This window comes from Macaca fascicularis, chromosome 3 (genome assembly GCF_037993035.2).
Source record: "Macaca fascicularis isolate 582-1 chromosome 3, T2T-MFA8v1.1".
In the NCBI taxonomy this organism is placed as follows: Eukaryota; Metazoa; Chordata; class Mammalia; order Primates; family Cercopithecidae; genus Macaca; species Macaca fascicularis.
In genome coordinates this window covers 72281574-72417406 of record NC_088377.1, presented here as the reverse complement: position 1 = coordinate 72417406, position 135833 = coordinate 72281574, and the positions used below count along the sequence as shown (strand labels likewise).

The window sequence follows — 135833 nt, the reverse complement described above, 5'->3', positions numbered from 1 at the left end:
TCTCTTGCTTGGTTCTTGCCCAAAGGGAGCATTGTGAAATATTCCTGGCCTAGCACCCAGCTGATGTGACCCTTCTGCATGCTCCCAATTCACAGGTAAGACTGTGAAATACACTTTGGCCCAGTTCACAGCTGTGGTGATGACTCTGTTACCTTGAACCAGCCAATAAAAGAGACACTGTCTCTCATAACCAAAACAGCATGGTAGTGGTAGAAACACAGACACATAGGCCAATGAAACCAGAAAAGAAAACTCGGAAATAAGACAGCACATTACAACCATCTGATCTTTGACAGACTTAAACAAACAAGCAATGGGGAAAGGATTACTTATTTAATAAGTGGTTCTGGGAGAACTGGCTAGCCATAAGCATATAATTGAAACTTGACCCCTTCTTTACACCTTATACAAAAATTAACTCAAGATAGATTAAAGACTTAAGTGTAAAACCCAAAACTATAAAAATCCTAGAAGAAAATCTAGGCAATACCATTCAGGACATAGACATGGGCAAAGATTTTATGACAAAAACATCAAAAGCAATTTCAACAAAAGTAAACAATGACAAATGGGATCTAATTAAACTAAAGAGCTTCTGCACAGAAAAACGAACTATTGTCAGGTGAACAGGCAACCTACAGAATGGGAGAAGGGTTTTGTAATCTATCCATGTGACCGTCTAATATCCAGAATCTAGAAGAAACTTAAACACTTTTTTTTTTTTAAAAAGAAACTCCATCAATAATTAGGCAAAGGACATGAACAGAGACTTCTCAGAAGAAGACATTTATGTGGCCAAAAAACATTTTTTAAAAAGCTTAACATCACTGATCATTAGAGAAATGCAAATCAAACCACAATGAGATGCCATCTCACACCAGTCAGAATGGCACTTATTAAAAAGTCAAGAAACAACAGATGTTAGCAAGGCTGCAGATAAATGGGAATGTTTTTACACTGTGGGAATGTAAATTAGTTCAATCATTGTGGAAGACACTTTGACAATTTCTTAAAGACCTAGAACCAGAAATACCATTTGACCCCACAATCCCATTACTGGGTATATACCCAAAGGAATATAAATTATTTTATTACAAAGATACATGCATGTGTATGTTCATTGCAGCACTATTCACAATAGCAAAGACATGGAATCAATCCCAATGCCTATCAATGATAGACTGGATAAAGAAAATGTACATATACACCATGGAATACTATGCAGCCGTGAAAAAGAACAGGGTCATTTTCTTTGCAGAGACATAAATGGAGCTGGAAGCTCTTATCCCCAGCAAACTAATACAGGCACAGTAAACCAAACACCACGTGTTCTCATTTATAACTGGGAAATGAGCCATGTGAACACATAGACACCAGTAGGGAACAACACACACTAGAACCTGTCTGGTGAAGCAGATGGAGGGAGAAAATCAGGAAAAATGGCTAATGGATGCTGGGCTTAATATCTAGGTTATGGGTCGATAAGTGCAGCAAATCACCATGACAACATTTACCTATGTAACAAAACTGCACACTCTGCACGTGTACCCAAGAACTTAAAAAATTATTATTTATTTCTTTTAAAAGAGAGAGAGACACGGTCTCTTACAGCTAGGCTTAGTCCTCTTTGTACAGAGCTCATAGAAAATCATCACTTTCTCACATATGGTGTAAAGCCCTGCAGTGGTACAGGGAGTGTCATTACAGGGCCCAGGACGCAAGACAGATATTGTTTCTCATATGGACACCCTTCCAACTGTTAGGCATTTCACTCTCACACATAGAGCCTCCTGGTGAGTTCCTAAATCTCACACATGAATGCAGTTCATAGTTGGAATTCTGACAGCCATATGTGAACATCTGGCCACAGTTTGGATGGTGACTCATTTATCAACCCAGCTTGTAGGCAGGTAAAAACTCTCCTATCTGGACCCAGCCAATTAAGGAGATGTTGACTCTAATACTTGGGCTTAGGGCCACAGGTAGAATAATGTTTCCATACCAGCACGAAGATTCTAGAGTAAATTGTGACTCTCATGCATACTGTATAAAGCTCTTGGGTGGTACAGAGTGTGTCATAACAGGGAACAGCACATATATGAGATAGTGACACTTGTATTCATACCCAGCTGACAGAAAAGATGTCATTCTTCCCCATAGACATAGCCCACTGTGGAGGCTCTGAATCTCACACCAGGAGGCAGGTAAAAGTTGGAAAATGAACTCTTACTTATATGTGGATCTGGTCTACAGGTAGGCTGGTGACTCTCAAATCAAGGTTCAGCACACCTATAAAGGCTGTGACTTCACTACAGAGACACAGTCCATAGGAAGGATTGAGGCCCTCATGCAGAGATCCAGTTCACCATTGCGACTGTGGCTCATGTACATAGACTTAACATTCAGGAGACAGTGCCTCTTATACCTAGAACTAGGGCATGTGCAAGATAGATTGTTAATCTTATTCCTGGAGCTTCCTGCAGGTGTGATTGTGATGTATGCCTCTGCTCAGCATTTGAGTGACTTAATACTCTTGCCTGCCCCAACCAACAAATGGGATTGTTATGGATTTTATGTGACTCTTGTGCCTGTCCCCTACCCACGTGGGCAATTGTGATGTATTTCTGGGTTCAGAACCCAGGTGATGTTACTCTCCTGCCTGATTCCTGGCTACATAGAACATTGTGATATACCACTGCAGCCATCACCAAGGTGATGTGACTCTCCTCCTGTCTGGTTTCCACTCACAGGGGTAATTGTGACCTATCACTGGGCCCAGCACTGAGGTGATTTTGTTATTTGCATCTTACTGGGTTCTGCCTACAGGGAAGATGGTGACATATCATTTTGCCCAGCACCAAGGTTACATTACTCTGCTGCACTGGCCCTGCTTTCAGAAGGCATTGTGACATATTGCTGGGCCTTTCACTTAGATAAGACGACTCGCCTCTCCTGCCTTGGTGCTTCCCACAGAGGGAACTGTGACATACTACTGGGCCACACTGCCAGCTTATGTGACTGTCTTGCCAGTGTTCTGCCCACGTGGGCCATTGCGACACTTGACTGGGTCCATCATTCAGGTGATGTAACTCTCCTGCCTGGGTTCTACCTAGAGAGGGCATTGTGACATCTCTACATTCATCATGCAGGTTATGTGACTTCTTTTCTGCCTGATCTCAGCTCACAGGGGAGTATTATGCCATATTATTTGGTTCAGCAACTAGTTGAGATGATTCTTCTCTTCTTCATAATTTCTGCCCTCATAAGAGATTGTGACATATTGCTGGGCCCATCACTAAAGTGACATTACTCTTCTACTTTGCCCTTAGAAGGTATTGTGAACTAATGCGGGGTCAAGCACCAAGGTGATATGAGTCTTCTGTCTTGACCCTGGTCACATGAGGCATTGTGACATATCTCTGGGCCCATCTACTATTTGGTGTGACTCTCCTTTTTTACCTGGTATTTGCCCATAGGAAAGATTATGGCATATCTCTAGGTTTAGCACCTAGTTCTCTCCTGCCTGGGACACGCCCACTGAAGTGAAGGTGACCTTATCTCTACACACACAGATGATATGATACTTCTCTCTGGTCCCTGCCCACAGAGGTCATCATGATAGGTGTAGGTATTGTATACCTTGGGGCTATCACCTTGATAATGTGACACTCCTCTTTTTCCTGGGACCTGTCCACAGTGGTTGTTGTGACATATTGCTTTGCCCAAGACCTGATTTCATAGTTTATGCTACTCTTCTTTACCCTAAACCTTGCCCATGGGGAAAATTGGGACATATTTCTGGACCCCTCACCTAGGTATTGTGACTCCTACCTGGGCCACCACCTCTGGTGGTATTGTGACATATGACTTGACCCAGCACCTAGGTAATGTAACCCTCCTATACTACTAGAGCTCTTTCCAGGCAGAGAGTGGGATTTATTGCTAGTGAAGCACTCAGGTATGTACCTGTTCTCTCCTTCCTGGGATCCACATTTGTTGGTTATCGTGACATACTACTAGGTCCAACACCTAGGTGATTCGACTCTTTTGCATGGCCCCTGCTCACAGGGGTATTATGATGTGTCTTTTCATTCATCACCTAGGTGATATGACAATTCTACCCTTGCTCTCCCAAAATTGGAGATTGTGACATATCATTGGACCCAGCACCTAGGTGATGTGACCCTCCTCTTTTGCCTCAGTTTATTGTATTTTGTGTATTGTGACATATTACTGGGAAAAACACCTAAAGGATGGGAGGCTCCTGCCTGAGTCCTGCCCACAGGGGGTCTTGTGACATGTTTCTTCATCCATCAACTATGCAATATGACTATTAATCTCTGCCTTGGTTCAAAAAAAATAAATAAAAAAGAAAAGAAAAGAAAAAAGAATTGTCATTAGACCCAGCAATTTGTAACGTAACTCTCCTCTCTTTTCTGGACCCTGGATACATTGTGTATGGTGACATTTGGGTGGGTCAACACTGAAGTGATCTGACTCTTTTGAATGGCCTCTTCCCACAGAAGTGTTACTGCATAAATTTTCTTTCATCACCCAGATTGAATTGTTAATCTAATCCCTTGATCTTTCTGCAAGTGTGATTGTGAAATATGCCTCTCCCCAGCACCTGAGTGATTCGACTCTCCTGCCTTGGCCCAGTTCACAGACAGTATTATGACATATTGCTGAACCCAGCACCTGGGAGATGTGACTTTATTTTCCTGCCTTGGTATTGCCCACAGTGAGTATTGTGATACATTGCTTGACCTTGCACCCAGGTGATGTGAGTCTCCTCTCCTTTCTTAGCATGGCCCACTGGCAGCATTGTGACATATTGCTGGCCCCCACATCCAAGTTGTGTGACTCTCCAGCCTGTGCCTTGCCCACATGGGTCATTGGGACATATTGCTGGATCTAACATCAAGCACATGGGTTACTGGGGCATATTGCTGGGTCCAACATCAAGGCAATTTAACTCTCCTGCCTGAGTCCCACCTATAGGGGACATTGTGACATATCTCCATGCCAATCACCCAGGTGTTATGACTCTCTTCTCCTATTTTATCCCTGTTCACAGTGGGGATTGTGACATATCACTAGCCTAGCACCTAGCTGATGTGACTCTTCTCTTTTTTCAAGGTTCTGTCCACAGGAGAGATTTTGCCGTATTGCTGGGCTGAACAGAAAGGTGATGTAAGTTTTCTGCCTTGGCCCTACCAAAGGAAAGCATTGGGACATATTGTGGACCCAGAACCAAGGTGCTGTGAGTCTCCTTCGTGGATCCTGGCTGCAGGAAGCACTGTGACGTATCTCTACACCCATCGACTATTTGATGGAGTGCTCTTCTCTTGCCTGGGCTTTTCCCACTGGAGATATTGTGACATATCTCTGGGCCCATGATCTAGATTACATGACACTCCTTTTCTTCCTGGGACCTGTCCACAGTGAAGATTGTGACATATTGGTAGACCCAGCACCTACATGAGGTAACTTTCTTCTCATACTGGGGTTATGCCCACTGTGGTGATTGTGACATATAACTGGGCCCAAACCCTTGGTTTTGTGACTCTCCTTTTTTTTTTTCTGAGCCCTACACAAATAAAAAATTAGAACACATATATGGACCCCTCACTTAGGTGATATAACTCTCCTCTCTTGCCTAGCTGTGCCGACAGAAGTGAGAGTAACTTATGAGCAGCACACAGGTGATGTGATTCTTCTGCCTGGTTCTCGCTGACAGGAGTCATTAAGACATATCTCTGGGCCTATCAGCTAGATGGTGTGACTCTCCTTTTCTGCATGAGACCTGTCCACAGCGGGATTTGTGACATATTGCTGAGCCCAGCACCTGTGTGATGTAACACTCCTCTCATTCTCTGGCTCTTCCAAATAGAGTGATTGTGACATGAAGCTGGGCCCAGCCCCTAGGTTATGTGACTCTTCTTTTCTTACTAAGCCTTACACACGGAAAAAATTGCAACATATTATCGAACCCCTCACCTAGGTGGCATGGATTTCATGACTGAGCCATTCACTCAGAGGGTATTGTGACATATTTTTGCACACACACTGATGTGATATGACTCTCCTCCTTTGCTTAGGCCCTGTCCAAGGAGGTATTTTGCAGTATCACTGGGCCCAGTACCTAGGTTATTTGACTCCCCTCTTCTGCCTGGGCCCTGAATACATTGTGCATTGTGACATATGGCTGGGTCCAAAACATAGATTATGTGGCTCTCCTCAATGGACTTTGCCCATAGAAGTATCAGAAGACATTAATAAAAGAGATTAAAATCTCTAATTCTACACCTAGGCAATTGGACTCTTCTTTTCTGCCTGGGCACTGCACACAGCTGAGACTGTGACACTCATGCATACCCAGCCAATAGCATCAACTTCTATCCTTCCACATAAACACAGTCTGCTGGTGAGGTTCTTAATCTCACACCCAAAGGCAGTTAAGAGGGGAAATTGACTCTCATATATAGATTGGGTTCACATTTGGGTTTGTGACTCTCAAACCAACATTTAGCAAACCTGTGAGGCCATCTCTCTACTAAGAAGACACAGTCCACAGGATGGATTGAGGCTCTCATGCTTGGATCCAGTCCACCACTGAGACTGTGACTCATGTAGTTATACCCAACATAACATTTCACTGTGCCCAGCACCTAGCTGATGTGACTCCTCTTATTTCTGGGTTCTGTCTCCAGAGAAGATTGTGAAATATTGCTAGGCCTTTCACCTAGATGATGTTACTATCTTACCTCGGCTCTTTCCTCAAGGAATATTGCGACATATTGCTGGACCTAGTACCTAGGTGATCTGACTCTTTTCTGCTGCTAGGGCTCTGCCTAAAAAAAGGATTTTGTTGTATTGCTGGGCTTAACACCTAGGCAATGTGACCCTCCCCTCCTACCTGGGTTCTTTATACATTGTGTATTGAGACATAGGGTTAGGTACAACACTTAGGTTATGCAACTGTCCTTGATGGGCCCTGCCCTTAGGGGTATTATCTTTTTATTCATTGCCTAAGTTATGTGACTCTCCTTTTCTGCCTGAGCTTTGCCAGAAGGGGGCATTGTGACATATAACTGGACCCAGCACCTTGGTAATATGACTCTTCTTGTTTTCCTGGGCTCAGCATATTCTGGGTACTGTGATGTATCTCTTAGCCCAACACCTAGGTGGTGGGAGGCTTCTGCTTGGGCCCTGTCCACAGGGGGCCTTTTGACATGTTTCTGTGTTTATCACCTAGGAGATGTAGCTCTTCATTCTGCCTGAACCCTGGCCACAAAAAAAAAAAAAAAAAATCGTGACCAATTGCTTGGGCTGGTAACCAGGTGATGTGAATTTCCTCTCCTGCCTAGGCACTGCCCACAGGGGGCACTGTGACATATCACTAGGCTCCACACCCAAGGTATGTGATTCTCCTGCCTGTGCCCCGCCCACATAAGGCATTATAACATATTATTTAGTCCAAAACCCAGGTAATGTAACTCTCCTGCTTAGACCTTGACTATAGGGGGCATTGTGACATATCTCTACGTGCATCTCCCAGGTGATATGACACTCTCATTCTGCCTGATCACTGCTTATGGGGGGGGGGATTGTAAAATATCACTGGGCCAAGCACCAAAGTGACATTACTCTTTTCTCTTTGGTTTGGCCTTGCCCTCAGAAGGCATTGTGACATATTGCTGGACCCAGCACCAACATGATGTGAATCTCTTTCCTGAACTCTGTCCACAGGGGACATTGTGACATATCTCTGGGTCTGTCAACTATTTGATGTAATTCTCTACTCTTACCTGGGCATTGCCTGTAGAAGAGGTTGTGACAATTTCTTCCTGAAAGTAGAACACAGGCAGCAGAGTTACATAACCTGGGCACATGGCCTAGTGATAGTTCCCAATCTTCCTTGTGGGCACGGTGCAGGTAGGAAAGTCACATCTTCTAAGTGACAGATACAGATAAATATCAAAAGGCCCCCACGTAGGCAGGATCCATGCACAAGCCTCCCATCTTCTAGTGGTGGGGCCCAGCAATTTGTTACAATACCCAAAATATATGAGGCCCAGGCAAAAGAAGAGAGCCATATGACCTGGGAGCTGTGTTCGGTGATATGTCACAATCCTTCTATTTGGCAAGGCTCTGGTGGAATAAGAGAGTCACATCACCTAGGTAATAAAGAAAAAGATATTTTAAAATACCCTGTGGGCAAAACCTAGGCAGGAGAGTCACGTCATGTAGGTACTGGACTCAGCCATATGTCATAACACACAATGAATACAGGCCCCAGGCAAAGGAGGAGAGTCACATTATTTAGGTGCTGAGCCCACACATATATATCAGAATCTCACTTTTTGGCAAAGCCCAGGTATGAAAAGAGCATCACATCCAATAGATGAGGGGCCTAGAGCTATGTTACAATGCCCTGGGTGGGCAGGGACCATGTGGAGGATTAAGGTAAAAGAGAAAAGTTGCATGAAAAATTTGTAGATTAAAAAATATGTCACAATGCTCCCTATGGGTAGGGACCAGGCAGAAGAATTACATCACTTGTGTGCTGAGGTCAGCAATAAGTCATATTTTTTTTTCTGGGGGGGTTTGTCCAGAAGGAGGGGACCCAGAGACAGAGATATGTCACAATCTTTCATAAGCAAAGTGCAAGTAAGAATAGAGATCACATCAAATAGTTGATAAGCTTTGAGATATGTCACAATGTGTCTCCAGGCAAAAGAGGCACATCATTTTGGTGCTAGGCCCAGCAATAGGGCTGAATGCCTTTCGAGGTCAGGGCCAAAGCAAAAGAGTAACATTGTGTTAGTGTTGGGCCCAGTGATATGTCACAATTTTCCCTGAAGACAGAACCTAAAAAGAATAGAAGAGCCACAATCCCCTCTGTTAGCGGGAATCAGGAAGGAGAAGAGATTTATGTAACATGGTTGATGGGTACACACATGTATCACAATGTCCTCCGTAAGAAGTTCCCAGGCAGGGAAGTTTTATTACCTAAGCGTCAGGAATCAGGAAGGAGAAGAGATTTATGTAACCTGGTTGATAGGTACACAAATATATCACAATGTTTCCTGTAAGCAGTGCCCAGGCAGGAGAGTTACATTACCTAAGTGTTAGACTCAGCAGTATGTCCCATTGGCCCATGTGGGCAAGGCACAGGCAGAAGAACCACAAATCCTTGAGACAGGGTGCAGCAATATGTCATAATGCTCCCTGTATACAACATCAAGGCAGAAGAAAAGACTCACATAACTTGGGTGCAAGACCCAGCAATATGTCACAATTCTTCATGTGGGCAGTGCCAAGGCTTGAGAATAGAGTCATACCACTTAGGTGCAGGGTCAAGCAATATGTCACAATTTTATCTGTGAGTTCACTCCAGGCAGCAGAGGCAAACCACTTACATGCTGGGTAGAGGTGTATGTCACAATCACACTTGCAGGAAGGTCCAGGAATAAGATTACAATCCCGCACATGTCCCAGTTCTAGGTGGGGGTGTCAACATATCTTGTGTGTTGGGTCAATCTCTCCCAAGAGGATTGACCCTACACTCATATGCATATCCTGCTGACAGTAAAGATTGTTATTTCCGATGAACACAGCCCACTATTGAGATTCTGAATCTCACACCTGGAGGCAGTCAAAAGTTGGAAAATTGACTCTCATAGGTGGATCATGTCCACAGGTGTTTTGGTGACTCTCAGGCTAAGATTCAGCAAACCTGTGAGACTATGACTACTAAGGTGAGACAGTCTGCAGAAAAGATTGAGGCTCCCATGCACTGATCCAGTCCACTGCTGAGATGGTGACTCATATACTTAAACCCAACATACAAGAGGTGTTGACTTTCGTACCTAGAACCCGGACATGTGTGGGCTTGTTAATATATCATCCCTGTACCTTCCTACAGGTGTGATTGTTAAATAAGTCTCTACCCAGGTCTTAAGTGATTTCTCTTGCCTGGGTCTAGCTCACAGTTCAAAATGTGCCATGCTGCTGGACCCGGCACCTAGGTAATGTGATCTAGTCTTCTGTCTCAGTACTGCCCACAGTGGGCATTGTGACATATCACTGGGCCTTGCACCCAGGTGATATGAGTCTTCTCCTCTGCTTTGGCACTGCCCAAAGTAGACATTGTTACATATCACTAGGCCTTGCATGCAGGTAATGTAACTGTCTTGCCATGACCCTGCCTACAGGAGGCTCCATGATGTCACACTCTTCTTCTACCTGTCTTTGCTCACAGCAGGTATTGTGACATATTGCTACGCCCAGAATCCAGCTGATGTGACTCTCCTCTTTTTTCTAGGTTCTGCCCATAAGGGAAATGGTGACATATCACTGTGCCCAGCACCAAGGTGACATTACTCTTTTGCCTTGGCCCTGCCGTCAGAAGACATTGTGCCATATAGCTGAGCCCAGAACCAAGGTGATGTGTCTCCTGCCTGAAACCTGCCCACAGGGGCATTGTGATATATCTCTGGGCCAATCAACTATTTAATGTGTCTCTCTTCTCTTTCCTGGGATTTGCCCGTAGGGAAGATTGTGACATATCTCTGGTCATAGTACCTAGGTGATATGACTTGTTATTCTTGTCTGGGCAATTTCCACAGAAGAGAGAATGACTTATTCCTGGGCTCAGCACACAGGTGATGTGATTCTTCTGCCGGATCCCTGCCCACAGGAGTTATTGTGACAAGTCTCTGGGCCAATTACCTGGATAATGAGACTCTTCTCTTCTTTCTGGGACCTGTCCACAGCAGGGATTGTGACATATGGCTTGGCCCAGCACCTACCTTTTTTTTTTTTTTTTTTTTTTTTTTTTTTTTTTTTTTTTTTGAGATGCAGTTTTGCTCTTGATTTCTAGGCTGGAGTAAAATGGTGTCATCTTGGCTCATTGCAACCTCCGCCTCCTGGGTTCAAGCGATTCTCCTGCCTCAGCCTCCCAAGTAGCTGGGATTACAGGCACCCGCCACCACACTCAGTTAATTTTGTATTTTTAGTAGGGATGGGGTTTCTCCATGTTGGTCAGTCTGGTCTCAAACTCCTGACCTCGGGTGATTCGCCTGCCTCGGCCTCCTAAAGTGCTGGGATTATAGGCGTGAGCCACCGCGCCCGCCCACCACCTACCTTTTATGATTCTCCTCTTATTTCTCAGCACTGCCCACTGGAGCGATTGTAATATCTAGTTTGGGCAAGCCCTAAACTTACATGACTCACTTCTTCATGAGCCATACCCACAGGGGACATTGCGGCATATCTATGCCCCCCTTATTTAGGCGATGTGAGTTTTTTTCTTGGGGCCTACCCTCAAAGGGTATTGTGACAAATTGCCAAACTCAGCACCTAGTTTATGTGACTCTTTTCTATTGCTTGAGCTATGCCCTGAAAGGGACTGTGATGTACCACTGGGCCTAGCACCTAGGTGATGTGACTTTCATCTTCTGCCTGGGTGCTGTATATATTATGTATTGTGACATATGGCTTGGTCCAATGAGACTCTTCTGCATGGGATCTGGCCATAGGGGTATTATGACACTTTTTTTTTTATTCATCACCTAGGTGACGTAACTCTCCTCTTCTTCCTGGGCCTCACATCAGTGGACCAAACACCTCTGAGATTTGACTCTCTTTTTTTCTCAAATCCATATACTTTGGATATTGTGACATATTGCTGGGTCCAAAACTTTCAGAATGGGAAGTTCTTGCCTGGGCACTGCCTTGTGATAAATACCTGCATCGTCACACACAGGGCCTTGTAATATATATCTGCATCTGTCACCAAGGAGATGTAACTCCCCTCTTCAGCCTGCATTCTGCCCATATGGAAGATTGTGACATATTCCTCTCCCAGCCACCGGTTGATGTGACTCTCCTGCTCAATCCTTACCAACTAATGACATTGTGACATATATCTTGGCCTAACTTCTATGTGTGATGATGACTCTCATTCCTCAAATTAGTTAGTAAAAATAAATACTCTATCTTATAGCTGGGCTGAGGGAAAGAGGTAAGATGCTGAGTCTCCTCTTTGTACAACGATCATAAAGAATTACCACTTTCTCCCACATTGTATAAAGCCCTTGGGTGATACAGAGAGTGTAAATTCAGGCCCAGCACACAGGGGAGATTTTTCTTCTCATGTGCACACCCAGCCAACTATTAGCATTGTCACCTTGACACATGAAGAGAGCCCAATGGTGACATCCTCAATCCAACTTATGGATGCAGTCCACAATTAGATTTGTGATTACATATGTGAACATCTGAACATCTGGCCACAGTTGGAATGGTTACTCATTTCTTTTTTTTTTCTTCTTTTTTTTATTTTGAGACAAAGTTTCGCTCTTGTCGCCCAGGCTGGAGTGCAATGGCGCAATCTTGGCTCACTGCAACCTTCACCTCCCAGGTTCAAGGGATTTTCCTGCCTTAGCCTCACCAGTAGCTGGGATTACAGCTGCCTGCCACCACACCTGGCTAATTTTTATATTTTTAGTGGAGATGGGGTTCCATCATATCAGCCAGGCTGGTCTCGAACTCCTTACCTCAGGCAATCCACTCGCCTCGACCTCCCAAAGATCTGGCATTACAGGCATGAACCACCACGCCCAGCCCATGGTTACTAATTTCTAAACTGAGCTTGTAGGCAGGTAAAGACCCTCCTATCTAAAGCCAGTCATTTTAAGAGATGTTCAGTCTCATATCTGTGCTTACAATCACAGGTAAGATAGTGGTTATAAGCCCAAATACGGTTATAAACCTAGAGCATTGTGACATATCTCTGGATCCAAGTACAAAGGTTTCAGAGCAGATTGCAACTCTCATGCATACTGTGTGATGCCCTCAGTAAGACAGAGAGGGTCCCTACAATGTCCAGTACACAAGTAAAATTGTGACACTTGTATGCACACCCGGCCAACAATAAAGATTGTCATTTAACCACATAAATACAGCCAATGTTGGGGTCCTGAATCTCATACCCAGAGGCAGTCAAAAGTTGGAAAATGGACTCCCATACATGGATCTGGTCCACATGTGGGTTTGTGACTCTCAGGCCAAGATTCAGCAAACCTGTGAGGCTGTGACTGTATGAAGAATATACAGTGGACTTGAGGGATTGTAGCTCCCAAGCATGGATCCAGTTGCCTATTGAGACTGTGATTCATGTACTTGGACCTTACATACAGGCGGTGTTGACTCTAATACCTAGGACTGGGACATGTACATAATTGTTAATTTTGTCCCTGGGCCTTTATGCAGATGTGATTGTAAAACATTTCTTTGCCCAGTACCTGAGTGATTTGACTTTCCTAGCTGGGCACAACAGGTGGAATTGAGACATGTTGCTTAACCCAGAAACTACATGATGTGACGTTATTCTACTGCCTTGGCGTTGCCCACAGGGGCATTTTGCTATATTGCTGGGCTTTGCACCAAGGTTATGTGGGCCTCCCCTTCTGCTTTGGCACTGCTAACAGGGGCATTGTGACATGTTGCTGGGTTCTGCATCTTGGTAGTAGATGGCTTCTGCCTGTGCCCTGTTCCCAGGAAAATTGTAAAATGTTGGCTGGGTGCGGTGGCTCATGCCTGTAATTCCAGCACTTTGGGAGGTCAAGGTGGGTGGATCACAAGGTCAGGAGTTTGAGACCAGCCTTGCCAACATGGTGAAACTCCGTCTCTACTAAAAATACAAAAATTAACTGGGCGTGTTGGCATGCACCTGTAATCCCAGCTACTCAAGAGGCTGAGGCAGGAGAATTGCTTGAACCCATGAGGCGGAGGTTGCAGTGAGTTGAGATCGTGACATCACACTCCAGCCTGGGCAACAGAGCAAGGCTCTGTTTAGAAAAAAAAAAAAAAATTGGACATATTGCTACATCCAACACCCAAATGATGTAACTTTCCTGCCTCAGCCCTGCTTAATGGAGGCATCATGTTATCCCGGCCCGCGGGATAGTCTGAGCAGGCCCTGGAGGAGGGGGTGGGAATTTGGGGAACAAGAGACACGAGAAATGCAGACAAGACAGTGCTCTGATCAAGTCTCGTTTAATGGCGGTAATGCAATGCCTTATATACATTTGGAGGGGAAGGGGTTGGGCTAAGGCGGAAATGACCTCATTGCGGAAGGTGTGGCCAGATAGACGTCATGTTGCGCCTGCGCTGTCAGGTAGTCTTTTCGCGGGCAGGGGAAAAATGAATGAAGAAGAAGCAGGAAGAGCGCCATCTTTTAATGGCGGTATTAATACAGGGAAGAAGGTAAATCTAGGGAGAAGGTGTGGGGTGGAAATGAATATAGCTCAGGCGTTTAATCCTTAATTATTATTCGCTATGGCCGGGGCGTGCAGCTCCGGACATCATGTTACATACCTCTGCATCTGTCACACAGGCGATGTGATTCTCTTCCCCTGCCTGGTCCTTACAGAGGAGACTGTGACTTACTGCTGGGCCCAGCACTAGCTGATGTGACTCTTCTCTTTTTCCTAGGTTCTACCAACAGGGAAGACTGTGACATATCACTGGGCCTAACACTAAGTTGTAGCTACACTTTTGCCTTGGCCCTGAACTCTGAAGTTCATTGTGACATATTGCTGGGCCCAGCACCAAGGTGATGTGAGTCTCCTGCCTGGACCCTGCCCACAGGGGCTATTGTGACATATCTCTGGGCCCATTTACTATTTGAGGTTATTCTCTTCTCTTTCTTTGGCTTTGACCAAAATCCTAGATGATGTAACTCCCCTCTTTTTGCTTTGCCCCACATATTTTTGGTTCTATGACATATTGCTAGACCCAGAACCTAGGGAATGTGAGTCTCCTGCCTGAACCCTGCCTGCAGGGATCCTTGTGAAATCCATCCATTCCCTAAAAATTGCGTCCATCACCTAAAAGTTGTGACTCTTCATTTCTGCCTGCATTTTGCCAACAAGAAAAATTGTGACATATTTCTGCATGCAGCAACCGATAGACGTATCTCTTCTGCCCGGGCCTTTCCTACAGGGAGCACTGTGACATATTGCTGGGCCCAGCATCCAGATGAAATGATTCTGCTTCTTCTGCATTGCTTTCAAGAAGAGATTTTAAAATATTCTCTGCCACACACACAAATGATGTGACTCTCCTGTCTGGTCTCTGCTTTCAGGAAAGGTTGTGAAATATTCATGGCCTAGCACCTAGGTGATGCGGCTGTCCTGCTCACTTCTTACGGAGAGGAGGGATTGTGACATATATCTTGTTCCAGCCCACAGGTGCAATAATGACTATTATACCTTGAACCAACCAATAGGAGAAATACCGTCTCTTATAGTTAGGCTTAGGGAAATGAGTGTGATCGTGGGTCTCCTCTTTGTGGAAAGGTCATAGTAAGTTACCACTCTCCTATATCATATAGAACATTTGGGTACTACAGTGTTATTGCAGATCCCAGAACACAAGTGAGATTGTGTTATTATATGTGCATTTCAGCAGCCATTGGAATTTTTACCCTCAGACATAAACACAGCCTACTGCTGAGGTCCTGAAACTCACACACGAACACAGTCCACAGTTTGAATTGTGACTGTCATATCTGGAAAACAAGCCACAATTGGAATGGGTACTCATTTCCTATTGTCTGTGTCCAGATAGGAGAGTCCTCACCTGCCTATAAGTTGGGTTTAGGCTTATGAGCGGGTGAGGACTCTCCTTTCTGGACACAGTCAATATGAAAGATGTTGACTCTCATACTTGGGCTTAGGGCCGCAGGTACAATCATGGGTCCTTTTCAGCATGAAGGAATCAGAGCAAAATTTGACTCTTATGCATGTTGTATAAAGCCCTCAGGGGGCCGGGCGCGGTGGCTCAAGCCTGTAATCCCAGCACTTTGGGAGGCCGAGACGGGCGGATCACGAGGTCAGGAGATCGACACCATCCTGGCTAACACGGTGAAACCCCGTCTCTACTAAAAAAATACAAAAAACTAGCCGGGCGAGGTGGCGGGCGCCTGTAGTCCCAGCTACTCCGGAGGCTGAGGCAGGAGAATGGCGTAAACCCGGGAGGCGGAGCTTGCAGTGAGCCGAGATCCGGTCACTGCGCTCCAGCCTGGGCGACAGAGCAAGACTCCGTCTCAAAAAACAAAACAAAACAAAACAAAACAAAAAAGCCCTCAGGTGGTACAGAAAGTATTCTAATAGGGCCCAGCACGCAAGTGAGATTTTGACACTCATATGCACAACTAGGTGACTGTAAAGATTGTCTTTCTCCCACATGAACACAGCCCACTGTTGAGGTCCTAAATCTCACACCTTGAGGTGGTTGAAAGTTGGAAAATTGACTCTCATATGTGGATCTGTTCCACAGGTGGGTTTATGACACTCAGGTTAAGATTCAGCACACCTGTGAGGCTGTGTCTCCACTAAAAAGACACAGTGCACAGGACAAAATGGGGTTCTCAAGCATGGATTCTGTCAGCCATTGAAACTGTAACTCGTACACTTAGACACATCATACAGGAGATGTTAACTCTTATACATAGAACTGTGGTGTGTGAAATTGTAAACCTCATCCCTGGACCTTCCTGCAGGTGTTATTGCTACATAGGCCCCAGTCCAATACCTGAGTGATTTGACTCTACTGCTTTGACCCAGCCCACATATGAGATTGTGACATATAACAGAACCTAGGTCATGTGACTCTATTTTCCTTCCATGGCACTGCCCACAGAGGGCATTTTGACTTCATTGAGACTTGCACCCGGGTCATGTGTCTCCTCTCATGCCTTGATACTGCCCACGGGAGGCACTGTAACATATCACTTGGTCCTATGCCCATTTGATTTAACTTTCTTGCCTAAGCCCTGCCTATACAAAAATTGTGACATATCCTGGGCCTATCACCCAAATGATATGACTATCTTATTTTGCCTGGTCCTGGCTCACAGGGGAAAATGTAACATATGGCTTGGTCCAGTACCTAGCTGATGTGACTCTTCTCCTCTTCTGAGGTTTTGCTTACTGGGGAGATTGTGACATCATGCTGGGCCCAACATGATGGTAATGTTACTCTGTTTCTTAAGCATTGCCCTCAGAAGGCATTGTAACATATTGCTGTTACCAGCACCAAGGTGACCTGTGTCTCATGTTTGAACCCTGCCCACATGGGGGCATTGTGACATATCTCTGGGACCATCAACTATTTGATTTGACTCTCCCTGCTTACCATGTCTTTGCCTATAAGAAATATAGTGTTGGCCTGGTGTGGTGGCTCACGCCTGTAATCCCAGCACTTTGGGAGGCTGAGACAGGTGGATCACAAGGTCAGGAGATTGAGAACACCCCGGCCAACATGGCGAAACCCCGTCTCTACTAAAAATACAAAAATTAGCCAGGTGTGGCGTCATATGCCTGTGTTCCCAGCTACTCAGGAGGCTGAGGCAGCAGACTTGCTTGAACCTGGAAGGCAGAGGTTGCAGTGAGTCGAGATCTTGCCACTGCACTCCAGTCTGGGTGACAGAGCGAGACTCCATCTCAAAAAAAAAAAAAAAAAAAAAAAGAAATATGGTGATATATCTCTGGGCCCAGTACCTAAGTAATGTGATGTTTCTCTCTTGCCTGGGCCATGCCCAGAGAAGAAAGAGTAATATATTGCTGTTCATCTCCTAGGTGATGTGACCTAGCAAATCAGCTAGCACAAAGGTGATGTGATACTCTTGCCTGGTTCCTGTCAATAGAGGTAATGATGATATATCACTGGGCCTATAGCCTAGATTATGTAAGTCTCCTTTTCTTCTTTGAACCTGTCCACAGTGGAAATTATAAAATATTAGCAGGCCTCGCATTCAATTTTTCTGACTCTCCTGCTTGTGCCGTGCTTACATGGGGCATTGTGACATATTTCTGAATCCAACACCAAAGTGATGTTACTCTCTTGTCTGAGCCCTGCCTACAGGGCATATTGTGACATGTCTCTGCACCCATCACCCAGGTGATTTGACTTTTTTCTCTTGCCTGGTCCCTAATCACAGAGGGGATTGTGACAAATTACTTGGCTCAGCACCTACATCATGTGGCTGTCCACTCATGCCTCAACCATATTCACTAGGATGATTGTGAAATATAACTTGGTCTATCCCACAGGCTTTATGACTTTCTTTTTCTTCTTCCTTAGTCTTAATGCAGGATGCAGTGTGATATACCTCTAGGCCTCTCGCCTAGGTGATGTGACTCTCCTGCCTGGGCCCTCCCCTTAGGGTTTATTGTGACATATTGCTGGACCCAGCACCTAGGTGATGATGTGACTCTCTTCTACAGCTTGGGCTCTGTCCAAGGGATTGTGATGTATCACTGGGCCAAGAGGCTAGGTGATGTGACTCTCTTCTCCTGCCTAGGCTCGGCATACATTTTACATTGTGACATATGACTGGGATCAAAGCCTAGGTGATGCAACTCTTTTGCCTGCACTTTGCCTGCAAGGGTATTATGACATATTATTTTGTTCATCACCTAGGTGATGTGACTCTTTCCTTCTGCCTAGGCCCTGACAAAAAAGGGGATTGGAGTGTGTCACTTGACCCAACACCTAGGTGATGTGTCTGTCTTATTTGCCTGCACCTTGCATATATTGGGTATTGAGACCTATGGCTGAGCCCTACAGGAGTGGGATTTAAGACTCCTGCCTTGGCCCTGCCAACAGGGGGGCATTGTAAAGTATCCCCACATCTGTCACTGAGATGTGACTCTCCTGTTCTGCCTGCATCCTGCCCACAAGGAAGATTGTGACATATTGCTGGGTCCACGATTGGGAAAATGTATCTTTCCTGCCTGGATATTGCCTACAGGGAGCAATGTGACATATCATTGGGCCCAGCATGCAGGTATTGTGACACTGCTTTCTTTGTCCTGATTTCCAGAAGGAATTGTGACATATCCCTGGCCTGGTACCCAGGTGATGTGACTCTCCTGGTGCCAGTCCTCAGGGAATATTATAACACGTCTTTTTCCCAGTCCCCAGGTAAAGTTACTCTCCTGCTTACTCTCTACCCACAGCTGGGATTCTGATATATATCTTGTCCAAGCTCAGAGGTGTGACGATGTCTTTTGTTCCTTGAGCCGGCCAATATGAGCAATGCTGTCTCTTGTACTGAGGCTTAGTGTAACGGGTAAGACCCTGGGTCTCCTCTTTATATAAAAGTTATGGGCAGCCCAGTGCGGTGGCTCAGGTCTCTAATCCCAGCACTTTGGGGGGCCAAGGCGGGTGGATCATGAGGTCAGGAGTTCAAGACCAAACTGGCCAAGATGGTGAAGCCCCATCTCTAATAAAAATACAAAAATTAGCTGGGCATGGTGGAGGGCACATGTAATCCCAGGTATTTGGGAGGTTGAGGCAGAGAACTGCTTGAACCCGGGAGGCAGAGGTTGCAGTGAGCCAAGATTGCACCACTGCACTTCCACCTAGGTGACAGAGCGAGACTCCATCTCAAGAAAAAAATAAAGTTATGGGAGCTGGGAGCAGTGGCTCACGCCTGTAATCCCAGCACTTTGGGAGACCGATGCGGGCAATCACCTGAGGTCAAGAGATCAAAACCATCCTGGCCAAAATGGTGAAACCTTGTCCTTACTAAAAATACAAAAATTAGCTGGGCATGGTGGCACATGCCTGTAGTCCCAGCTACTTGGGAAGCTGAGGCAGGAGAATCAGTTGGACCTGGGAGATGGAGATTGCAGTGAGCCGAGATCACGCCACTGCACTCTAGCCTAGGCGACAGAGCGAGACTTCATCCACCCCCCCAAAAAAAAAGTTATAGGGGGTTACCACTCTCACATGTCACATAATGCCCTTCAGCGATACAGAGAGTGTCACCACAGGGCCAAGCACACAGGTGAGATTGTCTTTTCTGTATGCATACCCAGCTGAATGTTAGGATTGTCACCCTCACACATGAAAATAACAAATTGGGTAAGTCTTGAATCTCACACATAGATGCAGTACGCAGCTGGATTTTTTGACTCTCACATGTGAACATCCAGCCACAGTTGAAATGGCAACTTATTTTTAAACCCAGGACATAGGTAAGTGTGAACTCTTTTATCAGAAACTAGCTAATTAGGCTGGACGTGGGGGCTCACACCTGTAATCCCAGCACTTTGAGAGACCAAGGTGGGCAGATCACCAGAGGTCAGGAGTTTGAGACCAGCCAGGCTAACATGGCAAAAACCCATCTCTACTAAAAACACAAAAATTAGCTGGGCATAGTGGCATGTGCCTGTAATCCCAGCTACTCAGGAGGCTGAGGCAGGAGAATTGCTTGAATCCGGGAGACAGAGGTTGCAGTGAGCTGAGATGCACTCCAGCATGGGTGATAGAGTAAGACTGTATCCCCCACCACCCCCAACCCAAAAAAAAAAGAAAGAAAGAAGAAAGAGAGAGGAAGGAAAGAAGAAAGAAAGAAAGAAAGAAAGAAAGAAAGAAAGAAAGAAAGAAAGAAAGAAAGAAAGAAAGAAAGAAAGAAGCCGATTAGAAATATTTACTCTTACACATGGGCTTAGAGTCACAGGTATGATCATGGGGCCAGTACAAAGATATCAGACCAAATTGCAACTCTCGTGCATTCTGTATAAAGCTCTTGGGTGATAAAGGGAGTGTTCTCACAGAGCTCAGCACAGAGTTGAGATTGTGACACTCATGTGCAGCTAGCCTGTAAAAACTGGCATCCTTCCACATGAACACAGCCCATTTTTGAGGTTCTGAATTTTCCACCCAGAAACTGTGAAAATCTGGAGAATTGACTCCTGTCTCTCTCTTTTTGAGACAGAGTCTTGTTCTCTCATCCAGGCTGGAGTGCATTGGCACAGTGTCAGCTCAGTGCAAACTCTGCCTCCCAGGGTCAAGTGATTCTTGTGCCTTAGCCACCCAAGCAGCTGTGATTACAAGCATACACCACCACACCTGGCTAACTTTTGTATTTTTAGTAGAGATGGAGGTTTACCACGTTGGGCAGGCTGGTCTCAAACTCTTGGCCTCAAATGATCCACCCACCTTGGCCTCTCAAAGTGCTTAGATTATAGACATGAGCCACCATGTCCAGATGAAAATTGACTCTCATACATGGATTTGGTCCACATGTGAGTTGGTGACCCTCAGACCAAGATTCAGCACACGTGTGAGGCTGTGACCCTACTTCCTTTCCTAGGGCACGCCCACGAATGGAATTTTAATATTTCTTTGGGCCCAAAACTTACGTGATGTGATCTGCTGAGACCAGCTCAGTCAGGGAGACCCTAACCCAGTGGTGCTAGAGGAATTAAAGACACACACAGAAATATAGAGGTGTGAAGTGGGAAATCAGGGGTCTCACAGCCTTCAGAGCTGAGAGCCTCAAACAGAGATTTACCCACATATTTTTTAACAGCAAGCCAGTCATTAGCATTGTTTCTATAGATATTTGATTAACTAAAAGTATCCCTTATAGGAAAAGAAGGGATGGGCCAAATTAAAAGAATAGTTTGGGCTAGCTAACTGCAGCAGGAGCATGTCCTTAAGGCACAGATCGCTAATGTTATTGTTTATGGCTTAAGAATGCCTTTAAGCAGTTTTCCACCCTGGGCAGGCCAGGTGTTCCTTGCCCTCATTCCCATAAACCCACAGCCTTCCAGCATGAGCATTAGGACCATTATGAACGTGTTACAGTGCTGCAGAGATTTTGTTTATGACCAATTTTGGGGCCCGTTTATGACCAGATTTTGGGTGGCTTGCTCCCAATATGTCCCCCTTCTTTGATTTGCAAATTGATAAAAGCCAAGGCAGCTTTGTCATGGTGAGCTGCTTCTTGCAGGAGTCAGGATCTGCATCTGCAGACTATACAAAGACAAGCAACATAGATTAAAAGCACAATCATCATTGAAAACACAGAGCTTCCAAATGTTTTTATCCATTTTCAGCTCCTTTAAGCACTCCAGTTCCTGGCATTAAGATCAGGTGTCCCTGGGATGCTTTAAATATTTGTTCTTTAAATTTTAAATCCTTATGTTAAGCTCCTAGAGTGGGCCATATCATTTGAGGTTGAGGTGCCACTATACTGCTATGGTTCCAGATAATAGGAACGTTTGCCGTACTTCTTATCGTGGCACACAGACTGAGAGATGCAATTCAATCTAAACATCCCCTTAGGGGACCAATTAATAATGATTCCATAGGAATCGTTGTGCAGCACCTCTGCCTGTTCTGCAATGCAATCTTCCTAAACAAGTACGTTCATTTTTTCTAACTGGATATAATCCTGTTTACAAATATTTTTTTGAGGGCGATATGCCTCAGTTATAGGAACAGATTTATTATGGTAAATACTGAGATCAGAAAGCATGTGTCATAGATTGCATCCAGGCATCATTGTCAGCCAAGATTGATAAATATGCCCAATAAGTGTAACTGTTCTCTGTGTCAGCCCTTATTGAAGGAATACTCATGGCAGTGGTGATAACTGCTATCATAGCCACCATTAAATTATTCATTGTGACTAGTTGTCCTGCTTTCCTCAGGTTTTCTTCCACCATCTGTGACAGCTTCTTTTTTTTTTTTTTTTTTTTTTTTTAAAACAGAGTCTCGCTCTGTCACCCAGGCTGGAGTGCAGTGGTGCGATCTTGGCTCGCTGCAAGCTCCGCCTCCCAGGTTCACACCATTCTCCTGCCTCAGCCTCCCAAGTAGCTGGTACTACAGGTGCCCACCACCACACCTGGCTAATTTTTTGTATTTTTAGTAGAGATGAGGTTTCACCGTGTTAGCCGGAATGGTTTCTATCTCCTGACCTTGTGATCCTCCTGCCTCAGCCTCCCAAAGTGCTGGGATTACAGGTGTTAGTCACCGTGCCCGGCTGACAGCTTCCTTATATGTTCCCAGGTGGGTGGCTGTGTTTGATGGGTATTACTCATGACAGTTGGGGTCCTCCTCGGTGTCAGTCTCGACATGGCTGCAACTGGGGGGTCCTTAGGATCCTCCCAGAGTCTCTTCCTCGGCATCTGGCTCATGATAATGTGGCTCAAGATGCCAACAAGGTGTCTTGATGGTATCCAAATTGGCTGTTGATTTTTGCCTGGAGAAATACAAGCATAACCTCTACCCCAAATTATTATTTTACGTATTTCTCAATTTTTTGTTATTGGATCTCTCCACCATTTCAGTTGTTCTTTTCTGTCTTTGCAGGTGGTTTCTCTAGACGCTGTTCAGCTGCTGATACCATCTGGCCTTTGGGCAGACTCAAAAAATTTAAAGTTAATAATGCTAGTTCAGTTGCATCTATGGGGTTCCATATTCTGTCTCCCCCTTTCTGCTTTTGCAACTGCTGTTTTAGGGAGAGATTCATTCTTTCCATTATGGCTTGTCCTTGAGAATTGTATGGGATACCAGTAATGTGTTTAATATTCCATATAGAGAAAAATGTAGCTAGAGCTTGGCTAGTATAGCCTGGGACATTATCTGTTTTAATAGAAGCTGGAATGCCCATCACCACAAAACACTGCAAAAGGTGACGTTTAACACAGGCAGAAGACTCTCCTGTTTGGCATGTAGCCCAGACAAAGTGAGAAAAGGTGTCCACACATACATGTACATAAGCTAGTCTCCCAAACGAGGGAACATGTGTGACATCCATATGCTGAAGAGAGTTAGGTTCCAATCATCGAGGATTAACTTCTCCTGTAAAAGATGAGAAATGTGCCATTTGGCAAGTTGGGCATCACTGGATAATAGCTTTAGCTTCTTTCCAAGTAATGCTTATCTGCGTTTGAGACCAGAGGAATTAACATGGGTTAAATTGTGAAAGTGTCTAGCATTAGATGTTGCATTAGCAACTAGGTGATCAGCCATTTGAGTCCCTTCAGTTAAAGGTCCTGGAAGAGGTGTATGAGCCCTCATGTGAGTGATGCAAAAAGGGTGCATTCTACTTCTAACTGCTGTTTGCAATTGGATAAATAAAGTCATCAGTTGTTTATCTGTATGAAATCATAACTGAGCATTTTCAATTAACTGTGTGGAATGAACCACGTATGAAGAATCAGAAATCACATTAATAGGCATACCAAAGCAGTCAATACCTCAATTACAGCTAGAAGTTCCACCTTTTGAGCTGAAGTATAGGGTGACTGGAAAACTTTACTTCTTGAGCCAGAATAAAAAGCCTTACCATTACTAGACCCATCTGTAAAACAATGAAAATGCTTAGCAGGCTGCAGGTTGTTTACCACAGGAATTGTAAATGCAAACTGTTCACAGTCTTGCTCAGCTAAGGGAATAGTAAAGAAACAGTCTTTTAAATCTATGACTATTAAAGGTCAATTTTTTGGAATTATAGCAGGAGAAGGCAATCCTGGCTGTAATGCTCCCATAGGTTGTATAACTGAATTTATAGCTCTTATGTCAGTTAACATTCTCCATTTACCTGATTTTTTCTTAGTTAGGAAAACTGGAGAATTCCAAGTGGAAAATGTTGGAGCTATGTGCCCAGTTTCTAATTGTTCAGTAACTAATTTCTCTAAAGCCTCCAGTTTCTCTTTACTTAGTGGCCATTGTTCTATCCAAATTGGCTTATCTGTTAACCATTTTAAAGGTATAGATTCTGGAGGCTTAACAATTGCTGCCATCAAAAATGATATCCTAATCTTTGGTGGGAACTTTTTAAACCTTGCAAATTTTTTTCTAGTCCCACACCAGGGACATACCCCATTTCATGCATTGTATGTTGACTTTGAGGGCTATATAATTGTTCTGGAATTAGAACTTGTGCTTCCCATTGTTGTAATAAATCTCTTCCCCATAAATGTATAGGTACAGAAGTTATCATTGGTGGAATAGTCCCAGGTTGTCCATCGGGCCCTTCACAATGCAAAATATAACTACTTTGATATACATCAGCAGCTTTACCAACTCCAACTATGTTAAATTGAGTGGGTTGAATTGGCCATGCAGACAGCCAGTGCTGTAGAGAAATGATTGAAATGTCCACTCCTGTATCTACCAAACCTTTAAATTTCATTCCTTGAATAGTTATTTCACAGGTAGGACGTTTATCAGTAATTTGATTTACCCAATAAGCTGTTTTGCCTTGTTTATTTGTGCTTCCAAATCCTCCTGTTCATTTAATTTCACTTTTTCCCATTCCCACATACGGCACAACCAGGAACTGTGCTATGTGCTCTCCTGTCTTTGCTTTCCAGGGAACAGAAGTAGATATAACAATTTGAATTTCCCCATTGTAATCTGAATCACTGTATGTGTTTGTATGCCTTTTAAACTTAAACTAGACCTTCCTAAAAGTAATCCTATTGTCCCTGCTGGCAAGGGTCCACAGACCCTTGTTGGGACCTTTTGTGGGGATTCCCCAGGCAGAAGTCTCACAGCTTTCGTACAGCATAAATATACTGCAGCACTACCGGCTGTGGCAGGGGACAGACATTGTACAGGGGTGAGGGAATGGCCTGAGCTGGAAATGCCCCAGTTTAGAACGGGGCCTGGGATGGTTCCCTAATGGCGTTTCCCGAAATCGGGTTCCCTTCTTTATCAAACTTAGAGTGACACTGATTAGCCCAAAGTTTTCCTTTTTAATATTTTGGACATATTTCAGGATCAGCAGTTTTCTTTTTTCCCCTATCTGGCAGGCTGACTCGCTGATTTTTTCTACATTCTTTTTTAGTATGACCATGCTTCCCACAGTTAAAACAAGCTCCAGGAAATGGAGTATTTTCTTTATCCACTCTCAGTCCTGCCATTGCCTGTTCCAACAAGGTAGCTTTATGCAGATCAGCTCCTATACCATCACAGGCCTTGATATAATCAACTAAATGTGCTTTCCCACTAATAGGTCACAGAGCAGCCTGCAATCGGGATTAGCATTGTCAAAAGCTAATAACTGCAACACTATATCCTGAGCAGCTGAGTCTGCAATTATCTTTTTTAAGAGACTCCTGTAACCAAGCTATAAAATCAACATATAGTTCTCTTGGTCCCTGTTTTATAGCACTAAAGGAAGGGTATTGTTCTCCACTTGTAGTGATTTTTTCCCAAGCTCTAATGCACACTCCTCTAAGCTGTTCTATGGCATCATCCTGCATGACCAGTTGTGCATCTAAACCAACCCAGCCACCAACCCTCAAAAGTTGGTCTGCAGTTATATTAATTTGAGGTTGGGCCTGGGCATTGTGAGCAGCCTGAATGGAAGCATCATCTGCCCACCAAGTTTTAAATTGTAAGAACTGAGCAGGAGTTAGACAAGCTCGAATAAGAGTGTCCCAGTCAGTAGGAATCATCTGACTGGAAACAGCAACATTCTTTTACAGTCCCATTACAAAAGGAGAACCTGGTCCATACTGATTTTTAGCTTGTTTAAATTCTTTGAGTAATTTGAAAGGAAAAGGCTCAAAAGTAGCTATAATATTTCCCTGTTGATCTGGGGTGTGTGTATTCTCTACATCACTATTCGCCTATTGAAATAGGTGATGTGACTCTTCTCTACCGCTTGGGCTCTGCTCAAGCCTCTAAATCACCCTCTTGTCTAGCTTGCTGAATTTCTGCCTGAATAGAACTAAGAGTGGTCGCTCCAGGCACTGCTCAAACAGTCACTGGGGCAACTACTTTTCACCCAGTGTCCTCTGGAAAAGAAAGATCTGGAGGGTCTTTTTCTCCAAAATAATGAGGGGGTGCAGAAGGGTAGGGATGAACCTCTCCCTCCTTTGCCGCTTTAGCTTTAGCTGGCAAACAAACCTGGTCCGTAACCTCTTTTGTTACTTCATTATACTCTCATTCCTCATCATCACTGAAAAAGTTCCAAAGTGGTACGAACTAGACCCCACACCTGTCCCATTGTTACCCTGATGCTTCTGAGCTCCCCTTCTTACTCACCATGGGGATTGCTTTAAGAGTACTGGGGTGCCTTCCAGCTAGTTTTCCGTTCCAACCATCGCTCCAGTGACCCTGCGCCTGGATTCGAGCCCCCGGATGGACGCCACTTGCCGAGATCGGCTCAATCAGGGAGACCCTAACCCAGCAGTGCTAGAGGAATTAAAGACACACAAACAGAAATATAGAGGTGTGAAGTGGGAAATCAGGGGTCTCATAGCCTTCAGAGTTGAGAACCCCAAACAGATATTTACCCACATATTTATTAACAGCAAGTCAGTCATTAGCACTGTTTCTACAGATATTTGATTAACTAAAAGTGTCCCTATGGGAAATGAAGAGAAGGGCCAAATTAAAGGAATAGGTTGGGCTAGCTAACTGCAGCAGGAGCGTGTTCTTAAGGCATAGATCGGTCATGCTATTATTTATGGCTTAAGAATGCCTTTAAGTGGTTTTCTGCCCTGGGCAGGCCAGGTGTTCCTTGCTCTCATTCCTGTAAACCCACAACCTTCCAGTGTGGACATTAGGGTCATTATGAACATGTTACAGTGCTGCAGAGATTTTGTTTAGGGCCAGTTTATGGCCAGATTTTGGGGAGGCTTGCTCCCAACATAATCTATACTCCTGCCTTGGAGCTGCCCAGAGAGAGGACATTTGTGACATATTGCTTGGCCTCCGAGCCCAGGTTGTGTGACTCTTCTGCCTGTGCCCTGCCCACATTGACCATTTTTACATATTGCAGTATCCAACACCCAGGTGATGTTACTTCCCTGCCTGGGACCTTTTTACAGGGAGCATTGTGACATATCTTAGCACTCATTACTCAGGTGTTCTGAATCCCTTTTCCTGCCTGGTTTCTGCTCACAAGAGGCTTTTTACCTATTGCCGCACCCTGCACCTAGCTATTGTGACTTTTTTCTTGTTCTTAGGTTCTGCTCACAAGGGATATTTTGACTTACTGCTGTGCTCAAAATGAAGGTGATGTGACACTTTTGCCTTAGACCTTCCCTTGAAGACATTGTGACATATTTCTTAGCTCAGCGTCAAAATGATATGTCTTCTTACTAGACTACCAACATGGGGCATTGTGACATATCTCTGGGCCCATCAACTATTTGATGTAACTCTCTTCTCTTACATGGACTTTGCTCGCAGAAGAGACTATTAAATATCTCTGGGCCCAGCAAATAGGTGATGTGACTCTTCTCTACTGCTTGGGCTCTGCTCATGAGAGAATTGTGATGGATTGCTGAACTGAGCAATGTATGCTGGTCCCTGCATACATTATGTATTTTGACAAGGGGATCGATTGCAAACTAGGTAATGCTACTCTCTTGCATTGGTTCTGCCCACCGGGGTATTATAACAAAACTTTTCATTCATCACCCAGGTGATGTGACCCCCACTCCTCTGCTTGGACCTTGCCAAAAGAGGAAATTGTGACATATCACTGTACTCAGCACCTAGGTGCCATAACTTGCCTTTTTCCCCAGGCAATGCATATACTGGGAATTATGACACATCACTGGACCCAATATGTGGGGAACAAAAGACTTCTGCCTGTGTTCTGCTGATCTAGAACCTTGTGAAACATCTCTCCATCTATCACTCAGAGGATCTGACTCCCCTCTTCTGCCTGTACCTTGTCCACAGGAAAGATTGTGACATGTCACTAGACCCAATAACCAGGTGGTATGTCTCTCCTGCCTTGGCCTTTTTCACAGGGAGCTTTGTGAAATATCACTGGGCCCAGCACCCAGGTGATGTGACACTGCTGGCCCGTGTCCTGCTTTCAGGAGGGGATTGCAAAATATCCCTGGCCAAAAACCCGGATGATGTTTTCTGGGTTTAGTCCTTGTCCTCAGGGGAGATAGTGACATATCCCTAGCCTAGCACCCAAATAATGTGACACTCTTATTTGCTCACTTCCTACAGGTGGGATTGTGACATATATCTGGGGCCAGTTCACAAGTACAATGATGACTCTCATACCTCAAATCAGCCAATAGGAGAGATACTGTTACCCATAGCTAGCTTAGAAAAATGGGTAAGATCCTGGGTCTTCTCTTTGTATGAAGGTTATTCAAGACTACTGCTCTTTTGCATATCACATAAAGTCCTTGGGTGGTACAGCGTGACATGCCAGAGCCCAGCACACAGGTGAGATTGTGTTTCTCGTATGCACACACCACCAACCATAAGGATTGTCACCCTCAAACATGGACAGATCCTACTGGTGAGGTCCTGAATCTTACACGGAGATGTAGTTCACAATTGGAATTGTGATTGTCATTTGTTAACATCTGGCCACAGTTTGAATGGTGACTCATTTCTAAACTTACCTTATGGGCAGGTGATGACTGCTATTTTTACCCAGCCAATTGAAAAGATGTTGACTCTCATACCTGGGCTTAGGACCACAGGTACAATCATTGATCTGTACCAGCATGAATGTTTCAGAGCATATTGTTATTGTGACTCTCACGTATATTATATAAAGCCCTCGAGTGGAACAGAGAGTGTCCTAACAAGGCCCAGCACACAGGTGAGATTGTGATACTGGTATGCAAACTAAGTTGACAGTAAAACTTGTCATCCTTCACATGAACACAGCCCACTATTGAGGTTCTAAATTTCAGACACTTAAGCAGTTAAAAGTTTTAAAATTGCCTCTTATACCTGGATCTGATCTCCAGGTTAGTTGGTACTCTCAGAAACAAATTCAGCACACCTGTGAGGCTGTGACTCCACTAAAGCAACACAATCTGCAGAAAGGATTGAGGCTCTCATGCACAGATACAGTTTACCAATGAGACTGTATCTCATATAGTTAGACAAAAAGCACAGAAGGTGCTAATACTCACACCTACAACCAGGACATGTGCGGAATTGTTAGTCTCATCCCTGGACTTTCCTGCAGATGTGATTGTGAAATATACCTCTGCTCAGCACCTGAGTGATTGAATCTTTTGCCTAGGCCCAGCCTGGAGATGGAATAGTGACATATGGCTGGACCCGCCATCTACTTAATGTGACACTATTCTCCTGCATTGATGCTGCTCACAGGAGGCATTTTGAAACATTGCTGGGCTTTGCACACAGGGGATTTGAGTCTCCTCTCCTGCCTTGGTGCTGGTCACAGAAGAATGTTGTGACATATACTTGGCCCTTTACCCAAGTTATGTGACTTTTCTGCCATGCCCTGCCCACTGTGGCCATTGTAACATACTGCTTGGTCCATAACTAGTGTTATGTTGCTGCTGGCCTCTTCCTACAGAGGGCATTGTGATGTATCTCTGTACCCATTACCCAGGTGTTGTGTCTCTGTGCCTTCTTCCTGATAGCAGAGGGGATTGTGATCTTTCACTGGTCCCAGTGCTTAGTTGATGAGACTCTTTTTGTCTTCCTAGGTCCTGCCAATAGAGGAGATTGTGTCATATTGCTAGGCCCAACAAAAAGCTGACATTACTGGCTGGGCATGGTGACCCATGCCTGTAATCCCAGCATTTTGGGAGTCCAAGGGGGGGGGGGTGGATCATGAGGTCAGGAGTTCGAGACCAGCCTGGCCAAGGTGGTGAAAACCTGTCTCTACTAAAAATACAAAATTACAAATTACAAAAATACAAAAATTAGCCAGGCATGGTGGCAGGTGCCCGCAATCTCAGCTACTTGGGAGGCTGAGGCAGGAGAATTGCTTGAACCTGGGAGGTGGAGCTTGCATGAGCCGAGATCACGCCACTGCACTTTAGCCTGGGCAACAGAGCAAGACTCTATCTCAAAAAAAAAAAAAAGAGCTAAATTTTGCTCAGCCCTGCCCTCAAAAGGTATTGTGACCTATTGCTGAACCTAGCACCAAGGTGATGTGAGTCTCCATGTAAACCTTGCCCACAGGTGGCATTGTGGCATGTCCACAACTATTTGATGTCATTCCCCTCTCTTACCTTGAGTTTGCTCATAAAAGAGATTGTGACATATTTTTGGGCTGAGAACCTAGGTGATGTGACTCTCTTCTCTTACCTGGGCCATGCCTACAAAATAAGGTGACTTATCACCAGTACGCAGGTGATGTGATTCTTCTGCTTGGTCCCTGCCCACAGAGGTAATTTTGACTTACCTTGGGCCCATCTTATGGATGATTTGACTCTCTTCTTACTGGGATCTATCTATGGTTAGAACTGTGACATATCATTTGGCCCAGCACCTATGTTATATAACTTTTTTTTCCTGAGTCCTACTAACAAAAGTCATTGTGATATATCTCTGGGCCCCTCACCTAGGTGATGTGAATCTCCTGCCTCACTGTTTCCCTCAGAAAGTACCGTGACATATTTCTTGACCCAGTATCTAGGTGATGTAATTCTCTTCTACTGCTTGGGCTCTGCCTGGGCACAGAACCTAGGTGACATGACTCTCTTCTCCTACCTGGGTCCAGCATACTTTGTGTATTTTGACATATGGCTGGGACCAACACCTAAGTGATGTGACTCCTGCCTTGGCCCTGTCCACAGGTGTATTATGACATATCTCTTTATTCATTACATAGGTGATGTCACTTTCTTCTGCTGCCTGGGCCATGCCAAAAGGGAGGATGGGACATATTACTTGACCCAGCAGCTAAGTGATATGACTCTCCTATTTGCCTAGGCTTTGCATGTGTTTAGTATTGTGACAAATCACTGGGCTCTACATTTATAGAATTGGAGGTTTCTACCTTGGCCCTGCCCACAGAGGGACTGTTTACATCTCCCTGCATCCATCACCTAGAAGATGTGACTTTTGTTCTTCCTGCATCCTGCCCACAAAGAAGATTGTGACATATCGCTTGGTCCACCATTAAGGTAATCTGCCTCTCCTGAGAGGTCATCGCTCATACTGAGCATCGTAAGATATTACTGGGCCCAGAACCCATGTGATGTGACTATGCATTCTGTGCCTTGTTTTCAGGAGTGGATTGTCAAATAAGATCCCTCCCTGAGCACCCAGGTAATGTGACTCTCCTGCCTGGTTCCTGTCCTCAGGGAAGATTTTAACATATCCCTTGCCCAGCACCCAGGTGATGTGACTCTCCTGCTTGCTCTCTACCCATAGGTGGGATTATGATATATATCTTGGTCCAGCTCACAGGAGAGATGATGACCCTCTTCCTAGAAACCTGCCAATGTAAGAGCTACTGTCATAGCTAGGCTTCGTGAGTTAGGTAAGAGCCGGGGTCTCCTCTTTGTATGACAGTTATGGAGAAAGCATTGTGACATATTGTGGAGCCCAGAACAAAGGTGATTTGAGTCTCTTACCTGGACCCTGATTACAGGGGGCATTGTGACATATCTCTGGGTCCATCAACTATTTGATGTGACTCTCCTCTGTTACCTGTGCCTATAGAAGATATTGTGACATATCTCTGGGCCCTGCACCAGGTGATTTGGCTTGCTTTTTCTACTTGGGCCATACCCACAGATAAAGAGGGACTTATCACAGAGACCAGCACACAGGTGATGTGTTTCTGCCAACAAGGGTTATTGATACATATCAATACATATACATATCTGTGGCCTCAACATGTAGATGATGTGACTATTTTCTTTTTTTTTTTTTCCTTTTTTTTTTTTTGAGATGGAGTTTCGCTCTTGTTGCCCAGGCTGGAATGCAACGGTGTGATCTTGGCTCACTGTAACATCCACCTCCCGGGTTCAAGCGATTCTTCTGCCTCAGCCTCCCGAATAACTGGGATTACAGGCATGTGCCACTACACCTGGCTAATTTTGTATTTTTAGTAGAGATGGGGTTTCACCATGTTGGCCAGGCTGGTCTCGGACTCCCGACCTCAAGTGATCCACCTGCCTCAGCCTCCCAAAGTACTGGGAATACAGGCGGGAGTCACTGCACCTGGCCTAATTTTTATTTTATGCAGATTATTTTATCTCTTCCATAGTGATAATGGAATGCACAGCTTTTTAATAATGGAAGCTTTAGGAACTCAGGAATGAACAAGTGGCTATTGGCTGTCTAGGTTCTTCATGGGTCCACACTTAACATTAAATTTATGTCCTCTTAAGTACCAAGTTTGTGTCTCCAAATTAGGAGCATAGCACAGATAAATGAGGGGTTCTTATAGGTAATTTGACTTGGACTACAGAGTTTATTCAAATGGCATATCTAAAAAATTTTAGTGCAGCTTCAGCGGACTTAAACGTTCCTGCCTGACGGCTTTGAAGAGTGCAGCAGACCTCCCAGCTCAGCGTTTCAGCTCCGCTAAGGGTCAGACTGCCTCTTCAAGTGGGTCCCTGACCACCATGTATCCTGACTGGGAGACACCTCCCAGTGAGGGCCGACAGACACCTCAAACAGGAGAGCTCTGGCTGGCATCTGGCAGGTGCCCCTCTGGCGCTTCCAGAGGAAAAAACAAGCAGTAATCTTTGCTGTTCTGTAGCCTCCTCTGGTGAAACCCAGGCAAACAGGGTCTGGAGTGGACCTCCAGCAAACTCCAGCAGACTTGCAGCAGAGGGCCCTGACTGTTAGAAGGAAAACTATCAAACAGAAAGGATTAGCACACCCACTCAGAGACCCCATCCGAAGGTCACTAACATCAAAGACCAAAGGTAGATAAATCCACAAAGATGGGGAGAAACCAGCGCAATAAGACTGAAAATTCCAAAAACCACAATGCCTCTTCTCCTCCAAAGGATCACAACTGCTTGCCAGCAAGGGAACAAAACTGGACAGAGAATGAGTTTGATGAATTGACAGAAGCAGGCTTCAGAAGGTGGGTAATAACAAATTCCTTTGAGCTAAAGGAGCATGTTCTAACCCAATTCAAGGAAGTTAAGAACCTTGAAAAAAGGTTAGACAATTTGCTAACTAGAATAACCAGTTTAGAGAAGAACATAAATGACCTGATGGAGCTGAAAAACACAGCACAAGAACTTCATGAAGCATACACAAGTATCAATCGCTGAATCAATAAGTCAGAAGAGAGGGTACCAGAGATTGAAGATCAACTTACTGAAATAAAACAAGCAGACAAGATTAGAGAAAAAAGAATAAAAAGGAGTGAACAATGCCTCCAACAAATATGGGACCATGTGAAAACACCAAATCTACATTTGATTGGTGTACCTGAAAGCAACGGGGAGAATGGAACCAAGTTGGAAAACACTTTTCAGGAGATTATCCAGAACTTCCTCAACCTAGCAAGACAGGCGAACATTTAAATTCAGGAAATATGGAAAACACCACAAAGACACTCTTCGAGAAGAGCAACCTGAAGACACATAATTGTCAGATACACCAATGTTGAAATGAAGGAAAAAATGTTAAGGGCAGCCAGAGAGAAACGTCGTGTTACCCACAAAGGGAAGCCCATCAGACTAACAGCAGATCTCTTGGCAGAAACCCTATAAGCCAAAAGAGAAAGGGGGTCAATATTCAACATTCTTAAAGAAAAGAATTTTCAACCCAGAATTTCATATTCAGCCAAACTAAGCTTCATAAGTGAAGGAGAAATACAATCATGTACAGACAAGCAAATGCTGAGAGATTTTGTCACCACCAGGCCTCCCTTATGAGAGCTCCTGAAGGAAGCACTAAACATGGAAAGAAACAACTGGCACCAGCCTCTGCAAAAACATACCAAATTGTAAAGACCATCAACACTATGAAGAAATTGCATCAACTAATGGGCAAAATAATCAGCTAGCATCATGATGACAGGATCAAATTCACATATAACAATATTAACCTTAAATGTAAATGGGCTAAATGCCCCAATTAAAAGACACAGACTGGCAAATTGGATAAAGAGTCAAGACCCATCAGTGTGCTGTATTCAGGAGACCTATCTCACATGCAAAGACACACATAGACTCAAAATAAAGAGATGGAGGAATATTTACCAAGCAAATGGAAAGCAAAGAAAAGCAGGAGTTGCAATCCTAATCTCTGATAAAACAGACTGGAAACCAACAAAGATCAAAAGAGACAAAGAAGGGCATTACATAATGGTAAGGGATCGATGCATCAAGAAGAGCTAACTATCCTAAATATATATGCACCCAATAGAGGAGCACCTAGATTCATAAAGCAAGTTCTTAGAGACCTACAAAAAGATTTAGACTCCCACACAATAATAGTAGGAGACTTTAACACTCCGCTGTCAATATTAGACAGATCAATGAAACAGAAAATTAACAAGGATATTCAGGCCTTGAACTCAGCTCTGGACCAAGTGGACCTAAAAGACATCTACAGAACTCTCCACCCTAAATCAACAGAATATATATTCTTCTCAGCACCTCATCACACTTATTCTAAAATCAACCAAAGTATTGGAAGTAAAACACTCCTCAGCAAATACAAAAGAATGGAAATCATAACAGTCTCTCAGACCACAGTGCAATCAAATTAGAACTCAAGATTAAGAAACTGACTCAAAACCGCACAACTACATGGAAACTGAACAACCTGCTCCTGAATGACTACTGGGTAAATAACAAAATAAAGGCAGAAATAAAGATGTTCTTTGAAACCAATGAGAATAAAGACACAATGTACCAGAATCTCTGGGACACATTTATAGCAGTGTGTAGGGGGAAATTTATAGCACCAAATGCCCACAAGAGAAAGCAGGAAAGATCTAAAATTGACATCCTAACATCACAATTAAAAGAACTAGAGAAGCAAGGGCAAACAAATTCTAAAGCTAGCAGAAGACAAGAAATAACTAAGATCAGAGCAGAACTGAAGGAGATAGAGACACAAAAAACCCTTCAAAAAATCAATGAATCCAGGAGCTGGTTTTTTGGAAAGATCAACAAAATAGACAGACTGCTAGCTAGACTAATAAAGAAGAAAAGAGAGAAGAATCAAATAGATGAAATAAAAAATGATAAAGGGGATATCACAACTGATCCCACAGAAATGCAAACTACCATCAGAGAATACTAGAAACACCTTTACACAAATAAACTAGAAAATCTAGAAGAAATAGATAAATTACTGGACACATACACTCTCCCAAGTTTAAACCAGGAAGAGGTTGAATCCCTGAGTAGACCAATAACAAGATCTGAAATTGAGGCAATAATTCAATAATAGCCTGGTAGAGACACAACCATATAAGAAAATTTCAGGCCAATATCCCTGATGAACATTGATGCAAAAATCCTCAATAAAATACTTGCAAACCGAATCCAGCAGTATATCAAAAAGCTTATTGACCATGATCAAGTCAGCTTCATCCCTGGGATGCAAGGCTGGTTCAACATATGCAAATCAATAAATGTAATCCATCACGTGAACAGAACCAATGACAAAAACCACATGATTATCTCAATAGATGCAGAAAAGGCCTTCGACAAAATTCAACACCCCTTCGTGCTAAAAACTCTCAATAAACTAGGTATTGATGAAACGTATCTTAAAATAATAAGAGCTATTTATGATAAATCCATAGCCAATCTCATACTGAATGGGCAAAAACTGGAAGCATTCCCTTTGAAAACTGGCACAAGACAAAGATGCCCTCTCTCACCACTCCTATTCAACATAGGATTGGAAGTTCTGGCCAGGGCAATCAGGCAAAAGAAAGAAATAAAGGGTACTCAATTAGGAAAAGAGGAAGTCAAATTGTCTCTGTTTGCAGATGACATGATTGTATATTTAGAAAACCCCATTGTCTCAGCCCCAAATCTCCTTAAGCTGATAAGCAACTTCAGCAAAGTCTCAGGATACAAAATCAATGTGCAAAAATCACAAGCATTCCTATACAACAATAACAGACAGAGAGCCAAATCATGAGTGAACTCCCATTCACAATTGCTACTAAGAGAATAAAATACCTGGGAATACAACTTACAAAAGATGTGAAGGCCCTTTCAAGAAGAACAACAAACCACTGCTCAAGGAAGTAAGAGAGGACACAAAGAAATGGAAAAACATTCCATGCTCATGGATAGGAAGAAGCAATATCGTGAAGAAGTAATTTATTGATTCAATGCCATCCTCATCAAGCTATCATTGAATTTCTTCACAGAATTGGAAAAAACTACTTTAAACTTCATATGGAACCAGAAAAGAGCCCGCATAGCCAAGACAATCCTAAGCAAAAAGAGCAAAGCTGGAGGCATCACATTACCTGATTTCAAACTATGCTACAAGGCTACAGTAACCAAAACAGCATGGTACTGGTACTAAAACAGATATATAGACCAATGTAACAGAACAGAAGCCTCACAAAGAACACCACACATCTACAACCATCTGATCTTTGACAAACCTGACAAAAACAAGCAATGGGGAAAGGATTCCCTATTTAATAAATGGTGCTGGGAAAACTGACTAGCCATATGCAGAAAACTGAAACTGGACTCCCTCCTTATACATTATAGAAAAATTAACTCAAGATGGATTAAAGACTTAAATGTAAGACCTAAAACCATAAAAATCCTGGAAGAAAACCTATGCAATACCATTCAGGACATAGGCACAGGCAAGGACTTCATGTCTAAAACACCAAAAGCAATGATAACAAAAGTCAAAATAGACTAATGGGATCTAATTAAACTAAAGAGCTTCTAAACAGCAAGATAAACTATCATCAGAGTGAACAGGCAACCTACAGAATGGGACAAAATTTTTGCAATCTATCCATCTGACAAAGGGCAAATATCCAGAATCTACAAAGAACTGAAACAAATTTACAAGAAGAAAACAACCCCATCAAAAAGTGGGTGAAGGATATAAACAGACAATCCTCAAAAGAAGACATTTATGTGGCCAATAAACATATAAAAAATGCTTATCATCACTGGTCATTAGAGAAATGCAAATCAAAACCACAATGAGATACCATCTCATGCCAGTTAGAATGGTGACCATTAAAAAGTCGGAAACAACAGATGCTGAAGAGGATGTGGAGAAATAGGAACACTTTTATACTGCTGGTGGGAGTGTAAATTAGTTCAACCATTGTGGAAGACAGTGTGGTGATTCCTCAAGGATCTAGAACTAGAAATAACATTTGACCCAGCAATCCCATTACTGGGTATATACACAAAGGATTATAAATCATGCTACTATAAAGACACATGCACATGTATGTTTATTGCGGCGCTATTCACAATAGCAAAGACTTGGAACCAACCCAAATGTCCGCCAATGATAGACTGGATAAAGAAAATGTGGCACTTACACACCATGCGATACTATGCAGCCATAAAAAAGGATGAGTTCATGTCCTTTGCAGGGACATGGATAAAGCTGGAAACCATCATTCTCAGCAAACAACAAAATAACAGAAAACCAAACATCGCATGTTCTCACTCATAAGTGGGAGCTGAACAATGAGAACATATGGACGCAAGGAGGGGAAAATCACACACTGGGGCCTGTTTTGGGGTGGACGGCTGGGGACGGATAGTAGGTGATGTGCTGATGGGTGCAGCAAACCACTATAGCATGTGCATAACTATGTAACAAAGCTGCACATTCTGCACATGTACCCCAGAACTTAAAGTACAATTTAAAAAAACACTAATGTAAAAACAAAAATTTTAGTGCTAGCTGATTTAGCATAAAAATGTGGCAGAGTATTTACCTGATGTTCAATTAATTTATGTTTTCCCTAAATTAGCAGTTTTGTGTGTTAGTCTCTTCATTAGAATTCTCACAGGTTTTTTTTTTTTTGAGATGGAGTCTCACTCTGTCGCCTGGGCTGGAGTGCAGAGGCGCCATCTCGGCTCACTGCAACCTCCGCCTCCTGGGTTCAAGCAATTCTCCTGCCTCAGCCATCTGAGTAGCTGGGATTACAGGAGCCCACCACTAGGCCCAGCTAATTTTTTGTATTTTCAGTAGAGACGGGGTTTCACCATGTTGACCAGGCTGGTTTAGAACTCCTGGCCTCGTGATTTGCCTGCCTCGGCCTCCCAAGGTGCTGGGACTACAGGTGTGAGCCACCATGCCCGGCCGAATTCTCACAATCTTTACCTAATTCAAACAATATAATTCTAACGTTATCAGAAATCTGTACTCAACTCATCTGGGCCTTTTCCATCTTTTCATGAACCTCCTTGAAGACACAGTATTCTAGGATTTTTCATGCTTTTAAAGTTTTTAGAAACTACATCAGAATTAAGCCATTAGCTGTGGAAATGACTTTACATGTTTGCAAAGAAACAAATTAAAAGAAATTAATTATATCTGTTGCCTACAATAATTTATCATAATAACCATAATTATGAATGAGTATATACTCAGATATATTTGATTTTTAGAAATTTCATACAATTTTGACATAAATATTAATAACATATTTATTAAAATATAAGTTAAGAAGGTCAAATATATATATACACACACATATATATACACACACACACACACATATATATATATATATATACACACACTTTTTTTTTTAAAAAAGACGGAATCTCCCTCTGTTACACAGACTGGAGAGTAATGTCACAATCTCGGCTCACTGGAACGTCTGCCTCCTGGGATCAAGAGATTCTTCTGCCTCAGCCTCCTGAGTTGCTGGGATTACAGGCACCAACCACCACGTCTGGCTTAATTTTTGTATTTTTAGTAGAGACAGCGTTTTGCCCTGTCAGCAAGGCTGGTCTTGAATTCCTGACCTCAGGTGATTCATCCGCCTCTGCCTCCCAAAATGCTGGAATTGCAGGCATAAGCTACCAAGCCTGGCAAACATTATTTTTATTTTGATAATGCTTCCAGGTAAGTTAACTTTTTTTTTTTTTCAGTCGAAGTTTTGCTCCTGAGTAGCTCAGATTACAGGCACTCACCACCATGCCCAGCTAATTTTTGTATTTTTAGTAGAGACAGGGTTTCATCATGTTGTCCAGGATGGTCTCCATCTCTTGACCTTGTGATCTGCCCACCTCGGCCTCCCAAAGTGCTGGGATTACAGGCATGAGCCACCTCACCCTGCCTGTTTATCACTCTTTTGCATGCTGCATTGACACTATAGCATCCAAAAGTTTGGGGTCTAAAAAAAAGACACTTTTTAAGCAAAATTTCATGTTGGGAAGCCTGTCAAATATGTTATAGGGTTAAAACGCTTCACTAAAATACAGGATCACAGATCACTATAAAATAATAGCCATTTATTTATCCAAAGTGATAATTAAAAGATTTAAAAAAGAAAATCATTTACTGTTTGATACAGGAAATTCAGTTTTCCAGTCAAAAAATCTGAGAACGATAGCATGAGAAAAATTCTATCTCTTTTCTACTTTCTTTATTTTAAACTTTATTCAAAAGGTGAACAAAAATATTTTACTATGTCATATTGATATGTAAAATTTTTGTTCGAAAGAAAATCAACTTTTACTTTTGTATTAGTGTATTATTAATACTAAAGCTAATTTTAATAAAACCTTATAAATAAATCCATCAAATGTGTCATTTTTGGCTACTGTAGATTTTCATAAATGTTTTATAGTCTGTTATAATAAATTTTTCAACTTTTTATATTATATTTTTGGTTTTTTCTTTTAATTTGAAACAATCATTAAGTAATTTCAAACTAGATAAAATGTTTCTAACTTTCTTCATTAAAAGCATATTTTGCCTTTGTTTATATATTATGCAGAATTGTTTTTCATACATCTAGTAGTTTTAATTATATCCATATTAATTACGTTAACTCTTAACAGCCTTGGGTTATTTTATACCTGCTGCCCTCTGCTCTTTTTATGGCCACGGTCTGTTCCACCTCAGAACTAAAGAGAGATATTGGTCGGGAGAAGCCAATATCTTCCCTCACCTCTGGCAGAAAAGGAATGTTCAGGCCCTTCAACCCCCTGTTGTCGAAGCTGCACTTCAATGTGACAGCTATTGGCCATGTATGGCTACTGGGCGTCCAGAATGTGGCTGGTCTGAACTGCGATGTGCTAGAAAGGTAAAATACAGAGTTAAAGATTTAGTTCCAAAAATATATACACTTCATTAATAATTACATATTGCTCAGATATTAATATAATATTTTTGATATAGTGGGTTAATTAAATGGTTAGAATGAATTCCACCTGTTTCTTCTTCCTTCTTAAAGTTTGCTAGGAAATTCAGAATACACATGTGGCTCACGTTTTATTTCAGAGGATTGCCTCCTTTTTAAACTCTCAATTGGCCTGCTCAAAGGACCAGAATTCAGAAAGGACATAAAATCTGGAATTTTAAAATAATTGTTACATTATTTTCATGTGTGAATAGCCACATAATACATTATTCATAAATGCATATGACTTTATACGCAGATTAAATGCAAATGCCTTCTGGTGGACCTGGCTCAACTCAGGGAGGAAGCCCTGCCTGAAAAGGCTGCAGCTTAGGTTTCACTTTATCTTCTTCCAGCCCAGCATCTGAGCGTATCTTCTGTCACTCCTGAGAGAGTGGAGCAGCAAACGTTATCCAATCAGCATCGCTGGGCTGGGAACCGTCCAATCAGGCACGCAACTGGAGTGGACAGGACGGCTTCCGGGATTTGGCGGGGCCTTTGTCTCTGGCTGCAGCCGGAGCTCCTGGTTTTCTCTTCACTGCTCAGTGTCCTCTGCTCCTAGAGGCCCAGCCTTAGTGTCCCTGTAACCTGCAGATATTGGGAGATCCACAGCTAAGACGCCGGGACCCCCTGGAAACCCAGAGATGGTGAGAGTGCTGGATCCGACATCCCGAGAGAGGGGGAGGGGCTGGTTGGAACCGGTCGGAAGTGGCTGTGGCTGGACTCGGGCCTCCAAAATCCGCGGCCCCGAGTTCTTGGCGCAGCTTGGCCCTCAGTCTCCCGCGGCCCGGAGTTCTCTTTGGCGCAGCTCGGTCCTTAGTCCCCTTCAGCCGTAAGATGGCGGCTGGGCTGACAGCCGGGGCCTTGGGCGTTCTGTTTTCTCCCTGCGCAGTGACTGTGCCCTGGCCTGGAGCCCTCTCTGGGCAGCTCAGCACCCGCAGCGCCGCATCTCTACCCGATTGTGCAGGGATGCCGGGGGGGTCATCAGGAGAGAATCCTGAGTCGGGATGCGGGGTTCATGAATGTTTAAAAGCTTTAGTCTGTGGAGTTCCTAGTCCATCTTTTTTCTCTTAAAAATCTGTGGAAGTCACCGCAAAAATATTGAAGAATTTAATCAAAGAGTAATTCAAGAATTGTAGAACACCCAGCTGTGGTTTGTAGTTTGTTTTCCGTGGGAGGGACTTAAGAAAATACTACTATAAGGTGCATGATAAAGGAAAGCAAATTCAATAATTGGTTAGGGAGAGTTATGTAGTTTCTTAGTTTTAGATCAAGGTGGAAATTTTCTGGTCACGTAATCAGAGCTTAATTGGCAGTTTATGGTTGATTAAGCCTAAATTTTGTTTGCCCCAATGTAGTAATTTACAAAAAAATGCATTTGAGTTAGACTTTTTTAAAAGTAAAAACCCTGGGACTAGAGCCACCTCAGTCTAATTGTCTGCCATTTAATTATTTTCACACTCCACAGGGGACAGATTTTCCCCTGCAACTTTCACATGTGTCTCAAGCAGGGTCTCAAGACTACTCCTTATTCCCCATTCTTTTAGTCTAACTGACTTGCAGTGAAATGCTAAATTTCCAGTTTCTTCTGACATTCCCAAATGCCAACTTCCACTCCCTAATTCACATTATCAACTATTTGTCCTTTAGTGTACATTTTAGATACTGTATTTTAATTAATCATTGTTGACAAATTATTGGATGACACTTTAAAAAAATTGTTTGCTGTTTGAAAATATTTCCAATGAGAAGAAAACAAAAAATAATCCCCTGACACTGTATTGTAAAAAAAAGTCTGTGCCTATTTTCCTTTTGTCGTCCCTAGGCACAGAGATCTTATCAGAATGTTTTTGGGTCAGGGGTTCCCTTTGGAAACTTTATGGGGTGATGTGTCCTCAGCCACCTTTCAGTTTTCTCCTGGTCCTGGATTTCAGTACTGTGGATAAATCAAGATATCTACTGTGGCTGTGTATGCTAGAATCTCTGGTAAATTTCAGCTCCTGGCCTGGAATGGAACTCTGGGTATCTGGGAATGGGAGACATAGGACAATCTGAGGTTGGAGTGTAGCCTCTCAAGGGAGCAGGTGGATGCCCCGGGGCTGAGAGGAATCTCCTTCCTTTGGAAAGCTAACTCTTTGAGGCATTAAGATTGTGTTGGCTCAACCCAGCTTCCATTTCTGAGGCATATTGCTGGTCAGCCAATCAGATGCTGGTATTGAGAGGAAAACACAGAAATAATTTCTGCCCCCTGGATTCTCTTAAGATTTGTGAAACAAAAAATGGTATCCCAGAAGACAAAAAAAAAAAAAATTCAAACTTGACTCCAGTGAGATGGTACAAGAACTTGCAAAGTGAAATGCATGGTGGTCACTGAGCATAAGTGAGCAGGATGGGGTGGGAGAATCTCTAGTGATTGGGTGGCCTGACTTGACACATGAGTCAGACACATCTGTTTTTTAATCAGCACCGCCACTCCCTGGGTTTGTCACCTTGAAAAGATTTGTTCACTTATTTTGATTTCAGTTTATAACTGTAACTTGCATTTTATTAGTAGGATTTAAAAGGTAAGAAAATATTTACAAAGAGCATAAAAGAGGTGAGTTTCAGAAAAAAATAATATCTAATCATATATTCCATTTATTAAGAATTCTAATTTACCTTTTTCTTTCCCAGACTTAGTTTAGGAATTTTCTCAGGTGTGTTTTTTATGCCTGTGTGATGTCCAACAGTATTCCAAGGCTTAGTTTTTAGAGTGCTACCAGGGAAACAAAAAGGAAAAAAACCTCTCTTCCATTTTGGCTGTAGAAAATGAATACATTTTTACAAGAAAATGTGGTAGATAATTGATGAATTACATAGATTTATGAAAACAGCAGTTCCTCTTTTTGCAGGGTATGTTTGTTACAGTGAATACCTCTGTGCTATATCCTGTCATCTTGGTTTGTAAGGATAATGCTACATTTTTATTTTATTTTATTTTTGAGACACAGTCTTGCTCTGTCGCCCAGGCTGAAGGGCAGTGGTGCGATCTCGGCTCACTGCAACTTCTGCCTTCCCGGCTCAAGCAATTCTCCTACCTCAGCCTCCCAAGTAGCTGGGATTACCGGCATGTGCCACCATGCCCGGGTAATTTTTGTAGTTTTATTAGACACAGGGTTTCACCATATTGGGCAGGCTGGCCTTGAACTCCTGACGTCAAGTGATCTGCCCATGTTGGTCTCCCAAAGTGTTGGGATTACAGGCATGAGCCACTGCACCCAGCCGGTTAATGCTAAATTTTATAAGATGAAAGTTGGTACCTCCTAGAAGTGTTCCCATATGACCAATTGATTACTACATAATTTTTAATGAAAATCATAAAATAATACATTTATCATCTGAAAGGAATAAATACTTTTGCATTTCTTATTGAGGTATGAAATGTAAGCACCTTAAAATTTCCTTCCCTTGGCCGGGCGCAGTGGCTCACGCCTGTAATCCCAGCACTTTGGGAGGCCGAGACGGGTGGATCACGAGGTCAGGAGATCGAGACCATCCTGGCTAACATGGCGAAACCCCATCTCTACTAAAAATACAAAAAAAAATTAGCCAGGCGTGGTGGCGGGCGCCTATGGTCCCAGCTACACGGGAGGCTGAGGCAGGAGAATGGCCTGAACCCGGGAGGCAGAGCTTGCAGTGAGCTGAGATCCGGCCACTGCACTCCAGCCTGGGCGACACAGCGAGACTCCGTCTCAAAAAAAAAAAAAAAAAAAAATTTCTTTCCCTTGGCTGGGTGCAGTGGCTCATGCCTGTAATCCCAGCACTTTGAGAAACTGAGGTGGGCAGATCACCTGAGGTCAGGAGTTCAAGACCAGACTGGCCAACATGGTGAAGCCCCGTCTCTACTGAAAAGTTAGTCGGTCATGGGTGAAGGGCACCTGTAGTCTTAGCTACTCGTTAGCCTGAGGCAGGAGAATCGTTTGAACCTGGGAGGCAGAGGTTGCAGTGAGCCAAGAGTGTACCACTGCACTCCAGGCTGGGCAACAGAGCAAGATTCTGTCTCAAAATAATAATAATAATAAATTCCTTCCCATATATAAATACTGTGCATAATTTTGCTGAATTTTTAAAGCTGTTTCAAAACCCAAGTGAATAACCTTGACATGGAAATTAAAGCTTGTGCCCAGTGATTCCAAGCTAAGGCTAATATTGAGCCTGCAAAGGGAAGGGAGGTTATTAAAAGCCCAGTTAGTTCTTTCTTGGAAGCCTCCCCTGCTCACTCCAGCCATGGAAGAAGCCTTTATTCTGAGAGAAGCTACAGAGCCCTGGACATCGGGGGACCCACAGGCAGATGCAGTTAACATTAAGATGGAAGAGGAATGGGAGAGTCTTACTAAAGATGAAGTTGTTATCGTTTTGAGGCAGTATTTTACTTTTTTTTTTTACTTTGTAAAAACAGAATGAGGTTTCTCTAAAAAAAATTTGAATTTTAAAGGAGTATTGCAACAGAAGGAAGTACCAACTATAAGATCTTTAAGAATTGCAAAGTTTATGCAGACGAAGACTTTTTTTCTTAGGGAGGAGCAAAGAAGTTTAGAAAGAAGATCACAGGGGAATGGCAAATGAAAGGTGAAAAAATCATATACTAGATTAGAAAATGTTTTATCCTGAAGTCATCAAGTTTTTAGGAGGGACAAAAAATGGGGTTGTATGTTGGCTCAGACTGAGGGTAGCTCAAAGTTCAGGAGCCTGTGGAAAGGAGATAAACTTAAGTGAAGTTTGATTAAGAAGAATTTTATTTTGACCACTGAAGAAAAATTCAGCTAATTTTTTAATATGAAAAAGAACAAAATACGCAGAGTGAGTGTTTGGTTATTAAATAGTTAAGAAAAAGAGCACCATCGAAGTCATAATGGGAAGGGTGTTTCTTTTCATAAACTGTTCCTGGAGAACACAAAGGATGGGGAATTTTATTAATCACAGCTATTTACCAGGATTATCTATGTGCTTCATCTTTCTCTACCTCTTTTCTTTGTCCTGTACATTTTTTCCATTTAAATTTTCCTGGGTTGTATCTTGTATAATAAACTGGTCAACATAACTACAGTGTTTGCTGAGTTCTTTGAGTAGCTCTATCAAATTATTGAACTGGAGGGAGTTTATGGGTGTTCTAAATTTTCAAACAGTAGTTTTAGAAGCACAGATTGGCCCATATGGTGTTTGGCATCTGCAGTGAGGACAGTGTTGTGGGACTGAGCCCTGAATCAGGGTCTGCTGACTCTGGGGTCGGAATTCAAATGTTAAACAATGTGTTAGTTTTGGAGAATTGCTTGATATCAAGCAAACTTTACAGATTTGGTGCCAGAAGAAAGATATCAAACAGGCCTGGCCTGGAGTGGAACTCTGGGTGTCTGGGAATGGGATGCTCTACTTTCCTGCACACAGACTGTCACACTGCCCATTGTCCTGTGATTCCAGGTCTCCTGCCATGGTGAGAGAGGACTGAAAACTTAGAGGAAAGGTGCTCTGATTATAGACCCACTTTTCTTGCAGCTGCCATCCCAGAATTTCCACCCACTCACAAACATACCCACTAGACATTGATGTGTCCACCCCCCTCTCAGGACTAGGCACCGCCCTCAGGTATTTCACTACAGCATTTTTTTATTCTAGTGTTTTTTGCCAAAAACCCACAAAAGTGTCTACAAGTCTGGCATATTGCTATTCCCAGACACTGAATCTGCAGAGCAAACTGCTCTCTCTACCAACCAAGGGTTCTGGACCACCTGTTCATAATCTCATCTGCTTGCATGGACACAGATAAATCAGAGGACAGCTCCATCTGGGCCACTGTCTGTAGCACAAACCAGTCCTCCCACCTACATTGCATTCTCTCACACCCATGGATTTTTTTCCTTTTAACCTTTATTTCTGTTTTGGGGTACACATGCAGGTTTGTTATATAGGTAAAATTGTGTCGTGGGGGTTTGGTATGCAGATTGTTTTATCGCTGAAATACTAAGCATAGCACCAAACAAGTATTTTTTTGACCCTTTTTGTTCTTTCACCTTCCACCCTCAACTAGGCCTCTGTTGTGCCCCTCTTTGTGTCCGTATGTTCTTATTATTTAGCTCTTATACATGAGAAAATATATTTGGGTTTCTGTTTCTGCATTAGTTTTCTAAGGCTAATGGTCTCCAGCTCTATCCATGTTGCTGCGAAGGACATGCTCTTGTTCTTTTTTATCGCCACATGGTATTCCATGATGTTGATGTATCATATTTTGTTTGTATTAAATATTTTGTTGTATTTTATTTTTATTATAATTATTTTTGGAGACAGGGTCTCATCCTGTCGCACAGGCTGAAGTGCAGTGGTGTGATCTTGGTTCTCTGCAGCCTCAGCCTCCCTGGCTCAAGCAGTCCTACCTCAGCCCCCAAGTGTGTACCGACAGGTGTGTACCGTTATGCCCGGCTAATTTTTCTTTTTGTGTTTTTTGTAAAGACGTGGTTCTTTCACATTGCTCAGTCTGGTTTTGAACTTTTGAGTTTCGGAAATCCACATGCCTCAGCTTATGAAAGTGCTGTGGTTACATGTGTGAGTCACCATGCCCTACCATACCATATTTTCTTTATCCAGTCTACCATTAATAGGTATTTAGGTTGATTCCATGTGTTTGCTGTGTGAATAGTGCTGCAGTGAACATGCATGTGCACGTGTCTCTATGACAGAATAATTTATATTTCTTTGGGTATAAACCCAATTATGAGGTATCTGGGTCAAATGATAATTCTGTTTCTAGTTCTGTGAGGAATCACCACACTGCTTTTCACAATGGTTGAACTAATTTATGCTCCCACAGGCAGTGTATAAGCATTCCCTTTTCTCTTCAACCTTGCCAGCATCTCTTATTAACAATAGCCATTCTGACTGGTGTGAGATGGTATCTCATTGCAGTTTTTCTCTGCATTTCTCTAATGATTAGTGATGAGTATTTATTTATTTATTTATTTTTTGAGACGGAGTCTCGCTCTGTCGCCCAGGCTGGAGTGCAGTGGCCGGATCTCAGCTCACTGCAAGCTCCGCCTCCCGAGTTCACGCCATTCTCCTGCCTCAGCCTCCCAAGTAGCTGGGACTACAGGCGCCCGCCACCTCGCCCGGCTAGTTTTTTGTATTTTTTAGTAGAGACGGGGTTTCACCGGGTTAGCCAGGATGGTCTCAATCTCCTGACCTCGTGATCCACCCGTCTCGGCCTCCCAAAGTGCTGGGATTACAGGCTTGAGCCACCGCGCCCGGCCCAGTGATGAGTATTTATTTATTTATTTGAGATGGAGTCTCACTTTGTCACCCAGGCTGGAGTGCAGTGGCATGATCTCGGCTCACTGCAACCTCTCCTGCCTGAGTTCAAGTGATTCTCCTGCCTCAGCCTCCCGAGTAGCTGGGATTACAGGTGCCTGCCACCGTGCCTGGCTAATTTTTGTATTTTTAGGAGAGACAGGGTTTCACCATCTTAGGCTGGTCTCGAACTCCTGACCTCGTGATCTGCCCGCCTTGGCCTCCCAAAGTGCTGGGATTACAGGCATGAGCCACCACGCCTGACCGAGCATTTTTTAAATTTGCTTTTTAGCCACATGTATGTCTTCTTTTGAAAAGTGTCTGTTCATATTTTTTTGCCTGCTTTTTAATAAGGTTGTGTTTTTCTTATAAATTTCTTTAAATTTCTTATAGATACTGGATATTAGACCTTTGTCAGAAGCATAGTTTGCAAATATATTATTTTATTCTGTAGGTTGTCTGTTGATAGTTTCCACTGCTGTGAAATAGCTAGTTTAATTAGGTCCTATTTGTCAATTTTAGCTTTTGTTGCAATTGCTTTTGACATCTTCATCATGAAATCTCTGTCAGTTTGTATGTTAGAATGGTATTTCCTAGGTTATCTTTCAGGGTATTTTATAATTTTAAGTTTTACATTTAAATCTGTAACTCATCTTGAGTTGATTTTTATATATGGTGTAGGAAGGGTATCCACTTTCAATGTTCTATATAGTGTTAGCTAGTTATTCTAGCATCATTTATTAAATACGGAATTCTTCCTGCATTCCTCTTGTCAGCTTTGTCAAAAGACCAAATGGCTGTAGGTGTGTGGCATTATTTCTGGGCTCTATTCTGTTGCCCTGGTCTATTGGTCTGGTTTTTGTTGTTGTTGTTGTTGTTGTTGTTTGTCTTTTTTTTTTTTTTTTTTTTTTTTTAACCAGTACCATGCTTCTTTGGTTACTGTAGCCCTGAAGTATAGTTTGAATTCAGGTAATGCAATGCCTCCAGCTTTGTTCTTTTTGCTTAGAATTGCCTTGGCTATTCGAGCTCTTTGTTGTTCCATATAAATTTTAAAATCTTTTTTTTTTTTTTTTTTAAAGTTCTGCTAAGAATGTTTTTGGTAGTTTGATGGGAGTAATATTAGATCTGTACATTTCTTTGGGCAGTATGGCCATTTTAATAATTTTGATCTTTTCTATCCATGAGCATAAAATGACTTTCCATTTATTTGTGTCATATCTAACTTCTTTAAGCAGTGTTTTTGATTGTTATTGTAGAGATCTTTCACCTCCCTGGTTAGCTGTATTCCTAAATATTTTATTCTTTTGTAGCAATTGTGAATGAGATTGTGTTTTTGATTTGGTTTTCGGCTTGGATGTTGTTGATGTAGAGGGATGCTACTTATTTTTGTGCATTTATTTTGTATTCTGAAATTTTGCTTCAGTTACTTTTCAGTTTATGGAGCTTTTCTGTGGGGACTATAGGCTTTTCTTGATGTGTTGTCTGCAAACAGGGATAGTTTGACTTGTTTGGTTCCTATTTGGATGCCTTTTATTTTTGTCTTTTGCTTCATTGCTGTAGTGAGGACTACCAGTTCTATGTTGAATAGGAGTGGTGAGAGAAAGCATCCTTGTCTTGTGCCAGTTTTCATGGAGAAATGCTTCCAGCTTTGTCCATCCCGTATGTTGGTTGTGGGTTCCTCACAGATAACTCATTATTTTGAAGTATGTACCTTCAATGCCTACTTTGTTGAGGGCCTTTAATTATTTTAATGCGAAGGATGTTAAATTTTATTGAAAGCTTCTTCTGCATCTATTGAGATAATCTTGTGGTTTTTGTCTGTATTTCTGTTTATGTGATGAATCACATTTATTGATTTGTGTATGTTGAACTAACCTCATATGCCAGGGATAAAGTCTACTTGATCATAGTGGATTAGCTTTTATGATTAGCTGGATTCAATTTCCCGGTATTTTGCTGATGATTTTTGCATAAATGGTCATCAAGGATATTGACCTGAAATTTTCTTTTTTGGTTATGTCTCTGTCAGGTTTTGGTATCATATGATACTATTCTTATATAGTGGGATGGGAAGAGTGCCTTCTCAATTTTTTGGAATAGTTTTAGGAGAAATGGTACCAGCTCTTCTTTGTACATCTGGTAAAATTCAGCTGTAAATCTCTCTGGTCCCGGTCTTTTTTCGGTTGCTTGGCTATTTATTAGTAATTCAGTTTTGGAGCTTGTTATTGGTCTATTCAGGGATTCAATTTCTATGTTTGCTCAGTCTTGGGAGGATGTATTTGTTCAGGAATTAATCCATTTCTTTTAGATTTTCTAGTTTGTGTGCATAGAGGTGTTCATAGCAGACTTCAACAGTTATTTGTATTTTTGTGGGGTCAGTGGTAATGCCTCTTTTGTCATTTCTAATTGTGTTTATTTAGATCTTGTCTTCATGAATCTAACTAGTGGTTTATTTAACTCATTAATTTTTTCAAAGATTTAACTCCTAGGTTTCTTGATCTTTTGTATAGTTTTTCATGTCTAAATTTCCTTTGGTACAGATGTGATTTTGGTTATTTCTTGCCCTCTGCTAGTTTAGAAGTTGGTTTCCTCTTGCTGCTCTCATTCTTTTATTTATAATGTCAGTTTGTTAAATTGAGATCTTTTTAACTTTTTAATGTGAACATTTGGTGCTGTAAATTTCCCTCTTAACACTAGGTCAGCTGTGTTGCAGTACTTTGTTCTCATTTGTTCCTAAGAACTTCTTGATTTCTCCCTTAATTTTATTATTTACTCAAAAGTCATTCAGGTGCAGGTGTTTGTTTGTTCTTTGAGACAGAGTCTCACTCTGTCACCCAGGCTGGAGTGCAGTGGCATGATCTCGACTCACTGCAACCTCTGCCTCCCAGGCTCAAATGATTCTCTGCCTCAGCCTCCCACCACCATGCCTGGCTAATTTTTTTGTTTTTAATAGAGGTGGGGTTTCACCATGTTGGTCAGGCTGGTCTCAAACTCCTGACCTCAAGTGATCTGCCTGCCTCTGCCTCCCAAAGTGCTGGATTACAGGCGTGAGCCACCATGCCCGGCCCAGGTTTTTTAATTTGTATGTAATTGTATGGTTTCAAGTGGTTTTCTTTGTATTCCATTGTATTTTCATCAGGCTGTGATCTGAGTGTGTAACGGTTGGTATAATTATGGGATGTTTGGATTTGCTGAGAATTGTTTTATTCTGATTAAAAATTGGTCAGTTTTAGAGTATGTGCCATGTGGTGATGAGAAAAATGTATATCATGTTATTTGTAGATGAAGAATTCTGTAGCTGTCTATTAGGACTATTTGGTCAAGTGTTGCATTTAGGTCCTGATATCTTTGTTAATTTTCTGCCTCAATGATTTATTAGTGTCTGTGGGGTGTTGCAGTCTCCCACTATTATTGTGTCAGAATCTAAGTCTCTCTATACATCTTTAAGAAATTGCTTTATTCATGTGCACATGTGAAAGCAAATTAAATCTTGGGACTCCAAACTCAGTAAGCCAAACAGAAAAGTTAATCTGAGAACTGGGTCACACAAACCTGCCTTTCCCTTTTGGTTCCTAAATAAGATGGCTACAAGATGAAAAGCTGCATACCTCCCCCGATATGTGTCCACAATAAAATTCCTAGTGAGCTGCAGATCTTTACCCCAAAGTGTTTCTGTTAAAATTTTATCATAGAAATGTAAATTGATAGTTTATAGGTTCAGTCACTTCCCTTTCCATCAGACTCAAATGCCTATCTGTTCCTCTGCCCCATTTTGTCTGTGTTATCTTATGTAAAAATTCAGGTTCCCTGCATTTTTCTTCTGCCCTATTTGTCTATGTCATCTGATGTTTAAAAAAAAAAAATGCAGATTCACTGAGCCAGACAAAGGCATGAATGACTGTATTTTTCTATCCTCTTCTTACATGAAAATTGTGTACTTACCAGTATCCCACCCTTTTCCCTTTAAACTTGAAGCCCTCAAAATCATCTTGGAAGAAAGACATAGACTTGTCTCCAGGGCACATATCCTTAACTTTGGCAAAAAAACTTCCTAAAATGATTGAGATTTCTCTTGTCATTTTTCTTGATTAACAAACCCATAGATTTTTTTTTTTTTTTTTTTTGAGGTGGAGTTTCACTTTTGTTGCCCAGGCTGGAGTGCCGTGGCATGATTTTGGCTCACTGCAACCTCTGCCTCCCAGGTTCAAGCCATTCGCCTGCCTCAGCCTCCCAAGTAGCTGGGATTACAGGCATGCATCACCATGCCTGGCAAAGTTTTGTATTTTTAGTAGAGACGGGGTTTTGCCATATTGGTCAGTCTGGTCTCGAACTTGTGACCTTAGGTGATCCACCCACGTTGGCCTCCCAAAGTGCTGGTTTTACAGGCATGAGCAAGCGCACCTCGCTGGATTTTTTATAACACCTTTCTCTCTCCGTTTTTTTTTTTGTTTTGTTTTGTTTTTTTCTGTTAACATTCTTTCAGTTGCACACAGTGTGCAAAATTAAGATGTCCAAGAGTTTAGCTGGGCACGGTGGCTCATGCCTGTAATCCCAAGCACTTTGGGAGGCTGAGGCAGGTGGATCATGAGGTCAGGAGATCAAGACCGTCCTGGCTAACACAGTGAAACCCCATCTCTACTAAAAATACAAAAAATTAGCCGGGTGTGGTGGCGGGCACCTGTAGTCCCAGCTGCTTGGGAGGCTGAGGCAGGAGAATGGTGTGAACCCGGGAGGAGGAACTTGCAGTGAGCCGAGATCGCACCACTGCACTCCAGCCTGGGCGACAGAGCGAGACTCCGTCTCCAAAAAAACAAAAAAAATTGTCCAAGAATTCAAAAACATGTCCAGAGACCTGTCTGTTGTAGGAGAAAATTAAAAATAAGAGGCTTTATTCTCCCATGTGAAAATAACGGAGGATATTTTGCTAATCTCTTTTTTCTTAAAGGATTTAAATTATATGTAGATTTTTGTCTTTGTTGTTTTGAAAGATACGTAAATTATGTTAATAGCTAAATAAATTTTTGGTCATTGTTCTTGATTTGGGATTGTCTCTAAGACCTCAGATTTATTGCTTTGTTTTTGCTTTGGCCAATTTTTTGTAAAATTTTTAATCTTTTAAAGTAGACACAGATTTGTTTAAATCAAAGCTCATTTTAAGAGCACACAAAAGTTGAGCACAAAGATAGTATTAAATTTAGCAATACAGAATGATGAAGACTAAAAAATGCTGAGTAAATTCCTTTGACAGGAAACAGATTATCCAAGGTAATTATCTATTATTTGCAGACTGAAATACTTCCATTGCAAAAGCGAGGTTCAGTGTATGAACTGAACAGTGGAGTATGTAGTTGTTGTTTGGTTTCTATTTATTACTTCAGAACAATTAGCCTAGTTAGGTGTAGCATTTGTAGACAAACTGCATTCATATCAATTAAACAGTATTTTCTACACTAGTATTTATTTTGAATGAATCCCTTAGTCATTTTAATATTGAATATTTATTTTGAATGAATATTTCAAAATAAATATTCAATATTTATTTATTTTGAATGAATTTATTTATTTTGAGTGAATCCCTTAGTCATTTTAATATTGTTATTCATACTTTTGAAATATAAAGTGTTTTAATTATGGTTACATACAATATTTTAAAATCCTATGTATAGTATGACTAGTACATTAAAATTATTTATGCTTAGATATTTTATCCAATATGAAAGAAAATTTACTACCAAATTATTACAGTGGATATGATATGCTTACTGATTTATTCAGTAGAGATAATATTAGGGAAGCATGATTTTAGTATCTTTGGTTTCACTAAATTGGAATGCTGCTATTACAAGACAAATAAACAAGGGTGATGTGGCCACTCAAAAACCGTAATAGCTCTTCAGTTAGCCATGATGCAAGCTCAAATATATTCCACTATATTAACAAAGTCCTATTCCAATTGTTCATCAAAATGTTTTGGTGGAAATTGTCAGGCATATTCCAGTATAGATCTCCCATTCAATGGCTAGAAGATAAGAGAGCAGCAGAAATGAAAGAGGAACCTTACTTTGTGTTAAGTTGTAGTCTGGATTGAAGAGATGACCCAGGCAGGCTTTGTGTGAGCAGTGAGGCTGTTTATTCACTTGGGCGCGAGCTCACATAAAGCCTGCTTGGGTCGTCTCTTCAATCCAGACTGCGCTGTAACACACATTTGATGCCGAAACCTGGGATGGGGAACTCCTTTGGGAGTCGTGTCCCCTAACCCCATCCCCTGACTTCTTGAAGAGACCCAGTCGCGACCTCGGTACCTTGGACTGGCTCTGTAAAAGCCCCGCCTCTGCCTTCGAATCGGTAAGAGACCTCCGTCCTTTCTCAAACTTTCCTTTTCTTAAAGAGAGAGCAGAGGACACTCGCTGTCTGTGTTTCCTAAATCTAACATTGGTCATGGATTATCTCCGGGAAGATAGTCTTCCCTAGGTGAGTGGTCAACCACAGGGACGTGCGTCTTGGTCACTCATCCACTGCACAATTCAGGACTCCAGTTGGGGACACCTGCTGAAGGTCCTTGTGGTTGCTCTCCTCCTAATTTCTCTCTCTCTGTCTCTCTGTTTCTTTAGTCCTCCACTGTCCATCATGGGCAACCTTCTGCCCTCCATTCCTCCTCCTCCTCCCTTGGCCTGTGTCCTTAAGAATCTAAAACCCCTGTGTCTTTCACCTGATCTGGAACCTAAACATCTCATTTTCTTCTGTAATATGACGTGGACCCAATATAAATTAGACAGTGGCTCTCAGTGGCTGGAAAACGGCACTTTCAATTTCTCTATTTTGCAGGACTTAGACAACTTTTGTCACAAAATGGGCAAATGGTTTGAGGTTCCATACATCCAGGCATGTTTTACACTTCTGTCCCTCCCCAGCCCTTGTTCCCAATGTGATTCATCTCAAATTCTCCTTCTGTCCTTCCTGTCTGCTCCCCTACCACCCTCTGGCGACAGCGAGTCCTCCCTGTCCACAAACCCTTCCGATATTTCTCCTTCCTGCCCGTCCAACTCCGGTCCCAACCCTTCTCCAGACCCCAGTCCCCCTTCTACCCATACTGCGCCTCCCTATATCCCTTCTGTCCCCACTCCGCCCCATACCCGATCTGGCTTACAATTTGGTCCCACTTCTAATCCCCCTCCTCCCACCCCTCTCTTTCCCTTTTGAGAGGTGGCTGGAGCTGAAGGAATAGTCTGAGTTCATGTTTCTTTCTCCCTGTCTGACCTGTCTCAGGTCAGCCAGTGTTTAGGTTCTTTTCCATCAGACTCCACTAAATATATCTAGGAATTTCAATATTTAACTCAGTCTTGTAACCTCACCTGGAGTGACTTAAATGTCATCCTCACTTCTACACTCACTCCCGAAGGGAGCGAGTTTGGGCCCTAGCTCAGTCCTATGCAGATGACCACTGGCGCCTTGAACTAGGTCTCCAGGAAGATGCCAGGGAGGTCCCCCGTGAAGAGCCCCAGTGGAACTATCAAACAGGATCTCCTGGTATGGCCAGGCGAGATTATATGATCACTTGCTTAGTAGAGGGACTCCAAAAAGCTGCATATAAGGCAGTCATTATGATAAGTTAAACCACTCATGGCAAGGACAAAAATCCAGCCCAGTTTATGGCCTGTCTGACTGCCACTCTCAGACGGTATACAGCTTTAGACCCTGAAGGGCCAGAAGGCCAACTTATTCTTAATGTGCATTTTATTACCCAGTCAGCTCCCGATGTTAAAAAAAAACTTCAAAAATTAGAATCTGGCCCTCAAATCCCACAACAGGATTTAATTAACCTTGCCTTTAAGGTGTTCAGTAACAGGGAAGAGGCTATCCGGTGGCAGCGTATTTCTGAATTACAGATGCTTGCCTCCGCTGTTAGATGAACCCCAACCACACCAATGGCCAATAGGGATTTCAAGGCGTCCAGATCGCAGCGCCCAGCAGTCCCTCCAGGGCCATGCTTCAAGTGCCATAAAAATGGCCACTGGGACAAGGAATGCCTGCAGCCTGGGATACCTCCTAAGTCATGCCCTGTTTGTGCTGGCCCTCACTGGAAGTCAGACTGTCCAACTCAAGCTGCCATCCCTAGAGCTCCTGGAGCTCAACCCCACAGCCCCCTGGCTGACTCCTTCCCTGATGTCATCGGCTTGGTGGCTGAGGAATGACACTGCCCGAACACCTCAAAGGCCCCCGGACCATCATGGACCTCAGGTAACTCTTAAGGTGGAGAGTAAGTCCATCCCCTTTTTGATTGATATGAGGGCCACCCACTCCACCCTTCCCTCCTTTCAAGGACCTGTCTCCTTAGCCTCCATGACTGCTGTTGTGGGAATTGACGGCAAAGCCTCCAGACCTCTCCAGATTCCAATGGTGTGGTGTCAACTAGGTCAGCACTCCTTTTTGCACTCCTTCCTAGTCATCCCCACTTGTCCATTCCCTCTGCTCAGCCGAGACATCCTAACAAAACTGTCTGCCTCCCTCACTATTCCTGAGCTACAGCCACATCTCCTTGCCAGCCTTCTCCCCAACCCCTCACCAACCCCACAAGCTCCTCTAATGTCTCCCTTCCTTAGCCCCAAGGTCTGGGATATCACCTCTCCCTCCCTTGCTACAGATCACTCCCACCTCGTCCTCCCTTTGAAGCCAAACCATTCTCACCCTGCCCAATGCCAGTACCCTATCCCTATGCCACCCCTAAAAGGCCTAAAGCCTTTTTACCTGCTTTTTACAACGTGGCATCTTAGTACCTGTTAACTCTGCCATCCTTCCCTTTCAAAAACCAGACAAGTCCTACAGATTAGTTCGAGACCTTTGTCTCATCAGTCAGATTGTACTTTCCATCCATCCTATAGTGTCAAACTCATATGCTCTCTTGTCCAAAGTACCTCCCTCCGCTACCTATTATTCCGTTCTCAACCTAAAAGATGCCTTCTACACCGTTCCCCTACACCCCTCCTCTCAACCTCTTTTTGCCTTCACCTGGACTGACCCTGACACCCATCAGTCCCAACAACTAAGCTGGACCATTCTTCCCAGGGCTTCCGGGATAACCCTCATTATTTTAGCCAAGCCCTTGCCTGCAACCTACTCTCTTTTCAGCCTTCCTTTTCCTACCTCATCTGATATGTTGATGATCTTCTCTGCAGTCCCTCCTAGGAATCCTCCCAACAGAATATCCTCCTACTCCTTCAGCATTTAGACTCTAAAGGGTACCGAATGTCCCCTCATCAATATTTATACTGATTCCAAGTATGCTTTCCACATTCTTCATCACAATGCTGCCATCTGGGCGGAAAGAGGTTTTCTAACCACACAAGGGTCTTCCATTATCAATGCCTTTATCATAAAGTTCCTCCTTAAGGCTACTCTCCTGCCTGCCAAGGCTGGAGTTGTGTCCACTGCAGAGGACACCAAAAACCGACAGACCCTGTCGCTAAAGCAAATGCCCACGCCAATAAAACAGCAAAAGAGGTGGCAAACGCCTCAGTGTCTGCAGACGTTCCAGTCTGTGCTCCAAAAGGCCAGTACGTTTCTTTCTCATCTATCATCCCTACCTACTCTTGTTCTGAAAGCCTGCTCTACTTGTCCTTTCCAACTCACAAGGCAAGTGGTTCTTAGATCACAGAAAGTTCCTTCTTCCTGCCTCAGAAGCGCAATCTATTCTCTCATCCTTCCATGACTGCTTGCGTGTAGGGTACAAGCCTTTGGCTCACCTCCTAGAGCCCCTTATTTATTTCTCATCGTGGAAGTCCATCCTTAAAGCAATCACCTCTCAATGTTCCATCTGCCACTCCACCAATCCCCAAGGTTTTCTTAGGCCCCCTCCTTTCACAACACATCGGGCCCGAGGGTTTACTACTACACAAGATTGGCAAATTGACTTCACTCATATGCCTCATGTCAAAAAATATAAGTACCTCCTAGTTTGGGTTGATACCTTCGCCAGATGGGTCATGGCTTTCCCTACTGGATCTGAAAAGGCTGCAGCAGTTATTACTTCTCTTCTAACAGATATTATTCTCTGTTTCGGCCTCCCTACTTCCATCCAGTCTGACAATGGTCCAGCTTTCATTAGCCAAATCACCCAGGCAGTTTCCCAGGCCCTTGGCATCCAGTGGAATCTCCACACCCCATACCATCCTCATTCCTTAGGAAAGATTGAAAGAGCCAGCAGCCTCTTAAAAACTCACCCTCCAGCTCCGAAAGGACTGGACTGTTCTCCTACCACTTGTGCTCCTCCGGATCTGAGCCACTGCCCATGAACCTACCGGGCATAGCCCATTCGAACTCTTATATGGTAGTACTTTTCTACTCGGGCCCAACCTCATCCCAGACACCAGTCCTCTTGGGGACTATTTACCCAGTCCTCCAACAGGCTAGGAATGAAATCCGTCAAGCTGCTAACCATCAGGTGCTAACCCACCCCAGATACCCAGCCATATGAGGACACTCTGGCTGGACAGCCCATCCTGATAAAGAGCTGAACCCCCCGATCTCTACAACCTCGGTGGACAGGACCCTTCCTGGTCATTTGTAGCACCCCAACAGCTGTCCGCTTACAAAGATCCTCCTCAGTGGATTCATCCTTCCAGAGTAAAGCTGTGTCCATCTGACACTCAGCCTGACCCTTCTTCCTCCTCTTGGAAGTTACAAGTACTCTCCTCGACCTCGTTAAAACTCACCCGAATCCCTGAAGAAACTTAAATGTCCTGCTCCTGTCCACCCTGCTGCTTCACCCTCTTCCTCCACTCTATTTGCTAAGACATGTCCTGGTTTCATCCCCAAACTCCCACCTTAGATTCTCTCTTTAACCGGATAGATGGTCTCATCTTTTAGGGCACCCTGTATGACTTCTCCCCAGATGAAACGCCTCTATTTACCTTCCTACTCACTTTATCTATCCCTCCTGCTCCTTTGGTTGCCCCGCATGGCCGCATGCCCACTTCCAGTAATGCCTAATTACCTCTAGAAAACTCTCAACCCACTTTCTGTTAAACCAGTCCAAGCCTTCTTTGGCAAAGGACTGCTGGCTTTGCATTTCTCTATCAGCTACCACTTATGTTGCCACTCCCATTCCCACAAAAAACTGGGTAGTTACTAACTTAACTTACCACTCGTTATGTTACTCGTTATGAAGGAAAAAGCCCTTTCCAACTCCTAAATATGCAGTCATTGGCCGACTTCTCCATCAATGAAATGACCGAAAATACCCCAACAGGACATGCAGTTCAACTTTTAGGCTCCTACATGTCCAGCCTCACCCATTACACAAGAAATGAAAAACCCATACACGGCCCTGTGACTACAAACACTGTCTTAACTTTCCAAGCCCCTTTATGCATCCAACACAACCTGTCATCAGGCCTACCCCTAGGTCACCTCCTGTTCCATCAGTGCAACCACACCTCGCAGCTTCAAGCCCCATCTGACTACATTAACTTCCAGGTCTCCCAAACGGCTACATTCAAACAGCCTGTCCACTTCTCAAAGCCCCCAGAAGTCATCAGCACCTCCCTGCTTAACAAACAATCCGGGTTTTATAATGGCAGGCATACACACTGCATGACCGACCATTCACCCCTGGACCCCCTGCAGCAGCACTCCCACCACTGACAAATGCCTCCTTTCCCCGCTTTCAGCTACCCTTCTGAGTGGCTTCTAGTAGATACAAAATGATTTTTCCTCCAATGGGAAAATAAAACTGGGAGCCACTCAGCTTATCCCAAACATCCCTTTTCAGCCACTCACGGGGGCCACCTTGGCAAGTACCCTAGGGGTGTTAGAAAATGAAAACAACAAATTCACACACCTTTTTAACATACACAGCCAGTTCTGCCTACCCAGCCAAGGCATATTCTTCTTGTGTGGAACTTCAACCTATGTCTGCCTCCCCACTAACTGGACAGGCACCTGTACCCTAGTCTTCCTAAGCCCCAAAATTGACATTGCCCTTGGAAACCAAACCTTACCAGTCCCTGTCAGAGCCCATGTCCATCAGTGTAGGGCCGTGCAGATAATACCCTTGCTTATAGGACTAGGAATTACCAATGCCACAGGAACAGGAATAGCAGGTTTGTCCCCTTCCCTGTCCTACTATTGTACACTCTCAAAGGATCTCTCAGCCTCCGAGACATAGTAAAATCCACCCTTACTCTCCAATCCCCAATAGACTCCTTAGCAACAGTAACTTTGCAGAACCACTGTGGCTTAGACCTCCTAACCGCCGAAAAAGGTGGTCTGTGCACCTTTTTAGGGGAAGATTGTTGTTTTTACACCAACCAGTCTGGACTAGTACAAGATGCTGCCCAGCGGTTAAATGAAAAGTCTTCTAAAATCAGGCAACGTCTTTCAGACTCTTAACACCAATCTTTGGAGCTGGGCATTGTGGCTTCTCCCTAAAGCTTGGCTCCTCATTTCCATCATTCTCCTTCTCCTGTTCAGACCCTGTCTCTTCTGACTAGCCTCTCAGTTCCTACAAAATCTCATTCAAGCTGTTACCAGTCAATCTATGCGGCAAATGCTACTCCTAACTGCCCCTGAATGTCACCTCAACCCCAAGATCTCTCTCCCGATTAGGAATCCATGCCACCGCAAGTCCCGCTTGAAGAATCCCTGAGAAACATCTCTGCGTCCACTTCTTTTCTTATTAAAACAAAAAGACAGGAATGTCATATCCCAAAAATACGGCTGCACTATTGCCAGCAGGCCATTTTTACAGTGGGCCATTAAGAACTCTGTGAACTGCACATATGCCTCCAGACTTCCTGGAACCAGAAAACCTGCAACAACCAAAAACCACAAAAGAAGAACAGCGGGTTCCTGTCCCAACTGGTTGATCAACTTCTTGAGTCAACAAGTCCCAAAACTGTGTTGTAATTTTCCATCTGCCACTTTGCCCTATAAAGACTGCTCTCCCTCACGCCTCCGGGCTGACTCCCTTTTCAGACTCAGCCCACTAGCACCCAAGTGAATAAACAGCCTTGTTGCTCACACAAAATCTGCTTGGGTCTTCAATCCAGACCATGCTGTAACACACACTTACAAAATTCTGCTGAGAATATGCCCGCCTTTATTCTTTATGCTCATGTTTCTCACACTGAGGGTAGCTGTACACTTTGGGTTTTTACAGAGAAATGTGTTTTAGGGGAATATTTTCTGACTGACTTGTTCAATCATCTAATCTGAGTTTTTTTCTAAAGATGCTTTTATCTTTTTTTTTTCTCTGAATATAATCATTTTCAGCTGTTTTTCTCTTGAATGCATTGGGTGTCTGTTTTGGAAGCCCTATTACTATCCCATGGTGTCTGTGAATGAGGTGGGCTGTCACAGTGAGAACTCTTGGAGCTATCTCTATATGGACTCTTGCTGGAAATCTAGCAGAGTGATTTCCATGTCACCATTATAAATAAAAAACTGAGGTTTAAACACTGCACCTATTCCCATTATTGTGAAGGTGCAGTTCTACCCAGGAGTCCTGCAGGCTTTCCTCCTGCAGCTCAGGCTTCACTCTCTGATGTGGCATTGAAGTGCTGCTGTGGCAGTTGGGGTTATATATAGGGTGCCAGGTGTGAGCTCTGTGCTATGGACTCAGCCTCAGTGGCAGATGGTAGGAGTCAAGAGAGGACACAAGCCACCAGGAGATGGCAGGCAGGAGGCACCTGGCTTTAAGTTGCAGAATTACCTCTTGTCATGAAGATGTGAAAAGTTTATTTTGTCATTGATTATAACCAATTAGCATATATGAATGGCCTTCCCAATTACCAGGTGAATTTAGGGTGAACTATGTACGACATGTGCTGTAAATTTTTCTACTTGTGGACTAATTATTGTGACTGTCTTTCTGTCTTTGCAATCTCTTAAGCAGATTGACTGTGATACATGTCACATTCTGGTTTAATTGTGTAATAAAATGGTTTTCTTTCTGTTCTGTCATTGTGGAGTTACTCTGGAGCTGGACAAAATTTTTCTTTTAGTTATATTTTCCAAACACTGTCTAGAATTGCCACACATCATATAAACATATAAGGTGCCAACCAAGCTTTAACCTAGAGGAGGCTTTTCCTTTCAGGCTTTCAGTCAACTCACGATTGTGCTGCAAAATGCATGCTGTCCCCTAAATATGCAGGCAGAATTGTGTCTCTGCCTATTTGGTGTTATAGTCCTCTACAGTCACCTCTAGAGAGGCTAGGCCAGATTTCTACATACTTCACAGGGCAGCGATTAACCATTTACCTCTTTAAATGACTCTTGTATCTTTAGACCAGAAGCTGATTTCAGAGACCATGGGGCCCAGAAACCCAGAGTAACGTGTGTGCATTAAGTAGACATGATAATCTCCATTTTTTTCCCTTCCTCCTGTTCTTTTTTTTCTTTTTTTTTTTTTTTGAGATGGAGTCTCACTCTGTTGCCCAGGCTGGAGTGCAATGGCATGATCTTGGCTCACTGCAACCTCCACTTTCTGGGTTCAAATGATTCTCCTGCCTCAGCCTCCTGAGTAGCTGGGATTACAAGTGTGCACCAAGACGTCCAGCTAATTTTTGTATGTTTAGTGGAAGGGGGGGGTTTCACCATGTTGGCCAGGCTGGTCTCAAACTCGTGACCTCAGGTGATCGGCCTGCCTCGGCCTCCCAAAGTGCTGGGGTTACAGGTATGAGCCACCACACCCAACCCCTTCTTCCTCTTCTTAAAATACCCACAAATGTGTGGATGACACCTACTGCTACTGCACCCACCTAGGAACTAAATTTGCAGCTCCAAATTCTGAATCAGGGACTTAAGATTTGGGAAAAAAGAAAACCTTTTATTTGAGAAATGCAAATTCTTTTAGTTACAAGGTTCAGATACATTAAAATAATACCACAATTATGTATTTCTCTGTTCTTTGAGCTATGAATTTATCTCTTGAAACTGCTTGCTATTGCCACAAGTAGCTATAAATTTAAATTAATAATGACACACTGGATCCTGTAACCCACACCCTATAGCTTAACAATGTATATCCAATCGATAATCAATGTTTTTTTTTTTGTAAACAAATGAGAGTTTCTGACAGGCAACTTTGTATCAGCCCACTCTCTGTCCCTCTCTTTTTGCCTTTACAAATCCACTTGTAACTGCGCTAATCAAAGTGTAGATTCCTGGCAACTTGAATCTTTGATCCCTGGTTACAATTCCCAGTCTTGGCCCAAATAAATTCTCTACTTATATTCATATAGCTTCAGCTTTTTCCTTTCAAGTAGACGTATTATTTAGAATGTGCTAGAGCAGCCCCTATGAGGCAATCTCTCCTTTGGTTGTACTCTACTTGCTGTAACACCCAAGAATGCAGAAGCAGGCTGATCCCACCTAGAATCTGTAAGGTCTGGCCTCTACCTGGAATTTACAAGACAGGGCCAGACTCTGGATTGAGAATGTATAGGAAACCAACAGGAGGCATTTTCTGCATTGTGAGATGTCAACATAGACGTCTTAAAGCTTCCCTTTGAGAGTGTTGCTCTTAAAACTTTTCAGATCGTGTTCAGTGACTTGCTACAGTTATGTGAGAGGGTCCAGGTGTAAATAGAATCTGATGACAGATTCTGTAAGAGTAAACAAGCATCCTAGGGGTGAGAGATGAAGGCCACAAAGTATTGAGAGTCATTATATCACAATTATACCTACCCATAAAATGTAATACTGGAGTAGAGTATTTTTGTCTTTCCTTTTGCCCAAGAGCTAGCTAATCAGGACCCGTAATCTGGAGCTCCACTGCGGCAGTTCGATTTTCTATTTAGAATCAGCCTGAGTCTCTCCTGCCTGCCTTATCCTTGGGCCATCAGCCCAGGGTCACTGGGAACTCTCTTACAATCACCTAGGCATCTTTGAGATATTTGAGGATGTCCAGAGCAGAATTGTGTCAGGTTGACAAGAGTGGTTAATTGTGCCTCTGTCTCAGTGTAAGAGAAATTAGTCATCCTGTGTTTGCTCCTCCCCTCATACAAGAGATGTCTTTGGTTGGTATCTAGTTGAGAGTTTTCCAGTTTCCTGGTAGTTGGGTAAAAAACAAGGAGGAGGTCTGGAGACTCAAGCAGATAAACTAATTGCTACCATTTCATATGGCCATTAGAAAAATAGATAAAGCAGTCATGGTCCCTACCATCTAGGAACAGTTAGTCTAGACTAGCAAGTGAATACATGGTTGAATTAAGCATCATATGGTTGGCAAAGTGAATAGATGTGTGGGAAAACGTGTGGGCTTTATTTGGGCCACTTTCTTTATATTGTTGTGACTTCCGAGGTCATCATTTGAATGAATGTTTATGGACCCAAGAGTTTTAAATATTTTTATTTCTTTTACTTTGCTAAGAATGCGTATTTATCTTAAAATTACCCTAGAAAACCCTAGGAGATTTGTTTAAATGGCTAATTAGTATATTTATACAGTTGATGGGGTGAGCAGAGTAATATATAGGGTTTACTCCCAGCTCCAGTTCTGTTCAGATTCACCCTTTTTGGAGGCCTTATTTAGGTCTGGCCCCACCCTGGAGTCTTGCCTCACAGAACTGATAAGAAGAGAACAGAGTTTTGGCTGGTGCCTTTCTAGAGTGGGTGCTAACAATTTCCGAATTCCACAAGGAGATAAATGGGAAAAAAAAAGTATGCATTTTAGAGTCCTAATTTTTAAAATTTTTTATTAAAACCAGTGCTTGCAGAGACATTCCATTTAACAACATGTTTTCTATTCCTGCGGATCCAGTAGTTTCCCACAAGTCACAAAACAGTAAATATAAACACAATGAAAATTTCTCTAAACCATGTTCAACTGTTCTTATCTGTAGCCCTCTCATCTGTCTGTATTTAGCATACTTTTTAAATTCTATACATTTTTTTATTTTTTGAGACAGAGTCTCACTCTGTTGCCAGACTGGAGTGCAGTGGAGTGATCTCAGCTCACTGCAACCTCTGCCTCCCGAGTTCAAGCAATTCTCCTGCCTCAGCCTCCCGAGTAGCTGGGATTACAGGCATGCGCCACCGCACCCTGCTAATTTTGTATTTTTAGTAGAGACGGGGTTTCTCCATGTTGATCAGGCTGGTCTTGAACTCCCAATTTCTGGTGATCTGCCTCTGCCTCCTAAAGTGCTGGGATTACAGGCGTGAGCCACCATGCTCAGCCTAATTTTTATATTTTCAGTAGAGACGGAGTTTCACCATGTTGGCCAGGATGGTCTCGATTTCTTGACCTCGTGATTTGCCCACCTTGCCCTCCCAAAGTGCTGGGATTACAGGCATGAACCATCATACCCGGCTATCCTATACATTTAAAAAAAATTCAGTGACAGCTCATGGCCACTTGGTAAGTGTGTGTGTGTTTGTGTTTTTCAGGAACCATTGACATTTAAAGATGTGGCCATAGAATTCTCTCTGGAGGAGTGGCAATGCCTGGATACTGCACAGCGGGATTTATATAGGAATGTGTTGTTAGAGAACTACAGAAACCTGGTCTTTTTGGGTGAGGATAACTTCAATACACAATTCCTAAAATACCCTTAAAGTTTTATTTCTCTATTTTTGTAGACTGTTTTCTGGTAATTTATGCTTTGCATAAATGAGTTTCAGATCTCTGTTTTCAAGAAAATCTTTGAGATTTGTGTAGAAAATAATTCCTTCAAGATGTTTCATTTTGACCTGAGCTTTTCACATTAGTGAGCTAATCTGTATTTTTCACTCTAGATTAGTGATAATTCCAGAAATTTAGTGGCATGCAATATTGTTGTCCATGCCTTTAAATCTAATTTCCGACACCAATTTTTGATTCAATAGTACCAGATAGTAAAATTTAAAACCTACACATTTAAAATATTTTCTAAATATTTAGAAATTTATGTTATAAATTAGTATTTATTCTATTACATCCTCTTTACTGAGCACCTTACTGGATTGGTAATTGGAGAATATGATTAAGATTCATGTTATTTATTTTTAATAAAACAGGTATTGCTGTCTCTAAGCCATATCTGATCACCTGTCTGGAGCAAAAAAAAGAGCCCTGGAATATAAAAAGACATGAGATGGTAGCCAGGCCCCCAGGTAGGTGAGAGTGAAAGTGAATACAACAGATGACAAAGATTAAAGGTCAAAGGTCAAAGAAAAAGCCAGTCCTTAACATGTGATTTGGGTAGCTGTATTCCAAAGGAAATACTTTCTGGAAACCCTGAGTGTTTTTTTTTTTTCTTTTGCTCTTACATGGGGCGTCTTCTGTCTTATGCTTTTAAATTCTCTAAGGATTCTGCTTTCCCTTCAGTGATCTTCCTTCAAGTTCACAGTGAGAGTCAAAGTTCTTTTCATGGCATATAAGAGACTGCACAATCTGACTCTTTTGTTTTGGGGGACACATATATCTGCATAATTTTGAAAACCTCTATGTTAAACTGTTTTTTAAGTTATTTTTTGCATCATATCTGAAATGTGTGAGTAGTGGTTTCTGTTCCATTGGGTTTTTAAAAATTTATTTGTTCATTTTTCTGCACATTCCATTCTGTTTTTATTACTATAGTCTTGAAATATAGTTTGAAATTGTAAACTATGATGTTCTTCTGCTTTTTTCTTTTTTTCACAAAATTGCTTTGGCTCTTCAAAGCTTATTGTAGTTTCATGTAAATTTTAGAATTATATTTTTCATTACTGTAAAAATAATGCCACTAGACTTTCAATAGGGAGTTTATTGAATCTATAGATCACTTTGGAAAACATGGTACTTTACCAATATTTACTGCTTCAATCCATATTCATAAAATATTTTAAAATTTATTTGTGTCTTTAATTTCTTTCATTGTAAATTTTATTTACCTCCTTGGTTTAATTTGTTCTCAAGAATATATTATTTTAATGCTATTATAAATAGCATTGTTTTCTTCCTCTGTTTTATCAGATAGTTTGTTTTGAGTGGATGGAACCATAATTTATACTTGTATGTTAATTTTATATTTTGGTAATTTACTAAGTATATTTATCAGTTTTGACGGGTTTTAATGTATACTGTTTATGGTTTTGTATATGTAAGATTATATGATCTGCAAACAGCAACTTTTTACTTGTCTTCAATTTCAATGTTGTTTTATTTTATTTTATTTTATTTTAATTTATTTATTTTTGAGACAGAGTCTTGCTCTGTCGCCCAGGCTGGAGTGCAGTGGCGCTATCTCGACTCACTGCAAACTCCGCCTCCTGGATTCACACCATTCTCCTGCCTCAGCCTCCTGAGTAGCTGGGACTACAGGTGCCCACTACCATGCCCAGCTAATTTTTTTTTTTTTTGTATTTTTAGTAGAGATGGGGTTTCACCATGTTGGCCAGGATGGTCTCGATCTCCTGACCTCATGATCCACCCGTCTTGGCCTCCCAAAGTGCTGGGATTACAGGCGTGAGCCACTGTGTGTGGCTGCTTTTTTTTTTTTTTTAAACTAATTCTTTTGCCACATACTTTCAGTGCTATGATAAAAGCATTGACAATAGGTACAATATAGTTTTGCACTGGTGTCTGTGAATTTGAAAGAGCAAAAACCTCTTTAAGTTTTTATAAACTAATTTTAGGAGGTAAAGATCTTCTTTTGTTGAGCCCCCAGGTGACGAGATGCCCTCTGGGTTTGTTGTGGAGAGGGGTTGTAGCTTAGTCACAAGGATGCTGGGTCTGCACTAGGGTCCACCGTTATTAGCTTGTTACTAGAAGCTTGGGTAGTTTTAATTCCCATTTTAGTTTTGGATAGGCTGAATGTCCTTCAGGACGTTGCTCTGTAGGGCAGATGTTAGGGCATGTTTTTGCAGTTGGGTCTGCATATGTTGGGCCTCATATCAGGATGTGGATGAGTATGGCTTTCACTGAATACCAGCGAGGATTTTTCCAGGTCACTGTGTGGGTTTTTTGTTTGTTTTTTTGAGATGGAGTTTCGCTTTTGTTGCCCAGGCTGTAGTGGCGTGATCTCGGCTTACTGCAACCTCCGCCTCCCAGGTTCAAGCGATTCTTGTGCTTCAGTCTCCCAAGTAGCTGGGATTACAGGCCCCTGCCACCATGCCTGGCTAATTTTGTATTTTTAGTAGAGACAGAGTTTTACCATGTTGGTCTGGCTGGTCTCGAACTCCTGACCTTAGGTGATCCACCTGTCTCTGCCTCCCAAAGTGCTGGGATTATAGGCGTGAGCCACCACGCTCAGCCACTGTGTGGGTTTCTATGTCTACAGGCAGAACTGACCATGAACTGTGGATCAGGGAGCTGGAACTGAGTCATTGAACTGTTTCAGGGACCACAGTAAAGGCCAAGGTCTGCAGGCCTGCCTGCATGGCTACAAAGGGGTGTTCTCCTCCAGGCCTCTGGAAAGACAAGACCTCTCGCAGAATGTGACTAGGAGAAATTTGAGGTGATGACTGAGTAAGTTCAGAATTCTTAGTCGGATTAAGTTGGGAGGGCCATTTCCTGGTCTGTAGCCAAGTACAGGGGTCTTGTAGTTTGCCTCCTGAATGAGGGCCCACCTTCTGAAAAGGAACACTTCTCAATCTTTGGCTCTAGCAGTTTCATAAGTCCCTCCCTGCATCTCGGAGCTCTCTTAAAGGCACTTATTTTTTATGTATTTATTTATTTTCTATTTTTTTGGTTTTTTTTGTTTGTTTGTTTATTTTTAAAGGCACTTATTTTTTAGATGGGTTCTTGCTTTATAACCGAGGCTGGTCTTTAAATTCTGGTCTGAAGCAGTTCTTCAACCTGAATATACCATGTAGCTGTCATCACAGGTGTGATACATGATGCCTGGCTCTCTCAGAAACACATTTTTTTTTTGGTCAGAGATAGCTGATAAATGTTTTTGCTGTTGGGGTATAAGAAAATAGGGCACCTTTTATTTTTCCATCTTACTGATGTTACTCTCTGTATACATTTTTGTTTTTTATTTCCTACTTTAAATTTGTCTGTAACTTTAGATTCAGACATTTAGGGCAATATACTAGAATTTACAAGTTATGCCTAAAGTAAATTAGATAATTAGTAGGCATTCCATATTTACTAAAATAGTTACTTACAAATTTGAGCTGTTGGTATAAACAAATCATAGGATTTTCACCCACTTTCTTCAGCCTATATCTAAGTAATAGCATAATTTATTCTCAAATACTTCTTTTATATATTAGAGACTCTAACCATATTCTGTGCGTGCACACACACACACACTTACACATATAAATATATATTACATACACAAATATATACATACACATTCTTATTTTCTCTACACACACACTTACACATATAAATATATATTACATACACAAATATATACATACACATTATTTTCTCTTTATTTAGCAGTGTAAGGGTATTCTTTGCTTCTAAAATCAGATTACAGAAGTTTTATTTTGTGTAAGAATAGCATATATTTTAAATATCAGAATTATCTCCACTTCCTTTTAAATGCTCATTTATTAAAATTTTCTCATTAGCATTTTCTATTTATGATTATACTGCATTTTCTCTGAACTTTTACTGCCACACGACACATGCCGTTGATTCAAAATACCTGTCTTCCATGAGTACACAGTTAAATATTGCAGTTATCTAGACAAATTCTTTCTTAATGGTACATCAATGTTGCAAAAAAGATTTCATGAATAAACATTTCTCTTATTGTTTTGTAGTTCCATATTAGTGTGGTTTTTCAGTGTAGGTTTCTTAACATCAGATTATTGGTGTTTTGTTTTACTTACATAATTTTAGACAATTTGCAATTCTGTTTGTACACTTTTAAGTCAATATGGGGTTTAAAAAATAAATTAGCCATATGTCTATTACAATCAGATTATATATGTGTGTTTTATCTATAAATATGACCCAAATTTTGGTTATGGCTTATCTTGTTTATATTCTTTCTTAGCTGATTTTAAATGGTTGTTTTGTCTAAGTAGTCATGGAAATCATCTTTTTTCACTGTGTGTTTAATGATGAATTTATATTTCCTTTGTGTGAGAGAAACACTTTTGTGATTTGAGGCAATTTTTGAAAAAGATTTATAATTCTATATTTTTTTCAGTTTTTCTTTAAAATATTGTTGTAAAAACCCATTATATAAAATATACAGTTTTAAATCTATTGAAGTGTCATTGTTTTGAGACAGGATCTTACTCTGTCACCCATGCTAGAGTGCAGTGGCATGGCTGGCTTACTGCAGCCTCAGCTTCCTGGGCTCAAGTGATTCTTCCACCTCAGTTTCCTGAGTACCTGGGACTACAGACATACTATGGGACCACCATGTCTGGATAATATTTTGATTATTTGTTGGAACAGGGCCTCATTAAGTTGTCCATGCTGGTCTCAAACTTCTGGCCCAGTAATCCTCCCACCTTGGTCTCATGAGCCCCTGCAGTTCACTGGTATTTTTAAATTTCATAAGACTTGGTATGATTCCTAACAGAATACACCAGATGCAAATAAGAATATTGTACATTTTGGGCCAGGTGTGGTGGCTCACGCCTGTAATCCCAGCACTTTGGGAGACCGAGGCAGGCGGATCATGAGGTCAGGAGATCGAGACCATCCTGGCTAACATGGTGAAACCCCGTCTCTACTAAAAATACCAAAATTAGCCGGGCATCATGGTGGGCGCCTGTAGTCCCAGCTACTTGGGAGGCTGAGGCAGGAGAATGGAGTGAACCCAGGAGGCGGAGCTTGCAGTGAGCCAAGATCGCGCCACCGCACTCCAGCTTGGGCGACAGAGTGAGACTCTGTCTCAAAAAAAAAAAAGTGTACATTCTCTTGCTTTTGACTGAAAAGTTTTGTACATGTCTGTTAAGCTTAGTTAGTCTGTAATATGGTTTGCATGTCCATGTTCTGCAAACCTCATGCTGCAATGTACTCTTCAATGTTGGGTGTAAAACCTAGTGGTAAGTGTTTTGGCTATGGGGCCAAATTCCTCATGAATGGCTTAGCATCATCCTCTTGGTAATCAAAAAGTTTATACTCTGTTAATTCAAATGAGAGCTGGTTCATTAAAAGAAACTGGCTCCTTCACCTCATACTTCCTCTGTCTATGACCATGTGATATGTTCAGTTACTTTTTGCCTTCCACCATGATCGTAAGCTTCCTGAGACCCTCACTGGAAGCAGATGCTGTCATGCATTTCTTGTACAGGTGCAGTCTGTCAAACTAAGCCAAGTAAACCTTTTTTTTTTTTTTTTTTTGGAGACTGAGTCTTCCTCTGTTGCCTAGGCTGGAGTGAAATGGTGTGATCCCAGCTCACTGCAACCTCCACCTCCTGGGTTCAAGTGATTCTCCTGCCTCAGCCTCTGGAGTAGCTGGGATTATAGGTGCCTGCTACCACGCCTGGCTAATTTTTGTGTTTTTATTAGAGACAGGGTTTTGTCATCTTGGCCAGGCTGGTCTCGAACTCCTGACCTCAGGTGATCCACCTGCCTTTGCCTCCCAAAGTGTTGGGATTACAGGTGTGAGCCACCACGCCTGGCCATTTTTTTCGTTATAAATTATCCGCTCTCAGGTATTCTTCTATATGTAAAAAAATTAATACAGTCTATAATGTTTTCTAAGTTTGCTATTATTGATCTTTTATCTGAACTATTTATTATTGAAAATGGGGTCTTGATGTCTACAATTATTATGTGGCTATGTATTTCTTGCTTCACTTTTGTAAATATTTTCTTTTTTTTTTTTTTTTTTGAGACGGAGTCTCGCTCTGTCACCCAGGCTGGAGTGCAGTGGCCGGATCTCAGCTCACTGCAAGCTCCGCCTCCCGGGTTCACGCCATTCTCCTGCCTCAGCCTCCCAAGTAGCTGGGACTACAGGCGCCCGCCACCTCGCCCGGCTAGTTTTTTTGTATTTAATAGAGACGGGGTTTCACCGTGTTTGCCAGGATGGTCTCGATCTCCTGACCTCGTGATCCGCCCGTCTCGGCCTCCCAAAGTGCTGGGATTACAGGCTTGAGCCACCGCGCCCGGCCCGTAAATATTTTCTTTATATATTTTGAAGCCTTACTGTTATATATACGTATACATATAGATAAATATAATAGTTACATGTTCCTGGTGGATTAACTCATTATACTATTATATATCAATCTTTGTCTCATGCTAGTCTTCACTTAAAGCATATTATGTCTAATATAATTATGACTACCTCACCCAATTGTGGTTACTATTTGTATAGAATAAAGATATTTTCCCCATTCTGATATTTTCAACCTATTTGACTCAATGCTAATATGAGTTTCATTTTTATTTCTTTTTGAGATGCAGTCTTGCCCTGTCACCCAGGCTGGCTCACTGCAACCTCTGCCTCCCAGGTTCGGGGGATCTCCTGCCTCAGTCTCCTGAGTAGCTGGGATTACAGGAGTGTGTCACCATGCTTGGCTAATTTTTGTATTTTTTTTTTTTTCTAGTAGAGACAGGGTTTTACCATGTTAGCTAGGCTGGTCTTTGCCTCCCAAAGTGCTGGGATTACAAGTGTTAGCCACTGTGCCAGGCCTAAAATTAGTCTCGTATAGGCAGCATATTGTATGCTTTTTTCTTAAGTCATTCAGGCTTTTTCTTTTTTTCTTTTTTTAAATGTATTTACTTATTCACTTATATTTAAGATGGGGTTTCACTCTGTCAATCAGGCTGGCTCATAATGTTGTAATCACAACTCACTGCAGCCTCAACCTCCCAAACTCAGATAATCCTCTTATTTCAGCCTCTCAAGTAGCTCCACTACAAGTGACTACCATCACATTCAGCTAGAGTTTTGTATTTTTTGTAGAGACAGGGTTTTGTTATGTTGCCTACGCTGGTCTTGCAATCGTAGAATCAAGTGTTCAGCCCACCTTGGACTCCTAAAATACAGGGATTACATTTCTTTTTATTAAGTTGTTTAGTTAATTTATATTTAAAATGATTGTTTAAATAAATGAAGTTACTGTTATCAGTTTTATTGTTATTGTTTTATGTGTTTCCTTTAGATATGTTTTGTCTTCTGTTTTCTTCAATTTAAATTTTAATTGTGTAGTGACATGCTTTATTTTTAAAATTTTTTTCATACATTCTATATATATTATTTTCATAATGGTCATGAAAAATGGAGATTACATAAAACATCTTAAAGTTAAAACAATTTTTTTTGTTTTTTTGAGACGGAGTCTCGCTGTGTCACACAGGCTGGAGTGCAGTGGCGTGATCTTGGCTTACTGCAACCTCTGCTTCCCAGGTTCAAGTGATTCTCCTGCCTCAGCCTCCCAAGTAGCTGGGATTACAGGCTCGCTGTAATTTTTGTAGTTTTAGTAGAGACAGGGTTTCACCATCTTGGCCAAGTTAGTCTTAACTCGTGACCTCATGATCCACCTACCTCAGCCTCCCGAAGTGCTAGGATTACAAGCATGAGCCACTGTACCCGGCCAATGTTTTTAATCTCATAACAACTTCAATTAAATACAAAAACTATACCTCTGTATTTTTCAGTTGTTGATATTACAAATTATTTTATATTGTATATTTATTAACAGATTAATATTTCATTTTTCATGTGCTTTTTTTGTTGTTGTTGAGACAAAGTTTCACTCTTGTTCAGGCTGAAGTGCAATGGCGCGATCTCGGCTCACCACAAACTCCACCTCCCGGGTTCAAGCGATTCTCCTGCCTCAGCCTCCTGAGTAGCTGGGATTACAGGCATGTGCCACCACATCCAGCTAATTTTATATTTTTAGTAGAGATGGAGTTTCTCCATGTTGGTCAGGCTGGTCTCGAACTCTCCTGACCTCAGGTTATTCGCCTGCCTCAGCCTCCCAAACTGCTAGGATTATAGGTGTGAGCCACCGCACCCAGACGACCTCTTATTTTGGAAAGTCTTTATTTATATTTTTTTCTTTGAAGTAAAATAATTTTGAATCAAGTCTTACTGGTTAAAATTTTTTATTACATCAAAATTTGGGAAGTTCTCTGCCTTTTATGTCTTCAGGTAACCTTTTTATTACTTTTTTCCTATATTCTTCTTCCAATATTTCTTTCTTGAATATATTGACATACTTGATGGCGTTTGATAAGTTTTACATTCCATGTAATTTTGTTTTGCAATTTAATATTTTTGTGTTATATATTTTAGGATGTGCCATCTCACACCAGTTAATTGTATTTTGATGTTTTAGTTTATATTTTAATTGTATATGACAATATTTAACTCTGCAGTTTAAGACAGTGTGGAGCAAAATCAACTATAAACTAGCCATATTCATTGTCTACTGCCAATATAATTATCTGTCTTTATAAATATTATCCCTGTTTTTTTAATGACTTGTATTTTTCTGGTACAGGTTTGTTGTGAATGGTTGTTTAATTTTGTCTAGGTGAGCAGTCATAAAAATTCTCCTAATTTCAACATTTAGTTATATTTGAATCCATATTTTTGTGTGGGAGGAAACGTTTGGATTGAAAGATAATTTGAAAACTGTCATAACTCTATCTTTTTTAGGTATGATTGTTTATTTTTACTTGTCAAAAACACATAACAAAATTTATAATCAAGTATTTTTAAATATTCAATTTAGTCATCTTAATTATATTGACAGTGTTATGCAACATATCCCTAGAATGTTTTTATCTTGCACAACTAAAGCTCAATACATATTAAACAACTACCAGTTTTTCCCATTTTTGTCACACTTCACAAACACCACTCTGTTTTCTGATTCTAAGAGTGTAACTGCTTTATATATATCATACAATCTCCATCTTTTTGTGGCTGGCCCATTTCATTTTGCATAATGTCTTCTAGCTTTGTCTTTATAGTTGTTAAAATATTTCCTGCTTTTTCAATCCTGGGTGATATTCCAATATTTCTGTATTTCAAATTATATCTACTGAGTGGTTTGGTGACAGAAATTTGCATTGTTTTTACTTATGTGCTTTCAGTGACAATGCTACAATAATTATTGGTATGCAAATGATCATATATGTGTAAGTTTATATATGTACTGCATTCTACTTTATTAGTCAACCTTTTTTTACCTTTATGCTCCTACCAAATTGTTTTAATTCTGTAGCTTTGTAATGTGTTTTGAATTCAAGAACTGTAATGCCTTTAACATTGCTTTTTTTTTTTCTTTTTTTTTGGGGGGGGAAGATTCTTGGGTACTTTATTGTCTCTTGAGATTTTATATACTTTTGTGGTTCCTGTTTCTATTTCTTCAAAAATGTGATGAGAAATTTTAAAAAACATTGCATTAAATTAGTAGATTACTTTGAGCAGTATGGATATCTTCACAATATTAATTATTTCAACCCTTGAACAAGAGCATACTCAAGAGTGTGTTGTTTAATGTCTATGTATTTGTAAAAGTTTTCAGTTTCTTTTTTTTAGACACAGTCTCACTCTGTCACCCAGGCTGGAGTGCAGTGGTGTGATCTTGGCTCACTGCATCCTCCACCTCCCAGGTTCAAGTGATTCTCCTGCCTCAGCCTCCCGAGCAGCTGGGACTACAGGCGCCCACCACCATGCCCAGCTATTTTTTTTTTTTTTTTTGTATTTTTAGTAGAGACGGGGTTTCACCGTGTTAGCCAGGATGGTCTCAATCTTCTGACCTCGTGATCCTCCCGCCTTGGCCTCCCTTATAGTCGTGAGCTACTGCGCCCAGCCAGTTTTTCAGTTTTTTTCTATTATTGTTTTATATTCTCATTTCATTTTTGTCATAGAAAGTAATCCATAAAAATTCAGTTTTATAAAATTTGTTAAGACTTCTTATTTGGCCTCCCAGGTGGTCTGTCAAGGAGAATGTTCTATAAGCTATTGAAAAGTGTGACATCCTAATGTTCTTGAGAAGTGTTCTCTATGTTTCTGTTAAATATATCTGTTTTTTACTACCTTTGAGTCCTCTTTTCCCTTATATTCTGTCTTTATTTTTATTACAGAAAGTGGGGTATTGAAATATCCTACTATAATTATGTTGCTCTCTATGTGTTTCTTTTATTCTGTTAATATTTGCTTTATGTGTTTGAAACCATAATGTGAGATACACACACACACAACATACATTGTATATACAAATTTGTCATAGGTTCCTGGTAAATGAATCTATTATTGTTTAATGTTTCTCTTTGGAGTTTTGACTTAAAGTACATTTTATAAAATATGACAGTTTTTGACTTAAGATGTAGCTTGTGTAATTTTTTGGACATCTTTTCTCATTTTGTTAATATTTGTGTAGAATATATACATCCATCATGCCACTTTCAGTCTTGTTTTATAATTAGGTCTCAGCTGACTCTTGTAGAAAATCAAGTTGGATCTTGGTTTTCAAAAATTTTTAATCCCATTATTGAATGTATGTCTTTATTTATTTATTTATTTATTTGGGAAATGGAGTTTTGCTCTTGTTGCCCAGGCTAAAGTGCTGTGGTGTGATCTTGGCTCACTGCAACCTCTGCCTCTGAGGTTCAAGCAATTCTCCTGTCTTAGCTTTCTGAGTAGCTGGGATTACAGGCACCCGCCACTACGCCCAGCTAATTTTTGTATTTTCAGTTGAATCGGGTTTTACCATGTTGGCCAGGCTGGTCTTGAACTCCTGACTTCAGTTGATCCACCTGCCTCAGCTCCCAAAGTGCTGGGATTAAAGGTGTGAGCCACCATGCCTGGCCAAATGTTTGTCTCTTGATTTAATATGTAGATATTTAAATAAGGTTAATTATGTGTATATTTAAATAATCTTCTGAAACAGAAAGACTTGGTAACCTTATTGTTTAATTTGATTCTTGTATCCTTGTCCCTTGTTTTCTCTCTTTCCTTCTTCCTTTGTGTCTTTTGATTTTTGTATTTATATGCTTTTATTTCTTTCTTACTTGGTTTTGTGTATCTACACAGATATGTTCTTTGTGGTTCCTTGGGGATTACATAAAACCTCTACAAGATAAAACAGTATATTATAATCTAGTAAAAAATCAACTTTATTTGCATATGAAAATTCTTATTCATTACATCTGCCCTCAACTTTGTCATTGATGTTGTTAATTATATCTTTATATGTTGTATATTCATTAGCAGGTGTTTATAATAATTTCTGTGCTTTTTTATCTTTCACATTTTAGAGAATAATTAAAAATGCTTTATGCACCATTATGATAATGCTGTGAAATTCTGTTTTCGTGTATGTGCATATCTTTCCCAGAAAGTTATTTATTTATTTTTTTTAGATGGAGTCTTACTCTGTCGCCAGGCTAGAGTGCAGTGGTGTGATCTTGGCCCACTGCAACCTCTGTTTCCCGGGTTCAAGTGATTCTCCAGCTTCAGCCTCCTGCGTAGCTGGGATTACAGGAATGCACCATCACACCCAGCTAATTTTTGTATTTTTAGTAGAGACAGTGTTTCACCATGTTTGCCAGGATGGTCTCAATCTCTTGGCCTTGTGATCTGCTCTCCTCAGCCTCCCAAAGTGCTGGGATTACAGGCATGAGCCACCGTACCTGGCCAAAAGTCATGTATTTTCATGATTATGTGCCGTTTTCTTGTATCATGTTATTTTCAGTGGAAGGAACTCCTTTCAGCATCTTTGATATGTAGGGCATAGGCAGCACCAAAATACATTTTCAGAATTTTGTTATTTATTTATTTATTTTGAGATGGAGTTTCACTCTTGTTGCCCAGGCTAGAGTGTAGTGGTGTGACCTCGGCTCACTGCAACCTCCACCTCCTGGGTTCAAGCGATTCTTCTGTCTCTTCCCAAGTAACTGGGATTACAGGAGTGTACCACCATGCCTCACTAATTATTTTTTATATTTTTAATACAGATGAGGTTTTACCATGTTGATCAGGCTGATCTCGAACTCCTGACCGCAAGTGATCCACTCACCTTGGTCTCCCAATGTGCTGGGATTACAGACATGAGTCATCACACCTAGCCGAATTTTGTTATTTTGGAAGGCGTTTTTCTTTTATTTGGCAGGACAGTTGTTGGTATTCTCACTTGACAGCTATTGTTTTCAGCACTTTGACTGTATCACACTTCCCTTCTGGCCTGATTCACTGGCTATCTTATAAGACTATTATTATAAATGACATATCACTTTCATCTTGCAGTTCCCAAGATTCTCTTGTCTGTTACTTTTGAAATTTTGCTTATATATGTTTCTATACGTCTTTGTGTGTATTCTAGTTTGTTTGTTGTCTTTATTTTTACATTAATTTTTCTTTGATATTTTTGTTTTTTTTGTATTTTTACCTCCACAATTTGTTTTTTGCTATTTTTAATAGTTTTGTTGGTGTTCTCATTTTTCTGATTTTCCATAGTTTGTATTCCTATTCACTCACGGAGTATTATTCAATTTATTTTAAATTTTAAAAATTAATTTGTATATTTTTAGTTTTTAATGGTTGCTTTCTGAAAATTGCATAATTTTTGCGGGGCTGTATTGCCCTAATATTTTTTGTACATTGTAATCTTTAATTGAAATTTGTAAATTAAAAACAAGTTGTTTGTCACAATCTTTATAATGTAGCTTTGTCCTGGCATAGTTAGAAACCATTTGTCTCGAATAGTGATTCTGAGAGTCTTTCAGACATGTTCTTAGGATGTGTCTTGTCTGAAATTTTCTAGCTTTTTTTTTTTTCAGTTAAAAGAGTTTGTTTGTGTTTCTTCTTGATAGTCAGTAATCACTTGCTACAACTGTTACCTGTCTGTAGTACTGCAGTCTCTTCACTGCTGTAACATTTACCTTTGATCTCAGCAGACTCAAAATGTCATTCCAAAGTATACCACCATTTCTTTCAGCCTTCTATGTCATGGGAGACAGAAACCAATGTCTGCGAAGGCATGTAGAAGCCAGAAATGAAGATGTATATGTTTGTTATTATTTTTCTTTTCTTTAAAAAAGAAAAACTAGGAGTAGGCAATTTACTTCTAAAGGCACTGTGTTATATTGGGGAACAGAAAGAACTTTGTTGGTAAATAAAACAGACTTGTGTCTTCTCTGTGGCTCTTTGCATTGTGCTCACCTGGGGCACTGCACACCGAACCTCATGTATACATTTTCCACAAATGTATTTTGGTCATTATGTTTTTGTTACATTTATGTGTCTATGAAGAAATTAGAGCCTGTGGTATTTTACTATGCAATCTTGCTTATGTAGTTTGTACAATTTTATAGGTTAGATTTGTAAAGTATATTTATCTGAGTCTAGCAAGTGCAGTAATTTCTTATTTTGATTTCTTTCAGTAATGTCTTTTCATTTTGCCCAAGACCTTTGGCCAGAGCAGAACATAAAAGATTCTTTCCAAAAAGTGACACTGAGAAGATATGGAAGATGTGAATATGAGAATTTACAGTTAAGAAAAGGCTATAAACATGTGGATGAGTGTATGGGGCACAAAGGAGGTCATAATACAGTTAAACAATGTTTGACAGCTACCCCAAGCAAAATATTCCAATGTAATAAATATATGAAAGTCTTTGATAAATTTTCAAATTCAAATAGATATAAGAGAAGACATACAGGAAACAAGCACTTCAAATGTAAAGAATGTGGCAAATTATTTTGCATTCTTTCACAACTAACTCAGCATAGAAGAATTCATACTAGAGTGAATTCCTACAAATGTGAAGAATGTGGAAAAGCCTTTAACTGGTTCTCAACTCTTACTAAACATAAGAGAATTCATACTGGAGAAAAACCCTACATATATGAAGAATGTGGCAAAGCCTTTAACCAGTCCTCACAACTTACTAGGCATAAGATAATTCATACTGAAGAGAAACCCAGCAAATATGAAGAATGTGGCAAGGCCTTTAAACAGGCCTCACACCTTACTATACATAAAATAATTAATACTGGAGAAAAACCTTACAAATGTGAAGAATGTGACAAAGTCTTTAGCCAGTCCTCACACCTTACCACACAAAAGATACTTCACACTGGCGAGAACCTCTATAAAAGTGAAGAATGTGGAAAAGCTTTTAACCTATTCTCAAATCTTACTAACCATAAGAGAATTCATGCTGGGGAGAAACCCTTCAAATGTAAAGAATGTGGCAGAGGGTTTAACATATCCTCAAACCTTAATAAACAGGAGAAAATTCATACTGGAGAGAAACCCGACAAATGTGAAGAATGTGACAAAGCTTTTAACCAGTCCTTAAAACTTACTGCACATAAGAAAATTCTAATGGAAGGGAAACCCTACAAATGTGAAGAATGTGGGAAAGTCTTTAACCAGTTCTCAACTCTTACTAGACATAAGATAATTCATACTGGAGAGAAACCCTACAAATGTAAAGAATGTGGCAAAGCTTTTAACCAATCTTCAAACCTTACTGAACATAAGAAAATTCATACTGCAGAGAAATCCTATAAATGTGAAGAATGTGGCAAAGCTTTTAACCAACACTCAAACCTAATTAACCATAGGAAAATTTATACTGGAGAGAAACCATACAAATGTGAAGAGTGTGGAAAAGCTTTTAATCGATCCTCAACCCTTACTAGACATAAGAAAATTCATACTGGAGAGAAACCCTACAAATGTGAAGAATGTGGCAGAGCTTTTAGCCAGTCTTCAAACCTTACTGAACATAAGAAAATTCATACAGGAGAGAAACCCTACAAATGTGAAGAATGTGGCAAAGCTTTTAACCGATTCTCAACCCTTACTAAACATAAGAGAATTCATACTGGAGAAAAACCCTATAAATGTGAAGAATGTGGAAAAGCCTTTAATCAGTCCTATCAACTTACTAGACATAAGGTAATTCATACTAAAGAGAAACTCAACAAATGTGAAGAATTTGGCAAGCCCTTTAAACAGTCCTCACACCTTACTATCCATAAAATTATTCATACTGGAGAGAAACCCTACAGATGTGAAGAACATGGCAAAGTTTTTAACCAGTCCTCACACCTTACTACACAAAAGATAATTCATACTGGAGAGAACCTCTACAAATTTGAAGAACATGGAAAAACTTTTAACCTATTCTCAAACATTACTAACCATAAGATAATTTATACTGGAGAGAAACCCCACAAATGTGAAGAATGTGGAAAAGCTTATAACCGATACTCAAACCTAACTATACATAAGAGAATTCATACGGGAGAGAAACCTTACCAATGTGCAGAATGTGGCAAAGCCTTTAACTGCTCCTCAACCCTTAATAGACATAAGATAATTCATACTGGAGAGAAACCGTACAAATGTAAAGAATGTGGCAAAGCTTTTAACCTATCCTCAACCCTTACTGCACATAAGAAAATTCATACTGGAGAGAAACCCTATAAATGTGAAGAATGTGGCAAAGCTTTTAACCAATCCTCAAACCTTACTACACATAAGAAAATTCATACTTCAGAGAAACCCTACAAATGTGAAGAATGTGGCAAATCCTTTAACCAGTTCTCATCTCTTAATATACATAAGATAATTCATACTGGAGAGAAACCCTACAAATGTGGAGATTATGGCAAAGCTTTCAACCTATCCTCAAATCTTACTACACATAAGAAAATTCATACTGGAGAGAAGCCCTACAAATGTGAAGAATGTGGCAAAACTTAATTGATCCTAAAAACTTACTACACATAAGAAAATTCATACTGGAGAGAATCTCCACAAATGTGAAGAATGTGTTAAAGCCTTTAACAAGTCTTCAACCTTTTCTACACACAGAAGATATTTTATACTGGTGAGAAATCCTACAAATGTAAAGAATGTGGAAAAGCTTTTAACTAATCTTCAAACCTTACTGAACGTGAGAAAATTCGTACTAGAGAGAATCCTGCAAATGTGTAAAATGTGGCAAAGCCTTTAACTGGTCCTCACTTTTACTAAACATAAGGTAATTCATACTGGAGAGAAGCCATACAAATGAGAAGAATGTGACAATGCCTTTAATCAGTCCTCACACCTTTCTACACTTAAGAAAATTTATACTGGAGAGGCACTCTATAATTGGGAAGAATGTGGCAAAGCTTTTAACCAATCGTCATACCTTACCGTACAGAAATTCATACTGGAGAGAAAGTCTACAATTGTGAAGAACGTTGCAAAACTTTTAACCTTCCTTAACCCTTACTGCAGATAAGAAAATTCATACTAGAAAGAAACCCGACAAATGTGAAGTCTGTGGCAAAGCTTTTAACTGATTCTCAACTCTTAACTACATGTAAGAGTATTTATACTGGAGAGAAATCCTACAAATGTAAAAAATGTGGCAATGCCTTAACTGGTCCTCACACCTTGCTACACATAAGACAATTTATACTTTGAGAGAAACCCTGCAAATGTGAATAATGTGGCAACACTTTAAACCAATCCTCAAACCTCACTAAACATAATACTGAAAACTTTACAAACCTGAATGATGTGACAATAATTTTGACAACACCTCAAACTTCCTAACATAAATCATACTGGTGAAAAATCCTAGAAATGTGAAAAATGTCACAAAGCCTTTAAATGGTTGTCACACTTGATTGTAGGTAAGATAATCCATACTGAAGAAAACTCCCAGAAGTGTGAAGAATGTGGTGACACTTTTAATAAATGCTCACCCCTTATTGCACAGGAAATCATTTATGCTTCTGAAAGATTGTACAAATACAAGGAATGTGGAAAAGCCATTATTATCTGCTCACATTTTACTCAACATTAGAGAGTACTTAATAAAAACATTACAAATGCAATTTTTGTCAAGAGATCTTTCAGAAAATATAAGCCTTTAAAGTGAAGAAGAGGAGCCAGGTATGCTGGCTCACATCTGTAATGCCAGCACTTTGGGAGGCCCAGGTGGGTGGATCACGAGGGCAGGAGTTTGAGACCAGCCTGGCCAACATAGCAAAACCCCATCTCCATTAAAAATTTTACAAAAATTAGCTGCATATGGTGGCACGCCCCTGTAATCCCAGCTACTTGGGAGGCTGAAGCAGAATTGCTCAAACCTGGGAGGCAAAGGTTGCAGTGAGCTGAAGTCACACCACTACACTCCAGCCAAGGCAACAAGAGCAAAAACTTCGTCTCAAAAACAAAACAAAAGTATTCATTAGTATTCATTTTGAAGACAAGCGTTACAAATACGAGAGGGTTTTAGTACCTTTACTTGTATCACAGATATTGTACCCATTTTGTACTAGAGGAAAACCCTGAAGCAGTTGCTCAAACTTTGTTCACCAGAAAATTTATGTTGGAGAAAAACACTGTAAATGTAATGCATTTGGAAAAACGTTTTTAAAAAACTGCAGCTTAGAAAATACCAGAGGCCTCATACTAAAATATATTTTTGCAAGTGCAGTAAATATAAAAATAATTTAATCCAAAATTAAGTCTATGTAAATATCAGAGAATTCACAGTAGAAATATCTAAGGTATTGACACTTCAGACATTGCACTAAATCAGAATGCTGAGTATAGAAAATAATTTAAAGCTAAAGTTGGTAAATAATTTGTATATAACTTTAAAAGTAGAATTGTTTTGTAGATTTATTATTACATTCAAATTATATTTTTTCTTGAAAAATTAGTTTTTGAAAAGCAAATGATGTAATTCAACTCTCAAATTACTTCATGCTCTTCATTCCTATTCACACATGAAAGCATGTGATTAATTTTTCATGCATCAAAGATATGAGAAATCATTTCTGTTAGGTGGGTATTATTTACGACACTTTCTATGAAAGAATAAGGACATTAAAATGTAAGATGCGTGATGAAAACCTGAGTGAAGAAGCTTTTTGTGTTTAACTTATAATACTGAGTGATCCATGAAGTAGGTGTTCAGAGCAATATTCTTCTGCATTATGGTAAAAAATTTTTAATGTTAAAGTTAATTAGTAGTACATCATTTTACTAACCACTTTTATGTGATAAAATTGTGTGTGAAAAATTTTTTGATTATGCATGAACTTAGTTTTTTTATTAAACTTTTTTTTTTTTTTAACATGTTAAAACTATTGTGCATTCAATGAAGTGTTTTCATGCCACTGACTTTACCTGTCCTGCATTACTCAAGGGTTTAGGTAAAAGAGGGTAACAATATACTACTTGATAACATAATGGGCTAACATCTCTAGTAATTATTTTTGCTAATGGCTTTAAATTACTAATAAAGAATATTGTTCCCATAGTTTATATTTTTATTGTTTTTAAAATTTAAACTTATTTCTCTTAATTTTTGTGGATACATAGTGTATGTATATCTTTATGCCATGTATGGCATATTTTGATACAGGCATATAATTTTATGTATTAATCACTTCAAGGCAAAAGACGATCAACTCCAGTATTTCTCCTTTGTATTACAAACCAATTCTACACTTTCAGATACTTTAGAATGTACAATTGTTACTGACTACAGAGTCATTTTATGGTTGTAATAAAATTACCTACAAGTATAAATAAATCATGAGGAAATTCTGAGTTCTGAATAAACATTTAAAAATGTTATATATTTTTCTTTGAACATGTGACCTCTCTGCCTGCAAACATACAGGATTTTAGTTTTGATTTACATACACTTAACTATACACATATATTACTCTAAAACCTTAGGTATAAGAAAATTATGGAGCAAATGAGTGTGTTTGTGTATTAGCTTGTACCTATTTTCAGAAGAAAAGAGCAATATTGGAACAAAACTAATAATATATATATATATTTTTTGAGCTGGAGTCTTGCTCTGTTGCCCAGGCTGGAGTGTAGTGGCGTGATCTCGGCTCACTGCAAGCTCCGCTTCCCAGGTTCAGGCCATTCTCCTGCCTCAGCCTCCCTAGTAGCTGGGACTACAGGCGCCTGGCACCACGCCCAGCTAATTTTTTTGTATTTTTAGTAGAGACGGGGTTTCACCGCGTTAGCCAGGATGGTCTCAATCTCCTGGTCTCGTGATCCGCATGCCTCGGCCACCCAAAGTGCTGGGATTACAGGCCAAAACTAATAATTTTTAAAAGATGACTAATTTACTAGACAACTGAAAACCTCAAAAATGCTGGAAGCAAATCTGTATCCTCTGCTTTGCATTGAATTCATTTCTGTAAAATCTGGCTTATGATTTAGAATCTCCCCATGCAAAGTTTTTGTTTATACTTGCCTGATACTCATGCTACACCTATAATTTTCTTGTTACTTATGCTTTTCTCTTTTATAATTTATCAGATATTCATCATATGAGCTGGTCTTGGATTATAAGAATGATTTTTTATAGTTTAGCAGTGTACACAAAATAACTTCTAGATGTGTTTCCAAAATTTGTGTATTACATTTTATTTAGTTAGAACATTCTATTTCTTCTTTCCAGTGGAGAATCCTATATAAGCCTACTTTAGTTAGTGTTCTTTTGTCTTATTATAATTGACATAAGTAAATTTATTTATTGAGCCAGTTTGTTCAGGTAAGAACTTGAAAGACTTCATAAGTCATGAAAGTGCTTTTATATATAAATGCAGCAAACAAACATGACATTGCTTATTGTGTAACAGGTGCTCCATAATGAGCCATATGTATTTCTACTGGTGTTAGTTTGTAACTACAAGTCAGAGATGGAAAATATTAATAGTGAAGAAATTGATTTTTCATGTGGAGAGAACTTTTTTTTTCAGGCTGCAAAGCTGAATCTTGCTGAATTTAAAGAGAAATTCTGTTTTTTTTTTTTTTAATTTCCTAATTATCTTCAGTTTTGTTTATCTTATTATGTGTCTTCCATGTATTCAACACAATCCTTCTTTTTCTGTGTTACTGCCACAGTTTTCTCACTGTTGTCTTCATGCCATGTCAATTCACATGGTACTTTGTAGGTTTTGATGAGAAAATTGGTATTTTTTAATGCACTGAAAAATTGGTTATAACTAGAGAGTTTGCTTATCAATATAATTTTCAGATTAGTTAAAATAAAAGGCATACCCTGTCCACAGGTGAGAGGATTAAATCAGCGTTGTTTTTCTCTGTTTTTAAAAGGAAAATCTTATTAAATTCTTACATAAAGTGTGGCACATATTGTTTGCTAGAAAATATATCTTAGAAATTAAATTTTTGAGAGAGCTAATGGTAAGTGAAGAATTTTAAATTTAATTTTCTATGATACAGCACAGCATACTTTTTTTTTTTTTTTTTTTTGCAGAATCTTATGTTTTAAAGTGTGAATATTCAAGGTTGCAAAATAACGACCTTTGTTGATTCAATATTTGGAATACTACGTCTTTTCTATATTGATAGTACAATTCAGAAAAATTTCTCTTATTTTATATAATTATTTTAATGAGTGAAGTTTAGTCTGCAGTTTTTATTGTTAGTCACCTAACTAGCCAACTTCTTTCTCTTTTCTACTTTCCACTTTCTATTGGAAAACTATTGGAGATCATGGCAGCTTTTGGATTAAAACGTTTTCTGTTACTTTGCATGCAAGCTTGTTTACTGTGTTAACATAGTAGTTAATCATGAGACCTATAAGAAACACTCTCAGTGTCTTTCATGCCATTACCGTCTGCAATAAATACATGTGTATTTGTTCTGTAAAACATTATGTTTGGAAGTATATATACATTGTCAAATGCCTAATTTTAGGTCATTAAAGCTTTACCTCACAGAGTTAACATTTTTGTGGTGAGAGCACATGACATTGCCAGCATTTTCCAAAAATACTAATATATTATTATAATCTATAGTCACCATGCTGTAAAAAAAACCTCCTGAACTTCTTTCTATCCAACTATAGTTACGTATTCTTTGACATCTTTCCACCCCCCCCGCCCCTTTTTTCTAAATACCTTGGCCTCTGGTGGTCACCATTTTACTCTCTACTTCAATGAGATTACATTTTGTTTATGTATTTATGAGACAGAGTCTCACTCTGTCACCCAGGCTAGAGTGCAGTGGTGCGATCTCGGGTCACTGCAACCTCTGCCTCCCACGTTCAAGTGATTCTCCTGCCTCAGCCTCCTGAGTAGTTGAGATTACAGGTGTTCACGACCACCCCTGGCTAATTTTTTGTATTCTTAGTAGAGACAGGGATTTGCCACGTTGCCCAGACTGGTCTCGAACTCCTGAGCTTAGGCAATCCAACCCCTTGGCTTCCCAAAGTGCTACGATTACAGGCATGAGCCACCGCACTCGGCCGAGATTACGTTTTTTAGAATCCATGTCTAAGTGAAATCATGAAATGATAATCTTTCTGTACTTGGCTCATTTCAACAAATATTATGTCCTCCAGTTTATGTGATTGAAAAAATAGAATTTTCTTTTTTAAAGATGAATAGGATTTATTCCATAGTATGTACCACATTGTCTTTACTCGTTAAATGTTGAACTGTTGATTCCATATTTTGGAAATTGTGAAGAGTGTTGCAAGCCGTATAGAAGTGCAATTATTTCTTCATTCTGATTTCATTTGTTTTGGATATATAAACAATAGTGAAATTGGTGTTTTTTTTGTTTTGTTTTGTTTCAAAAGAGTCTAGGTCTGTTGCCAGGCTGGAGTGCAGTGGAGCGATCTTGGCTCATTGCAATCTCCACCTCCTGGGTTCAAGTGATTCTCCTGCCTCAGCCTCCCGAGTAGCTGGGATTGCAGGCATGCACCACCGTGCCCAACTAATTTTTGTATTTTTAGTAGAGACAGGGTTTCACCATGATGGCCAGGATGGTCTCGATCTCCTGACCTCGTGATCCACCCCCCTTGGTCTCCCAAAGTACTAGGATTACAGGCATGAGCCACTGTGCCTGACTGAAATTGCTGTATTATATGGTAGTTTAATTTTAAATTTTTTGAGAAATCTTATTTAGTTTTTTATAATGACTGTCCTCATTCACATTCAAACCAGTGTGCAAGCATATTTCGTTTTCTTCACAACCTATTATCTTTGTAATAAAGTAATTCTCACAGGACTGACTTGATATCTCATAGGGTTTTGGTTTCTTTTCTCTGATAATTGATACTTAGCATTTTTTATATGTCTCTTGGCCATATGTCTGTCTTTTCTTGAACAATATTTAAGCCTTTTGCTCATTTTTAATGGTTATTTGTCTTTTATTGTATAGTCATTTGAGCTTTTTATTTTTTTTATATTAACCCCTTGTCACATGTGACTTGCAAGCATTTTCTCCTGTTTTTTAGTTGTCTTATCCTGTTGGTCATATCAGATTCTGTGCAGCAGCTTTTTAATTTGAAGTGGTCCGACTCATCTGTTTTTTCTTTGATTCCCTGAGATTTTGAGGTTAAACTAAAGTCACTGCCTAGACCAATGTTATAGGGATTAACTCTATATTTCTCGTAGTAGTTTCAGAGTTTCAAGCCTTATGTTTAAGTATCTAATTTATTTTGAGTTGATTTTTATATATGGTGTAATATGGTATCATTTCTCTGCATGTGGATGTAAAGTTTTCTTGACACCATTTGTTGAAGATACTATTTTTTCCCTACGAAATGTTCACCTACATCTATAATTAGTTATCTCTAAATACATGAATATACTTCTGGTCTCACTTTTCTGCTCCATTGGCGTATGTGTCAATACACACAACTACCCATGATTGGATCAGGAAAAAAGAGAAGTCTTGAACAAAGCAAAAATGTATTAAATGTATAATAAAATTGAATTTGTAATAAAAAACCTACAAAATATAACAAGCCCTGGATCAGATGAATTTGCAGCCTAATTTTACCACAAATACAAATATTATCTGGTACTAGTTCTACTGAATGTATTCCAAAAATGAAAATGGGTTTCCTTCCTAACTTGTTATATGAAATCAGTATCATCTTGATACGAAAGTCTAAGACACAACAAAAAAATCTACAGTCCAATATTCCTGGTGAACATTGAAACAAAAATCCTTCCTGAAATATTAGCAAGCTGAGTTCATAAGCAAATCAAAAAGTTATTTTTCCACAATCATGTGAGTATTATTTTATGACTGCGAAGATGTTTCATCATATGCAAGTCAATAAGTGTGATTCACCATGTAAAAATAATTAAACTCATAAGATCAGATCATTATAACAATAGATGCAGAAAAACCACTCAAGAAAATCCAATATTTGTTTAAAAAAATCCTCAGCAAACTAGGCATTGAAGAAACATATCTCACAATAATAAGAGCCATCTATGACAAATTCTCAGCCAACATCATACTGAAGAGGTGAAAGCTGTATACATTCTTCATAAGAATAAAAATGAGAATATCCACTCTAAACACTCCTATTCAACATAGTTTTGGAAGTCCTAGCCAGAGCAATTCAACAAGATAAAGAGATAAAAGTTCAACATACCAGAATCTCTGGGACACATTTAAAGCAGTGTGTAGAGGGAAATTTATAGCACTAAATGCCCACAAGAGAAAGCAGGAAAGATCTAAAATTGACACCCTAACATCACAATTAAAAACTAGAGAAGCAAGAGCAAACACATTCAAAAGCTAGCAGAAGGCAAGAAATAACTAAGATCAGAGCAGAACTGAAGGAGATAGAGACACAAAAAACCCTTCAAAAAATTCAATGAAACCAGAAGCTGGTTTTTTGAAAAGATCAACAAAATTGATAGACCGCTAACAAGACTAATGCAGAAGAAAAGAGAGAAGAATCAAATAGATGCCATAAAAAAAGATAATGGGGATATCACCACCAACCCCATGGAAATACAAATTACCATCAGAGAATACTATAAACACATCTACACAAATAAACTAGAAAACCTAGAAGAAATGGATAAATTCCTGAACACTTACACTCTCCCAAGACTAAACAAGGAAGAAGTTGAGTCCCCGAATAGACCATTAACAGGCTCTGAAATTGAGGCAATAATTAATAGCCTACCAACCAAAAAAGTCCAGGACCAGATGGATTCACGGCCAAATTCTACCGGAGGTACAAGGAGGTGTTGCTACCACTCCTTCTGAAACTATTCCAATCAATAGAAAAAGAGGGGATCCTCTCTAACTCATTTTATGAGGCCAGAATCATCCTGATACCAAAGCCTGGCAGAGACACAACAAAAAAAGAGAAGTTTAGAACAATATCCCTGATGAACATCAATGCAAAAATCCTCAATAAAATACTGGCAAACCGAATACAGCAGCACATCACAAACCTTATCCACCATGATCAAGTGGGCTTCATCCCTGGAATGCAAGGCTGGTTCAATATATGCCAATCAATAAACGTAATCCAACACATAAACAGAACCAAAGACAAAACCACATGATTATCTCAATAGATGCAGAAAAGGCCTTTGACAAAATTCAACAGCCCTTCATGCTAAAAACTCTCAATAAATTCGGTACTGATGGAACATATCTCAAAATAATAAGAGCTATTTATGACAAACCCACAGCCAATACACTGAATGGGCAAAAACTGGAAGCATTCCCCATGAAAACTGGCATAAGAGAGGGAGACCCTCTCTCACCACTCCTATTCAACATATTGTTGGAAGTTCTGGCCAGGGCAATCAGGCAGAAGAAAGAAATAAAGGGTATTCAATTAGGAAAAGAGGAAGTCAAATTGTCCCTGTCTGCAGATGACAAGATTGTATATTTAGAAAATCCCATCATCTCAGCCAAAAATCTTTTTGATAAGCAACTTCAGCAAAGTCTCAGGATACAAAATTAATGTGCAAAAATCACAAGCATTCTTATACACCAGTAACAGACAAACAGAGAGCCAAATCATGAATGAAATCCCATTCACAATAGCTTCAAAGAGAATAAAATACCTAGGAATCCAACTTACAAGGGATGTGAAGGACCTCTTCAAGGAGAACTACAAACCACTGCTCAGCAAAATAAAAGAGGACACAAACAAATGGAAGAACATACCATGCTCATGGATAGGAAGACTCAATATTGTGAAAATGGGCATACTGCCCAAGGTAAGTTATAGATTCAATGCCATCCCCATTAAGCTACCAATGACTTTCTTCACAGAATTGGAAAAAACTACTTTAAAGTTCATATGGAACCAATAAAGAGCCTGCATTGCCAAGATAATCCTAAGACAAAAGAACAAAGCTGGAGGCATCACGCTACCTGACTTCAAACTATACTACAAGGCTACAGTAACCAAAACAGCATGGTACTGGTACCAAAACAGAGATATAGACCAATGGAACAGAACAGAGCCCTCAGAAATAATACCACACATCTACAACCATCTGATCTTTGACAAATCTGACAAAAACAAGAAATGGGGAAAGGGTTCCCTATTAAATAAATGGTGCTGGAAAAATTGGCTAACCATAAGTAGAAAACTGAAACTGGATCCTTACTCCTTATATGAAAATTAATTCAAGATGGATTAGAGACTTAAATGTTAGACCTAAAACCATAAAAACCCTAGAAGAAAACCTAGGGAATACCATTCAGGACATAGACATGGGCAAGGACTTCATGTCTAAAACACCAAAAGCAATGGCAACAGAAGCCAAAATTGACAAATGGGATCTAATTAAACTAAAGAGCTTCTGCACAGCAAAAGAAACTACCATCAGAGTGAACAGGCAACCTACAGAATGGGAGAAGATTTTTGCAATCTACTCATCTGACAAAGGGCTAATATCCAGAACCTACAAAGAACTCAAACAAATTTACAAGAAAAAAACAACCCCATCAAAAAGTGGGCAAAGGATATGAACAGACACTTCTCAAAAGAAGACATTCATACAGCTGACAGACACTTGAAAAAATGCTCATCATCACTCGCCATCAGAGAAATGCAAATCAAAACCACAATGAGATACCATCTCACACCAGTTAGAATGGCAATCATTAAAAAATCAGGAAACAACAGGTGCTGGAGAGGATGTGGAGAAATAGGAACACTTTTACACTGTTGATGGGACTGTAAACTAGTTCAACCATTGTGGAAAACAGTGTGGCGATTCCTCAAGGATCTAGAACTAGAAATACCAGTTGACCCAGCCATCCCATTACTGGGGATATACCCAAAGGATTATAAGTCATGCTGCTATACAGACACATGCACACGTATGTTTATTGCAGCACTATTCACAATAGCAAAGACTTGGAATCAACCCAAATGTCCATCAGTGACAGACTGGATTAAGAAAATGTGGCACATATACACTATGGAATACTATGCAACCATAAAAAAGATGAGTTCGTGTCCTTTGTAGGGACATGGATGCAGCTGGAAACCATCATTCTCAGCAAACTATCGCAAGAACAGAAAAACAAATACCTTATGTTCTCACTCATAGGTGGTTATTGAACAATGAGATCACTTGGATACAGGAAGGGGAGCATCACACACAGGGTCCTATTGTGGGAGGGGAAGGGGGAAGGGATAGCATTAGGAGATATACCTAATGTAAATGATGAGTTAATGGGTGCAGCACACCAACATGGCACATGTATATATATGTAACCAACCTGCATGTTGTGCACATGTACCCTAGAACTTAAAGTACAGTAATAATAATAAAAAAGAAATAAAAGTCATCCAATAGGAAAAAAGAAAGTCAATTTAATTCTCTACCAGGGAAACGGTAGAGATTTCACCAAAAGACTCCTAAGCCTAAAAAATGATTTCAGCAAAGTGTCAGGATACAAAATTAACATACACAAATGAAGTAGCATTTCTGTACACCAATAATATTCAAGCTAAGAAAGAAATCAAGAACACAGCTTTATTTAAAATAGCCACAAACAAAAAAATAACATACCTAGGAATGCATTAAGTCATGGAGGTAAAATATCTCTACAAGGAGAACTACAGAACACTGCTGAAACAAATCAGAGACAACACATAGAAATGGAAAACATTCCATCCTCATGAATTTGAAGAATCAATATTAATTAAAGTGTCCATGCTCCCTAAAGCAACCCACAGATTAAGTGTTATTTCTATCAAACTATCAATGCCATTTTTGTTGGAACTAGAAAAAAAAACTTCGAAATTCATATTAAAGAATAAAAGAGCCCATATAGCCTAGGTATTCTTAAACAAAAAGAATAAACCTGGAGGGCTAACATTACCTGACTTCAAACTGTACTACAAGCTACAGTAACTGATATAACATGGTTCTGGTACAAAAAATATACATATATACCGATGGAACAGAAGAGAGAGCCCTGAAATAAAGCTACACTCCTACAAACAACTTATTTTTGGCAAAGACAATAGAAATAAACAAAGGGAAAATAACTCCCTATCTAATAAGTGGTACTGGGAAACCTGGTTAGTCATATGTAGAAGAAGAAAACTGTACCCCTACCTCTCACCATATAAAAAACATAACTCAAGATAGTTTAAAGACTTAGCTGTGAAGCTTCAAGCTATAAAAATCCTAGTTGAACACCTAGAAAGTACTCTTCTAGATACTGGCCTCTGTAAGGAATTTAACACCTTAAAAATAAATGCAATAGGCCAGACGCAGTGGCTCATGCCTGTAATCCCAGCACTTTCGGAGGCCTAGGTGGGCAGATCATGAGGTCAGGAGTTTGAGACCAGCCTGGCCAACACGGTTAAACCCTGTCTCTACTACAGATACAAAAAAATCAGCCAGGCATGGTGGTGCATGCCTGTAATCCCAGCTACTTGGGAGGCTGAGACAGGAGAATTGCTTGAATCCAGGAGATGGAGGTTGCAGTGAGCTGAGATCACGCCATTGCCCTCCTTCCTGGGTGACAGGGTGAGAGTGTGTCTCAATAAATAAATAAATAAATAAAAATAAAAATTGAAAATTGACATCTAATCTAGAGCTTCTGCACAGCAAAATAAACTATTGACAAAGTAAATGGATAACCTACAGTATGGAATAAAGTAATTGCAAACTGTGTACAACAAAATAATATATAGAATCTAAAGGAAATTTAATAGGAAGAAAGCAGACAAATAATATGAATAGATACTTCTCAAAGGAAGACATGAAAACTGGCAATAAACATGCAAGAAAATTGCTCAACATCCCAAATTATCAGAGAGATGTAAATCAAAATGACAATATGATACCATCTCACACCAGTTAAAGTGGCTGTTACTAAAAAGTCAAAAAATAACAGATGTTGTAGTTGTGGAGCAAAGGGAATCTACACACTGTTAGTGGCAATGCAAATTAATTCAGCCCCTGTGGAACACAATTTGGAGATTTCTCAAAGAACTAAAGATAGAATTGCCATTTGACCCATCAACCTTGTTACTGAGTATGTGCTTAAAGAAAAATAAATTATTTTACCAAAAAGACACCTGCACTCAGATGTTTACTGCAGCACTATTCGCAATAGCAAAGGCATGGAATTAAACTAGGTACATATGAATCTTACATTGATGTTTCATGTTAATTTGCTTAAAATAAAGGCCTGCTGTAGCCATGTTGCTGCAAAGAACATTCTTTTTCTTTTCTATGGCTCCATAGTATTGCATGTTGTATAAGTATCTCAAATACTACATGTTCTTATTTATAAGTGGGTGCTAACCCTTGGGTGAACACGGAAACAAAAATAAAAACAATAAACACTGGGAATTCTAAAAAAGAAAAAAAAGGAGATAAGCTTTGAAAAACTACTTACCAGGTATGATGTACCCTACTTGGGCAATGGGATTATTAAATGCCCAAATCAATATCGTGCATTATACCTATGTTACAAATATGTACATGTAACCCCTGAATCTAAAATAAAAATAATAAAACACTTTGTGGAATAATGACATGTTACATTTCTCCAGTTCTAAGTTAATAGTTGGAATTAGGAGTGAAAGACAGAGAATTATGTTTGCTTTGGGCATAGGGCAAATGTTTATGGTTGTTTTTTTTTTTTTTTTTTTTTGGAGACAGAGTCTTACTCTGTCGCCCAGACTGGAGTGCAGTGGCACAATCCTGGCTCACAGCAACCTCCGCCTCGCGGGTTCAAGTGATTCTTCTGCCTCAGTCTCTTGAGTAGCTGGGATTACAGGCATCTGGCACCACACCCGGCTAATTTTTGTATTTTTAGTAGAGACGGGGTTTCACTGTTAGCCAGGCTGGTCTCAAACTCCTGACCTCAAATGATACGTCCATCTCGGCTTCTGAAAGTGCTGGGATTATAGGCATGAGCCACCACGCCCGGCACGAGGGGTGAATGTTTCTATACCAGGTCTCCCCACATTCTATAAACTAACATATTTGAAAGCTCTTGGCCTGTAGCTCAAGAAGTGTTATTTTCCCAGTTGTGCAGTTAAATGACTCAACATCTTTGTTTTTCATTTATTTACTGTACACTAGACTATAGAGTTAATTTGTTACTCTACTCTTTGGGAAAAAAATGTTAAGCTGTTCAATTATGTTTGCGTTGGGCATAGGGCAAATGTTTATGTTTTTTTTTTTGTTTTTGTTTTGTTTTGTTTTGTTTTTTGTTTTTGGAGACAGAGTCTTTCTCTGTCGCCCAGACTGGAGTGCAATGGTGCAATCTCGGCTCACTGCAAACTCCCCCTCCTGAGTTCAAGTGATTCTCCTTCCTCAACCTCCCCAGTAGCTGGGATTACAGGCCTGCGCCACCACGCCTAGCTAATTTTGTACTTTTAGTAGAGACGGGGTTTCTTTATGTTGGTCAGGCTGGTCTTGAACAGGCTGGTGACCGAGTGACACTCTGTCTCAAAAACAACAACAACAACAACAACAACAACAAAAAGCTGTACTTAACAAAAGTTGCCATAAATTTCAAGCTAATATGCTCACACATATATTCTCCCTAGACGAGCCTTGGTGTGTTTGGAATCAAGGTATATAGCATTTCTGGCTTTTCTTGGGCTTCTTTACTTAAAATAGGAAGACAAGAAGTAAAACAGTCAACCATGACATATCTAGTTTCTACAACCACAGCATCTGAATTCTCCTGTTATGTCAACTAGAAATATTGATAGTATTTCATAACTGAAAAAAATTGATACTTTATATTTTTAATTTTTTTAATTTATAAAAATTTTTAGTTTCTGAACTGTATAAGTTAAACAACTTGAACATGCAGATACCTAAAAGTTTTACCTAGATAATAGTAATAATATTTTGGCTGAGCATGGTGGTTTGCGCCTGTAATCCCGGCACTTTGGGAGGCAGAGGCGGGCGGATCACCTGAGGTCGGGACTTCAAGACCAATCTGACCAACATGAAGAAACCCCGTCTCTATCAAAAATACAAAATTAGCCCGGCATGGTGGCGCATGCCTGTAATTCCAGCTACTCGAGAGGCAGAGGCAGGAGAATCCGCTTGAACCCGGGAGGCAGAGGTTGCGGTGAGCCAAGATGGCACCATGACACTCCAGCCGGGGCAACAACAGCGAAACTACATCTAAAAAAAATAGTATTAATATTTTAATATCTTATGATTGTGAGTCACAATTGCTCCATTGGGTTTAATGGAAAGCAGTTATTTATCTTCTAAATGTAAATAGAGAATAGACTTTCTATAATCCTTAGCATACAGATCTTTTAAGATTCGCACTGTGTTTAGATAACATTCATAGGTTTGTAGTAACAGAAATGTTAATTTTTTTCTAATGAAAGTGAAAAATCAATAGAAATAACTTGTTAAAATGAGTTTAAAAGAAACCTCACATGTGTACATTAAATAGCATTTAAAACCACACTGATTATTCCAGTATATTTCATTTTAATCACTGAGAAAAGTTAGTATTTTTAAATTCTTCAGTTGGAAAAAGTATTCTTATATTAGCGTTTCTGAAAGTTTCAGAAACTGTAGACCACTCAGTAATGAGGAGGCACATACAGATCACAAATTTTCTATATAATAGGCTTATCCTAACTTCTTTTTTTTTTTTTTTTTTTTGAGACAAAGTCTCCCTGCGATGCCCAGGCTGGAGGGTAATGGCACGGTCTCAGCTCATGGCAACCTCCACTTCCCAGGTTCAAGTGAGTCTCCTGCCTCAGCCACCTGAGTAGCTGGGATTACAGGCAAGTGCCATCATGCCCAGCTAATTTTAGTATTTTTAGTAGAGACAGGGCTTCACCATGTTGGCCAGGTTGGTCTCTAACTCCTGACCTCGGGTGATCCACCCACCTCGGCCTCCCAAAGTGTTGGGATTACTGGTGTGAGCCACTGCACTCAGCCATCCTAGCTTTTAATATAAAAATTAAACATATTTCAAAAGTAAAATTAGTGGCCCTTTTAAGTCATGAGAAGGATATCATTGTTAGAATCGATTTGCCAAAGTATTTATGTTAGGCTTAGTAATAAGTGCTTTAAACCAAAATTCAAGTTCTACATACTATCTCAGGATAAAAAGTGGCTTTTATTTTATTTTTTTACCAATAAAGTATTTTTAAATGTTATTTCCAATTTAGAGGGGGAACACTTAACCTTTCTAGACTCCCTCAGTAATTTGTAAATTACTTTTTATTTTGTTATTATTACTTTTTTCTTTTTCCTTTTTTTTGAGAGAAAGGGTCTCAGCCTGTCAGGCTAGAGTGCAGTGGTGCAATTATAGCTCACTGCAGCTTCAAACTCGTGGCCTCAAAAAATCCTCCCTCCTCAGCCTCCCGAGTAGCTGGGACCACAGGCACAAGCCAGTGTTCCCAGCCCATTATTATCACTTTTAATGTCTGCTAGTTCTAGGTGTGCACAAAGATTTAAAGGGCACATTTTTTCCAGGGTTTGGCCATAACATGAGCACTGGAAATCAAAGAAATAGGTCCTGTGGGTGTGACCACTTCACATCCCAACTTGGCTCTTGTCCTTTGAAGAGTCAGAGTAATAGCAAAAGGCAAGAAGGGGACTTGGGTTTGGGGTCAGAAGGTCTGATTTTATGTCTGGAGTTGACCTCTTAAAGGCTATGTGAGGTTGGCACTGTCTTCAGTCCCTCTCTTGCATCTGTAAAATGAGGAAGGTGAGGCTTGATGAGTTCTGAGTTTCCTTGCAGTCTCTTTTTTGTTAAATTTTTTATTTCCATAGTTTTTGTGGGGGGGAGCAGGTGGTATTTGGTTACCCGAGTCAGTTCTTCAGTGGTGATTTATGAGATTTTTGTGCACCCATCACCCAAGCAGTATACACTGAACCCAATTTGTAGTATTTTATCTCTCACCTTCTTCCCAGCCTTTCCCCCTGAGTCTCTAAAGTCTGTTGTGTCATTCTTATGCCTTTTCATCCTCATAGTTTAGCTCCCACTTATGAGTAAAACATAGGACGTTTCATTTTCCATTCCTGAGTTATTTCACTTAGAATAATAGTCTCCAGTCTCATCCAGGTTTCTGTGAATGCCATTAATTCATTCCTTTTTATGGCTGAGTAGTATTCCATTATATATCTATATCTCCACTTGTTTATACGTAGTTTTTATCCACTTATTGATTGATGGGCATTTGGGTTGGTTCCACATTTTTGCAGTTGCAAATTGTGCTGCTATAAACATGCCTGTGCAAGTATTTTTTTTGTATAATGACTTCTTTTCCTCTGGATAGATACTCAGTAGTGGGACTGCTGGATCAAATGGTAGTTTTATTTTTAGTTCTTTAAGGAATCTCCACACTGTTTTCCATAGTGGTTATACTAGTTTACATTCCCATCAGCAGTGTAGAAGTGTTCCCTTTTCACCACATCCATGCCGTCTATTTTTTTCAATCTTTTGATTATGGCCATTCCTATGAAAGTAAGGTGGTATTGCATTTTGGTTTTGATTTGTATTTCCTTGATCATCAGTGATGTTGTGCACTTTTTCATATGTTTGTTGGCCATTTGTATATCTTCTTTTGAGAATTGTTTATTCATTTTCTTAGCCCACTTTTTGACGGGATTGCTTGCTCTTTCTTGTTAATTTGTTTGAATTCATTGCAAATTCTGGATATTAGTCCTTTGTCAGATGTATAAATTGTGAGAAATTTCCCCCATTCTGTGTCTTGTTGTTTACTGTTTCTTTTGCTGTGCTAACGTCCTTTAGTTTAATTAAGTTCTACCTATTTATCTTTGTTTTTATTGCATTTGCTTTTGGGTTCTTGGTCATGAAGTTTTTGCCAAAGCCAATGTCTAGAATGGTTTTTCTAATATTATCATCTAGAATTTTAAGTTTAAGGTCTTAGATTTAAGTCCTTTATCTATCTTGAGTTGATTTTTGTATAAGGTGAGAGCTGAGGGTCCAGTTTCATTTTTCTATATGTGGTTTGCAAATGATCCCAGCACCATTTGTTGAATAGGGTGTCCTTCTTGCACTTTTTTTTTTGTTGTTACTGCTTTGTCTAAGATCAGTTGGCTATAAGTATTTGGGTTTATTTCTGTTTCATTGGTCTATGTGCCTATTTTTATATCAGTACCATGCAGTTTTGGTGACTCTGGCCTTATAGTTTGAAATCAGGTAATGTGATGTCTCCAGAAATGTTCTTTTTGCTCAGTCTTGCTTTGGTTTGTGGACTCCTTTTTGGTTCTCTATGAATTTTCGGATTGCATTTTCTTTTTTTTTTTTTTTTTTTGAGACGGAGTCTCACTCCGTCGCCCAGGATGGAGTGCAGTGGCGCAATCTCAGCTCACTGTAAACTCTGCTTCCCGGGTTCTCCTGCCTCAGTCTCCTGAGTAGCTGGGACTACAGGCACCTGCCACCACGCCCGGCTAAGGTTTTGTATTTTTAGTAGAGACAGGGTTTCACTGTGTTAGCCAGGATGGTCTCGATCTCCTGACCTTGTGATATGCCCGCCTCGGCCTCCCAAAGTGCTGGGATTACAGGCGTGAGCCACCGCGTCCAGCCCGGATTGCATTTTCTAGTTCTGTGAATAATGATGGTGGTATTTTGATGGGAATTGCATGGGATTTGTATATTGCTTTTGGCAGTATAGTCATGCTTACAATGTTGATTCTACCCATTCATGAGCATAGGATGTGTTTTTATTTGTTTGTGTCATCTATATTTCTTTCAACAGTGTTTTGTAGTTTTCCTTGTAGAAGTCTTTGACCTTCTTGGTTAGGTGTATTGCTAAGTGTTTTATTTCTTTTCAGCTATTATAAAAGGGATTGAGTTGTTTATTTGATTTTCAGCTTGGTTGCTCTTTGTGTATAGCAGAGCTATGGATTTGTGTATGTTAATTTTGTATCCTGAAATTTGCTGAATTCATTTATCAGTTCTAGAAGCTTTATGGAAGAGTCTTTAGGGTTTTCTAAGTCTACAATTATATCAGCAGCAAACAGCAACAACAACAACAAAAAACAGGTGTTTTTTTTTTTTAGACGGAGTGTTGCTCTGTCACCAAGGCTGGAGTGTGATGGCACGATCTTGACTCCCTGCAACCTCTACCTCCTGGGTTCAAGCAATTCTCCTGCCTCAGCCTCCCAAGTAGCTGGGACTATAGGCACCCACCACCACGCATGGCTAATTTTTTGTATTTTTAGTAGAGACCGGGTTTGACCATGTTAGCCAGGATGGTCTTGATCTACTGACCTCATGATCCGCCTGCATTGGCCTCCCAAAGTGCTGGGATTACAGGTGTGAGCCACCACGCCTGGCTGACTTTCTCTTTACCAATTTGGATGTGCTTTATTTTTTTTTTTCTTGTCTGATTGCTCTGGCTAGGACTTCCAGTACTATGTTGAATTGAAGTGGTGAAAGGGGGAAATTCTTGTTTTGTTCCAGTTCTCGGGGGAAATTTTTTCAACTTTTATTTTTTTTTTTTTTTTTGAGACAGAGTCTCATTCTGCCTGGAATGCAATGACTTTATCTCAGGTCACTGCAAACTCTGCCTCCCAGGTTCAAGTGATTCTCCACCTCAGCCTCCCTAGTAGCTGGGATTACAGGCACCTGCCATCATACCCAGCTAATTTTTGTATTTTTGTAGAGACGGGGTTTTACCATGTTGGCTGGACTGGTCATGAACTCCTGACCTCATGAGATAGACCCACCTTGGCCGTCTACAGTGCTGGGATTAGAGGCATGAGCCACCGCACCCAGCCTGCTTTCAACTTTTCCCCATTCAGTGTTATGTTGGCTGTGGGTTTGTTTTAGATGGCTTTTATTACATTGAGGTATGTCCATTGTACACTGATTCTGTTGAGGATATTAATAATAAAGGATGCTGATTTTGTCAAATGCTTTTTCTGCGTCTATTAAGATGATCATGTGATTTTTATTTTTAATTCTGTTTATGTGGTATATTACATTCATTGACTCATGTATTTTAAACCATCCATGCATCCCTGGTATAAAACCCACTTGGTTATGGTGGATTATCTTTTTGATATGCTGTTGGATTTGGTTAGCTAGTATTTTGTTAAGAATTTTTGCATCTATGTTCATCAGGGATATTGGTCTGTAGTTTTTTTATTGGTTGTGTCCTTTCCTGGTTTTTGGTATTAGGGTGATACTGGTTTTATAGAATGATTTAAGGAGGATTCCCTCTTTCTCTATCTTGTGGAGTAGTGTCAATAGGATTGGTACCAATTCTTCTTTAAATGTCTAGTAGAATTCAGTTGTGAATTTGCCTGGTCCTGGACTTTTTTTTTTTGTTATTGTTGGTAATGTTGTTATTACCATTTCAATCTCACTGCTTATTATTGGTTTGTTCAGGATTTCTAATTCTTCCTGATTTAAGCTAGGAGGGTTGTATCTTTCAAGGAATTTATACATCTTCTTCTGGTTTTCTAGTTTATGCATATAAAGATGTTTATAGTAGCCTTAAATAATCTTTTGTATTTTTGTGGTGTTAGTTGTAATAGCTCTTGTTTTGTTGCTGATTGAGCTTCTTTGGATCCTCTCCTTTTCTTGGTGAATCTTGCTAAAGGTCTATCAATTTTATTTATCTTTTCAAAGAACCAGGTTTTAGTTTCATTTATCTTTTCTATTATTTTGTTTCAATTTCATTTGTTCTGTTAGGATCAGACTTTTTGATGTAAGCATTTAGGGCTATAAACTTTTCTCTTAGCACCATGTTTGCTGTATCCCATATGTTTTTATATTATTCAGTTAGAAGACTTTCTAGCATACCCATCTTGATTTTATTGTTGAGCCAATGATCATTCAGGAGCAAGTTATTTAATTTCCATGTATTTTCATGATTTTGAAGGTCCCTTTTGGAGTTGATTTCCAGTTTTATTCCACTGTGGTCTGAGACAGTACCTGATATAATTTCAATTTTCTAAAATTTACTGAGACTTACTTTGTGGCCTATCATATGGTTTATCTTGGAGAAAGTTCCATGCACTGATGAATAGAATGTATATTCTGTGGTTGTTTGGTAGAATGTTCCATAAATATCTGTTAAGTCAATTTGTTCCAGGGTATAATTTAAATCCGTTGTCTCTTTGTTGACTTTCTGTCTTGATGACTTGTCTAGTGCTATCAGTGGAGTATTGAAGTCCCCCATTATTATTGTGTTGCTGTCTATCTCATTTCTTAGGTCTAGTAGTAATTGTTTTATAAATTTGAGAGCTCCAGTGTTAGGTGCATATATATATTTAAGATTGTGATATTTTTCTGTTGGACAAGCCCTTTTATCATGATATAATTTCCTTCTTTGTCTTTTTTAACTGCTGTTACTTTAAAGTTTGTTTTGTCTAATATAAGAATAGCTACTCCTACTCCCTTTTTGTGTCCATTTGCATGGAATTTCTTTTTCCACCTCATTACCTTAAGTTTATGTAAGTCCTTATGTGCTAGGAGAGTCTCTTGAAGGCAGCAGATAGTTGGTCGGTGAATTCTTATCCATTCTACAATTCTGTATCTTTTAAGTAGAGTGTTTAGGCCATTTACATTCAATGTTAGTATTGATATGTGAGGTAGTATTCTATTTGTGATGGTGTTTGTTGCCTGTATACTTTGGTTTTTGTTTGTTTTATAGGTTCTGTGAGATTTATGCTTTAAAGAGATTTTGTTTTAACATGTTTCCAGAATTTGTTTTAAGATTTAGAGCTCTTTTTAACAGTTCTGGTAGTGCTGGCTTGGTAGTGGCAAATTCTCTGAGCATTTGTTTGTCTAAAAACAACATTATCTTTTCTTAATTTATAGAGCTTAGTTTTGGCTGCATGCAGTGGCTCACACCTGTAATCCCAGCACTTTGGGAGGCTGAGGTGGGTGGATCATGAGGTCAGGAGATCAAGACCATACTGGCCAACATGTTGAAACCCTGTATCTACTAAAAATACAAAAAATTAGCTGGGTGTGGTGGCACACACCTGTAATCCCAGCTACTCAGGAGGGCGAGGCAGGAGAATTGCTTGAACTTGAGAGGCAGAGGTTGCAGTGAGCTGAGATCATGCCACTGCACTCTAGCCTGGCAAAAGAGCGAGACTTCATCTCAAATAAATAAATAAAGAGATACATAAATAAAATAAAGCTTAGTTTCATTGGATACAAAATCCTTGGCTAATAATTGTTTTGTTCAAGGAGGCTGAAGATAGCGCCCCAATCCCTTCTATCTTGTAAAGTTTCTGCTGAGAAATCTGCTGTTAATCTGATAGATTTTCCTTTAGAGGTTACCTGGTGCTTTTGCCTCACAGTTCTTAAGATTCTTTCCTTCATCTTAACTTTGGATAACCTGATGACAATGTGCCTAGGTGATGATCTTTTTGTGATGAATTTTCCAGGTGTTCTTCAATTTTCTTGTATTTGGATTTCTAGGTCTCCAGCAAGGCTGGGGAAGGTTTCCTTAATTATTCCCCTAAATACATTTTCCAAACTTTTATATTTCTCTTCTTTCTCAGGAACATCAGTTATGTTTAGGTTTGGTCACTTAACATAATCCCAGACTTCTTGAAGGCTTTATTTTTTCTTATTCTTTTTTCTTCATCTTTGTTGGACTGGGTTAATTTAAAAACCTTGTCTTTGAGCTCTGAAGTTCTTTCTTCTGCTTGTTTGATTCTATTGCTGAGACTTTCCAGAACATTTTTTATTTCTCTAAGTGCATCCTTTATTTCCTGCAGTTGTGATTGCTTTTTATTCATGCTATCTATTTCACTGACAATTTCTCCTCTCATTTCTTTTGTTTTTTTTTTTATTTTTAAAAAATTGTACTTCACATTTCTCTGATGCCTCCTAGATTAGCTTAATAAATGATCTTCTGAATTATTTTTCAGGTAAATCAGGGATTTCTTCTTGGTTTGGATTCATTGCTGGTGAGCTAATCTGGTTTTTGGGGGATGTTAAAAAACCTTGTTTTGTCATATTACCAGATTGTTTTTTCTGGTTCTTTCTCATTTGGGTAGGCTATGTCAGAGGGAAAGTCTAGGGTTCAAGGCTGCTGTTCAGATTCTTTTGTCCCATTGGGTGTTCCTTTGATGTACTACTGTCCCCCTTTTTTTAGAGATGTGGCTTCCTGAGAGCCGAGCTATAGTGATTATTATCTCTTCTGGATCTAGCCACCCAGCAGGTCTACCAGGCTTTGGGCTGGTACTGGGGGTTGTCTGCACAGCATCCTGTAATGTGAACTGTCTGCGGGTGTCTCAGCTAGGATTTCCTTGGATAGGGCTTGCTATAGCTGCTGCAGGAAATGTGGTGTTTTTCCCAGGTTAGTGGAGTTATGCTCCCAGAAGGATTATGGCTGCCTCTGTGGTGTCATGCAGGTTGTCAGGGAAGTTGGGGAGAGCCAGCAGTTACATACCTCACCCAGCTTCCATGCAACCCAAAAGGTCAGTCTCATTCCCACTGTACCCCACACCCCAACAGCACTGAGATTTTTCCAGCCAGTGGGTGAGCAGGGCTGAGTACTTGCCCCAAGCTACCAGCCTCCCAGCTGATAAAGTGAGCAGGGTTTTGGTGCCTTCCTGCCTGTAGAGTCTGCACACCAGATTCATGCCCTCCAGGAGTTCTTGCCAGGAGACTTTGTGTTCAGTTGGAATTGTTACAAAGTTCAGCTGGAGGTTTCCTTCCTCCTGTGGTCTTTTCCAAGTACTTCTGGCAGCTCTCCCCAAAAACACCTTCGAGGCAAGTATGAAATAGCTTCCCAGGGGACCCAGAAAGCCCACAAGGTTTTTTCTGCTGTTTCCTCTACCCCTGTATTTTACTCACTCTCTAAACTGCTCAGCTCCAGGTAAGGTCAGATCCTTCTCCCGTGACCTAGACATTCAGGTTCCCCAGTAAGGTTATGTGTTTGGGGGTGGGTGATCCCTTTTTTCCACGTTCACAGATGGGGCACTCCCAGTATTTGGGCTGTCTCCCAGGTCCTGCAGGAGCAATCCACTTTCTTCAGAAGGTCTGTGGGTTCTCTCAGCTTTCCTGGTTTATTCCTGCAGTAGTTCTGGAGCAAAAGTTCACGAGGCAAGTCTCCACACACTGCTTTGTCTGTCCTAGTGGGAGCTGCAATCTGGTTCTGCCTCCTGAATGCTTTTTTTTTTTTTTTCAAAAAAGTGGTTTGTAAATTTCTCTTTATTTTTTACTAAATTAGAAAATTCAAAGCCAAAATGTTAGGTCAGGAATAAAAACAAGCATCAGGTGAGAGGGTGTTTAGCATAATGGTTAATATAGTGAAACTCAGAATCAGGTGGTTTCTGATTGCATCCCAGTTCTGCCACTTATGGGCTGTATGACGTATATACAGTTTCTTGACCTCTCTTTGTTTGACTTTTCAATGGTTCAGCGAAAATAATAGTCATAAATGCTAGGGTTTTTATAAAATTTAAGCAATTAAAAGAAAGATGTCCAAAGAGTATCCAGAACATAGCAAGTGTACAAGAAACTTACTAGCTCTTATTTGTCAATTCTGTTAGATCATGATTAATGTTAAGCCTGAAAACAAGGTCCCTACATCAGTGGTTTGTAACCCATGTCTATTCTAGTCAGTCTGGGGCTATAATGCTAGTCAAATATTTTTAATACTATCCTTTTATTTAAAAAAGCATAATAGTATTTTTGATTGACATATCAAAGTTGCATACATTTCTGGAGTACAATGTGATGCTTGAATATATTATACATGTATATATACACACACATATGTAATATGGAATGATTAAATCAAGTTAAATAACATATCTATGAACTTGCTTACCTATTGTTTTTTGTCATGAGACACTTGAAATTTACTTTTAGTTATTTCAAAATATACAATACATTATTGTTTACTATAGTCATCCTGCTGTGCAATAGATCTCAAAACCTACTGAAACTTTGTACCCTTTGATGAACAACTCCCTGTTTTCTTCCCACCACACTCAGCCTCTGCTAAAGATGATTTTACTTTCTACTTTCTTGAGTTAAACTTTATTCTATATATAAATGAGGTCATGCAATATCTGTCTTTCTGTGTCAGGGTTATACCATCTAGTGTAATGTCTTCCGAATTTATATTGTTTGAAATTATGAGATTTACCCCTTTTTAAGGCTGAATAGTATTCCATTGTGTATCTACGCCACATTTGTTTTTCAAAAAAATTATTTAAGGCCAGGCTTGGTGGCTTATGCCCGTAATCCCAGCACTTTGGGAGGCTGAGGCGGGTGGATCACGGGGTCAGGAAACCATCCTGACCCACATGGTGAAACGCCAATCTACTAAAAATACAAAAATTAGCTGGGTGTGGTGGCATGCACCTGTAATCCCAGCTACTTGGGAGGCTGAGGCAGGAGAATGGCTTGAACCCAGGAGGCAGAGACTGCAGTGAGCCAAGATCACACCACTGCACTCCAGCCTGGTGACAGAGCGAGACTCTGTCCCACCAAAAATTAAATATATTCATCTATTGTTGAAAAACTCATGTTATGGAAGGATATTTCTGTGTTAAAACATGTATTAATATAATTCAGCATATACATATATTATTAATAATAGCTAATTTGTACTGAGCATGAGCCATAACACAATTTATGTGTTAATAAATTTAATGCTCACAGTAACTGAATAACAGGTCTTATTATTATCCTCATTTTACAGAGAAAGAAACAAAGCCAAGGAGAAAAATGACTTGCTTACTATACCAAAGCCAATATTAAACCACAGGCAACTTTGTCTCCAGAGATAAACCAATAAAACAATAAAAATCCTCTTCAAACAGAAAAATTAATTTTATATATGTATATGTATATATATTTTGAGATGGAGTTTTGCTCTCGTTCCCCAGGTTGGAGTGCAATGGTACAATCTTGGCTTACCTGCAACCTCTGCCTCCTGGGTTCAAGCGATTCTCCTGCCTCAGCCTCCCGAGTAGCCAGGACTACAGGCATGTGCCACCATGCCCAGCTAATTTTTGTATTTTGAATAGAGACGGGGTTTCACCATGTTAGATTGGATGGTCTCAATTTCTTAACCTCGTCCCGCCTCGGCCGCCCAAAGTGCTGAGATTACAGGCATGAGCCTCTGCACCCGGCTCACAAAATTATTTTTGACATTAATTTTTAAATAAAAGTTAACCAGAATTGATTAATTGGATACATTTTCATTGTCCTATGTACTTGTGAATGTATAAAATGGTACATAAGCGAGAAAAAAGCCAGTAAAAGGATGTTAGTTAATATTTCAATGAATAAAATTGGAAAGTAGTTAATTATTATTTGCAGATGATATTTTTGTTTGCTTAGATGACAAAAGCAACTAAAAGACTATTTTAAAAGTCTATTCAGGTGCCTAGGCAAAATTCTAAGATGATCCTCAGGATTCCCAGTTTGTTGCACACCTGCTGTGTAATCCTTTTTTTAAGTGTAAAAAAAAAAAGTGTGACTGTGGTGGAAAATCACTCATGAAATTAGGTTACTAATGTGTTGCCTTTGTGTTCATCAAAAGGGAGATTATCCTGATTGGGCTAAACTAAATCAGAGGTGCTTTTAAAAGAAAGGGACACATCCTGGGCATGGTGGCTCACGCCTGTAACCCTAGCGCTTTTGGGAGGCCTAGGTGGGCATATCATGAGGTCAAGAGATGGAGACCATCCTGGCCAACATGGTAAAAATACAAAAATTAGCTGTGCGTGGTGGCATGTGCCTGTAGTCTCAGCTATTTGGGTGCCTGAGTCAGGAGAATCTCTTGAACCCGGGAGGTGGAAGTTGTGGTGAGCCAAGATCGTGCCATTGCATTCCAGCCTGGCAACAGAGTGACACTCCTTCTCAAAAACAAAACAAAACAAAACAAGACAAAAAAGAAAAAAAAAAAAGGGACACATCAGAGAAAAACACCCCTGCTGGTCTGGAAGTAAGTGACTTCCAGGTGGGCTAGCTAAACTGCTTATGGAGGCCACATGGCAGGAAATACATTTGTATCTTTTCATTATTCCTGGCTCCCACATGTTGCTTCCAGTAGGGAGGACAGGAGGATCCCATGGATCCTCCCCATGGCAGAGGAAAGAAGAGGGGGTTCTCATTCATTCAATAAATAATCACCCGATGATCTGAGATAGCTTAAGATAAACAGAGGAGACCACACATGACCACATTAAAGGGAGGAAGGAGGCAATCTGGTTGAAAGGGGTCACCGGCATTATGAAGCAACATTTAGTAAGTGGTAGTGAATGATGAGCCTGTGGGATATTGATAGTCTACCATCAATGAGAGTGAACTCATTCTAATTAAATCAGCATGTGTGCACCATTCTGATGACCCAGTTTTACACTACCCATTACAGAAATACCATGGGGACTAGTAGGTACCCTCCTAGAATTAAAATTATCATGAGAAACATATCTAATTTTTCATTTTCACAATTGAAAAATCTTGAGAACATTGTTAATTTGATGATGAACTTATCTTCTGTTAATTTTAGATTTTAGAGAATTCTACGATACTTTAATACAATACTGAACTTTAAACATCTTAATATATATGTATTTCTTTTTTTTTTGTTTGGAGACAGAGTCTCAGTCCATCAACAAGGATGGAGTGCAGTGGCACCATCTTGGCTCACTGCAACCTCCACCTCCCAGGTTCAAGAGATTCTCCCGTCTCAGCCTCCAGAGCAGCTAGGCTCACATCACCACACCTGGCTATTTTTTTTTTTTTTTTTTGAAATGACAACATAAGTGTTTAATGATCTTCACCATGCTTTCCATTCCCAGTAAAAAGTAAAAACTCATAGATTTTAAGTGGGGTGGGGAGTAGTGAATGGGAGAAAACAAGTTTTAGGGAAGGACAGCCAAACTGTCTAATTTAGGCTCTCGTTAACCTCAACAGTCTTTGAGGCACCATAAAGCTGTTACAAAGCCATGACTAATGCTGCCTCTAGATGGAAGCATAACTAATTATAAAGGTGATTCTTGCCAGCCGCTGTGGTGCAACTATAGTTCCAGCTACTTGGGAGGCTGAGGAGGGAGAATCACTTGAGCCCAAGAGTTCAAGGCTAGTCTGGGCAACACAGTGAGACTCTACCTCAAAAAAAAAAAAAAAAAAAAAAGCAAAAGGTGATTCTCTAGAGAGCGAACTCTGGGATATTGGAGAGTAACAATATAATGATCTCATTTCTGCCTACTTAGAAGAAACTCCTCTCCTTTTGCTGTGTGGGGACTGTTATTTCAAGCAGAAAGGACATCAGCAAAGAGTAAAATCGATACCTTTTACTCTCCACATTACACTAGTTCTAAAGCAAAGCTTGGATTTTCTATTTAATCAGTATTGATCCAAAGGTATCCAGAATGAAGTGATTTTCGGCATTTATCCTTTGCTAATCTTGCTATTATGAATCCCGAAATTGGTATGACACATTTCAAGGGTGCAACTTAAAGTAAGTCTACACAACATGTAAGGCTAACAATTGCCACATATTTTAATGAGAAAAACATCAAAAAAACTTCTCAAATTGTTTTCCAGTGGCATAGCCAATGGATACTTTTTTAAAGCTGCAAACAAATAAACGGTACTGATACTGTGTTAAAGGCCCCCTGGGTATGCTTCCATCATAGCATCTCCGTCCTCCAACTACAATAAATGCTAAGACTGATTAAGCCCTTAGGTTAAAAGGCCATGTCTACTGGAAATACTACAGGATCCGCTACTGTCTCCATTAAGGCAAACCATTTCTAAATGATGGTGAAAGGAATGTTTCTGAAATCTCCCAATTGTAAAGGACCTGAAAAGAAAGTATAAAAACAGCAAGAAAATGGGTACATATATAGAATCATACCATCTTTTCATCATGCAACATTGGCTCCTCACATCAGGAAGATTAAATAGAATATTTATACATATTCTTTGTACACATCTTTCTCTCCCTCTGTGAGTACACATGTACTTGTCCTTGCCTGGGTCTCCAAGGCTACATGTGGTAATGGGCTACATTTGCTGAACCAGAGTCCAGTTTGGTTTTGTTTCTTGCTGAGGATATGTTCTAGGTCTTCTCTTAATTTTTTCAGATATCCGCATACACCACAGACTCTGACTTGTTAATCTTGTCACTGTGATGTCCACCAGAGTGGTCTAACTGTGCATATATGACTGGGACCTGGTGAGATCCAGAAGGCAGTCTCTTTACAAAACCCTCAGTGTCAGAGTGGGACTTCCGAGGAGCCTGTTTAACTGGTGTGACAAACTCTCTGATGTAACCCCGTTTAGAGTTTCTCCTTCTATAGAGGACAGCCAGAATCATGCTGATGAGCAGAGTGAGACCTAGGATCACAGTAGTAACTATGTCCCACACTACCCAAACTGGAAACACAGGCAAACTCTCTTTTTCTACAACATAGAGCCTAATGTGTCCAGACTGGAAAACAATGTCAGGAGGGTTTTTGACATCACAGCTATAGGTGCCATTGTATATAGACTGCATATTTTCTGTGTTGATTGATGCATCTTTCTTGTCAAGGTCTTCAGCCCAGCTGATTCTGTCTTTAAATAGTGGATAATTCCCAAGGTACACCTGCCCTTGGGAATAGTGGAAAAATGACGTGGTGGTGTCAGCCCCCTCTGGCTGGAAGCTTCAGAAGACTGAGGTCAACCCGCCAGTCATATTAGTAGACTTGAGCTTGCAGGTCAGCTTCCCTTATGTACCATTTGCCATGAAGATTTCTTTTGGTGTATGTGCTTCCAAGGCTGGTACTCCAGCTGTCAAGAGCCCCAGCACCACTGCCAGCACTGACCACAGCCAGCGCTTCCTGTCTGGGGCTGCAGTAACTGTCCCAGCTCTGGCAGGCGCTGCCATTGTCTAGCCACTGCAGTCGCTGCCACTGCACCTCTGAGCCCGGGTCCCCACTGAGGTTGGCTCGGCTTGGGGAAGAGGGTTTTGATCTCTCTGCCACCCGTGCTGGGTAGCATCTCCATGCCACACTCCCTACGCTGGACCCAGCCGTGGCTCACCAGATCTGCACCCTAGCCACAGTCCCGCTCCGGCCACACCTGGCTAATTTTTTTTATGTTTAGTAAAGATGAGGTTTCACCACGTTTGCCAGGCTGGTCTCGAACTCCTGACCTCAAGTGATTTGTTCACCTCAGCCTCTCAAAGTGCTGGGATTACAGGTGTGAGCCACTGCACCTGGTCATAATATGAATATTTATTTATTTAGACAGAGTCTCGCCCTGTTGCACAGACTAGAGTGCAATGGCACGATCTTGGCTCACTGCAACCTCCGCCTTCCAGGTTCAAGTGATTCTCTTGCCTCAGCCTCCCAAGTAGCTGGGATTACAGGCGCACACCACCATGCCCAGCTAGTTTTTTGTATTTTTAGTAGAGATGGGGTTTCACCATGTTGGCCAGGCTTGTCTCGAACTCCTGACCTTAAGTGATCCACCCACGTTGGACTCCCAAAATGCTGGGATTACAGGCGTGAGCCACCGCACCCAGCTATGAATATTTCTTTAATGTATGAACAGTTACGTAGATATTTGCTCTTAGAGTAACATAATAAAAGTAACAATTAGAGAAAACATTTGAAATGGGATAAAATTAATCAAAACCACATCTTTTCAATGGCTTGGCATAATTGCCGTGCTTTTTGAAATGGCCAGATTACTAGCAAGAAGCAACGACAAGATTTTGGCTTTGCTCAATCATTAAGTTATTGACCTTATGAGATCTAAAATCCTGGCTAAAGGATTTGAAAGGCATATTCTTTAGGTGGCTTCCTAGGGTATCCAAGAAAATGCAAGAAGACTTTTGAAGTTAGGCAGGAGAATGCATTCGATATACATTGCTCTTCTCTGATTTGCTTTAACATCAAAAGATTGAAGATTGCAAATCTAATCTCTCTATGTAGAGTAAATTAGGAAAGGATTTATTTTTCATCCAGGGAAATAATTGTATAAAACTAATGGGAGTGTGGTGGCTCACATCCGTAATCCCAGCACTTTGGGAGGCCAAGGTGGGCAGATTACTTGAGGTCAGGAGTTTGAGACCAGCCTGACCAGCATGGTGAAACCCCATCTCTAGTAAAAATACAAAAAATTAACCAGGTGTGGTGGCGCATGCCTGTAGTCCCAGCTACCTGAGAGACTGAGGCAGGAGAACGGCTTGAATCTGGGAGGCGGAGTTTGCAGTGAGCCAAGATTATGCCATTGCACCCCAGGCTGGGTGACAGAGCAAGACTCTGTCTCAAAAAAAAAAATTAATTAATTAATTAATGGGTAACAGATACCGTTAGCTGCCAAAAAATAGTATGACTAGATTCAGTAAGTATCTAGCCATGCAAATAACAGTCCATTAAGTTAAGACTCTAATATGTGTATGTGAACAGCATTTATGTGCAATGTGATGCACTTCTACTCAGCACCTTCTTTTGCCTGCTTGCAGAGGTATCAATTTCCCCTGAGTGATTCAGGGTGCGTACTGATAATTGAGAATGCTGTGTTCAGAGGGATTACTAGGAATATCATTAACACAATTTTTTCCATATTATAAAGAAATTTTATGAATCTTACTCTGCCTCACAAAGGCTTTTAGTAAAAGATTGTTTATTTATAGTGCTCGATTTGAATTCATGGGAAATTTCAATATTCCAGGTAAGTCAGAGACACTTAAGTGTCAACAAAATTCCATAATACATACTTGAATGAGATAAAGTCTTCTTAGCTAAGAATTTTATTTTATCCATAAATTTAGAGAAGAACAGAAAACCAGTACTTTGGGCCAAATAACAGTGTTTGACATGGAATTACCACCCAAGCAAGTGCTCTCCAACATCATCATTAAAATAGCAATAGCACCATGTGCTTTCCTAGAAACAGCTGGCCTGTTTTGCACTGATATAAAGTGGAGAAGGCGTTGAAATAATGAAGGGGGGTGATATACATTGAATAATCATATGAAATACAATTTTTAATAAAAAGAAGCATTTGAAGTTGTATAACCATAGACGAGACTGTTAGTATGAGGTTATGATATTTTTACTTCTTTTTTTTTTTTTTTTTTTTTGAGACTGAGTCTCACTCTGTCACCCAGGCTGGAGTGCAGTGGCGCAATCTCTCGCTGCAACCTTGGCCGCCCAGGTTCAAGAGATTCTCCTGACTCAGACTCCTGAGTAGCTGGGATGACAGGCACCTGCCACCGTGCCCAGCTAATTTTTGTAGTTTTTAGTAGAGACAGGGTTTCACCATCTTGGCCAAGCTGGTCTTAGAACTTCTGACCTCCTGATGCACCCACCTTGGCTTCCCAAAGTGCTGGGAATCCAGGTGTGAGCCACTGCGCCTGGGCAATATTTTTACCTCTATTGATAGGATAACTTCATTCACAATATTCTTATTTAAAATATTCCTTTTCTGTGGTATATTTGCTAGCTTTTGGTCAAACATTACCTGAGCTCACTAGAAATCAACAAAATGAATCTTTATTTTACCACAAGCATTTTATTTTTATTTATTTATTTATTTATTTATTTATTTATTTATTTTTGAGATGAAGTCTTGTGTCGCCCAGGCTGGAGTGCAGTGGAGCAATTTCGGTTCACTGAAGCCTCCACCTACTGGGTTGCAGCCATTCTCCTGCCTCAACCTCCTGAGTAGCTGGGAATACCGGTGGTGCCACCACACCCAGCTAATTTTTGTATTTTTAGTAGAGACGAGGTTTCACATGTTGGCCAGGCTGGTCTCAAACTCCTGACCTCAGGTGATCCATCTGCCTCAGCCTCCCAAAGTGCTGGGATTACAGGCAAGAGCCACTGTGCCTGGCCAGAAGCATTTTGTTATTGATGCATATGCTTACTATGCTAAAAATACATTAGCTTTTTATGAAAAAAATCTTTCTTTTTCTTCCTTTTTTTTTTTTTTTTTTTTTTTTTTTGAGACAGAGTCTCGCTCTGTCACCCAGGCTGGAGTGCAGTGGTGCAATTTCGGCTCACTGCAACCTCTGCCACCTGTGTTCAAGCGATTCTCCTGCCTCAGCCTCCCGAGTAGCTGGGACTACAGGCGCCTGCCATTGCGCCTGGCTAATTTTTGTATTTTTAATAGAGACAGGGTTTCACCGTGTTAGTCAGGATGGGCTCGATCTCCTGACTTCGTGATCCACCCACCTCGGCCTCTCAGAGTGCTGGGATTACAGGTGTGAGCCACCGTGCCCGGCTCTTTCTTTTCTTTCTTTTCTCTCTTTTCTTTCTTTTCTCTCTCTTCTCTCTTTTCTCTCTTTTCTCTCTTTCTCTCTTTCTTTTCTTTCTCACTGTGTTGCCAAGCCTGGAGTGCAGTGGTGTGATCTCGGCCCCCTGCAACCTCTGCCTCCTGGGTTCAAGCAATTCTCCTACTTCAGCCTCCCAAGTAGCTGGGACTTCAGGTGCTTGCCACCACACCCAGCTGATTTTTTTTTTTTTTTAACTAGAGATGGGGTTTCACTATGTTGGCCAGGCTCGTCTTGAATTCCTGACCTCATGATCTGCCTGCCTTGGCCTCCCAAAGTGCTGGGATTACAGGTGTGAGCCACCACACCCAGCCTATACTTAGTGTTATTTATTGCTGAGAAGTGTCCTGCCAGGAAACTGCTATAATTAATCAGCTCTACTTACATTACTAATAGTGAGTTGTTGATGTGTGAATAGGAAACAGGTGTGTCTTCTCTGCATCTCTTTTTAAATTTATTCACAGAAGAGGAGGATGCCGATAGAAGATGAAGAAAGATATGATCTTCCCCTTTCTTTGTCATCATATGTGAAGTCAGAGAATAGGTAACATAGCACCCACCAGGTAGAGAATTCATCTGTATATTAAAAGATTAGGGTGCGATGGAAAGCTTCTTCACACACTATGTAATTGGCACACCTGTTCCAACAAATCCTCTGTGCCCTATGTAAATCAGACACCACCTCCTCAAGCACGTCTATAAAACCAAATGCAATTTGCCATGAATGAAGAGATCTGTTCGGAACCCTCTGCTTCTGCATGAGGGAACTTTTCTCTCTTGTTTATGAAATTTTCCCCCTTAAACTCACTCTTTGCATGTCTGTGTCCTTGATTTCCTTGGCATGAGCAAGGAACATGGGGTATTACCCCAGACAAATGATGCTGCTTCACGGCCACAAATATAATTGAAATATATTTGTATTTTCAGCTTGTGTAGGCATTGGCAAGCCTTCTTCCAGAATGTAGTAGCAACTTATACTACTTGTTTATATGAGGGATTATTTATTATCTAATTATCCTTATTTTCTAAACCCTACAGTAAACACTCTGAAGACAGAGACCTTTAATTTCATTCACCACTATATTTGCAATTTTTCAATTAAGTACGTAAATTTGATTTGACTTTGAAGCATTTATTTATTTATTTACTTATTTATTTATTTATTTATTTAGAGACTGAGTCTTGCTCTGTCGCCCAGGCTGGAGTGCAGTGGTGCGATCTCGGCTCACTGCAAGCTCTGCCTTCCTGGTTCACGCCATTCTCCTGCCTCAGCCTCCCGAGTAGCTGGGACTACAGGCGCCTGCCACCGTGCCCTGCTAATTTTTTGCATTTTTAGTAGGGATGGAGTTTCACCTATGTTAGCCAGGATAGTCTCGATCTCCTGACCTCATGATCCACCCGCCTCGGCCTCCCGAAGTGCTGGGATTACAGGCTTGAGCCACTGCGCCCAGCCTAAGCATTTATTTTTTTTAAAGAATAACTATCTGCCTGGCACAGTGGCTCATGCCTGTAATCCCAGCACTTTGGGAGACAGAGATGGGTGGATCATGAGTTCAGGAGTTCGAGACTAGTCTGGCCAATATGGTGAAACCCTGTCTCTCTAAAAGTACAAAAATTAGCCGGGTGTGGTGGTACGCACCTGTAGTCCCAGCTACTCAGGAGGCTAAGGCAGGAGAATCAGTTGAACCCGGGAGATAGAGGTTGCAGTCAGCTGAGATCGCACCACTGCACTCCAGCCTGAGCAACAGAGCAAGACTCTGGTCTCAAAATAAATAAATAAATAAAATGAAAATAAAAAATAACTGCAGTAAAGTTGATTCCTTTGCACGTCTCTGAACATTATTTTCTTTTCCACAGCTCTGTTTCTTTACATGTAGGATTTCTCTGCCAAAATTTTTTCATTCTTTTCTTAGCCATTCTCAGTCAGGATTATTTCTCTGACTGCACAGAAAGACTAACTGAGCAGGTGCAATTTCAGCAAAGTCTTGAAGAAGATAGTCCTCAGCTGACCAGGTAAACACTAAGCAACTGTAGATAATAATCTTTTAAAGGTGTATAATTTTTATTTTATATTGATTTACCAGGACAATCACCATTACAAAAAAATCAATTTAATTACACCAGGCATGGTGGCTCACACCTATAATCCCAGCACTTTGGAAGGCCGAGGTGGGTGGATCACTGAGGTCAGGAGTTTGAGACCAGGCTGGCCAACATGGTGAAACCCTGTCTCTACTAAAAATACACTCTCACACACACACACACACACACACACACACACACACACACACACACACAGCTGGGTGTGGTGGCAGGTGCCTGTAATGGCAGCTACTTGGGAGGCTGAGGCAGGAGAGTCATTTGAACTTGGGAGGTGGAGGTTGCAGTGAGCTGAGATCGCCCCATCACCAGCCTGGGCGACAAAAAAAAATCAATCTAATTGCAATAGATCTAGAGATTTAACACACATCTAAATGTTAAATTGACACTACAATATAATATTTAAATCTGCAAAAAGACATTAGAACATGTGGTCAATAGTACCATGAGCTGCCATAGGCTTTTAGCAGATAATACAAATGAAAATCACCTCTTTATGCCCGTACAGGAGAAAAACATACTTATGCATCTCATATGTATGAGGAAAGAGAAAAAAGCAGAACTCAATATGCTAAAAAAGGTTGTTTATACCAGATATATACATTTTATTGATGGTTGTCCAATGTAATTTTTAAGTTTTCTGTATTAAATTTTACTAAATATATATAATCCTGTTGCTCACAAGTGAGGAGCAAAAGCTAAACTATTCAAATGGCCATAAGAAAGATTTTTTGGAAAATAATACATCGTTAAAAAGAAGCTGAAAGTGTAATAGTTGACCCCTTAGGAACCTTAAATATTACATTTAATTGTGCTTAGATGGCAAGAGTTGGAGTTTTGATAAAGTCGGCCAATTCAAAATCCTCCAGAGAGAAGTTACCAGGTATCAACATTTAAGGCAGATTTTATTCATTAAAAGCATCTTAAGAAGTAACGGAAACTGCAGAAATTAAAGAATTCAGGGCCGTGCGTGGTGGCTCACGCCTGTAATCCTAGTACTTCGGGAGGCCGAGGTGGGTGGATCACCTTAGGTCAGGGGTTCAAGACCAGCCTGGCCAATATGGTGAAACCCCATCTCTACTAAAAACACAAAAATTAGCCCGGTATGGTGGCGTGCACCTGTAGTCCCAGCTCCTCAGGAGGCTGAGACAGGAGAGTTGCTTAAACCCGGGAAGGAGAGGTTGCAGAGAGCCAAGATCATGCCACTGAACTCCAGCCTGGGTGACAGAGCGAGACTCCGTCTCAAAAATGATAATTAATTAATTAATTCAGGATTTCCACTAGTAATAAATTGTATTGAACATGTTGATTGTGTTGGCCATTTGAGAGCTGCCATTTATAACTGCTTCATAAGCCTGCTGAGTCACAGGGGCAGATAAGCAATCACTGTTGTTTACATGCTCCTTGTCAGGCAGCTTTTATTAGCATGCAAATACTATAATCTTCCCAACGAAGGACGCCAACATGCAAGATTTTACTTTGTGTCCAATAGGGGACAGCCTTGCTTGATTGCTTACAACCATCATGGTCATAAAGACAAAGTCCCAGTTCCCTGATACCTCTGCTTTCCAATCTGTGCATGAGACAGCCTTTGTGAGGTCCAGCATGGCCAGCTGTGCCTCTCCTTTCTGGTGGAAGTGTATTAAACACCTTTTAATTGCATTCACCTCCTTTTTATGTGTTAACATCCGGGCGAAATTCGTAAGGCCTGCTTTAGAAAAATCATGTTGCAGGCAGGGTGCAGTGGCTCACGCCTGTAATCCCAGCACTTTGGGAGGCTAAGGCGGGTGGATCACGAGGTCAGGAGTTCAAGACCAGCCTGGCCAACACGATGAAACCCCGTCTCTATTAAAATACAAAAAATTAGCCAGGTGTGGTGGCAGATGCCTGTAGTTCCAGCTACTCAGAAGGCTGAGGCAAGAGAATTGTTTGAACCTGGGAGGCGGAGGTTGCAGTGAGCTGAGATTGCACCAGTGCACTCCAGTCTGGGTGACAGAGCAAGACTCAGTCTCAGAAAAAAAAGAAAAATCATGTTGCTGTGCTTTGTTATCAGAAATAATATGGGGGTGGAAGCACAAAGCAAAAGTAACCAAAACATGGATAGTACTAATTCGTATTTGAAAGTATATTTGTGAAATATACTTTTACAGAAGTATCTTTGCTAGGATGTCAAGGAAGAGATCACTAAACATCAACTCCAACATATTCACATAAGTTTAACAATTTAGAGATGGTTGATACTTTTCATTCTAGATTATTTCTACTTTCAGTAAAGCAAGTATTGATTGTAATACAGAAGCACTGGGAAATTAACACAAATATAACTGATGTCTGAGTCCTGAAGAACTTCCTCTGGAGCCTCAGTAAATTTACTTAATCTAAATGGGCCCTTGTGCTGAGGTGATTACCTTTATCTTGTCTCCTGCTAAATCACGGAGGTTAGGGTAGTTCCTTCAGACCCCCAGTAAACTTGTTTGTGGAGGCCTGGCGGGGGTTTCTTCAGACCCCCAAAAAACTTGTTTAATTCTACACAGGTCCTGTTAAGAATTCCTTCGTTATTTTGTCATGCTGTAAGGCCCAGGAAAGGCCTAGGCAAAACTCTTGGTGGGCTTTTGTTACATTCCAGGCTTTGTGTAAGGGCACTGTTTTTTGTTTTTTGTGTTTTTTTTTGGGGGGGGGGCACTGGGGGTGCCGAGGTTCACTCTTGTTGCCCAGGCTGGAGTGTAGTGGTGTGATCTTGGCTTACTGCAACCTCTGCTTCCCAGGATCAAGTGATTCTCCTGCCTCAGCCTCCCGAGTAGCTGGGACTGCAGGCATGCACCACCATGCCTGGCTAATTTTGTAGTTTTAGTAGAGATGGGGTTTCTCCATGGTGGTGAGGCTGGTCTCGAACTCCCAACCTCAGGTGATCCACCTGCCTCGGTCTCCCAAAGTGCTGGGATTACAGGTGTGAGCCACCATGACCAGCCAGGGCACTGTTTTTTAATATTTAACTTAACCTCTCAGTCGGTACTGAAATAGTTGTTTTGGAGGCCTGCATTAGTAAGACCTGGCCTGCCACAATCCCTACTGTCAATTTGTGCATGATTTCTGTCTTGTGTATTTATCACAAGAATTGGAGGGAGATGAGGGGGGTCATAATCATTCTGGCTACTTCCTGCTGAGAGGGGGTCATTGTTATGGGGCACTGAATGCAGTGCTGGAGTGGAGGAAGTCAATATGTTTCCTATAGCACTCTCTGTTTTGGGGGCTTAGAGGCAGCACCTCCTAAAACATAGTAGTATGCAACAGAAACACATATAAATAGGTTGCTGCTCTTTTCTTCTGAAGTTTAAGTCATCTAGTCTTTAGTTCACAGGGCCTTAAGAAAGCACAGCTTGGGTTTTAGTGATTTCCTATGAGGAAAAATGGGGAAATAGAAAAATATAAAGGAAAAAATTTAAAACATTATTTTGGAGACTCATAGTCAGAAAAATTAGAATTTAATCCAAACTGTAGAAAATAATAAAATTTGAAAAATTTAGGTAACACTAGAATTTAATCACAGGTGTACTATTGTTTTTGAAACATAACTTCCTTCTCTCCAGTTTCTTAGTTTTACTAAAAGATAAATCGTGGTAGGTAGGACTGGTTTGCTTTATTATACTTGGCCTAATTATTTGTATACAGTGCAGCAAGAATAATTATTTTTCACATAGGCCTTTTAAATTGGCTTTGATGGAACTTTGTTCCATAGAAGGAATCTGAGATAAGACCTCATTCCTGTAATCCCAGCACTTTGGGAGGCTGAGGCAGGTGGATCACAAGGTCAAAAGATCAAGACCATCCTGGCTAACATAGTGAAACCCTGTCTCTACTAAAAATACAAAAAATTAGCCAGGTGTGGTGGCATGCACCTGTAGTCCCAGCTACTCAGGAGGCTGAGACAGGAGAATTGCTTGAACCCAGAAGGCGGAGGTTGCAGTGAGCTGAGATTGCACCACTGCACTCCAGCCTGGGCAATAGAGCAAGATTCTATTTCAAAAAAACAAAACAAAGCAAAGAAAACCCACTGAACCCAACCATGGATTTGTACCATCAAATACTTATGAGTTGGGTGAATTATTCTTCTCTTGAGATTCCAAGATAACTTTGGGTTCCTGACCTGTTAGAAAGTGACATTCTTTACTTATCACAGATCAGAAACCCTGTACAGGAACTGTGTACACAAAATATGAGGCCAGTTTTGCAGAGGTTTTATTGATTCCATAAGTCAAGTTTGATTCCTTAAAGGAGAGAACACCATTCTAGTCAAAGCCTTGGTAAAATAACCAGGTTTGCCAATTGTGTCCTGTTACAAAAGAGAACTAGTTCTTATTGTACTTATGCAAATAACTATATTGCCATAAATTAAGAATACTCATAAATAGTTTCCAAGTTCTGGAAAAATCATGTAGAGAGAAACAAATATGCTCCAAATTTTGTTCATAAGGCGTATACTTAATTGTTAAAAGCTGTTAATAGCTCAAAAGAAAAGTTTCCTTGGTTCTGAAAAACAAAACAAAGGATTAGCAGCAATTTAAGCAAAAAGTCAATAAGATCACTTCAGTTTCCTATTGGTTTAATTTATGTATTTAATTCCTGTTCTGCTTGACATTAATGAACATTTTAGCACTTCAAGAGTCCTAAACATTTTTCCTTTATTCTTATGTCACAATCTCCAAAGTGATCAGAAACCTGCATTCAAGAGCACCGTTTAGAGCTTTACAGATGATTATAAAACCACCATCTAAAGAGGACCAAAACAAGAAAACAATTGTTTATGAAAGACAAAAAGTTTTAGGCTAGCCATAGTTAAAAACACAATTGGCAACGAAAATTATTACCTCTATGGCACACAATAATTTAATGTAACAATTATAATTATTACTGATAACGTACACTAAGATAGAATTATAGAAGTTTCATATGATTTTGGAACAATAACATATTTATACAAATATAGCCCAAAGAAAGCCAAGCCCCATTTTATATTTGGCAATGCTTCCTGTATGATTTTTGGTACCAAATGAGCCAAATTTTACCTTTACATTGTTAAGCCCATTTCTTAATAAAACCTTGTAGACATATTCACCCATTTTTTTTTTAAAAAACAGAGTCTTGCTCTGTCACCCAGGATGGAGTGCAGTGGCATGATCTTGGCTCACTGCAGCCTCCGCCTCCTGGGTTCAAGCAATTCTCCTGCCTCAGCCTCCCAAGTAGCTGAGAGTACAGATGTGTGCCACCATGCCTGGCTAATTTTTTGTATTTATAGTAGAGATGGGGTTTTGCCATGCTGGCCAGGCTGGTCTCAAACTCCTGACCTCATGATCTACCCACCTTGGCATCCTAAAGTGCTGGGATTACAGGTATGAGCCACTGCACTGGACCCACTAACCTGCTCTTTAACAAAAATTGTAAAGGGTTATAAAAGGTCTATAAAAATGTTATCTCATAAACATTAAAATTGGGTAAATATGGCTGGGCATGGTGGCTCGTGCCTGTAATCCCAGCACTTTGGGAGGCCGAGGCAGACGGATCATGAGGTCAGGAGCTCAAGACCAGCCTGGGCAACAGAGCGAGACTCCATCTCCAGAAAAAAAAAAAGCCAGTTAGTGCTGTAAGAGAAACCCACTGTGCTTTTATTTTAATGCTCAATTTACAGAAAAACTGGACGATACCTCTTTTTTAGTCAGTATGTTTACATACAGAATTTCCTTTACAATCACCCTTCCACAACTTGCTTAAATCTTTGTCTTTATCTTATCCAACTTAAAACAATTCTTTAACCTTTTAATCTAGTCAAATATCCACATTCTCATGCCTCCTTATAATTTATTTTACCAAAAGTATATTTTATTTATCTTACATTGCATATAAACTGTTCCTTCAATAGTCATACATACATGTTACAATGTTAACTCATAGCAAGCTTTACTTTTGGTGAAAACCCAGGTTAGTTTGGGATTTTAATTGTGTACTAGATGTGGAGCCTAGGACCTAGACAGAAGTGCAGATAAGGTCTGACTTATTCCAGCACCTAACTCCATATATCCCAGACCTTACCTAGCTGTAAAGCAGGCAAGTTGTACAGCTAAGAGTCATAGTGGCATTTTATAAAGTATTTAGGAGGCCTAATTACCTTTAAATTGTATGACTTTCTTGCATAAATTTCCCTTTATGAATTCTTTCACTGCTTATGCAGACAAGCTATGGCATGCCTTGACTTTCTGACTTGTCCTAAACATTCCTTTTTTTTTAAACAACCAGTTATTTTACTTTAGGACAAGAATTTACCATACGAGATCATTTCTTACATAAAATCTCGGTTCTTTAATACCTTTTTGCATAGCTAGTGGCATGGCTAATTTCATACATCCCCAGGCCTTATCTAGAATTTAACACTCCAAAATAAGTTGAACAATTTTTAAGTCAAAAAAGTAGTGTATGACCTAAAGCATTTAGCAAATGTAATATTTGATCAGCATAATATAGGCCAAATGTTTACATTTTTGAAAATATTTATATTTTACCAATAATCTTTAAAACTATCTTTATTTTTATAACTTTCTTTATATCTCCCTTATTTCCTGGTTTATTTTACTTTGTTTTATATATAACCTTTAAGTAAGCTTTGAATTAGATGAAAATTGGTTACCCTTCAAAAAGGACATAATTTCTAGAAAGAATGTTTTCCTACAATATATTTTTATTGGCAAATATCCAAATAATGAAATAACTGTTGTTTAATTTAACTTTAGATTCTAAATTATGACAAAGTTGTTTATGAGTATTTATCCCATTACATTTATCTAGTGATTTATTTTAATCATTTACCTAGATTATTTATGAAAACTGTGAAAGTCATTATTTAAAGTTATGAAACTGCCATTGCAAAATTATAACAGACAGTGAAAATAATCTGACCTAAGTGACTCCATCTTGCTTCTAACTTCTAGGCTATTCTTGTTCATTGACTTAGTTTATAGTTTAACTTTGAAACAAAGATGATAATAGTCCTTTCCCAGAACAAACTTCCTTCATGACTATGGACTAGATTGCCTAAGGTCACAAAATTAGAAGTGAGGGTATTTTACTGAATTATTCAAGATGTAGCGATCTTCATTAAACAAATATTATTATTTTTTTTTTTATTAAGAGTTACACAGCAAAGATAATTCTGTTTTGGGCTGAGTTATAGTTTTGTAACCTCTATGCCAAATTTTGACACCTTATAGTATTTGGCAGAGATAAGTATAAAATTGCTATATCAATAAATGCAGGCAAAAATGTATGCTGGCAACTCTTAAGACATTTCTAATATTACTTTACCAATAATTTTTAAAGCTAGCTTATTTATTAAATATTCCACTAAGCCATATAAACTTAAAAAAGCATTTGACTAGTTTTTTCTTTTTTCTGTTAAAGTATTTAAGTGCTGGCCGGGCGCAGTGGCTCATGCCTGTAATCCCAGCACTTTGGCAGACCAAGGTGCGCGGATCACAAGGTAAAGAGTTTGAGACCAGCCTGGCCAATATGGTGAAACCCTGTCTCTATTAAAAATACAAAAATTAGCCAGGCATGGTATTGGGTGCCTATAGTCCCAGCTACTTGGGAGGCTGAGGCAGGAGAATTTCTTGAACCCGGGAGGTGGAGGTTGCAGTGAACCGAGATTATGCCACTGCACTCCAGCCTGGGTGGCAGAGCAAGACTCCATCTCAAAAAAAAAAAAAAAAAAAAAAAAAAAAAAAAAAAAAAAAAAAGCAGCATTTAAGTGCTTTTTAGAATTTTTTTTTTATTATTATACTTTAAGTTCTAGGGTACATGTGCACAACGTGCAGGTTTGTTACATATATATACATGTGCCATGTTGGTGTGCTGCACCCATTAACTCATCAGTTACATTAGGTGTATCTCCTAATGCTATGCCTCCCGCCTCCCCCAACCTCACGACAGCCCCAGTGTGTGATGTTCCCCTTCCTGTGTCCATGTGTTCTCATTGTTCAATTCCCACCTATGAGTGAGAACATGTGGTGTTTGGTTTTTTTGTCCCTGCAATAGTTTGCTGAGAATGATGGTTTCCAGCTTCATCCATGTCCCTACAAAGGACATGAACTCATCCTTTTTTATGGCTGCATAGTATTCCATGGTGTATATATGCCACATTTTCTTAATCCAGTCTATCATTGATGGACATTTGGGTTGGTTCCAAGTCTTTGCTATTGTGAATAGTGTCACAATAAACATATGTGTGCAGGTGTCTTTATAGCAGCATGATTTATAATCCTTTGGGTATATACCCAGTAATGGGATGGCTGGGTCATATGGTATTTCTAGTTCTAAATCCTTGAGGAATCGCCATACTGTTTTCCATAATGGTTGAACTAGTTTACAATCCCACCAACAGTGTAAAAGTGTTCCTATTTCTCCACATCCTCTCCAGCACCTGTTGTTTCCTGACTTTTTAATGATCACCATTCTAACTGGTGTGAGATGGTATCTCATTGTGGTTTTGATTTGCATTTCTCTGATGGCCAATGATGATGAGCATTTTTCCATGTGTCTGCTGGCTGCATAAATGTCTTCTTTTGAGAAGTGTCTGTTCATATCCTTTGCCTGCTTTTTGATGAGGTTGTTTTTTTCTTGTAAATTTGTTTGGGTTCTTTGTAGATTCTGGATATTAGCCCTTTATCAGATGAGTAGATTGCAAAAATTTTGTCCCATTCTGTAGGTTGCCTGTTCACTCTGATGGTAGTTTCTTTTGCTGTGCAGAAGCTGTTTAGTTTAATTAGATCCCATTTGTCAATTTTGGCTTTTGTTCCCATTGCTTTTGGTGTTTTAGACATGAAGTCCTTGCCCATGACTATGTCCTGTATGGTATTGCCTAGAGACAGGGATGCCCTCTCTCACCACTCCTATTCAACATAGTGTTGGAAGTTCTGGCCAGGGAAATCAGGCAGGAGAAAGAAATAAAAGAAATTCAATTAGGAAAAGAGGAAGTCAAATTGTCCCTGTCTGCAGATGACAAGATTGTATATTTAGAAAACCCCATTGTCTCAGCCCAAAATCTCCTTAAGCTGATAAGCAACTTCAGCAAAGTCTCAGGATACAAAATCAATGTGCAAAAATCACAAGCATTCTTATACACCAATAACAGACAAACAGAGAGCCAAATCATGAGTGAACTCTCATTCACAATTGCTTCAAAGAGAATAAAATACCTAGGAATCCATCTTACAAGGGATGTGAAGGACCTCTTCAAGGAGAACTACAAGCCACTGCTCAATGAAATAAAAGAGGACACAAACAAATGGAAAAACATTCCATGCTCATGGATAGGAAGAATCACTATTGTGAAAATGGGCATACTGCCCAAGGTAATTTATAGATTCAATGCCATCACCATCAAGCTACCAAAGACTTTCTTCACAGAACTGGAAAAAACTGCTTTAAAGTTCATATGGAACCAAAAAAGAGCCCGCATTGCCAAGACAATCCTAAGTCAAAAGAACAAAGCTGGAGGCATCACGCTACCTGACTTCAAACTATACTACAAGGCTACAGTAACCACAACAGCATGGTACTAGTACCAAAACAGAGATATAGACCAATGGAACAGAACAGAGTCCTTAGAAATAAGACCACACATCTACAACCATCTGATCTTTGACAAACCTGACAAAAACAAGAAATGGGGAAAGGATTCCCTATTTAATAAACAGTACTGGGAAAACTGGCTAGCCATATGTAGAAAGCTGAAACTGGATCCCTACATTATACCTTATACAACATTAATTCAAAATGGATTAAAGACTTAAATGTTAGACCTAAAACCATAATAAATCCTAGAAGAATTATTTTATATATTTTCAGTAGTGAAACATGGTGTACAGAATATATAAATACATAGACATATTAGCCATGCCAATAGAAGTACATTTCATAGATTCATAAGACCTCCTTTTTCCTATCTCTGACTTGCAAACTCTTGACGACCTGGATTATTACTCTGGCAGTTGTCAGCTACATTGCCCTAAATCTGCATATGGAAGGAAATAGCTCTTAGGTGAAAATCAAATGGCAAAATTTACATCTCAAGGTACACAAAGAAAAAGTTTGGTGATGCTAGAGGGAGATTAAAAATGGATGCCAAATCAACAAAAAATTATAGAATTTTTTCATACCACTGTATAAGGGAACTGACTTTATTTAGATCTTGACTACCTATCTTTTAACTGGATCATTGAGCTCTGAGCAGAGCCCACACTGAATCCTGGATTTTCAAAAAGGGAGAATTATTATGAGACTAGACTATTTGATGCTTTTACAGTGCACTTAATTTTTTTCCCCAGATCAGGCATGGTGGCTCAAGCCTGTAATCCTAGCACTTTGGGAGGCTGAGGCAGGTGGATCACATGAGGTCAGGAGTTCAAGTCCAGCCTGGCCAACAGGACGAAACCTTGATTCTACTAAAAATACAAAAATTCAACAGGCATGGTGGTGGGCACCTATAATCCCAGCTACTTGGGAGACTGAGGCATGAGAATTGTTTGGGAGGCGGAGGTTGCAGTGAGCCAAGCTTGCGCCACTTCACTCCAGCCTAGGCAAAAAAGTGAAACTTCGTATCAAAAAAAAGTATTTTTTTCTCCCCAAATGAAGACATTTCTAAGTGTCTAAATTATACTTTTCTTAAAAATCCCAGAGTAGGCAACCCACTCAAGTCCCCTTACACACTGTGGAAGCTTTGTGCTTTTGCTCTTTGCAATAAATCTTGCTGCTGCTCACTCTTTGGGTCCGTGCTGCCTTTATGAGCTGTAAATAAAGAACTGTAACACTCACCGTGAAGGTGTGCAGTTTCACTCCTGAAGCCAGGGAGACCACAAATCCACCGGGAGGAAAGAACAACTCCAGATGCGCCACCTTTATGAACTGTAACACTCATCGCGAAGGTGTGCAGCTTCTCTCCTGAGGCCAGTGAGACCACGAACCCACCAGAAGGAACGAACAGCTCCAGATGCACCACCTTTAAGAGCTGTAATACTCACCATGAAGGTCTGCAGCTTCACTCCTGAAGTCAGCGAGACCACGAACCCACCAGAAGGAAGAAACTCCGGACACATCTGAACATCTGAAGGAACAAACTCTGGACACACCATCTTTAAGAACTGTAACATTCACCATGAGTGTCCGTGGCTTCATTCTTGCAGTGAGACCAAGAACCCACCAATTCTGGACACAACATGTTACTTGAACAGCCTGCAGAATTGTGAGCCAAATATATCTCTTTTCTTTATAAATTAAAAAAAAAAATCCCAGAGTAGCTTCTTTTGCAATAGCCATTAATGAAGAAATCAGAATTCAGTCAATCTAAGAAGAGAAAATTTTTGCTCAAAAAGGCAACGTCCTAGGAGAGAAATAAACAAAAATAAAATCATGGTTGCCTTTTAAATACAAACATGCACACATACGTATACATATATTGGATGTTAGCTTTTAATGAAGCTGACACTTAGCCATTGAGCTCCTAAATTTTTTTTTTTCTTCCTAGAAGCCTCTCAGCAGGAATGGACCCAATACCTCCCATTTTCAAGTTTACATGGTATCAAAAAGAATAATACAGATACATAGCAGATGTCAGTTCTGCAAAAGATAGAAAGTAGGTGATACAAGTAAGACTTAAAGACAACAACTCAGCAGCAAACACTTTTACATTTATTTAAGAAATATTTTCAGCCGGGCACAGTGGCTCACACCTGTAATCCTAGCACTTAGGGAGGCTGAGGTGGGTGGATTACCTGAGGTTGGGAGTTCGAGACCAGCCTGGCCAGCATGGAGAAACCCTGTCTCTACTAAAAATACAAAATTAGCCGGGCATGGTGGTGCATTCCTGTAATTCCAGTTACTTGGAAGGCTGAGGCAGGAGAATTACTTGAACCTGGGAGGCAGAAATTGCGGTGAGCCAAGATCATGTCATTGTACTCCAGCCTGGGCAACAAGAGCGAAACTCCGTCTCAAAAAAAAAAAAAAAAGAAAAAAAATATTTTCAACTAGTTTACCAAATGATGTCAAAGTAGTGATTTGGGGGTTTGGCTGAATAGTGCAATCACCTGGAGACCTTCATATCACACTGTTGCCTGGGTCTCACTCCAGGGATTTTGATTAATTGTTCCATTGCAAATTGGGTTTGGGGACTTTAAAAACTTCACTTCAGTTTGTACTAATATTCAGCCAGGGATGAAAAGCATTGATTCAGGGTGAGGAATGCATTGGTTGTGTGTGATTTTTATATGTTCTTCAGGGCTTTGCCCTATAGCTACTCCTAAATTTGTGGTCTTATAAAATATCTTTGCCTTTTAAGGCATCCACAGCTGTTGGGCCAAATTGTAGCAGAAGAACATAGTCAGCAGCTCTATCAGGCACAGTAATTTGACATAGTTTGTTTTGGAACTCATACATAGTCTACAAATACCAAGGAGTGATACAAACAGTTTGCAGATACATGGAGCATATTATAGGTGTTTTCAAATTTCTCCTGTGATAAGAAATTTAAAAATATAATTTTGGCCTTAATTTCTAAACTCAGTGCTCAGCTATTTCCTCAGCTTTTCCCAGAGGCTTCAGCAGTATTCTCTGGTGATAATGAATTTATTTCAATGTTTGAAGAGTACTAGGTAAATGGAATGAGAAAGTTATATATATATAGCTTCTATTTCAGAAATGTCTCTCTCCAGAACCTCGATGGACTAGAAAACCTGGCTGAGTAGTGTGGTCTCTTGAGGTGTATGAGCTTTGGACTCAGGCAGAGTTGATCCTGAGTCCCAGCTCAGCTGCTTAGTAGTTGTGGGACAGTTATATAACTCTTATGTGCAAGAAAAGGCATAATAATATTGATTGAAAATAGAACAATTCTTTTTATTCATTCTTATAGCCGTGCCCTTATGAATATGCTTGTATAGTAGTTCCCATCGAGAGGAAGAATCTGTTTTTCAAACCTTGGATCTTTCTGGTCTTATTTGCATGGGGCAAAACTGTGAATATGACAGTGTGCCAGTTTTGGTTCTAGGCTCAAAGGATCTTAAATTCTTCTAAAATGGGTCTTAAAAGTCCATTTTAGCCTGCTGAAAATTAAAATATCATGGGGAGAAAAACCAAAGTGTCCCAGTTGACAGACAGCTCACTCTCAGAAGCAGAGCCACCTAATCTGCCATCAGTTGACCATTCATGCCTGAAGAAGTCCAGCTGAGCCCAGCCTAAATTTCTAACCAGCTCAATAATGAGCTAGTAAGCTTTGGGATAGTTTGTTATGCAGTTATGGCTTACTAACAAATACATTCATTATAGGCAGGATGCCAGGATTTCAGTAAAGGTTAATTACAAATAACCTCCAAATGTTTGGCACCCTATAAGTATTAATTTTCTTTTTCCTTCATTTAAAGTTAGATTTCACTGAGATGGTACTGGGTTATACGCAAGGGCAGGTAGATGTGGATACATGTGATTGGTGCTGAAACTCATACGGTGCCCCACATCACAGGAGAAAAACACATAGCTACAGCTGGACAATTAGGTCCAAGGCCAAATAGCAAAATAAGAAGTTGGCCTTTGTATTAGTCCATTTTCACACGACTGTAAAGAACTACCTGAAACTGGGTCGTTTATTAAGAGAAGAGGTCTGACTCACAGTTTTACATGGCTGAGGAAGCCTCAGGAATCTTCCAATCATGGCAGAAAGCAAAAGGAAAACAAGGCTTCACAAGGTGACAGAAAAGAAAGAGAGAGGAAGAAACACACTTATTAAACAACCAGATCTCATAAGAACTCATAAACACACTTATTAAACAACCAGATCTCATAAGAACTCTATCACAAAACAGCAAGGGGGAAGTCTGCCCCCCATTACTCAATCACCTCCCACCAGGTTTCTCCCTTGACGCATGTGGATTACAATTCAAAATAAGATTTGAGTGGGGACACAGAGCCAAACCATATCAGCCTTTAATCTATTTTCTTCACATCTAAACTTTGGAGGTCAACACCGTAAAGAGTCCTGAAGGCATGGGGTTCCCTCCTGGGGCCCTATCATCCTCTGATGTCTGATGTTTGGAATGAAGAAGAATTCTCACCAAACAGAAACTGGGAGACAATGGTCTACATATGGACCCTTCCTGCTTGCAGTGGCTGCTCATTCTAGGGGCACTGTCCCTCCCATCTTTGGGCCTGAACGGAGAAGTTTATAGGGAGATGTTCCAGGCTGAAAGAGCGAGGGTCATGATCAACTCAGCATACCACTGGAGGCTACATGAGTAAACAGCAAACTGTTCTCATGAATGCAGGATGTTAGCAAGCTGACAACTGCATCTGCCACCCAGAAGGAATGCTGAAGGCAGTCACGCAGCTGACCAATCATTGCCTCCTCCTCCCTGCTCTTTGTACCCAATAAATAAGAAGAGCTGTAGAAGCTCAAGATGGCCACCTTTGCTCATTAGAAGCCGGGAGCCCTCTTCTTCCCCTGGCCCCTCCCTTTAAAATAGTTTCTTTTGTTTTAGGTCGTCATTTCTTATTTGTCCTCCTTCATTCAGTCCCGTGGTAACCATGGCAAACTGCAGCAGGGAGAGACTATTCCTTTGTTTCCAGCAGAAGGCAGGTATTTAGGCCCTTCAGCTCCCTGAGATCAGAGAGTCAGATCCCTCAGAGCTGCTCTTTCATGTGGCAGCTACTTGACGTTTGAGACTTCTAAGTACCTGGAATGTGGCTGATTTAAAATGAGATGTGCTGCAAATATAAAATACACAGTGAGTTAAGAAGGTTTAGAACCAAAAATTACTTTGCTAATAATTACATATTGATCACATATTAAAAATAATATTTTGGATATATTGGGTTAAATAATTACAGACAATTTCACTTGTTTCTTTTTATTATATTTAATGTGGCTACTAAAAAACTTAAAATTCAAGACGGGCACGGTGGCTCATGCCTGTAATCCCAGCACTTTGGGAGGCTGAGGGGGGTGGATCACAAGGTCAGGAGTTGGAGACCAGCCTAGCCAATCTAGTGAAACCCCTTCTCTACTAAAAATACAAAAAATTAGCTGGGCGTGGTGGCAGGCACCTGCAATCCCAGCTATTAGGGAGGCTAAAGCAGGAGAATCACTTGAACCCAGGAGGTGGAGGATGCAGTGAACGAAGATCATGACATTGTGTTCCAGCCTGGCGATGGTTGGAGACTCCGGCTCAAAAAAAAAAAAAAATTCACACTTGGCTAACATTTTATTTCTTAGAGGATTGCTTTCCTGTTAAAATCTCAGGTTGCCTACTCAAAATGTGTCTGGAATTTATTCCTTCCAGTGGGTTCTTGGTCTTGCTGACTTCGAGAATGAAGTCGCAGACCTTCACGGTGAGTGTTACAGCTCTTAAAGATTGTGTGTCTGGAGTTTATTCCTTTAGGTGTTCAGATGTGTCCAGAGTTTCTTCCTTCTGGTGGGTTCTTGGTCTTACTGACTTCAACAATGAAGCCGCGGACCTTTGCAGCCAGTGTTACAGCTCTTAAAGGTGGTGCAGACCCAAAGAGTGAGCTGCAGTAAGATTTATTGTGAAGAACAAAAGAACAAAACTTCCACAGCATGGAAGGAAAGCCAAGCAGGTTGCCACTGCTGGCTCAGGTGGCCAGCTTTTATTCCCTTATTTGGCCCTGCCCACATCCTGCTTATTGGTCCATTTTACAGAGCACTGATTGGTCCATTTTACAGAATGCTGATTGATCCCTTTTACAGAGTGCTGATTGGTGCATTTTTGCAGAGTGCTGATTGGTACGTTTACAATCCTTTAGCCAGACACAAAAGTTCTCCAAGTCCCCACCCAACCCAGAAGCTTAGCTGGCTTCACCTCTCAACACCCCCTCTAAACAGGACACCCCAACTGCTGTTGGGAATTCGGCGATGACCACTCTAACTACTTCCTGCTAGATAGGAGTGAAGAAGGGGCCCTGCAGTTGTAGTGTCCTCCAGAGGGGAACTCTTTAGGCTGGTGAAAAGGTCAGCGGGTAGGTCCAGGAGTCCTTGGTAGAAGTTGTTAGCTGAGCTCATTTGGGGTTCCATTTGTAAGACCATCTGTAGCTTGATGGCCTTGATTCCAGAGGAAACAAATTTGACAAGGAGGTTAAAAATACAGGGCCCGAAAGCAAGCAATAACAAGATGGCTGTTATGGGACCTAGAAAGGAGAGAAGTCATGTCTCCCAACTCCGGAGGTTGGTATAAAAGTTTGAAAGGCATTGTCTGATTTCAGAAGCCTTTTCCTGTAAATGCCAGGTGGCATCTCGTACTATCCCTGACTGTTTAGTGTAAAAGCAACACTCTTCCCCTGAGGAGGTGTGAAGTCCTCCATTCTCATCAGTGAGGAGGTCTAGGCCTCAGTAGTTTTGGAGAGTCACTGCTTCCAAAGAGTCTGTTTGGGATTGTAGAGTAAGGATAGAGTTCATTATTTCTTGCAAACTGTCTGAGAAATCCTTTGAGAGTGTGTGGCAGTAGGATAATGAAGTAGATAAACTGGCTATTCCAGTTCCTGTAGCAGTAGCCATTTCTAACCCTATAAGTAGGGGTATCAGTTGTATGGCTCTGTGCTGCTGGACTTGAACTTTGAGGTTACTGATAGGGTCTGATTTCCTGGGGCAATGTTAATGTTGGGACTTAGAAAGACTAAGGTGCAGGTGCCTGTCCAGTTAGTGGGGAAGCAGATATAGGTTGATGTTCCACATAAGAATATACCTTGGCTGGGTAGACAGAACTGGTTGTGTATGTTGAAAAGGTGTGTGGGTTTGTTGTTTTCATTTTCCCATACTCCTAGAGTACTTGCCAAGGTAGCTCCAGTGAGTGGCTGGAAAGGGGTGTTGGGAGCAAGCTGAGTGGCTCCCTGTGGTCTCTTTTCCCATTGGAGAAAAAACCATTTTGTATCTACTAGGAACCATTGGAGAGAGTGATTGAAAGAGGGGATGAGAAGCCATTCACTAGTGGTGGGGGCGCTGCTGCAGGGATTTCAGGGGGTGAAAAGTCATGCAGGGAGTATGTTTGCCATTACAAAACCTGGACCATTTGTTAAGCAGGGAGGAGGTGATGATTTTTGGAGGCCCCGAGAAGTGGACATGGCATCTGAATGGAGCTGTTTGGGTGACTCGGAGTTACTATGATCAGATGGGGTTTGAAGTTGTAAGGTGTAATTACACGGATGGGGCAGTAGGTGCCCCAGGGGAAGGTCTGATGACAGGTTGAGTTGGATGCATAAAGGGGCTTGGAAAGTTAAAGCGGTATTTGTAGTTACAGGGCTGTGTATGGGCTTTTCATTGCTTGTGTAAGAGGTGAGGTTGGAAATGTAAGAACGTTAAAGTTGGATTGCACGTCCTGTTAGGGTATTCTTGGTCCTATCAGAGATGGGCAAGTCGGCTAATGATAGAAGTTGGAAAGGGTCTTTTCCTTCATAAGGAGGGTGGTAGGTTAAGTTGGTAAAGACCCAGTTTTTTGCAGGAATGGGAGTGGCAACATAAGTAGAGGTCGATGGAGAGATACAAAGCCAACAGTCGTTTGCCAGGGAAGGATTGGACTGGTTTAACAGAGAGTGGGTTAAGTTGAGAGTCTTGTAGAAGTAATTAGGAGCTAGTGGAGGGAGAGGGGCAATTGTATGAGTATCCAAGGAAGCAGGAGGAATAGATAGGCAAAGAGCATTGTTAATATGCTGCTTAATAATATGATGAAATAGTAAAAGGATTCGATTAAAGGGGCAAGGAGAGTTGTTAACTTTTAGCACATTTTACTTTTGTTGAAAATCTTGTAAGTTTGGGATTTCAATTATTCTTTGCTATTAATAAGACCTCGTTCAGTCCATATTAACTTAGAATTGGTATAGATGGCTCCTTCCTGATTCTGTAAGTACTTTCAGGTTTGGCTGAGCACAAACAGCTTGCATGTTTGAGCAGACCAATTATTAGGCAATTTTCCTAACTCTGCTTCTACAAGAGTTTCCTTATCACTTATTGAATACCCACTGTGTCTTTTTCCCTTAATCGCCCAGGAGGAACCACCTATCGTTCTGTCCTGAAGGGAGTTCCTCCTAGATCTGGTCAGACCTTTGTATGGTAATTAGTTAAGATTTAGATCCCATTAGGAAACCTGTTGGGTTAAGGATTTTTGATAGGAAGGCTATGGGTTGTCAGTGGCCTCAGTGGTTTCAAGCTATGCCCTTGTTTACACTGGCAAGGTGGTATGGGAGTATTATAGGGTTACTGAGAAGGCCTTCAATTATCAATTATAGGTTTTAAATTTACCCTGACTTTTAAAGGAATAGGGTACATTGTTTTTTCTTTACTACTTCCATCTCTCTTTCTTTCTCTTTGACTTTCTGTCTTTTCTCTCTCTGACTCTCTCTTTGTCTCTGTCTCTTCCTCTCTCTCTCTTTCTCTCTCTTTGACTCCTTTGTCTTTTCCTCTCTTTCCTTCTCTTTCTGTCTCTTTCTCTCTGACTTTCTGTCTATCTCTCTTCCTCCCTCTGACTGTCTCTCTCTTTCTATCTGAGTCCCTCTTTGTCTCTGTCTCTTCCTCTCTTTCTCTATCTTTCCTCTCTGCTGGTCTGTCCCTGCCTCTGCCAGCTGCTTGTGCTGCTGTTTTGCCCTCTCCTTCCCCTTTTGATGGCTTCAGCAGTGTAAGATTGCCACCTCCTTAGGCTTTTGCCTGCATGCAATAACTCCATGGTTTCCTTGTGACATTTAACGGGTGTTCTCCCAGAAGTTAGGAACTCCTTTTCTTTCCATACCGCAGCATAGGCATGTAGGATTAGATAAGCATACTTGCTATATGTAGCAAAGTCTCCCAGTTACAACAGAGGAGGTGGGAGAAATACCTGGTTACAGGCTGTCCCAGGATTCCTCGGATGGTAATGGACCTTGAGGACAGCTGTCTGGGACAGGAGATTAACACTGAGAAAGCCATGCCAGTGTTCAGGAGGAAGTCAATTTCCTGGCACTCAATGGCTAAATGTACCCAGGGCTCAGTTAGGGTGATGACATGAGCTGGGTTTTGCCCTGGGCACCCTCAGTCCTGTTGTTAGATCAGCTGGTTGGGGGGTTCTGGCCCAGAGAACCTTTGTCCTCTGGGGCAGGGCACCTTCCAGTGATTGCCTCAGA

General features: G+C 40.6%; 1 protein-coding gene and 1 pseudogene across 2 annotated transcripts; one reads left to right on the top strand and one right to left on the bottom strand.

The window, feature by feature from the left end:
• The first annotated feature begins 41350 nt into the window (after positions 1–41350).
• LOC102121466 (uncharacterized) lies at positions 41351–94684 on the top strand. Of its 2 annotated transcripts, XM_005549454.4 has the most exons (4): positions 41351–41532; positions 65588–65714; positions 66197–66292; positions 79428–94684. In XM_005549454.4, exons 1-4 carry the CDS (start codon positions 41530–41532, stop codon positions 81761–81763), a joined length of 2562 nt encoding a protein of 853 aa, XP_005549511.3. In that variant the 5' UTR covers positions 41351–41529; the 3' UTR covers positions 81764–94684. The 2 variants fall into 2 exon arrangements, with proteins under 2 accessions (XP_005549511.3, XP_005549513.3); XM_005549456.4 differs by lacking the exon at positions 66197–66292.
• A 15570-nt stretch (positions 94685–110254) lies between these two features.
• LOC102121090 (myelin protein zero-like protein 1 pseudogene) lies at positions 110255–111152 on the bottom strand (annotated as a pseudogene).
• Positions 111153–135833: the final 24681 nt, after the last annotated feature.

What these genes read in the sequence shown, in the direction of transcription:
- LOC102121466 (XM_005549454.4), top strand. An exon ending in CAGAAACCTGGTCTTTTTGG is followed by an intron (nt 65,715 to 66,196) that starts GTGAGGATAACT and finishes TTAATAAAACAG; the next exon opens with GTATTGCTGTCTCTAAGCCA. An exon ending in GATGGTAGCCAGGCCCCCAG is followed by an intron (nt 66,293 to 79,427) that starts GTAGGTGAGAGT and finishes GATTTCTTTCAG; the next exon opens with TAATGTCTTTTCATTTTGCC.